Here is a 144,179-nt window from a genome sequence, read left to right on the forward strand (position 1 = left end):
TCACCTCGGCCTCCCAAAGTGCTGGGATTACAGGCGTGAGCCACTGTGCCCAGCCAAGACTGTTTTCATTACTCAAAGATTAATGTCACATGAACTAAAAGGCATTATAGCTTATATTTTTCTTTCAAAAATATTTGATCTAAGTACTCATTTTCCTTTATGCCAATTAATTAGAGCTCTCTTTTTTATAGACATCACACACAACACGTATATAACCACACAGACAAACAGAAGCAGATCCAGTAGTTACAAAATTTTCTGTTTACCAGCCAGGCGCGGTGGCTCACGCCTGTAATCCCAGCACTTTGGGAAGCTGAGGGGGGTGAATCACCTGAGGTCAGGAGTTTGAGACCAGCCTGACCAATATGGTGAAACCTCATCTCTACTAAAAATACAAAAATTAGTTGGACGTGGTGGTGGGCGCCTGTAGTCCCAGCTACTCAGGAGACTGAGACAGAAGAATTGCTTGAACCTGGGAGGTAGAGGTTGCAGCGAGCCAAGATCTTGCCATTGCACTCCAGCCAGGGTGACAGAGCGAGATTCTGTCTCAAAAAAAAAAAAAAAAAAAAAAGATTTTCTGTTCACCAATCTCCTTTTTGGACTATTGGCCTCTAAGTGGGGCCCTTTAAGAGCAAGGCTAGGAAAGCATGCAGTTTCTAAGGCCTAATAAACAGGTATAGCTGGAAGACAAAAGCAGATTTTGAAAGGGATCCATCTGCCTCTAATTCCTGGAGCTCCATGAGGAAAACAGAGGTCTCTCCAAAAGTGGAAGCAGTGGCACCTTTTCTGTTTTTACCAAGCCATCAAAAATTATCTTAGGGCCTCCCATGCATACATTAAGGGTGGCAAGAAAAAATGGAGAAAAAGAATTTAGTCAACTGAGAAAACAACTTTTTTCCAATAAAATAAGATCCAAGAGGAGAAAAACATAAAGGTCTAATATACCTATAACTTGGATATCCACTTTTAATTAAGCTAAGTGCTCTTTAAGAAAATCCTTTTAAACCCCTTATTACCTGACTTTGCCCATGCCAAGCAGGCAATATTTCTGGCTTTTGAACTTTACCAAAGGTAATCTCCTAGGTGCTCAGAGAAAGGAAAATTGAAGGTGGTTCATGAAGGGGGAGCAAATCAACAAATGGTAAAGGCCATGCAGATATCAAACTAGTAAGGACCCTTTACCTAAGCCAGGATTGAACCCAGGCCACCGTTGTAAAATGGCAGAGTCTAAAAGAAAGCACTGCCACGTGGTTACAGGTCATCCTTTCAAGGAAGTAAAACAAGATGGAGACCTGCAGCAAAGTTTGCCACTGACTGGTTTGCTAGACTGCGTTGAACAGTGGGCCTATGGAGTCCTAGGCCCACATGGCATCCTATGGTACCCCTATTTCTGACAGAATCATACAGAGAGACATGCCAAGCACACCAGCTTGGCTACAGCTTAAGACCAACCTCACAAATACTTTTTCATAATTAAAACTTTAAAGAGAATATAAACAGTGATCCTTATCATTCTCTTTACTGATTTGCACAGGGACAGGGAGGCCAAAAGCCTGACTGGTTTAAAAAAACTCTTATCCTTTTTCTAGCATGTCAGGCTTCTGGCTTCCAACCCCTCAAGTTCAATCCCAAGCCAACCAGTTTAAGGCTTGGGAAATTAACTTTTCCCAGTTTGGAGGATACAGCTGAGGGGAGTGCCCTGTAGCATGGGGACACAACCACCCATCTGTAAAGAAAGGACAGAGGAGGAAAAAGGCAGCATTTTTTCAAAGCAACCCCCGGACTCAGTATGCATTTGAAAGAGGTACAGACTGAAAATGAATGGCTGTGCATCTAGAAAGAGGGGAGAGAGGCATCCCTGATTCCCTTCTCTTCCTAGTGAATACCTGAGGTACATGAGGTAGAGAAAGTGAAGCATCCTTCTTTCTTTATTTTTATCCCTGAGTCCCAGTGACCACACCACCAGGTGGTCACCAGCACATGGGTGCTGCCCATGAGTGTCAAAGCAGCTTTCACCCATGTTAACAGTGGGACCTAGGTGATAGGATTATCCTCTCTTACCCATGTATGTCCTATCTCCCCTGCCGTCAGTAGCTTGAGTTCCCTAGACCTCATTTATGCCATGGGATACTAGCATGACCTTTATCCATGAAATGGGAGACTTGGCTTAATCAGCAGCAATTAGTCATGCTCACCTGCACTGTGCCTTTTAACTTCAGTCATCATCTGCCTCTGAATCCCTCAGATACAGTTTTCTTTCCTAGGGCTTCAAGTCGAAGCTTGGAATTGAGTTTGGGACAAAAGACCTGCCTCAGGGGGTTGCATGGACTCCTTATCATAAGCTGAATGCTAAGGTGAAGCTGTAGAATTGAGTCCTCCTCCAACAAGGGAGACAAAAGGATGTCTTGTGAATTGAGGTCCTGTAAAACATCTTCTAAAAGGAAAAACAAAAACAAAAAACTGTTAACTCCTGACAGGGTGGAGAAAAGAAAAAAAAAAAAAAAAAAACAGCTTAAATGCAGGGCTGGAAAGATGCCTGAAGGAAGAACCTCTTATTCTTATGCAAATAGGTTTCTCCAACAGGGAGATAATTTTTTTTTTTTTTTTTTTTTGAGACGGAGTTTCACTCTTGTTGCCTAGGCTGGAGTGCAATGGTGTGATCTTGGCTCACTGCAACTTCTGCCTCCCAGGTTCAAGCAATTCTCCTGCCTCAGCCTCCCCAGTGGCTGGGATTACAGGCACAGGCCACCACGCCCAGCTAAGTTTTTGTATTTTTAGTAGAGACTGGGTTTCCCCAGGTGGACCAGGCTGGTCTTCAACTCCTGAGCTCAGGTGATCCACCTCCCTTGGCCTCCCAAAGTGCTGGGATTACAGGCATGAGTCACCACACCCAACCAAGAGAAACTTTTCATTGCTGTTTCTTCCCTGGGGCTTAGACCAAGCTGGAGCTTAGACCAAGCTGGAGCCCTTGGCTGGGGGAATGGGGGAAGGGAAGACTCTGTGGGCACTTAGCAGGAAATGCTGTCCTGATGGCCACACAGGGCCCTGGCCTCCAAGGCCACCTTGGGCTGGGCGGTGTTGGTGGCTTATTCCTGCCCTCCATGGCCACTGGACATGGCATGCACATGCAATGGACACTGCCATGCACCCCAGCTGGGAGGGAAGTGGGGCAGGGAGCCGCCACTCACCCATTTGTCCCACACGTGCACCTGTGGCCATTGGGGTGGGAGTGGAACACCCCCAATATTGTAAAAGAAAAGATAGGTGACATTACAGTCCCCCCAGAAAAGAAGGGAAATGCCATAGAAAAGGCTGGGTTGGATCGAGACCAATATTCCTGATCCCCAAGAGCAACAAGGGCTCGGGGGTCAGGGGGCAGAGTTTCCTCTACCTTCAGAAGAAGTCTTAGGACAAGAAGGCTCAGAAATGACAGGGAAATAAATTTTTTTGTCCACATTTTACTCACCATTTCTCATAGTTCCAAGCAGGCCACCAAAATGATGCAGAATTTTTGCTCCTTAGTTCAGCTAAAATCTGGGTTTTTGTCTTACAAAAAGGAAAAATTAGGCACACAGGCACACTGAAGGGTGAGGAGTAGGCAAAAAGAAAGCTCTCGGCAAATAAAGAGGTGGTCCTACCAACAGGCCTCCACCTCACAGATTGAATACCAGGCCACCACACACAAGCTGAAACGGCAGGCTCCATCACCTGCATAAGGTGTGAATCCCTGGTGGCTCCACCCCATTCTCCCAGTGCACATGCGGGCCCCCAGTCTGTTGCAGTCATGCCCAGACAAGGCCCTGTGCACCCTTATCTGCCTCCTGCATCTATCAGTATTGTACAGGATAAGGCCTTTTTATAGGACACCAAAGGCACAATCCATGAAAGAAAAAATAAACTGGACTTCATTAAAATTAGTTTATTTTTTTATTTTTTTATTATTTTTTTTTACTCTGTGAAAGACATTGTCGAGAGAATGAGAAGACAAGACACAGACTATGAGAAAATATTTGCTGAAGACGTATGTGATAAAAGACTGTTATTCAAAATATGCAAAGAATGCTTAAAACTCAACAGTAAGAAAACATACCCAATTTTTTAAAAAGGGGGGATTAAAGACCTGAACAAACACCTCACCAAAGAAAATATACACATGGCAAGTAAGCATATGAAAAGATGTTCCATATTATATGTCATCAAGGAAATGCATATCAAAACAAGTGAGACAACACTAAACATCCATTAGAATGTCTATAGTCCAGCACACTAACAACACAAAATTCTGACAAACACATGGAACAGAAACTCTCATTTACTGCTGGTGGGAAGCAAAATAGTACAGCCACTTGGAAGACAGTTTGAGAGGTTCTTCCGTAAGTCAACATACTCTTAGCATGTAATCCAGTAATTGCCCTCCTTGGTATTTACCCGAACGAATTGAAAATTTATGTCTCCACAAAAATATGCACATGGATGCTCACAGCAGCTTTATTCATAATTGCCAAAACTTGAAGACAATCGAGATATCTGTCCTTCAGTATGTGAAGGGATATATAAAACTATGGTACATCCAGACAACAGAATATTACTCAGTGCTAAGAAAAAAATGGGCTACCAAGTTATGAAAAACATGGAGGAAACTTAAATGCATATAACTAAGTGAAAGAAGCCAATCTGAAAAGGCTAGCTACATGCCATAGGATTCTAACTGTGACACTTGAAAGGTAAAAACTATGGAGACAGTAAAAGGATCAGTGGTTGCCATAAGTTAGGGGATTGAGGGAGAGAGGAATGAATAGGAGGGACACAGAATTTTTAGGGCAGTGGAAATACTCTGTATGATACTATAATGAAGGATACATGTCATTATACATTTATCCAAACCCACAGAATATACACCACCAAGAGTGAACTACTGACTTTGGGTGATGATGTGTCAATACAGATTCACCAGTTGTAAGCAAATGTAGCACTCTGCTTATGGGGAGGTTATATGTGTGGAGACTAGAGAGTATATGTCTGTACCTTCCTCTCAATTTTGCCATGAACCTAACACTGTTCTAAAAAAATAAAGCCTTTTAGGCTGAGCACAGTGGCTCATGCCTATAATCCCAGCAGTTTGGGAAGCTGAGGCAGGAGGATCGCTTGAGGCCAGGAGTTAAAGCCAGTCTGGGAAATATGTGAGACCCTTTCTCTACAAAAAATTAGCTGGGCATGGTGGTGCATACCTGTAGTCCTGGCTATTTAGGAGGCTGAGGTAGGAGGATCCCTTGAGCCCGGGAGTTCAAGGTTACAGTGAGCCATGATGGCAACACTACACTCCAGCCTGGGCAACAAAGCAAGACTCTATCTCTCAATAAATAAGCCTTAAAAAATACATTTTTATAAAAAGACAAGCAATAAAAAACCCAAAAGCTGGTTTTAAAACTATCAACAAAATTGGCAAACCTCTAGTTAGGCTGAATAAGAAAAAAAGATAAACAATTAATATCAGAAACAAAAAAAAAAAAAAGGAAAGATCACTATGGAACATACAGACATTTAAAAGTTAAGGTGAAAGAACATACCACCTCAGTAGACAACATTTATGATAAAGCTTCTCTAAAAACCAAGAATACAAGGTAAATTACAAAGCCTGATAAAAGGCATCTATTTAAAAAAACTTAATGCTAATAATAAAGAAAGGCTAAATGCTTCCACTGTAAGATAAAGGATAAGCCAGGATATCCACTCTCCACCTCTCCCCCATGTCAACATGGTATAAGAGGTCATACCTAGTGCAGTAAAGCAAGGAAAAAAAAGTATACAGATTGCAAAGAGGAAGTAAAGCTGTTTTTATTTGCAGACATGATCATGTGCATAGAAGAACCTAAGGTACAAATAAAACTTTTCACTAAAGACATGATCATTTATGCAGAAAATCTTAAAGAATCTGGAACAAAACTATTAGACCCAATGAGTCAGTGAGCATGATCAGAGGACACAAGGTCAAAGGACACAAGGTCAAATCCAAAACATGAGCACTTAAAAACTGAAAATAAAAAAAAAAAAACATTTAAATAGCACAAAAATATAATTTACCAAAGATAAATGTAACAATATATGTTACAAGATTGTATACACTGAAAAACTGCTATATGCTGATGAGAAAAATTAAAATACCTAAATAATGTAGACATATTTTGTGTTCGTGGGCTGAAAGTCTCAATATTGTTAAATTGTCAGTATTTCCCAAATTGATTATGTAAACAATGCAATCTCAAAATCCCAGCATGTTTTCTAATTTAGAACAAAACATTGCAGTTCATTAAGATCCTTTTTTTTTTTTTTTTTTTTTTTTGAGTTGGAGTCTTGCTGTCGCCCAGGCTGGAGTGCAGTGGCGTGATCTCAGCTCACTGCAACCTCTGCCTCCCGGGTTCAAGCAAGTCTCCTGCCTCATCCTCCTGAGTAGCTGGGATTACATGCGCACACCACCATGCCCGGCTAATTTTTGTATTTTTTTAGTAGAGACGGGGTTTCACCATGTTGACCAGGCTGGTCTCGAACTCCTGACCTTGCAACCCGCCTGCCTCGGCCTCCCAAAGTGCTGGGATTACAGTCATGAACCACCATGCCGGGTCTGGGATCCAATTTTTAAAATATTAAATAAACAGAAAGCCAAAACAATTTTGAAAAAGCAAAATAGGATTCACGACTACCCGATTTTATGGCTTACTATAAACTATAGTAATCACCATAGTGTGGTGTTGGCATAAGGACAGAAATATAAATTAATGGGACAGAATAGAAAGCCCAGAAACAGACTCACACATATATGGACAGCTTATTTTCAATAAAAATCAAATAAGCCAGGCAAGGTGGCATTCATCTGTAGTCCCAGCTACTTGAAAGATTGAGGTGGGAGGATGGCTTGGAGCATGGGTGTTTGAGACCAGCCTGGCAATATAGTGAGACCCTGTCTCAAAATAAATAAATAAATAAATAAATAAATAAATAAATAATAAAAAAGAAAGAAATGTAGTGGAAAAAAGGATAGTCTTATTAACAAATGGTGCTGAAAAAATTGGATATATAATATTTAAATAGTAACAGAACCCACAACTCTTTGTGTTCCACACAATATAGAAAACATCAACTCAAAATGAATCACAGACATACTTAAAAGGTCAAGGCTGCAGTGAGCCATGATTGTGCCACTGCACTCCAACCTGGGAAAGGAGGATCACTCAGCAATAAAAGGAAATGAACTACTGATAGATGCAAAATCATGGATAATTACAAAAGCATCCTGCTAAGCAAAAGGCAAACTCAAAGGGCAACATACATATGATTCCATTTATATGACATTATGAGAAAAATAAAACTATAGGAACAAATCAGTGATTGCCAAGGGCTTGGTATAGGGGAAAGGAGCAAAAGAGAACTTACTTGATAAGATGGAAATACTTTATATCTCAAGTACGCTGATGGTTACAACAACTGCATAATCTGTCAAAACTCATCATGATGTATGCCTAGAGAAGGTGAATTTAACTTGGGTAAACATGATGTAAATTTCTTAATGGGAAAAATATAGCAAGTAACAGCAAGAGAGGGGATATTTTTTGTTTTTGCAATTTTACTTTAAAAACATTGGAAATACAACATATTTCTCTTAGTGTTTTTACAAGTTGTGCTCTTGTGCGTTAAAAAAGATAGTGTCTCATGATACTATCTAAAAATATATTTCTTTTCGAAAGATAAGGGAATAGACAACCCAGTCATTGTGGCTTGAGTCTGTAATCCCAGCTACTTGGGAGGCTGAGGGAGCAAGATTGCCTTGATCCCAGGAGTTCGATACCAGTCTGGAGCAATATAGCAAGACTCCACTTCTAATTTTAAAAATAATGAAGAAGAAAGGTAAAGCAATAGACAAATCAAAATGTTTTACATTTTCCTATTTTATATATACCACGTCTCTGCATATCTCTTTGCAAAGTATCGATTATATTTCCTAAGTAGCCATATAGTTACAGAAACCAGGTTTTCATTTAAGCATTAGTGTATTATTTATAACAGTGGAATTAACCTCTGTATTAATTATTCAGGTCAATGAAAGAGATATTAAAACCCCATTACTTGGAGCATTTCCCTGCCATTTTAATTCCAAGAGATGAGGCTTACGTTTTTCTATGTTTCTCAAGTACCTCTGGTGATTTTTATCAGTCAAGTTTAAAAACTGGTAGTAAACAGACTCAAGTAATCCATGAAACAGTAAAGCATACGATAGTTTCCAATACTAACAAATCAGGTTAACAATGGTAAGACAAAAAGTTTGGTAATGCTGGCCATTTATAGGGCATAGCATTTCTGGGAAGGACACTAAAAAAATGAAAACAATGTAATTGATACAAGGCATTAAGTACTGAGAATATAGCAGTGAACAGAATAAAGTCCCTGCCCTAATGGAACTTATCTTCTAGTGGGGAAGCAGTCAATGGCAAATGAACCAAATATATAAGCAGTGGTAATGCTAGAAGATGCAAGATAAGGGATTTTTTAAAACGATGGGGCAGGGTACTAATTTCAAGACTTGAAATGACATTTGAGCTGAAAGAAACCTGAATTGAGGAAACAAGTTTTGTACAAATCACAAATAAGCATTTTTAATAGATGGACAACAATGCAAAGATCAAGAAGTATTTTCTTTGTATTGAGAGGAGTGACTGAAGTGAAGCAAAAAGAACAGAAATAGGTAAGTAGAAAGTGCCTTAGGCAGAAAGCCGTGAATGCATTTATCAAAGACCCTAGTTTTTAAAACTTTCTTTTTTTGAGGCAGTCTCACTCTGTCGCCCACGCTGTAGGGGCGTGATCTTGGCTCACTGCAACTTCTGCCTTCTGGGTTCAAGCAATTCTCCTGCCTCAGCCTCCCGAGTAGTGGGGATTACAGGCGCATACCACCATGTCCAGCTGATTTTTGTGTTTTTAGTAGAGATAGGGTCTCACCGGGTTAACCAGGCTGGTTTCAGACTCCTGATCTCAAGTGATCTGCCTGCCTCAGCCTCCCGAAGTGCTGAAATTACAGGAGTGAGCCACTGCACCCAGCCTCGTAGTTTTTAAAACTTTTAATGTCATTAGTGTAAAAGGGTTGAGTTTGGTTTTACATATTTTAAAATTACATATTGTTAGCTGTCTAAGTGGAGATGACTTCAGGGTAGTGGTTGAAGCTAAAGATAGTCAGCACTAGAAACAGGAAAAAAAAATAGTACAGCTGTTGAGAAATAAATCAGAAATTAAGTCTTATCATAACAATGACATTGGATTCCAGAAAGTAAAAAGAAGTGGGTAAGAGGCAACAGCTGATCAAAAAAGAAATTAAAATAATAATAATAATAAAACCACCACAGGACTTAATATAGTCAGCCTGCAGAACACTAGAGACAAAGCAAAGATTTGAAAAGTAAACAGAAGAAATAAAAAAAGTAACAAGTAGTGGCAGTTCCATAGCTCATTCTAAATTTGAAATCTAATGAATAGTAGTCTACAATAATGAAATGACAATACATCACTTTTCAGTCACATAAAGTTTTTGTATCACCAACGCAAACAATATCATTAGCTCCTTTAACAGAATCGTTAGGAGTTTTAGATTGTTCATACCTCTTTAGTTTCATCTTTAGATCAGGACTCAAATGTGGAGTAGAACATGGAATTAAAATTATTTCATTCATTTGAATGAATTGAGTTTCTACTACAAATTTTGTTTCAAATATAGGTGTAATTGTTTTTTACACCTTAAAAAAATTGTTTTTAAAAACAATTTTATGAAAAAAATTTTTTCCATAGTCTGAACATTAATTTCTAACATACTCTAAAAAAATTTTTTTTTTTTAAGCTAAAGGACAGAGTGGTTAGTGGCCTTTTAGTGTAGAAAATCCAGTGCATGAAGCCCCATTAGAGAATTTGTATAGGTACTTGTAACAATCTTTTAACATTTTTTATTAATCCTACTTTCTCCAGTAATCTCATCTTTCATCCTTTTACACCATAGCTAAGATTTCCTATTCCAAGATCTTCCTATCAGAATTCAAGGAATTTCTGTAATGGAGTCAACCTATTAGGTCCTAATTTTTTTTGAGTTAAGAAAATTAGCATGAAGTGTTCCACAAAATCAATTACTATTGTCAGAAAATATAATCTCAAATTTTCTTCAAAATATCTATAATTGAATGTCTTAGAAATTTTAACACATTTTGACACTATCTCAAAATATTTGTTGTTGCATTACTATCTAATTGTGTCCTCTGTAACATCCTCCATTCATTACAATTATTGTACAGTGCTAAAATCTAAGTTTCGTTTGCATTTTGAGTAATGTGTATTTAATAGAGGCATCTATATTAATGTGCTTTTACATATTAACTCAGAAATATTTTAAAACATTTTTGCAGTTTCCTATGAAGCTGAAAGTCTTTTTTAAAAAATCCTGTATTTAAATATTAGTTGCTCTTCCAAATCCCTATCCCTTTTTAAAGCTGTTGTATTTATAAAGCTATGACAGCTAATTTGGGGTGCAAAGATCATTTTCTAGTTAGAGATAGTAGTGGGGTAGAAATACAAATCATGCCATTTACCCCTAGAGCATATTCTTGATAAACTTCATGAAAATGAATAACCTACTCAACCTTTTCATATTAATTACAAAAAGAGAAATTATATATACAATCTACATTACATAAAATTAAAAAGGTTCTCATTAAGCTACTCACTCTGAAAATAAATTATTCAAACTCATTTTCCATAGTCTGAACATTAATTTCTAACATACTCTAAACAAAGAATATCTTTATAAGCAAACAGGCTATTGCTTTTAGTAAGAATCATTTATTGTGTAAGAGTGGAAGGTTAATTGGTACAGTACTATGCATAATCTCTCACCCTTGAAAAATTAAACATAACTGGATAAAAATAACAAAGCAGAATGAGCATGTGAAAGACAAAAAGTAAGCAAATTTTATAGAGAATGTTCTGCTATATTTATGTACTGTTCTTCTCCACTGTCTTTTCTACTTACTGATCTCTTACAAAAAATGAACATATTTTGTCATTTGATAAATGTACATACAGTTCTATATTTTTCATTCAACTCAGCTGACTGAAACTTTCAACTAAATGTAGCATTATTTTAAAAATTAGAGCCCATTCCCTTGTCTCAGAAAATGCAACATTGTTCTGTGAAATTTGCACAATAGAATATTATGCAAGTATCTCAACTACAAAGCAATAAATTAAAAAATGCCAGCCATGATCTTATGACTTAAGCATCATGAATTAGTCAAATGCTAGCTTGTGGAATAAAATAATCATACTAAATGTAGAGAAAAGTGATAAAAGTTTCAAAAATGTGTGCCAGGACTACGTTCATTACTTTTATATTTAAATATAAATTAGATGTTTAAAAAACTGAGCCATTTCCTCCCATGTTATCTCATATACCAGAAAAGAAATAAACCATCATTATTCTTCAGGGTAACTGTATTAGAAAGAGAAATTACTGCAAAACAAAACAAAAAGCAGAAAAACCCACAAGCTTTTATACACATAGACCTAATTGGACAAAGGAAAATTAAAAAAAAATAAATCTATGGACAGGTATCTGTAGGTTGCTCCCACAGCCAACTAACAGTGACACACAGAGGAATATTATAGAAATTATGTCCACATACTTATGTTTGTCAAAGTTAAGATTCAAATTTGTTACATCAAAGCATACATGCTAGAATGTGCCACATGACTTTAAAAAATCCCACTGAATATAAAACAACATAAAAATCTATGAATAAATATAAAGCATCCCATAATAATATCTGCAGGAAGCCAAAAGGGGCCAACAAAAATGTCTATGGCCTAAGTCTTACTTCATAGGAATATTCATATATTCTCCAAAAGATTTAGTTGTAATGCTACACATTACAAATATTCAACTGCTTACCAAAATACGTTTTCTGGCGGCAAAACGTTACTTAAAAAGGGAGTACGGGGGGTGTTAAGTGCTTGAGGGAGTAAGAATGCAGCAGAAAATTACAGGAGCCCACATATCCTTTTTCTTAAATTTAATTTGTCATATATAAGGTTTTTATATACAATCAGTGTGCATTGTAACAGTTTATATTAAAAGTCAATCAAGTTTATCTAAAATGTTAACCTGGCTGCATAGCACATTTGACATTATTGCCCACATGAAACGGGAAAACAAACAGATTTACAATAACTTTTGGCCGTTTTGGATTCTGAAAAGTGTTTATACACCTACCCTTTTAAACCAGATGCATCTGAAAAAAATGTTTCCAGAGCATGCAGTTTAAGATTTTACATATCATCTCGCCATTTTAAAACTACAAACACAATATTGACTAAAAAAGGAAAAAAAAGGGGGAAGAAATAACATGTATCTAATAAAATATTCAGTATAAAAAGAGGACTAATGGAATTAAAGTGGCCCCTTTCCCCATTTTTACATTCTAAACAATGATTCCATCAAGACAAATCATTAAAAAGTGTTATTACACTGATTTTTTTTTTTTTAATAAGAAGGCCTGAGTTGGTAGGGAAAGGAACAGTCAAAAAAAGCCTGAGAAAGGGAAGGAAGTAAGGAAAGTTCCTTTAATATTTACAGTAATTTACAGCCATTTCTTTTTTGTAAAAAGGCATAATAATAGATCACAAACAGGAAATTCCTGGCTATTTTACAGATATAAGTACAGAATTTAAATATTCAAGCTTGTGATGAAAAGCGGCAAGGTGGTCGCAGTGTACAATGTAAACAAGTAGCTTTGGAAATGAACAAAGTCCTTGAGTGTTTTTCTTTATTAAGAAAGAACTCTCTTTCATTCCTTCCTGAAACATGATCACAGGTCAGAGTAAAGTTCATATATAAACATAATTTAAATGGAGGTCAGTCTAAAATCACTGACTTAAAAACAGTTTTATCCAGCCTGTATGGGAGGGCAGTGTTGAGGTCCCTGTAATAGTAAACATTTTCCATTTCTTTAAAAAAGAAACAAACAAAAAAAAAGTACTACAACATTTGTAGTACAGTGCAGCATAATCCTTAAATATAAAAATATTTTCTCTTCTGTTGGGATAATAGACCTTGCATCCTGGAAAGAAGTAACAATACTGCTACTGATAGAAGATCTGTTTATATCTTTCAAGTCATGTAAGGCAATTACTGTGTTGGTTTATGATATATGGCTAAAAGTCCAGAAAGACGAAATAGCAGTTTTTGTTATGTTTTCCGACTACTCCAGGTATGCTCCGGTGTACTTTTGTGTTCAACTGAATGTTCAAATGGAGATCTGGAGCCATAAGGAGATCTCTGATCTAGTGGTGACCTAGGGCCACTGCTGGAAGCTCTGTGGTCCATTTGCCAATCTGAGTGATACCTATAATCCCTGGAAGATTTATGGTGCGTATATTCAGAACTTGATCGGTGGTCTGAATGTAACCGATGATCTGAATGAGAACGATGATCAGAATGAGATCTATCTTTTAAATTTCCTTCCAAATTTGACCTGTGATCTCTACTCCTGTGATCATCCAGTTTTCTGTGTTTCTCTCTGTCACCGTAATATCTAATAAAGAAAAATTGAGAATTTTAGATAAATAATGCAAATTAAAATGTTTCCAAATAAAAGATTATTAAAAAACATAAAAATACCTTAAAACATGTTTTTAACTGTATACAAGCTCAGTGTTTCATTATAAAACTTACTAAATTAACTCAAAAATCACTGGAAATATCTCTTTGGAAGAACTATTTGATTCATAAAACTAAAGTGAACCATACAAAGTCCTTAAAATAGCATCTAATTTCACATGGCTATTTTAGATAATTAGCTGCTTTTTATTTTACAAATCATTTATATGACTGCATCTTAATTGTCTGAAAGTTGAAATTAAGACTATTACAACTATCTGAAACACTCCTGAGACCAGAGACTTTTATCAACCACTAAGCAGGAAAAAGTTTTAAAATGCTAGAATGCAGTCTACGAAATAATCTGAAAAAATTTTTCATTGGTTGCTGATGCCTATTACAAGCTTCCTCAAGTTTGACTAGTAAGACGTGACACATGAATCATTAAAAAATTTACTCCACAAACATGTGACAGCTTGACAAAAAATAAATGTGGCAGTTTAATGAGAAGTATTCTCTAAAATGACTGCCTATTCCAAAGTGACACACACTGAAGATAATGTGTTCCTTTTTTGTTGACCTTACTACAAACAACTATATTGTATAGGCCTGTGAAATATATATTACAAATCTGCCTTTTTAATTATTTGACACTTTCTAATAATAAAGAGACATTTACAACTGATGTGTTCATAGTGTTGACAGAAGTTCTCAAAGAAATTATTGTAGTGAACACAACTAAAATACAAAGAATGTCTTCTAATTTGCTGCTTCTACTTACTATAAAAGCATAAATACCATAAATCTGTTTTCAAGTTTACTTTTAGTAATGATCATTAACTACTGACAATACTTCTTTATCAATAAAGGAATAAAAAGTATTCTATGTTATTACACTGAGGCTGCTTACTGTTCAAAGGCTTCAAAAAACAACAATAAACAAAAAACCTTCCTGGTTCCAAGAATATTCCAGATTGCTGAGATGAAGTTTAACCTCAACGAGATGTGTTTGCATATATTAATTTTTCCCCTCATGACTTTTTAAAAATATGGAATACAAAATTTCCTAAGCCAAACCTGAACCACTATTACATCAAGTTTTTATTTCATCCCATTTATATTTTAAAGAGTATTTGAGCCAATATTCTCCAAAACCAACAATGAATCCCACACAATTTATAATTATGCAACTCCCTACATTAACTTTCTTACTACATATTTTGATCTCAATTTTATGATTCAAAAGCCATTTTATAGAGAAATTCAGTTCTTAAAATATATAAATTTTTCTTAATTATATACAACACCTTTATTTCAAAAGATTTGTTTTGACTGCATGAAGATTGAATTAGTTGATAGGTTAAATACAGGAACATCATGATAAGGAGAAAGACATGCATAAGCAAAATTTCTAAAGTGACTGCCAAGTTTACCTGCTGTCTTGCTTGTAGTGATCCCAATCACGATGGTCTTTACCATTACTAAAAGAAGAATAGGGTCTTTTCCTGGATTCACTTTTTTTGTAAGAATCTCCCTGATGTCGGTCTTTATGATGATCATGGTACTGAGTTAAGTGTCTATCAGAGGAATAACTGTCCCTGCTGCTATCATCGTGATTTGTATTCTCTTTTAATCTTTCCACATCTGTTAGATAAGTACAACTTTTATTAACGACCTTAAAAATAATATGTGGCAAAAAAAACTTAAGTTGATAGATAACAAGAACTCGTTTCAACCCTTGCCAAAACAAAATTGGTTCCCAAATACAAGCAGTTGAAGCATTTATAAATGGTGTATAAAAGCAGTACTAAGGATTATTTTAAAAGGGTCACTTGATTCTGAAATGTGACAAAAACTAAAAAATATGGGACCCATTCCTTTCTCAGACTATACTTTTGTGGCTGTCATACAGAAAGAATGCATTACTATTCCAAATTACATAAAAAAGAATATTTGTTCATTTTAGCAGTTATTCTACAATTTCTAGAAACTGGGAAAAAGATGATTAAAAGGATAATCAACTAAAAAGAACGATAGCTTAAGAGAATACATTTTATATAATAATGTAGGTATGTATCAGAATTACCGTATCTTCTTAATATAAAGGTACTTGTAAATAAAAACAAGGTAACAACTTTAACATTTAGTTTATTTAAAACAAATATTTAAAAAAAAAATTTTTTTTTAATTTATTTTCCCAATCAGTAAGACTTACATACCTGGATTTCTAATCACATGAGGATTCAAGTTGCTGTTTTGATCATTGTTTTGCTAAAATAAATGCACACATGTGTAAGAATCTTTAGGTGACTTCACAAACTTACAAAAAAGGATAATTCTTAGAAAATACTGATACTGAAGTCTTCAAACAAGGTATTAGAATGTTTATGTGTGTACATATATGTATATATGTGTGTATATATACATGTATGACATTTATAGATCTCCATTTTTAAAGTATGAACTACTTGTCCCATGACTTAAAGATATTTTTTCACTTTGAAATAAACTGACTTAACAGAAAAGTTGCAAAAATACTGAGTTCTCACATACCCTTCATCTAGCTTCTCCTAATGTTAATATCTTATATAAACATAGTATAAAGATCAAAACCAAATAATTAACATTGGTATAACACTATTAACTGAAGAACAGACTTCATTCAGATTTCACATTTTTCCACTCATGTTCTTTATCTGCTCGGGGATTCGATTTGGAAGCCCATATTACACTAAGTTGTCATGTCTTCCTCTGGGGCAGCTCCTTAGTCTACTGCATGCTGTTAATACTTCTGGAGAGTAGCAGTTATTTTATAGAATATCCCTCAAGAAGGGCTTGTCTGATATTTTCACATAACACATATATTTTTGGCAAGAATTCCACATAAGTCATGTGCCTTTCTCAGTATCAGAGGGTTCATAATGCTGATGTGTCTTACCACTGGTGACATTAACCTTGATCACTTGTTTAAGGTGGGGCAGGCAAGTTTCTCTATTATAAAGTTATTATTTTCCCTTTATAATTAATAAACATTTCAGAGATCTGTCAATATCCTATTTTCTTACCCATTAACTTTACCTCCCTTCTGTGAATCTTGCCTGCAACAATTATTACTGTGGTGTTCAAAGGTGATTTTTAAAATTTATCTTATTCATTCTGTATTTATTAATCAAATTGCTTTGTAAAAAGAATGTCTCATGGTTTTAATTATATAAATTAAGGGAAAAAAATATAATGGCAAGTTTACCTGAGATTCCTGCCGTTTTTTAATAGCATGCTTATATAATTTATGCAATTTTCTTGCATCAAATTCAGTAAACTTAGATACAAAAATCCATAGGTTTCTAGAAGAATTAAAAAAAAGGCAAATTACATTAGTCTGGTGGAAAATATTTAGTTTTTTTCATGGAACTCCTTCCCTACAAACAGAAACACATACACACATACACAGCCCTCTATGGAACAAACTCTTAAGGATATTAATTCTATGTATTTTTTCAAAACTTCATATAAGACTCCAGTGAAACTAAACATTATATTTTACTTCTCTTCCAGATCACTTCATTTTATAGTCTTTAGACTGAAAAGCAGTAAACAATCCTAATTTGAAATGCACCAAAGATATACATTAAATCAGGAAGTGATTCAGATTCATACTGTGATCCTGATTATGCATATAAGGGACAGGTATGTTAATAATTGGGAGTGGAAATACCATCAGGTAATACGGATTATGCTTGTAAAGAATTGTCTTAAATAATGCATTAAAAAGTAACTGTCACTTAATAATAGTAATGTAATGGTCCCAAGAGTTAACATGATCAAACACCATAAATAAGGTACAGCTTGGTATCTCTTGCCATTCCAACAGAGGCATCAGTAATTAATCAGAAACTGTGGTGATTATTTCATAATGCATGTGTATATCAAATCATCAAACTGTATACCTTAAATACATAAGAACTGTAATTGTTAAATATACCTCCAAAAAGAAAAGGAATGTTAAGTTCTAAGGGAGGGTGGTAGTCCCTAGAAGATTCAAATGTACACTAGAGGTAAAATATTTACCTTGAAATATATTTTTAAAATGAACTTAAGAGAATATATTGAATGGTACCTTACTGAACTGAAATCCACAGAAGGGGGAAAATTCATCTAGCCTTTACATAAATTCACAGACTATCTCGAACATATCTACATTCTAAGGTTAACTCATAAGGGTAAAAGGTGGGAATTTAATAAAGTACCTTTTTGTTCCTAAGTAAATTCCTTGTAAAAACATATTTTCCGGCCGGGCGCAGTGGCTCACGCCTGTAATCCCAACACTTTGGGAGGCCGAGGCGGGCGGTTCACGAGGTCAGGAGATCGAGGCCAACCTGGCGAACACTGTGAAACCCCGTCTCTACTAAAAATACAAAAAAATTAGCTGGGCGTGGTGGCGGGCACCTGTGGTCCCAGCTACTCGGGAGGCTGAGGCAGGAGAATGGCATGAACCTGGGAGGCACAGCTTGCAGTGAGCGGAGATCGCACCACTGCACTCCAGCCTGAGCAACAGAGCGAGACTCCGTCTCAAAAAAAAAAAAAAAAAATTAAAAAAAATTAAATAAAATTTAAAAAAATATATATATATATACACACACACATGCATATACATATTTTCCCCCAAAAAATCTAGTCAGGAACCAGATTCTGGTCTTAATTATATCATCCAAATGACTATCTGATCTTGAACAAAGCACCAGAGCTGAGGCAAGCATCAGCACTTACACAAACCTAAGAATTAGTGCCACTTTTAGAGTTCAGGTCCTAGTGTTTCCTCTGTCATTCTCCAGTTCCAGCCCTAAAATGCTTTTCAACTGAATCCATTTTTTTCCTTCTGTAAAATGGAATAGTAAATATCTGTTCATATTTCCTACAAGTAATACTATTAAAAGGATCAGCTAGAATGAGGCATATTTGATAGACAAATAAAATACAAATATACATTCTATTTTGGCCATCACTTTATTACAGTGATCTTTAAATAAAAACTAGTGTTGCATTTCAGTTGTTTTTAAGAAATTTGGTCAAAAAATATATTGAAAAAAATTGTAAGCAAAAAACAAAAAGATCATTATGGTAACTACTGTAACACTTGCTTAATGCCAACCGTTCTGTAATCTTTAGATTTCTATCTTCTTTCATTCTGTACAATTCCCCAGATGGGGAAGGAAAGATGGAAATATCTCATAAAGCAAAACAGCTGCGACTTCTGCCTCCTTGGTTCAAGTGATTCTCTTGCCTCAGCCTCCCGAGTAGCTGGGTCTACAGGCACGTGCCACCATGCCCGGCTAATTTTTTTTTTTTTTTTTTTTTGTATTTTTAGTAGAAAGGGGGTTTCACCGTCTTAGTCAGGATGGTCTCGATCTCCTGACCTCGTGATCTGCCCGCCTTGGCCTCCCAAAGTGCTGGGATTACAGGCATGAGCCACCACGCCTGGCCCACAATGACTGTTGTTGAGGGGATGGGGTCAGCCAATAATAGGTCTCAATATAAGGTACTTTTTTTTTCTTGTTTCTGTATTAAAAAAAAATTCCCCCCAGCACTTTGGGAGGCCAAGGCAGGCAGACCGCTTGAGGTCAGGAGTTCAACACAAGGCTGGCCAACATGGTGAAACCCGTCTCTACAAAAAATACAAGAATTAGCCAGGCCTGGTAGCCTGGGCCTGTAATCCCACACTACCAGGGAGACTGAGGTGGAAGGATAGCTTGAGCCCAGGAGGCAGAGGATGCAGTGAGCCGATATCCGCCACTGCACTCCAACCTGGGCAACAGAGTGAGATTCCATCTCAAAAAAATGAATAAATAAAAATACAATTTCTCCAAGAGAGCAAAAGCTATTTTGCTTCATGGGATATTTCCCTCTTTCCTTCCCCATCTCCCTCTTAAGGGAATTTGGTTTAACCAGAGACAGAGGCAGCAGGAATGAACAATAAGGCATACGAAATCAAAGTAACTGAGAACCAAACGGGAAAACCAAAAAGGTAATCTGCCCAACTGAATGAAGAAAAGTGAGGTGAGAGCATAGCCTTAGGATGTAAAGTGACAGAACACAATGAAAAAGTTAAGTCTCCTGGCTATTAAGTCTCTCTTCTTCCAAAGGTTTCCCCACTCTTTCCTAATAAAAAACCGAATTTGAAATGGTACCTATTTGTATTAGTCGCTGTGTAATTTTTTTATTTTACTTAAAATTTTATTTCAAATTCTTTAATTCTTTGCTCATTTTTAAATTTACTTTCAACCAAATTCACTGTGTAATTTCAGTAAGATGTTCCTTATTCTCATCTAGAACGCAGAAAAAGTAGATATTCTAACTCTTTGAACCTCAAAAATCTAAGCCCTAATTACAAGGATTCAAATATTGGTGTGTAAGATACAACTAAATATTTTCATTCAGTGGTCCTCCAAAAATGATAACCCATTCTTGGTAAAAGGTATTACTTAAATGAGAAGTTGCCAGGCTTTCAAATTTTGTATTTCTGGTTAAATGTAAAAGATAGAAGCCAAGCATTTTTACACTAAAAAAAGTAGAGAAGAAATTAAATGTAATCCTTTAGATTAGTTAAATTTAGCTTTAAGAATAATGCACTACATTACTTTTATTTTCCTAATTTTTGCATTTTACATTGCTTGAGGATGTTAATTTTTACAACTTCATACATGTATCCAGGATGTAAACTGCTAAATTCATGCAACAATAAACTTTGTGGGAACATCAACTTCAAAAGATATTACCGATAATAATTTGGTAAATTGCAAAGACTTTTTCAAATAAAATGCAATCTGAATTTTAATGAAACAGCTGTCACTATTTCTTTAAAGGCAGAGATGCCACTTGTTACATACCATGATACCTAAGTAACCACCCATAAATAAAAAACTTTAACGTTAAAGGGAGAAAAATTAAAACAATCATCTGCAGGTTACCTCTTTAAAAATTATCTTGTTCCCTAAACTTCAGAATCAGGAAAGAAAACAGAAAAACAAAAGACAGTTACATAATACAAATTTAACACTTCCTGAAAAGTGTATCACTTACTTTCTCCATTGCTTAATTTGTTCAGGATTTGTATACTCTTTTAGACATTCTGTGATATGGTCTCCAATTTTTATTAAACATTGTCTAGTATGTTCTAGTTGTTCTCTTTCTGAAAGGCCTTTCTCAGGCCTATCAAGTTGTTTCAAAGCTGCTTTAACAGGCCTCATTCTTTCTTTACACTTTAAAATGAGAAAACAAGAATATAAACACATGTATTAAAAACCTAAAGTCAACAAGATCTACCTCCTTCAATGATATTTACATGAATATTATAACACTGTTTGATAGCAAAATAAGCAATTAAATCTCACTTCACAAATCTTATACATCAGGGTTCTTTCCCCTTTAGATTTTTTTCAGGAAAGTAAGCCTTTCTGTTATCATTTAAAATTAGTATTTGAGTAAGTAAAAGTTTTGGATTTTACTTAGCTTCTACATAAATGGTTATTTTATATACTGTAGCACACTATTATAAGGAGTCTTAAATATAGAATATTAAAAGAGAGAGAGTAAAAATATTTCAGAGTATAACTTAATATACCCTACTATCCACTAAATACAGGGTAAAATGATTTTAGCAAAACTATTAAAATCAATATAGCTAGATATATAAACTGTCTATTCTTCCAAACTTTTGCAACAACGGAAGGTGGCAATAATGACTTGCTCTTCATATTTTGGGTGGTTGGGGAATACAGGGTCAAAGGGTAACTTTTTCCTTGGCCTGTACATTCCTGACATGCTTATAAAAGGCTGACATATTAAGAACTGCATGTTTTATTGTAGCAATAGGAACTACAACCTTCTACCAAAATCAAAATAAAAATATTACTAACAAGGGAACCTTCAGATAAAATTTGTAAATGCAAAAACAAATTAAAAATTAACATTATATTCACAGAAAGCAAGCTGGTTTAGTTCTAGGAATATAAGGATGATGGGTCAACAACAGACAATACATTTAGATAATCCAACATCATTTATTAAGAAATCGGGCCAGGTGTGGTGGCTCATGCCTGTAACCCCAGCACTTTGGGAGGCTGAAGCGGGAGGATCACTTGAGTCCAGGAGTTTGAGATCAGTCTGGGCAACAGTGAGACTCTGATTCTATACCAAAAAAAAAAAAAAAAAAAAAATTAGCCAAGCATGGTGGTCCCAGCTACTCAAGAGGTCAAGGTGGGAGGACTGCTTGAACCCAGGAGACTGCAATGAGCTGTGATCATGCCACTGGCACTACAGCCTGGGCAAGAGTGAGACTGTATCTCAAAAAAATAAAATAATAAATCCTCACACCACTGCTCTGAAGGACCTCTCTTATTATAAAGAAAATTAAAATTCAGTCAGATCTGATGCTTTAAGAAAATCTTTAATTTCCTTTCTAACTTTTAGTTTATTCATTGCTGTTCTTTATGTTTCCTATTTTTTGTTCAACTTTGGCAGTTTATATTCTGTTAGAAAATAATTTATCCAACATATGTCAGTTTAGTACATACTATGTTCTAGATATTGTTCCAGACCCAGGAAATAGAGCTGTAAGTAAAACAGATCCTGCCTTTATGGAACCTGGAATCTAGTATAACACTAGAGAGCCAATAAATAAAGAAGAAATAGTGTGTCAGGTGACAACAACTGTGATAAAGAAAAATAAAGCAATAAAGAGCAGGGAGCTTCCTATCTTATACAAGATTTCAGAGAAGGGCAATGTTTGAGAGGACATCTAAAGAAAATGAAGGAGTAAGCCATTTCAAGTAGAGGAAAAAACAAACATGAATGCCCTAAAACTTGCTTGACATGTTTTAAAAAAAAGTATGAACACCAGTGTCGCTGGAACCAAGTAAGTGAGAGAAGTGGCTGGCAATGATGGGAGGTGACTAGATGCTACGAGGTTGGTTTCAGGCTAAGAATCTTTTCTCCTACATGAGATAGAAAGCCATTGGAGTGTTTTAAGCACAGAAATATAATGGTGGGACTTTATTCTCCCTCTAAGTCATGATTACTCTGGTTGCTATGTGGAGTACCAACGGAGGTATGAGCAGGATGGAAGCAATAAGAATAGACCCTGACAATAGTCCTTTGCAGTAGTATTTAATCTATTTTATAGAAGAAACTGAAACTTAGAATAAAATGACATCTGTCAAATCCAGCTCTAACTGACCTCAGACTCTGTGCTCTTTCTTGACTGCTAAATTATACTGTCACTTAGGAAGACAACCAGTAAAACATAAGGAAAACCAAGGTGCCAAATGAAGCAAATATGTTTAGAGAGTGACGACCTAGAAAAGGCCATTGAATTTCATAATTATTTAGAGCTATTCCCAAATACAATGGAATTTCTTATTTAGAGGTAAAATCCTATACAAGCCAGAAAGTCTGGCTCCGGAGTCCATGTTTAAGAACTATTCCAGTCTTCATTTCCATGATACACACAATATCATTTAAGATCAATGGAGAGAAAATTCATGCATTGTGCACAGTAGGAATTTTTCCATTCCAGCAGTTACATGAAAAAGTCAGAAGACTAAAAAAGAAATGTAGGGGAAAAAAAGTGGCAAAAGGCACAATCTCACCTAATTCATTAGTGGACCACAGAGAGAAGGGGAAGTAGCTCAAGTGAAGAGTTTAATGTTTTCACCTCAAAAAAGCAAAAGAATACCACCTCCCCCGAGTCCCACCCAATACAGAGTAGACAAAAAACAAAAACAAAAACAAAAAAACAGTTACCCTTGAAAAAGAGAGAAAAAATCCCAATCTGTGAATCTGCAGAGGAGATAAAAATAAAAGTCCAGAGATAAAACATATGGCTCAAATAAATAAAATGGAAGAGAGGAGCCACAGCAGCTTTGAATGTCTCCAATATTCTCAGTGACTGGAAGAATGTCAACAGCTCAAAGTAGGCAGAACAAGAAGACTGGTAAGAACCAATATATTTAAAGGGCATGAACAATATTTGAACTATATTAGGGCATGTTGTGGAATCAGTAGGAAATACATTAGTGGGTTCATTAAATCAGCACTGTCTAGTCATCGTGCAAAAGAAGAGAAAGCAGGACAAGAGGGTAAGCTGGGGATCTAGAAGGACATAATGGGTCAAAAACAAATATAATTTTAGAAGGTGAAATTTCCCATCTTTGAAGTATAGCATTTGATTAATACTAGTGATAAAACTAACAACCAAGTCTAACAAGTGACTGAAGTACGTTAACTGCTCCAACTAGTACAAAAGATTCAGATTCTAGAAATGCATGTTGTCACGCATATCATGCATGTTGTCATGCATTCTCTAAAAAGGAAATATAGGAATATATATTTATATATAAATTTGTATATATTGTAACTATATATAAACATGATACATTTATATATCAGACTACAAATGTTACCTTCAGTTGTGGCCTGTAAGGAAACGTTTCCTAGTCCTAGTTAAGGCCAAACTACGTATCTGTCTCATACCACTTGGCTTTTTTCTCTAAAATTATTATTCCTTCCTGGTTTTGCTCTGCAATTGGACTTTTTAGTCTCACAATCACTATCAATTTCTGAGCTTTTCTTAAGACAGCACTGATCTGCAAACTTTACATGTACCAATTCATTTAATCTTCATACTTACTTTCCAAATAGCAGCATTCTGCCTCAAGAGTCAGTACTATTAACCACATACATACTATTATATTATGTAATTACATAAGTATACAATAATATTCAGTAAATAAATTATGAATATATACATTGAGTAAATTATAAATAAATACATAAAGTATAAATATCTTCAGTAAATAAAGTCTTTAGAAAAGGCACAGACAGTTTCTCCCTCACTTTGAGGAACACAAAGGCATGACAACATGCAGAATCAGTATATTTTAGACAAGAGATATTGCCAGCCCAAAACAACATAGGTACAAAAATTGAGCCTGTTTAGATACTCATATAATTTGACAATGCAACTTTACAGCATCTACTAACAAAACATTAGGCTCATATTCTGTACATAATTTTTTCTTATTTTACTTTTCTAGTGAAACATTTCACTCTTATTGTATTTTTTTAAAAAAATATTGGTCTGCAAAAGACTGGGAAAAAAACTAGTCCTTCACCGTAGATAACAAGCACAATTACATATATGTGTGTGTGTATATACACATATTTATTTTTTAATGGCATTCGGGAATTTAAAAATTTGAAATATGAGCTGGAGGAAAACAAATACACTCAAAGTACTTGTCAAACCCCTCTTCTTAAAGTCTTTCTTAAAGTCTCTCTGAATTGCTTCTAAATTTAAGACACCAGCTGGGCATGATAGCTCAAGCCTGTAATCCCAGTACCTGGGCCCACCTTGGCCTCCTTTTATCTCCCTTGGGTTTTTTTGTTTTCTTTTTTTGAGATAGAGTCTCACTGTTGCCGGCCCGGGCACATAGTCATCTGAGGTGCAATGGTGCAATCTCAGCTCAGAGCAACCTTAGCCTTCTGGGTTCCAGCAATTCTCCTGCCTCAGCCTCCAGAGTAGCTGAGATTACAGGCGCCCACCACCACGCCCAGCTAATTTTGTATTAGAGTTTTGTATTTAGAGTTTCATCATGTTGGCCAGGTTGGTCTCAAACTCCTGACCTCAGGTGATCCACCGCCTCAGCCTCCCAAACTGCTTACAGGTGTGAGCCACCACACCCAGGCTTATCTCCCTTTTTCACCAAGGAATTCAAGACAAGCCTGGGTGATATAAAAAAATCCCCATCTTTACAAAAAAACTAAAAATTAGCTGGGTGTATGGCACATGTCTCTAGTCCCAGCTACTTGAGAGGCTGAGGCAGGAGGAGCACTTGAGCCCAGAAGGGTGAGCCTGCAATCGGCTGTGACTAAACCACTGCACTCCAGCATGGGTGACAGAGTAAGATGCTAACTCAAAAAAAAAAAAAAAAAAAAAAAAGGCCTTCAAATTTTAAATATATTGCTTTTATCAATCTAATCTACAATAAATTCAAATGAAGTTCTAAATTAAAAGCTATAAATGACAAACTTCAACTTAAATGTTATATGATTTAGTACTAATAATCAGAAAGTCAAAGGCTTACAATGCTGAATGTCTTCTGATCCAGCTCTTCAGATTCTTCAGAAATGGGAACTGGTTCACCACTTGCTGTGATATGAACTGGAGCATCTGACACTGAAGATTTCTTGGATCTTTCCCTACCATCAGACTTGGATTCGCTCAACTAAAGAAAAAGTGAAAAGAAAACAAAAACAAAACCCCAATAGCAACAAAGGCAAAATGACTAACACTTCCAGAAAATAATTACTGTCCCATTTTATTCTACAAGTGCTCATTCTCACTGAATATCCTCATCTATTTTAATTTTTTTTCCCCAATTTCATTTGGAGAAACAACCAAAGCTACTCTGTAATGTTACTCTGAAGGTAAAACATGAAAGAGTGTTCAGACCTATTATTCTCCTCTACTGCATACCCACACATGCTTCTGAAGAACTCAATTATTGAGACTAGTATCGGCTGATATGCAATTTAGTCTCCTAAAATATAAATATGCTGATTGTTTTTACTTTCTATTTTTTATTATGATTTGCGTACCTTTTCTTCCTTTATGTCTTTTTCTTTCTGTATAGCTTCTTTTACTTTGTTTTCTCTTTTTTCTTTAAAATCTTTTTCCTTTATATCTTTCTTATCCTCTTTTTCTTTTATCTCCCTTTTAAGTTCTTTTTTATTCTCCTTTTCTTTTGCTTCCCTCTTTTCTTCTGGTTCCTTCTTTATAAAAACATCTGGCTCAGGTTTTTCTTCACTGTCTCTTTCTGTTTTAATTTTTTTATTTGGATGTTTCACAGAACTGATCTCATCCTGAAAAGTGCAAGTATGGCCAATGTATTACTAACCAAATTTTAACAATGACTAATTTTTTTTTCACATGACTACAGATTGCATGTATGTGGATTCTGAAAGACAGCCCAGAATCCCCCTAATAATTATACATGCAACCTTCCTATAAAGCCAGTCCCGTTCAGGTTCATAATACAATTAAAGGAGACAGAAGCTCATCGAACTGGCAATTGTTTGAAAAGGAAGGACCTTTGCTCTATGCCTCTAGTGCTATATAATATCTACTGGATAGTTAGAATTCTGTTCTATAAATGAGACTATGTCATGAACCATAAGCGCGCGCACACACACACACACACAGACTTCAGTACCTAAAATACAAATTTTAAGGGACTAGTTCAAATTTTAAATGTAAAGTACACAAAAACATGCCATAATTCCCTTTCCATAGAAAAGGTTGTTGTTCTAAAACACATTCTTACTTTATCATCGTCTTCATCAGACTTCTCTGAAGGCAAAGGAGAAGAATCACTCTTTATTTCCTCTTTCACTTTTATAGACTTCATTGCTTTATTCTTCTTAGCTCTTGCTTTTCTCCTCTTTGAACTTCCCTAAAAATCATTATTTTAATTTTAACCAATTCTACAGATTTCATTTTTAAAAACTTCATAAACATTAAATCCAGTGGCTAGAATACATATACCTACCTGATCCTTAGTCTATTGGTAATAAGCTGTACCAACATTAGAAACTCAAAAAAGGTGCTATAACTTAATGAGTCAAATATAATATTAATGTAAATAAAAAATACTAGCCAATTATTATTCCTTTAAAAAAAGAGAGAGAAGTAGAAACAATTTTTTGTCCTCTGAGATTATTATCACCTTCAGCTTAATTCAATAGCACAAGAGACAGCATTAGGAATGATTTTTAATGCTACAGGTAGTTACTGACATTTGGTCATAGGTAAACTTCTAATGGTTGCTCTAAGTTTCCAATCACCTCCTTTTTGGTGTCTGTTTCGTTCTTTTTCAGTAAGCTTGGCAAGCTATGATGCTGTCCCTTAAGCACTCTAATGACTCCAAGTAAAACAGTCATGTAGGCTATGTAGGCTTGACTTCTCAAAAAGCACTCTACACTCTAAACGAATTTTCTTTATCCCTCTCTAAAACTAGAAAAAAAAATCCTACTTCTAAAAGCTATGATTCACCAGTTTTAAGATGTATGCCAAGATAATTTAAGGTAAAATTTGAATATGGCAACATCAAATAAAACTACTTAATTATAGAAAAACCTATTTATATAAGCTCATATTGACTTCAGATGTTTAGCATGGTCAAGTAAATGAAATTTATCTTACTAAAAAGTAAACTGGTCTTAGGCATGTGGGCCTTAACTTACCGCACCAGAAAGAGCTTCTTTTTTTGCAAGATCTCTACTAAGTAATTTGATGAGGTAGTCTGCACGGGTCTGCAACTGTTTTGCTTGTGGTTTTTTATCAGGATCATCTGGAAGAATCTGAAAAAGCAATTAACGTTTTCACATTGTCTTAATAAATAACATGAGAAATTTATTGGGTAAAACATGCTTAACCATTTAAATATATATATACACATATAGTTCACCAAGTTTCAATTAGTATTTGTAGGAATAAACTCAATGCAAAATACATTTTTTATACCTATGCCAGAGCCAAAGATTTAATTTTTCTGAGAATGAATTCTAAATATACTTTAAATACCCTCATATTATCTTTCAAAATGAAAATAGAAAGTATGAGGTTGTAAATTTCCTTCAAATATACAAAAGTGTACTTAACATCCACTGTTATTCCATGTTATATAATCCTTAAATGCCTTCCCTTCTCAGTAAAAGTGTATTTATATATAATGTACACAAAAATTCCTAGAATACAAGATGTCATCTTTCTAGAAGAAGACCTAAAGCATACACTGGGAGGAAAGTTTTATAGGGGAATCTAGACTACTTAATTTTTTCTTCACAGTAACAAAGCACCAATATCTAAAGGTTCCCAACACATAAGTATAAACAATAAGGAAGTTCTCCCAGTGTTTCCCGTTTTAGGTTAAAAAAAAAAAAAAGATTTCAGCTAGCACAGTGCAACCAAATGACCAAAAATACTAAAATACGATGTTTTAAAAAATATATATAAAAGATTTTAATGATTTTGTCTTACTGGAATAATAAAATTAATGATGAATGGGTACAAATATATAGTTAGATGGAAGAAATAAGACCTAGTGTTTGATAGATGAGTAGGGTGACTATAGTTAGCAATAATCTATACATTATAAAATAGCTAGAAAAGAATCATTTGAATGTTCCTAGTGTAAAGATAAATATTTAAGGTGATAATGTCCCAGTTACCCTGATTTCATCTCTACATATTATATGATTGTATCGAATTATCACACGCCTCCGAAAATATGTACATCTACTATGCATCAAAAAATTTTTGGTAGAATAAAACTTTTAACCTAATAATCTGAAAAATAATACACCTAATGCCTTAATAACATATAATTTCACAGTAACGCAAAATCTCAGAAATCATTTAAATTTCATCTTTTCATGCAAGGCATCTTCTAAATACACCAAGGTCACACAACTAGCTAGAGCCTTGGTTTACATATTTCCATTATTTCCAACATAATTTAAAAGTAAGAATTAGAATAAATTAAATTCAACATGAATGGTCAACAGAATCAAGAAATAGAAGTACCTTGTGTGTTAGACTGAGGTCAGGATCCATTTTAATCATTTCCCAGCTTCCATATCCATATTCATAGATGCCAATTAACAAATTGGAATCATCTTCTTTGCCCCAGTCTATATCAAAATGAGCTGCCTTTGTGTGGCATGGGATAGTATACCTGGCATTAAAGTTAATAACTAATGGTAAGTTTGTAATTGCCTTACTGAAAAATTAATTTTGAAAAACGTGAGTCATTAGAACTTTAAAATACTATGCTTTATTTCTTTGATTTTTTTTCATAACTAGCCAGTAACACCATAAAAATTAAGCACATTCATTTTGTAATTATTGACTAAGAAAAATCTTACAATGGAGAAAATAAGTAACTCACTGCTTTCTTTCTTCTGGATCAGAAGGAATGGATTTGTGCAAAGGTATTAATTCTTCTTCATGGGAGATGACTAGCTTGGCATTCACCTGTACTCCTGATATTCGGAATGTTGGACCCTTCACTTTTCCGAGTCTACCACCTTGATTTTTTTTTAAAAAAGAGTATTTTTAAAAGTATAAAACATAATTCTATAAAACACCAAGCAACTGATGCTATTACTTATGTTATTTAACAATAAGTATTCTTTATTTATGTTATTAAGAGATTACTGGAAAACCTTAAATTTCATTACATATGAACTAGTGATTATCATCTAGCAGATGTAGATTCACGAAAAGTATTTATCTAAGTGTTTTACCAATTACATAAGATGGATCAATCTATTCATACCATCAACCTCTAAATAAAGAATTATAGGATGATGACTCAGGGTCTCGCTCTGTCACCCAGGCTGGAAGTGCAGTGGTGCAATCATTGCTCACTGCGGCCTCGACCTCCTGGGCTAAAGCAACCCTCCCACCTCAATTCACAAGTAACTGAGAATACAAGCATGCACAATCACAACCTGCTAATTTTTATTTTTTCATTTTTCTTAGACACGGGGTCTCATTACGTTGCCCAGGCTGGTCTCAAACTCCTGGGTTCAAGCTAAACACCCATCTCAGCCTCCCCAAGTGCTGGGATTACAGGTATGAGCCACTATGACTGGCCTGCTTATTAAATCTTATCTAAATATTTTTATTCAGGTAAATGAACTGTAAAATAAGCATAATAATAAAATATGTACCAAACCAATATCATATATGTATATTTGCATTATATTTTCCCAGTCATCTATACTAAAAAACCCTATAGATACTATACATATTGTATTGTGTGTGTATATACACATATAGCTATGAATGTATATATGTGTATATACGTGTATGTATACATATACGTATATGCATACACACACACACACACATATATATATAACTGATATAGAACAGTAATTTCTGACCTTACCTCTCAGACAGAAAATGTCAGCAGAATTAAAAACAGATTCTACTGCCTTCAAATTGCAATTCTGTTCTCCATTTCCTATTACCCAGAATGGCTTTACTTTGTTTCATAAATAATCTTTTGAGACTGATGAATAGATAATTTAAGATATAATATCTAGCTCAACAAAACATGTTTTGAAACTTTCATTTACTTCTCTTTTAAATCACTCTCATTTTAATGTTACCTGTTCGTTCTGTTCCTGAAGAACTATCCTTTAAAGCTTTAATGCAACCATTATGTACCAATTCTCCCAGTCGTCTAAGGTCTGTTTCCGACTTATCAACTAATTCAGCATCTCGAGCAATTGCATCTAATCTGTAACAAAATAATCCCATTTTCAGGTAAATATGTTAAATGAAGTGGTGCCATTTAAGATAAACTAAGTTTCACTCTATTTCAAGATCTAAATGCTACTCTACTACATGCTCTATATATTCTTGTTCATATAAATGGCAGGAAGCACATAAAAACCAGGACAATGTGGCAGAGAAACAATTCATTTATATATTCAATAAGTTTACTTAATTATAGAGCAAATGGAAGATTACATACCAATTCTGTAAAAGCTTTTAATAACTGATCAAATTTTAAGATGTTCAAAATGAAGTGGTGAAGTTTTATAATTGTAAACAAAAAAGCTGAGTAAAGTTCTGTAACTTTTTATTCCTCTGCACCAAATAATATGAATGATTAATATTCAAGACTTTTGTTCATCTAAAATAATTATGCAAGTATTTTGTTATATTTTAAGTATGCCATCTCAAAATGAAACAGAAAATATGTCTATTTTTGAAGGGATTTTTTAGATAAAAAATAAACTAATTTGAGTCTTTGCTGGTCTATATTCAAACAGTGGGTTGACCACAACAAAGGGCAAAGAATATCCAAATCACAATACTTAGTGAGATTATTTGATAACTTCAAAAAACTGTCTTAATTTGAATTTCAATACAGTTTGTATAATAAGAGAATGAATTCGAGAAAATTAAGAAAATATCTCTAGTTAGGGAAAGCAGAGCTGGTTAAAAGGCTGTGTTAGCCTTCGGGAGGCTGAGGCGGGCAGATCACCTGAGGTCAGGAGTTCTAGACTAACCTGGACCACATGATGAAACACTGTCTCTACATAAAAAAAAAAAAAAAAAAAAAAAATTAGCTGGATGTGGTGGCACACTCCTGTAGTCCCAGCTGCTTGAGAGGCTGAAGGAGGAGAATCACATAAACCCAGGAGGCGGAGGTTGCAGTGAGCCGAGATCGCACCACTGCACTCCAGCCTGGCAGACAGAGTGAGACTCCATTAAAAAAAAAAAAAAGACTGGATTAGCAACTCAGCCCTTCTATGGATAAATCTGCTTATGCTACTTTTAAGTTACTGATGAAAAATGAGATAAAGACTGTAAAAAGTGTCTTACAGTCATAAAAGTGCAATTTAAACATGTATTGTATAAATAACTTCATTTACAGGAAAGAAATTTGAGACTAGAAATTAAAGATAGTATAAAAACATTTTTAAAAATCAATCTGAAATTTGTCTTGTACATTAATTTTGTAAATGCCGATTAAAAGCAAATTTAACAAAGTAGCTAAACTGAATGTTAACACAAACAAAGCTGACAGCATGTAACACATTCCATTATTCTATGAGAATAATAAATGTATTTACCTTTCCAAAGGACCACCAAATTTCTTATAGCTCTTGATAAACCTAAGAGAAAATAATTGTTTGGTAAATGTGAGCTTCAGTATTCACTAAAAATATAGGTATTTCTAATATTTACAGATATAAGAAGGTACTTGTTAGTATAAAAATTAATTCGAGGCACTGTTATCTAAGAAGAATGAATCAACTATGCTAAAAACAAAAATGTTAAAACATTAAGATACAGCAGGTAAGACAAGGATGATGTCCTGGATGATGTCCACCCAGGATGATGTTTAGAGATATCAGTATAAATAAAACAATAGAAGCTAAATTTTGTTTTAAAAATTACTTTATTATTTTCATAAGACCAAAAAAGGTCTGAAGCTACCATAGGAAGTGTCTCCATAATAATTATTAATTATATTACACTTCCTCACATTCCAAGTGCTGATAAAAATTTACTGAATGGCTTTAATTCAGATGCGTGGTATTACAACAACGAAAAATTAAAATTTTACTTAAGAAAGCTACATAAGTGGTTAATAAATGAGGAAAAATATCCAGGTAAAGTAGAAGTCGAAATGCTTCCTCAACTAAAGACGAAAAGTCCAGCAATTCAGGTGGTCAGTACCTTTAAAAAAGGCTAACAATGTATTAAGTTTTCTGGTAGAAAGAATGAGGAAGAATTTTGTCAGGTCTAAGATTTAAAAGAAAAAAGTTACAATGGCTTGCAAGAAACAAACTTTCAAAATACAAAACTGAACAAGATTTTAATAAATCTCATATCCAAAACTATTACACAAACAAAAGTAAGCCGTTATCCCATTCCCCTTAAATAAATGTGTATATATAAACATTCTGAACGGACATTACAATTTATCCTGCATGGTCAATCTTACCTCACCTCAATTCCTACTTCAACATATCAGAAAAGGTTTTATAACACGGTTATTTTCAAAAAGGAAATTACCTTGGTGTTAAGAAACTAGAAAAATACAGAACTTCTACAAAATATTAGTAACTGGGAGTCCTAAGTGCAGTGAGAATTTTTAATAAAAAATTTTAATAAAAAACCAAATGTATCATAAACACTTTTATTATTCAAAAGGATCACTATTCTGAGTTAAATTAATAAAAAAATTTTTGCAGCCTAAGTAGTTTAGCAATAAATAAATAACACGCAAAGGTAAAACACTAAACTTGTTAGTTATAATACCCAAAAGCAGAACCACCCAATTCCTACTCAAATAACATACATTTGCCTCTTCTAAAACTTCATCACAATTTTTGAAAATTATGAAATTTTTATATTTTAGTTTCACACTCTACTAAAACTAAGTTGAAGCGATTGTCTTATATCATCTTACCGCCTAATTTCTGCATCACTAAATCCTTTAATATTCTCGCGAGGAATAGTCCGTGGTCTTCCCCGTTTCTTTGGCCTTTTCCCTTCTGAGATGGAATCACTATCAGATCCAGAGTATCTCCTACTTCTACTGCGCCTCCCTTCACTTCCATTGAAACTAATCTGGAATTGGAAAATAAATATTTACCCAACCTTAGTGTAAAAACAGCTTTTATCTTAGGAGCAAAAGCCATTATAAAAGATGGTCAGAATCTTAAAAATGTTATTCAAAGTATCAAAAACATTCCATAAACAAAATTAAAAAGCAAACAGAAAAATATATACATCTGGTGGGTATTTTGACTTAAAGGGTAATGAGACAATGTTACATCAAAAGCCTCAAAAGTTATTCTACTGACCCAGCAACATAACTTCTAGGCATTTTTCCCGAGGAGATCAGAACTGTGAAGAAACACTGATCAATAAAGTTATTTACATTATAAAAGAAAAATGTGGCTGAGCGCAGCAGCTCATGCCTGTAATCCCAGCGTGACTGGGAGGCCAAGGCAGGAAGATAACTTGAGCCCAGGAGTACAAGACCAGCTTAGGCAATATAGTGACACCTTGTCTCTACCAAAAATTTAAAATATTAGCGAGGCATTTTTGGAGCTACTTGAGAGGCTGAGGTGGGAGATCACTTGACCCCAGGAAGTTGAGGCTGCAGTGAGCCATGATTGTACCACTGCATTTCAGCCTGAGCAACACAGTGAGATCCTGCCTCAAAAACAAAAAGCAAATAATCTAAATACTCATCAAAGAGAGACCAGACAAATCTATATGATAGAATGCTAAGAGACCATTAAAAATGGGGTTGTAGAATAATTAACATTCATGACATACTGTCAAAAAGAAGAAAAAGTTCCAAATTAATACGACTCCACAATTTAATTTGGCAAATGATAATGAATTTTTAAAAACTGGAATGATGTACACTGTGATAATATTAGTCGTTATCTCTGAGGGAACGGATTGATTAACTGTCCCTTTTTTTCTGTTCTGCTTAATATCCACATATTGCTATTCTAACTAGACAAGTCAGATATTTGAAAGAAAAAAATGCCAGTTGAACCCACATAAAAGACTATTTGTAACATCCATGAATTTTAATGGGATACATCAAAACATACATTCTGTAAGTCTTGGGAGTTTTTCCAAAGCTTTGGCACATATTCTGAACCTCTAATATGCTGAAACTTAAATGAAGTAAAAAATGGTATTTAGACCTTATTTTTTCTAACCTCCCTTGATCCTTTCACAAGATCTAATGTAATGCTGCATTCTCACACACTCTAAAACAAAACTACTTAGGGGTTTGAAGAAATAAACAGAAACAAGAAATAACATACATGGTTACTTTTAGGCCAAAAACATTATTTTTGGCTCCACTTCTGGCTGTTATGTAGAAACTTGGTAGGGGCACTGCTCCTACTCTAACAACAAATCTGATCTACAAGATCCTAATTCTTCTGTTTAACATCAGAGAGATGAAATTTCAGGGCAACCTATACATCTAAATGTAAGGAAATACAGGAGATTGCAAAAAGAGAAAAAGATATAGGACTCGAACAGTGGCTCATCTGTGGACAGCATAGGTGACAGAAATCAAGTACCATACAAGACCGTATCAGCTAAAATCTGCTAATGGCTGAGTACAGGCTATTGTGAGATCATAGGACCTAACAGCCAAAACTTGGAGGACCTGCACCCATTCTCAGGCACTCTGCCACAAACTTCCACTAGGTGATCATGAGAAAGCAGCATGGTAGAAGACTGGACAAAACTTTTCTCCATGGTACAGCCTTAGAGAAAGTGAGCGGTCACCTTTGTGGAAACAGGAAGGAAGCCTTGCCAGACCCTTCTGATCTGCTCAACTGAGGGCACAGAATAAGATCTAATATGGTTGCAAGAAAATAAAAAACAAAAAACTCTACCCTTGGGGGAATGGTAGCAGGGCAGGGACTAGAGTGGGGCAAGCCCCTCATTTGCCCCAGGCTTAATTTAAGGAAACACCAAAAAACTCAGTAATCAAGACAAATAATTTTATAATATCCTAAAAACCAAAGGATAATAGAAAAAGAAATTAGTCTTAGAATTTTTTCCTTTTTGGCAATATAGCTTGGCATGGCACTATTACAGTTATTTAAAAATCTGATATTTGTTTACTTAGGCCACTGAATAAATACCAAATGTTTAAAAACTAAAATTACATAAAGTATGCTTTCTGAACATGGCAGAATTAAATTACCAATAATTAACAAAGATAGTTGAAAAATCTCCTAAATACCTGAACATTTTAAAACATACTTCTAAAAAAACCTATGGGTCAAAGAGAAGTCACATGGGAAATTTTAAAATATTTTTAAATTAAGGAAAATATAAAGATAGATTTGGAAGATTCAGAAAAAGCAATGCTTAAAGAAAAATTTGTAGCATTAAATGCCGATATTAGAAAAGAGAGATTACATTTCTATATCTAAGCTTGCACCTTAAGAAACTGAATAAAAGAGGCCAGGTGCAGTGGCTCACGCCTATAGTCCCAACATTTTGGTAGGCCAAGGTGGATGGATCACTGAAGCCCAGAAATTCCAGACTAGCCTGGACAACGTGGCAAAACCCCATCTCTACAGAAAGCATACAAAAATCAGCTGGGTTTAGTGGGGCACACCTGTGGGAGGATCATCTAAGGCCATGAGGTTAAGGTTGCAGTGAGCCAGAATTGTACCACTGCACTCCAGCCTTGGCAACAGAGCAAGATGCTGTCCCAAAGAAAAAAAAAAAGAAAGAAAGAAAGAAAAGAGCAAATTAAATCAAAAGCAGAAAGGAAGAAATAATAAATTGCAGAAACTCATGAAATTAAAAACACACAAAAAAATCAATGAAACCAGGAGCTGGTTCTTTGAAAAGATGAATAAAATACAAGAGGAGTAAACACTTCTCATTTCATGAGGCAAACATTATCAAATCAAGGACATTACAAGAAAAGAAAATTATGGACTGATACCTCATAGAAACAAACAAAATCGGTCCAGGTTGAATACTCTACTTTATAGAAACATCTTTAAAATTGCAAAATCACCTGTTTTGCACAATTTCTCATTCTTGGGAGCATATAAATTTCTTCAAGTTCCTTTTGTCTTTCTTCTTCTTCTAATCGTCTTCTTTGATCTTCGGGAATAATTTCCTCCCAATTCTTTGAATTTCTTTCAGGTTCCAACTCAATGTCATCCTCATCCATATTTGAGAAGTTGGCAACCTGATAAATTTCAGAATTTTAAGAGTAACTGTTATAGAAAAATTGATCCCTAATTTTTTTTTTAAAGGGAAGAAACTGACATGCCTAAATATCCTTAGGATAATGAATATGACTGTGGACTAAACCAAAAATAACTTCTAAACAACCTAGATTCATTACCTCACTAGGGCAAAGCAGATCAAACAAATGACATCTAATAATCCTCTAGGAAAGATTTTCTTTTGCCCTACTGCTCAACAAAATTAGTAGCATCTCAGAACTAAAAGCAGTTAACAGAACAAAAAAAAAAGTAATTTATACTATTAACATGCTAAATAATCTGCAGAAATTCTCAGACCAGTCCATGTATCAAGTATTGTAGAACAATCTAATATCATTTTTATGATCGCAAAAACACAATCTAAAGAGCTACTGGCAGAGACACAGAGCTCTTTGAGAGCACACTACCTTCTGGGAGGATTATATAAGATAGCACATTTAAGGTACTATGCAAGGTCTGGTATACAGAAAGCACCCATTAAGGCTAACTATCACAGCCGGGCGAAGTGGCTCACGCCTGTAATCCCAGCAACCACCTCTTAACCAGGATTACTCAACAGTCTTCTATCTTATCTCCCTGCTATAGCTCTTGTCTCACTACAGTCAGTCATCCACATAGCAGCCAGAGTGATATTAAAATTACAAAAGTTTTTTATTCACTGTGTGGGGTACATGCAGATGTTCTATAAATACTTGTCAAATGAACACATGAAATGAACTGACCCTTAAAAACTGCAGTTCATAGAAAATAGCTAAGATGTAGAGAAGCCTGTTTCTTTAAACAAATGGCACTTAACTTACTCCATGAGGTCAGTTGACTTATGTTGTTTTAGGACTCCTTTCAACTCACTGGCCCTCAAAAAACCAGGGATATTAAGTATCAATATATAGCAGCTTATTGCTTACTTTGACTGATTTACTTGAGTTTTCTTATTTGTGATAAGTTAATGTCAAAAACTGCTTCAAAAAAAATCAGCCGAAAGCTTTCAGTCATGGAAATCTAAGAGATCACATTGATTCATTTATTTACCCAAGTATTTAAGGACACACTATTTGCCAAGCACTATTCTAGTTGCTAATTAGCAAACAACAGCTCTTTCCACCCAACAACATGTAACTTCATAAATGGATCTGGTCTCTTTCAAATCAGTTTGCTACTGGTTTGTCTGAACAAGGGAGAGTAGTTTTTATACAACATAGCAATCTTCCTGATTATGCTTAAAGAAAGATTAACAAACCACTAAATGACAATAATTCAATTCCTCTCAATTTATGTAATTACAAGGAAAATTTTGTTTAAATCTACCTTGAACTGGGAAAGCAATTCGTCTCCTACAGTTAAAGGACCTGGTTCATTTTCATGAGTTTCAGCTCTCTTCAAGATTTCATCTATATCCATTTCCTATAATTAGAAAAACAATATTTAAATATACTTGAATCCTTTCATCCTACCAAACAGATGACACATATTCTGAAGCGGGTTTGTTGTTTTGTTTTGTTTTTTACCTGGGGCTCTTGTTCTTCTCCTTCAGGTTCCTTAAAAAGTTCCTCAGCACCAAACTTTAAAATGGCTGATAACTCTTCTTTATTGAAAGGAGTAGAACTAAAAGAGGAAAAACAAAAATGCTTAACATTTAACAGTTAAAAATATTTACACAGCACTTTTATTAATTACTGACATTTTCACCTTTACAAAAGTTACATGAGGAAGTTAGATGAATCAAGTATTAGTATCCTTTTTTTTTTTTTTGAGACAGTATCTCACTCTGTCACCCAGGCTGAAGTACACTGGCACAATCTTAGCTCATTGCAACCTCCGCCTACCAAGCTCAACTGATCCTTCTGCCTCAGCCTCTTCAGTAGCTGGGACTACAGTCGTGTGTCACCATGCCCATCAAGTTTTTTATTTTTTGTAGAAGTGGGGTTTCACCATGTTGTCTAGGGCAGTATATTTACTTTAAAATAAAGAACTTGAAGCACAGAAGTTAAAGAGATTACCCCTAAAATTACAAATCTATAGCGATGAAACCAGGTATTGAAGTATGTCTTCTAACTAGAAATTAGTCAAAAGTCTTCCAAAATATAAAAAGTACAACACTGAATACATTTCCTCAATGATCTATAGTGATGTAACATATCAAAAAAATGAGTTTCCTGACTCTAAAATGACATTTTTTAAATAATAAAGTAACCACCTTGATGGGGCAGAACCTGTATGTAGTACTGTCTTCCCAGTTGTGTCCATTCTTTGAATTACAAGATGATCTAAAACCATCTTCTTTTTGGCCCTTTCAAGAATATCTTCTTCAACTGATCCCTTTGTAACTAGACGATAAATATTCACCTGTAAAAACACACACGAGGAAACAAATTGCAGCATAAAGGATTTGTTTTGCTAACTTCAAGTGCCTAAACATTGGCACACAAATTGAAGCTCATTCTACACTACATGAAGTTTTCACAGGTTAAAAGCAAAATGAAAATTTAAAAAACATGTTTAAAGCTAGAGTTCCTCAACTCAAACTATTTTGAAATATATCCTTCCTTCCTTCTTAACATTTTGGCAAGGAGATTGCATTTGCTTATTTTTGCTTTTTTTTTTTAAAGGAAAGACAGTAATTTGTAAGTTATGATTTAGCTGGGAAAAATGGGGGGGGGGCACATAAACTTCTGACAGCCTTATTATACTCGCTGCCTTGATTCTAATGTTTCATCACTCTATATTATGCAAAATTCTATGAACCACTCCCCAGGTTAATTAATAAGAAGCCCACCATAAAACAAACTCTTCAAAATTGAAAAAAAATTGGTGTAGTAAATTTTCCCTATTTCTCTAGGTAAAGGTTCAGTACCACCATTTAAGGGTATTTTGTTACAATTATAAAAATGGGGTCACATATTATATGTGGAGAATCTTGGAAGCACATGGACAAAATATACACTAACAGAAAGGCAGCATATGCTACTCAAACTCTTTCAAGTTAAAACAAGCAAGTAGACTTTTATTATAATTGAAAAACACTGCATTTTATAGTTATGACTAGAACACAGGATAAAAACAGCATACATGATCCTATTTATGCATAGTTACCTCAATTCTGTCATATTCTCCAGGTGATTTTGGTAAACCAAGTTCCTTAGCATCCTATCTGTTAAATAGTAGTATGACTGTTGCAGTGATGTTACCCTCTAGAAGATACACTGAAACCATTCCCCTCCAAAAAAGAATTCTAAAACAGCAACATAATACAAATTAAAATTAAAAATACCTGTTTCTTTTGCCCAATTCGATGGGCTCTAGCCTGTGCCTGAAGATCATTCTGTGGATTCCAATCGGAATCAAATATAACAACAGTGTCGGCAGAGGCTAAATTAATCCCTAGACCTCCAGCTCTTGTAGACAGCAAAAAGCAAAAATCCTGTAAGAAATTAAATAATCAAAATGAAAATTTTTCAATTAATTTTCTGAACTTAAACAGCATGTTACTAATTAAACAAAAAGGCAGTTTTTAAAACTAATACATAAACATCTAGCAAGACCAACCAACAAAAAGACTCCAAAATCAAATATATATGTTATTAATACCAAATTCAATATAGTGTTTACTTCTGTTGAAAAAAAAAAAGAAAATGGAATAGGAAAGGAATGATGCTTCAACTCGAACTGTAAATTTTATTTCCTTAAAAAATAAAAGGCACATACCAAAAAAAAAGAACTCTATGGAAAATAGTGTGGAAATTCCTTAAAGGAACTAAAAGTAGAACTACCATTTGATCCAGTAATCCCACTACTGAGTATCTGCCCAGAGGAAAAAAGTCATTACATGAAAAGATACCTGTATATACATGATTATAGCAGCACAATTTGCAATTGCAACAATGTGCAACCAGCCCAAATGCCCATCAATCAACAAGAAGATAAACTGTGGTATACATATACAATGGAATACTACTCAGACATAAAGAGGAATGAAATAATGGCATTCGCAGCAACCTGGATGGGATTGGAGACTATATTCGTTTTTTTTTTTTTTTTTTTTTTTTTTTTTTGAGATGGAGTCTCACTCTTTTCATTTTGCCTCACTGTAACCTCCGCCTCCCAGGTTCAAGCAATTCTCCTGCCTCAGCCTCCCAAGTAGCTGGGATTACAGGTATGCACTACCACACCCAGCTAATTTTTGTATTTTTAGTAGAGATGGGGTTTCACCATGTTGGCCAGCCTGGCCTCAAACTCCTGACCGCAAGTGATCAACCTGCTTCAGCCTCCCAAAGTGCTGGGATTACAAGTGTAACCCACCACGCCCAGCCTGGAGACTACTATTCTGAGTGAAGTAACTCAGGAATGGAAAACCAAACATTGTATGTTCTCGCTCATAAGAGGGAACTAAGCTATGAGGATGCAAAGTAATAAGAAATGATACAAAGGACTTTGGGGACTCAGAGAGAAAGGGTAGGAGGGGGTGAGTGATAAAAGACTACAAATTTGGTTCAGTGTATACTGGTGAAGGGTGCACCAAAATCTCACAAACCACCACTACAGAACTTACTCATTTAACCAAATATCACCCGTTTCCCAAAAATCTATGGAAATAAAAAAAAATTTTAAAGCAAAGTGCGATAATTTGCTGTTTTGGGGTCTTGTCTTTACTTTTTTTGAGACAGAGTCTCACCTCTATTGCCTGAGCTAGAGTCTAGTGGCATGAGCACAGCTCACCACAGCCTCAAACTCCTGAGCTAACTGATCCACTTAACTCAGCCTCCCAAGTAACTGGGACTATAAGGGAGTGCCACCATGCCCAGTTTATTTTTTTACTTTTTTACTTTTTTTTCTTTTTTTTGTACAGACAGCAGTCTCACTGTTTCCCAGGGTGGTCTCAAACTCCTGGCCTGAAGCGATTCTCCTGCATTGGCCTCCCAAAGTGCTGGGATTACAGGTGTGAGCTACCGTGCCCAATCTGCCTAATTTATTTTGAAGCAAATTAAAGTAACTGTTCCATGCTGAAACAGTATTGATAATAAACGGTAAAATTCTTGGCTGGGCATGGTGGCTCACACCTGCAATCCTAGCACTTTGGGAGGCCGAGGCAGGTGAATCACCTGAGGCCAGGAGTTCAAGACCAGCCTAGCCAACATGGTGAAGCCCCATCCCTACTAAAACTACAAAAACTAGCCAGGCACGGTGGCATGCACCTGTAATCCCAGCGACTTGTGAGGCTGAAGCAGGAGAATAGCTTGAACCCAAGAGGCAGAGGTTGCAGTGAGCTGAGATCATGCCACTGCACTCTAGCCTGAGCAACAGAGCTAGACTCTGTCTCAAAGAGTGCAATTCTTAGGTTTAAACTAGAATAGTGACTTTAAAACCTCGTTTGCTGATCAAAGGTGGCTAACACTACTCCTTTTTTATCAAACTAGATATGAAGATTAAAAATGTCTGAATATAATAATGTAATATACTGATACTAAATCAAAATTATTTATAATTTAAAAAGCATTAATACATACCTCTGATCCCTCAGCATTAAAATGATCCAGAGCTTGTTTCCTCAGTTCTCCTTTTATTGATCCATCTAATCTCTAGAATAAAACACATTAAAATACTGCATATAACAGAATCGAAATGTTACAAAGCAATTATAAAATTAAGTAGAAATATGAAGCATGTCTTGCTAAAACTATAATAGAAGGTACCTTCTAGACGGTAAAATAATGCTCAGGCATTCCGTCTTTGGGTCTGTGCTCCAAATCACTAAGACTGCACCCTCAAGAGTAAATACAGCATAGGCTGTCATACTATTCTGCCTCAGTCCCATTCTAAAGGTATGTGATTGAGTACACAGCTGTTTACAAACACCTGAAACAAGTTTCATATCATGCCATGACATACTGTGTTATACTCTCATGTTTTATCATTTTACTTTCAAAATGTTGGTGTAACCCATTAAACTGATTCACAGATCCATTATCAGGTTACAATTAAGTACAGTGTGGTTACTAGAACAGCATTAGTGTCACTTGAGAACATAGATAGGCAAATTATTCAGCCCTACCCCAGACCTACTGAAGGGGTTTAGCAAAGGCCATCCAATTAATTCTGATGCACACTAAAGTTCGAAAATTATTGATGTGAAGCATCATGGGCTCTAGTCAACATCCTGCAAATGAGTATTTTATTCACTGGGTATCTTGAGCAAGTGATTTGACTTTTCTACACAAACTTTTTCTCCATGTCAGTTCTGCTTTAAGTAAAACAGACGTAATAGTAGTCCCTCTTTCGTAGACTATAGTGAACTCAGTGAGAGAACATAGGAAAACACGTAGCACAGTGCCCACACATACAGAATGCTTATTAAACATTAGCTACTATTTCACTTTCTAAATGGCAATGATTTTGTAATTATTACCTGGTTATAGACTAGAAATAACTTGTCTACTGTGATCCATGCATTTAACCGATGTATTAAACTAGTATTTTGGGTATCCATATGCCTACCTTTGCTTTGTTACTGTATGAATTTTAACTCTGAGAAGAAAAATATATACATTTTAAACGATGTATTCTAAGTGGTTTAAGTGAAATGCTCTTAATTATCACCTACACAAAGTAGGAAAACAGATGTCTATTAAGGTTTTAAAAAAAATAATGTTTCTTTTCCACTAAAATACAAACTAGTACAAATATTAAGACTAGTGGCATCTCATTACTGTTGCATGACCTAAACCAAATAAAATTAAAAATGATTCTCTCCAGGAAGCGACCTAGGAACAAGAAGGCATTAGCGGCAGAGAAGTGGTGCTTATAAACACTCAAAATTAGTCAAACTAATTTTTTGTTTGACCAGGTACACAATAATTTGTTTAAAAACAAATCAACACAAGGCAGGAGAAGAAAGCAAATGGAAGGACAGGAGGAATAGCTAAAGAGTACAAGTTGCTTTCCGATGAAAATGTTCTAAAACCACCTGTCTGACAATTACACATATCTGTGAACATAGTAAAAACCACTGAATTGTATACTTTAAATGAGTAAATTGTATGATATGGGAATTACATATCAGTAAAAGTGTTTTCAAAACCCTCAACTAATGGTACTCTTCTACGTTTTCCCCTAAATGATTGTAATTATTTCTCAATGATATTCATATCACCAAATACCTGTCCTTCTTCACAACACTTACCAGAATTGTAATGTTACATTTATTTGCAATCACCTGCTTGATGTTTGTCTCCTGTAAAAGATTATGAGCTCTGACCAAGCAGGGAATGTGTGTTGAGTCCCATTATTATAATTTTACTGCTATTTTACTATCTACACTAAATATACACCATTTGCTAGCTGTATCTACATAATGTCTGCTATGTTCCTAGCACTGTTCATAAAATTGCTTCAAGGATTAAATAATTAGATGTAAAGTACTGAAAATAGCACCTGACTTTAAACACTCATCAATAATATTAGCTTTAGTTATACTGAATGAACTTCAACATAAATTTTGAATAGATGGAAGGGAATTTTGGTCTTTAGTTTCTTCTCTAAAGTTGTCCAGTTTTACTCAGCGAACACTGTGTCAGATAACTATGAGCACACCAATCATCAGAATCTTGGCAGCATTCACATTCAGAGGCTGCTGGCTGTTTTCCTCATTCAGATTAAAGACTAAAGGCTCCCCTGCTTTTAGATCTATCCAATCAAGAAAACTCTGTCTTAGTTCAATTTTTAAAATCTAAAGCAAGCACAGAAGAAAAAGGCAGAATTAAAAGAAAATAAAAATTAGAGGAAAGGAAGAAAAATTGTTTTGTTGCAATATGTAAAGTCAAGAAGAAATGTTTGTCATTTTTTAAAGCAGATATATCTTTTTAAAGAAAGTGCAGTTTATATAAAAACCTAAACACTTATAAAATAATTTCAAAGGTAATACTGTAAAATATGCACAGGAATTAGATAAAATTTAAAACAACAAATACAATTAAATGCTTACTTGAAAGGGGAATTGACGATATTTCAAATATTCTGCAAGTATATCTAACATCCGCACCATTTGCGAAAAAATAAGAACTCGATTGCCTCGTTCTCTTAGGCGAATTAAGAGCTTGTCAAGAAGAATCAATTTTCCGCTACTACGAATTAAGTGCTACAGAAACAATAAATTCAAGTCGTTATATGTTAAAAGACGTAAATAAGTTGTCCACATAACACTTTAGTTGCTTGAATTCTTTTAAATTGAGATTTTTAATTTTCATGTTAGAAAACAACTTGTTTCACTTTTCAAAATTTTCTAAGACCTTTACCATTTCACTACGACTTAAGCTAAAATATTCCTTGCCATATCACACCTAGGTTTTTGTTGTATTGTCAGGGAGGAAAAAAGTACTGTTCACTCTGTTTGCTAGTTACTACACCACAGTGTTTCTCCAAAAATCTTAGCTGAAGAACAATTACACTGGAAGCAGCAGCAACTAAGCAACCAAAGGTTTAAAAGGAGTAAGCAAATGCATTCTAATGTATTAATTCTAGATGCTGATTCCAGCCCTTCAAGGCACTACAGTGGCTGGACTGCAGTTGTGCCTTCACACTTCTAACTTATCTTCCAGAAGTACCAGGAAGGGTTAATTAAGATGTGAGGTCAAGATGTCCTTTAGACTACCATCTACCAAATCACTAATGCAGCACAATTACTATTAATGATTTTTTTCATAATTATGAACATACTGTGGGATTTTTTTGCTGGATAAGTCATTATAGTCCATGGTTTGAGAGACATATTTTTAGAAAATTCATCAAAATAATTAGATAAATTAGAATTTTAAAATCTTTTCTACAAAGATTAATAACTGAGACCATTATATAAAGGCACCATTAACTAAAGAGAACTTTGAACCAATATATTAAAGCACTGAGCTATTTTCGATTGTAAGTGAAATCAACATTTCTAGAACTTTATCATAAAGTAACAACATTTAAAAATTCTTACTTGTAAGGCCTCCTGTTTATTATAGAATTCATTATTATCTGGTGGTTTAATGAGGTAGCAATGGTTACAACATTTCTTTAGTTCCATCATAATGTTCAAAAAGCCTGAGGTACTGCCCTTGGAACCTTTGCTGAGGGCTTTGTAATTCCTAGTTAAAATCCATCTTAAAAAAAAAAAATTATGAAAATGACATTTAGCAGAACAATTACCAGGATAAATTCTAAAAGCTTAAAAAAAAAAAAAAAGGCAAAAGGTAGTACCAAAGTAAAACTGTACCATTATGAAATTCACAACTGGATATATGATGGACCAAGCCTCTTTCATAATACTCACGAGAACACAACTTGTTTTCCGAACCATTAGCTACACACAGAACAGGCTAATGTAACATAATTATTACAGAGTATTAATCCTTTTCCCCTCAAATTTGCTAAAAAGATGGTCGCCTGCATTACTTATCTTAATCTTCTTACAACTTTCACTGCATTAGACATCTAATGAAATTGAATCTTCTACATGGACCTAAAAGAAACCTGAGGATACCTGGTTTTAGCCACAACTGTCTTCTCTAGATTGCAATTACACAATACATATGCAACTTACAGAAAACACCTTGGTGCTATTTTACTGCTCCTAACTATATGTAACAATTCCTGTGCTCACTTCGGCAGCACTTATACTAAAACTGGACCGATACAGAGATTAGCATGGTCCCTGTACAAGGATGACATGCAAATCCACGAACCCTCCATATTTTTTTGTATATATATATACCATGAATACTACACAGCCACAGAAAAAAAAGGATGAAATGATGTCCTTCAAATAAAATAATGTCCATGGATATAGTTGTAGACCATAATTCTAAGTGAATTAACACAGAAACAGAAAACCAAACATCGCATGTTCTCACTTATAAGTGCAAGTTACACACTGCGCACACATGGACATAAACATGTAACACTGTGGACTACTAGAGGGGGGAATGAGGGGAACATGGGTTGAAAACTACCTACTGCATACCATGCTCACTACCTGGACGCAATATTACCCATGTAACAAACCTGCACATACACCTCCAGCATCTAAAATAAAAGCTGAATTTTATTTTATTTATTTATTATTTATTTTTTTATTTTATTTTATTTTTTTTGAGACGGAGTCTCGCTCTGTCGCCCAGGCTGGAGTGCAGTGGCCGGATCTCAGCTCACTGCAAGCTCCGCCCCCCGGGTTTACGCCATTCTCCTGCCTCAGCCTCCCGAGTAGCTGGGACTATAGGTGCCCGCCACCTTGCCCGGCTAGTTTTTTTTTTGTATTTTTTAGTAGAGGCGGGGTTTCACTGTGTTAGCCAGGATGGTCTCGATCTCCTGACCTCGTGATCCACCCGTCTCGGCCTCCCAAAGTGCTGGGATTACAGGCTTGAGCCACCGTGCCCGGCCATAAAAGCTGAATTTTAAAAAGAAAAGAAAAATTTCCTCTCACCACGACCTTTTCCACCTTTTATTTTCCTCCTTTTAACAAGGTCAGTTTTTGAAGGGACTTCAAAGTCTCAAATATCTAGTGTACATACTCTTTTATTACCATTCTTTACCACTAGTTATACAGGCAGTTCCCCAAAACTGGAATGAAAAGCAAAACAAAACCCATGGACAATGCTCAATGCCGTAAGAGGTAATCAAGAATAAAGAATTATTTTTCCTTATCCAGAAAAAGTTTATTATTAATTTCTCTAGAGGTAATAATTCTAAGAATTTTTCCAGAAATTTATGGCAGTATCTTATTACCTTAGTTGCCAAAAAGTACCCTGAAGAGTTTAAGTTCAATATTCATGATATATGACTAGCACTGAGAGAATTACAGGTGAATGTATCTTCTTCCTACTTTGACTTTTCTTCCCAGATATTCTACAAAATGCATTACTTTTTTTAAAAGAACCCGATAACAAAATCAGATAATCGCCATTGTGTACTACAAAATATACTCTTATCATAATTATTAATTTGAATATTATCAAGCACCTAGATCTAACTACCGATCTATAGGGAATACAGGGGATACTGTTAAACTATTTTAGAGGGAAGTACTATGCAAAATCTAGATTGTAGAAAAATTCTACAGAACAACTGTTTTCCTCATCGTATATATTTTAACAAAAAAGAAGTACCTATGGATAAACTCAGAGACAAATCAATTGCCATATATGAACCTAACTCAATCCTGATTTGAGTAAACATAAAAAAATTTTTTGAGACAGAGAAAATCTGAACAGACACTGAATACTGGCATCAAGAAATTACTTGATTCTGTTGAGAGAGCAATAATTTCCTAAATTGTGAAAATTTTAAAGTGGGTTATTTATGATGGGGTCTCACTGTCACCCAGGCTGGAGTGCAGTGGCATGACCTCGGTTCACTGCAACCTCTGCTTCATGGGCTTCAAGCGATCCTCCCACCTCAGCCTCCCAAGTAGCTGGGACCACATGCACCCACCACCACTCCTGGCTAATTTTTTTGTATCTTGGGTAGAGACAGAGTTTTGCCATGTTGCCCTGGCTGGTCTCAAACTCTTGAGGCTCAAGTGATCTGTCCCCCCTCAGCCTCTCCAAAGTGCTGGGATTACAGGCATGAGCCACCATGCCCAGGTGATACTAGTATTTTTAAAAGTCAATTACTAGAAATACATAGAAAAATATTTATGGAAAAATGTCTGATCTGCTTCAAAAGGATAGTTACTGAGGGAAATGGGGATGATCAGAGATACATAAAAAGACTGGCTTGAGAGGAAAGTGAAGCTGGGGCTGGGCACAGAAGCTCACACCTATAATCCCAGCACTTTGGAAGGCTGAGGCGGGTGGATCGCTTGAGGTCAGGAGTTCAGGACCAGCCTGGCCAACATGACAAAACCCTGTCTCTACTAAAAATAAAAAAATTAGCAGGGCATTGTGGGGCACACCTGTAAACCCAGCCGCTCGGGAGGCTGAGGCACCAGAATCATTTGAAACCGGAAGGCGGAGGTTGCAGTGAGCCAAGATCGTGCCACTGTACTCTAGCCTGGAGTACAGAGGGAGACTCCATCTCAAAAAAACAAACAAACAAACAAAAAAAGTAAAGCTGAGTCATGGGTATAAGAGTTCATTAAATTATCCTATTTTTGTACATGTCTGAAATTTTCCATAACAAAAATAATTATGCAGTAAGTATATTCTTTCAAATGTGTGGCACCTATAGATTTACCATAAAATATAAATGTTTCGGAAACTCCAAATGCATGTAGCAATGTATTTCCTTTTATGCAATTAAATGTTTAAATAGATATTAGAACAGATTTTCCTTTCTGACTCTTTGAGAAGTCCTACTGTATAGATCTTGACATACAAAATTTATACCAGCTATGATCTGTTAATACTCTTCAAAAAGCAGCAGGGCCTAAAATTTTGTTCTAAGTTTCTTTTTTTGGCCTCTATCTGTTAACTGTCATAATCAAATAATACCTTCATATCGTGGAAATCCTAACACTTAAACTTTTTATAATGTAACAGTATGATATACAGGAAAGCAATTAATAATGTGTTAGAAGATAAATTAGTCTTGTTACTCATTTTGGACATGTCATTAAATCTCCTTTTGCCTCCTAATGACACAGAATAAACTTATTCTAAAACTCAAGAATTGCAACTGCTCTACGACACTATTGTAGAGAAGGTGGGGGCACCAAGAGCAGGACACAGACATGGAAGTTATTCAGAATTAGAAGTTCAGAACATGTGCTCTGTGTACAGCTTACTTGTAATATTGTTTCTGTAAAGCACTCATTTCCATTCTTAAAATCTGCTCAACCTTGGCAGGAAGAGATTTTTCCACATCTTTCTTAACTCGGCGTAACAGAAACGGCTCAAGCTCCTTGTGAAGGCTTGCATAACCATATTCTCTCCCTTTGCCATGTTCTTCTTCAAAATCTTCCCAGGAAGAAAACCTTTAAAATTTAAGAAATTGGAACAATCACTAGAAAAAGTCAAACTGCATATGAGTTTTTTTTTTTTTTTTTATGGGAGTCATTTATAAACAAAATACTACAGATTTTTAGAATAAAAAATTAGCTAAAAACTTAGTTACTGGCCGGGCACGGTGGCTCACGCCTGTAATCCCAGCACTCTGGGAGGCCGAGATGGGCGGATCACGAGGTCAGGAGATCGAGATCATCCTGGCTAACACGGTGAAACCCCGTCTCTACTAAAAATACAAAAAAATCAGCCAGGTGTGGTGGCGAGCGTCTTCAGTCCCAGCTACTCTGGAGACTGAGGCAGGAGAATGGCGTGAACCCAGGAGGCAGAGCTCGCAAGCTTGCAGTGAGCCAAGATCGCGCCACCGCACTCCAGCCTGGGCAACAGAGCGAGACTCCATCTCAAAAAAAAAAAAAAAAAAAAAAAAAAAAAACTTAGTTACTTCTAAAAATTTCCCTCCCAAGAAGATGCATGATGAAATATAATTAGTTGTTTTATAAGTTATGATTCTTGAATCAATTGAATATGAAGTATTTTGAGGTATGGGAGTAATTATCACTAAAATATTTCTCAAAAAAAATACTTTTAAAGTTCTGGACCTACTGAAAAAGCACAAGTAGTGACCTTAGGGAACTTATTTAGCCTAGTCTAGTCTAGTTTTCCTCATTTAGAAAAAAGGATTGCCAGCACCTCATTGTTGTTACTCCTACTATTAAACACAGAGAATGTTACTATGTTAGTTTTTCGAGCAAGGTATATTTTGAACATATGCAAAATCAACTGTTGTGATTTATAACACATGGCCTAAGTTTACTAACAAAATTGAAAAATTGAAATGGTATTACAAACTACCTGACCTCATTTTCCTTTTTTAAAAATTCTTAGTGATCTGTGATCTAATCTTTTAGGGCAATACAAACTCTTACTGACCTTATTACCTGGGTTTCTTCCCACTAAACATAACCACACAAAACTATGATTAAAATTGTAAATTTGTCTTACTTTTCTGGCATAATGAAATGTAGCAAAGACCAGAGCTCTTTGAGGGAATTCTGTAGAGGAGTTCCAGTGATAAGGAGACGATGATTGGATTTAAAATCTATTAAAGTTTTATAGAGAAGGGAGTCATCATTCTTTAATCGGTGTGCTTCATCAACACCTATAAATGCCCAATTTAGACCTCCAAGGAATGCCTTAAAATAGAAAAACAATATTTTAAGAGAAAAATGGAATTCAGATTTAGCCTTACCATTAAATCTGAACTCTATTATTAAAATGATATAAAAATTAAAAACACACTTTGTCTAATTTTCAAATAAAAAATTGTAATTTCAAGATTACAATACACAAGTAACTCAGCACATATTCCTTCTATGACAAATTTAACCACTAGAACGTAATATCAAGCTAAAGTTTTTATTAGCTTATAAACATAATTAACAGAGAAAAATCAGCAGTGTCATTGAAAATTTTTACAAAAGATTTTTAGCCTAAGCCCAATAGAAGCCTCTATTAATGTCAATATGAAAAAAAACTAAGACACAAATTCAGAACAGCGTCTTATTCCAAGTGTAGGTACAATTCTTTGTACAACTTTTATGAACTGTAGAAATCTCTTAAACTTAGGTCTCCAAGTTACAGCAAGCCTGATTCCACTACTTAAGAGTTGTGTTACCATAGGCAAGTTCATTACATTCTTTGAGACACTCTTGAGTCCCGTTTTCTTTTCCATAAAGTAGAGAAAGCGAATATAAAGTAGAAGGAGGAATTAAGTAAGGCAGTATCCATAAAGCCTTCATTGCTTCACACAGTGGTAGCTTAATCCTATTAGTTATCTTCCTCTTCTTTAAAGAGCTTACAAATCAATACACACTATAACAAACTAGTTTCATTAGACCGAGTTGGCAAGGTTTTTCTAAAAAGAGCCAGATAGTAAATATTTCAGACTTTGCAGATAAGTATATGGTCTCTGCTACATATTCTTTCTACGACCCTTTAAATGTAACCTTTCAAAAAGGTAAAAACCACTCTTAGTTCAAGCACCATTGAAAAAATAAGACCACAGGCTATAGTTTGCTGACTCATAATTTAGGCTATTCTCTCATCTTGGCCACAGCATATGATAAAGAAAAAACTGATATACAAGAGACAAAAACACGTGAGAAATAAATACATACCTTATCCTTTAATAAAATTTCATAAGTTGTTAACAGTATATTAAATTTTAACCGTTTGGTCTGATGATGTGTCCATTCATGAGTTCTTATCTATCAAGAAATTTGAAGGACAATTTTAAGACAAACATCAAGCAAATTATACTTTTACTTACATATCTAAAAATAAAAATCCATTCAAATATGTAAATGACTATTAATATATGTTTATGTAACAAAAGAGTTTTTGTGGTTTTTTTGAGACAGAGTTTTGCTCTTGTTGCTCAGGCTGGAGTGCAATGGCATGATCTTGGCTCACCACAATCTCTGCCTCCCGGGTTCAAGCGATTCTACTGCCTCAGCCTCCCGAGTAGCTAGAATTACAGGAATGCACCACCACACCCAGCTAATTTTGTATTTTTAGTAGAGACGGGGTTTCTCCATGTTGGTCAGGCTGGTCTCGAATTCCCGACCTCAGATGATCCACCCACCTTGGCCTCCCAAAGTGCCGGGATTACAGGCATGAACCAGCGCGCCTGGCCTGAGTTATTCTTTATATAGTCCAAAATGCTATGTAAATCTTATAAATAAAGCATAAATACCACAGCATTTGTTAAAAAATGAAGTAAACACAATTTTAAAGCACATCTTTCACAAAAGAAAAGGTCTTATTTAAGAAAACATTAGTGATTAATTCATTTAATAATGTAATGTTTATGGAGGAAATATGATGTCTGGGGTTTGCTTCACAGTAACTAGGAAAGTAGTGTGAAGAGGTATAGATAAAACAAAACTATCAGTAAATTTGTGAAACTGAAGATGAGAACATGAGGGTTTATTACATTCTTCTGTCTTCTCTCATGTATATTTGAAATTTTCCATTAAAAATGTAAAATATGGGGGTGTGGTGGCCCATGCCTGTAAATCCCCCCAGCACTCTGGGAGGCCAAAGTGGGTGGATCACTTGAGGTCAGGAGTCTGAGACCAGCCTGGGCAACATAGCGAAACCCCATCTCTACTAAAAATACAAAAATTAGCCGGGCGTGGTGGCAGGCACTTGTAATGCCAGCTACTTGGAAGGCTGAGGCAGGAGTATCACTTGAACCTGGGAGGCAGAGGTTGCAATGAGCTGAGATCGTACCACTGTACTGCAGCCTGGATGACAGAGTGAAAAGAAAAAAAAAAGAAAAAAAAAAAAAACCACACAAAACCAGTCAAATATATATATGAAGTAACACTAAACCAAAATTGACTTTGTTATAGTCAATTAAACATGTACTGAGAACTTATCTGTGGCAAGTTCTATGCCAGAAACAAAGATTTTTATAAAGACCAAAACAAAACAAAACCCTTCATCCTTATTAGGCCAAGAACGGTGGCTCATGCCTGTAATTCCAGCACTTTGGGAGGCCAAGGGAGGCAGATCACTTGAGCTCAGGAGTTCAAGACCAGACTGGGCAACACAGCAAAACCCTGTCTCCACTAAAAAATATAAAAAATTAGCTGAGTGTGGTGGTGTGCTCCTGTGGTCCCAGTTGCAATGAGCCAAGATCATACCACTGCACTCCAGCCTGGGAGACAGAGTGAAACCCCATCTCAAAACAACAACAACAACAACAACAACAACAAAAAACCGCTCGATCCCAAAGACAAGTACATTTTTATTTCTACATTTACAGGGAAACAACTTACCATGTTTCTGCTGTTAATGTCACCTAAATAAACCACAGCATTCATTTGAGAAGCCCATGTCTGAATTTCCCTTTGCCAGGAAGTAAGAGTGGAGAGCGGTACTACCAATAGAAAAGGTCCATATAATTGATGTTCATGAAACAAATAATTCAGAAATGAGATCGTCTGTATTGTTTTTCCAAGGCCCATTTCATCAGCGAGTATGCAACTATTTCCTCTACAAAGTTAAAAAAAAATTAGCATGGAAGAAAATATTCAAATATACAAAGAAACCTTTTTATATCATGTGTATATGTTTATATGAAGTTAAATAAAATTAATCTGATAGGTATTATACATATCACTTTTATTAACTACAAATAATAAATGTAAAGGTATTTGGGTACTCAATCACTAATGTTGTAAGAAAAGTAAAAGGAGATGACCACTTTAGGCCAGAAGAGGCTTAAAGATTAATAGTATTATGTTTAATCAATTATAAAGACAATAATGCAATTAATCTACTACTAGTAGAGTCCAGATATATTAAGTATTAAATAAGTAAAAAGCATATAGGAAGAACATAGATTAAAAGAAAAAATCTACAGCTAAATTGCAACTGAGAGTCAAAAAGTAGACTGGGGGCCACAGAGGACAGAAAAAAAATGTAGAAGACTAAATGGATATTAAAATAACTAGGAAAAAAGAGAATATTCCAGGAACAGCATGGGATGAGAATGGATATGGCATTTTGATTTTTAAACAGAATAAAAACGTATTTTAAAAAGGCAACAATCAAGTTAAACTCAAACTCCACTGGATTTTCTTCCTAGTATGTAATAAATATTGTTTATATAAACTAGGAAATACAAAGAGTAGCATATCAACTGCCAAAGTCTTATCCTTTATGTAAATGGAAATATTTTCTGAATTCTGTACTGGTAAAATTCTTACTCTGTCAAATTAAATAGATGATTCAAAATACACTTACTTGCACCAAGAATGAGCAAGCCAATTTAAACCATTCAGTTGATAATCTCTTAATTCTAAGCCCTCATGTCCTCCAATATAGGATGGCTGCTTCTTCAGGGCTACAAATCTTGGCCTTTGTTTTAATACCTTCAGCAGAAATAAAATTATGTAGAATTATTAAATATAAGAAATTATACTAAAAGATGAAAGCCTCAGCTTTACCATAAATTCTTAAATTTCATCTCTCATCATCAAGCTCAGAGATTCCATTACTCAAAATGTATCTGAGGATTCAGTCAATACTGTTTTCTACTATTCTAACAAAAATGAAAAGTGAAATATTTTGCCTTCTTTTTTAAACAAAAATTTATAGAGAAAATTAAGTTCCTGCCAAAATATGAGTCTCATGTATATCACATGCAAAACCTATGTTAAATTGTTCACAACCATTGCTCCAGCCTTAAGCTACAAATAAACCATAAAACTGGCTTAGCTTACCATTCAATTTCTGAATTCCAAGTTATCCCTATGAAGAATGTAATTCTTTTAATAAGGAAAGAAAGTCTAGTACTATACAGATCTCAACACTATCACTAGTAACTTTGGGTAAGTTACAAGGATTCAGAAAGTATTGTGCAAGGTAGTTTTGGATACTTTCCTATATCCCTCCCTCTCCTCTTTCTCTACCTTCTAAGAAAATATCCACTATCTTTAATATTGAGCATATCTCTAGTTTCCAAGAGCTTTTTTCTATTTAGTTTCCCAACCCTTCCAACAATCGACATAACCAACTTATCTTTCTGACACAGCGATGCTCAACAAGATAAAAGACAGTACAACATTTAAGAAGATATACTGACCAAAACATCGTTTACAATTTTTTTAAAAGAGAAAGTTTCAAATAAAAAATTATAAAACTAAAACTAAAAAACAAAAACACACAACAATTGCAGCAAGTTCACTTCCTGTAAGACCAATTAACCAAGAACTATTCTCCCTTAGTCTATCTGAAATCAGGATCCAACTGCTGTATTTAGGCTTGTAAATATTTATAATGCATAAATATATTTTTAATAATTTAAAATGTTAGACAATACTCACTTTGCAATCTTTAAAAGGAGTGGTTTTTGATTGGTTCCTGCTAAAATACTCATCAATACACGCTTGAAACTTTTTGGAAATGAGAGCTCCATCTTCCCAGCTGCACTCTGAGTATGGAAGGCCCTGCCATTTGCAGTAATAATCAGGATAACCAGCCGCTGACTTTTGATTGGAATGAGCTGTGAGATAATCAGGCATTTACTTATTTTTTTTTTTTTTTACATTTAATCATCAAATGCACAATTCTTAGTAAAGGCTACACGAGTAAAATTTAGCTATCTAGTTTACAATACTGTTTTAGTAAGAGCAAGCTACTGTGTTTGATGTGTAAGTGGCAAATTTATGACTTTTTTCAGATTATTTCAAGCATAAAAAGATAAAGTTTTTTTAACCAGAATCATTTATCACTAACCAATTATACGTTCCACTATTTGATACTGTTTATGTAGATCATCTGTAAGTTCTTGCTGGCAATTATAATATTCCACATCTTCTGGAGAAGCATTTTTCAACCTGAAAAATTATTAATCCGGGAACAGACTTAAAAATCTCCCATAAATAACCTGTCACTCCCCCAACCCCAACACTATTTGTAGCACAGAATCTTCCATTTTGCCACCGTGTGGGCCAAGTTTCAGTAATAAAGAAACTAACAGGAATAAGGCATCATTAATTTTTAACTAAAAATTTGTAATTTATAATGTATGAGACACTCTACGTGACTGTTACCACGGACAGGTTTAGATAGGTACACCCCTAGGAGTTTTACCTTGAGATGGAATAAAATCATCCCTCAGTACCTGCAGGGGATTGGTTCAGGATCCTCTACAGATACCAGAATCTGAGGATGCTCAAGTCCCTTACATGAAATGGCATGGTACTTGCAATATAACCCACACACATCCTCCCCTATACTTTAAATCATCTCTAGATGTTCTTAAAATACCTAATTTTACATTTACAGTGTAAATAGTTGTTACATTGTATTGTTTTTAATTTGTATTGCTGATTGTTGTTTTTTTTTTCCTCCGAATACTTTCAATCCATGGTGGGTTGAAACCAAGGATAGAAAAACTGTGGACAAAGACAGCCAACTGTATTATAAAGTCTATAGTTATTTTAGGCTATCCTTTGATGTTACTATGTATTCTTTATTAACATAAAGGCTTAGTAATCTTTGAACTATTAAAAAAAAGTATGACATACAGCATACTTACCATCTTTTTGTTTCCTGATCTTTTTTCTTATAATTATCCAATTTTTTCATTCCTCTAACATTCTGCTGCTTGAGGGTTTCTTCTGTCTCCCAAGTGTTGTGGATATGGGACCATCCTTTCCATTTAATTAAATACTGAATCTCTCCTGGTTCTTTGTTTTTTTCAAAGCCTGCATTTGGGTCACCATCTGCTTCAACTGCATAGATGGTTGTAGTAGCACCAGTAGCTGAAAACAAAAGCATAAGATCCTTCCATGTAATCAATTCTGTTGTAGGATTATATTTCAACTCAAAATTTCAAAAATACGAACACAAAAACATAATACTCTTAAAAGTATCGGGGGTATAGAAACTTATGGGAAATTCTATTGCTCATAAATAAAACTAAGAATTTCAGAATTATCTAATATAATCCCCTCCTTTTTCAAATTAGAAAAAATAAAAAGACAGAGGTCCACCTGAGATCCCACAGCATTATTCTATAATTATCCACAATATAGGAAATGTGGTCAGATGGAGGCCCAGCACGGTGGCTCACACCTGTAATCCCAGCACTTTGGGAGGCCAAGGCAGGTGGCGGATCATGAGGGCAAGAGATGGAGACCATCCTGGCTAACACGGTGAAACGCCGTCTCTACTAAAAATACAAAAAATTAGCCAGGCGTGGTGGCAGGCGCCTGTAGTACCAGCTACTCGGGAGGCTGAGGCAGGAGAATGGCACGAACCCGGGAGGTGGAGGTTGCAGTGAGCCAAGATCGCGCCACTGCACTCCAGCCTGGGCGACAGAGTGAGAATCCGTCTCAAAAAAAAAAAAAAAACATGTGGTCAGGTGGTTATTAAGAAGATACTCAGGCTAAGCAAAGCATGCTTTTATAAAACATAAGTAAAACAACAACAAATCCACCCTCTTAGCTTTCAACACTGTTGAAACATCTTTAACACTTTACTCTTTTTTTTTTTTTTTGAGATGGAGTTTCGCTCTGTCACCCAGGCTGGGGTGCAGTGGCGCGATCTCAGCTCACTGCAACCTCAGCCTCGTGGGTTCAAGCAATTCCCTTGCCTCGGCTTCCCAAGTAGCTGGGTCTACAGGTGTGCACGACCTCACCCAGCTAATTTTTGTATTTTTAGTAGAGACGGGGTTTTGTCATGTTGGCCAGGCTGGTCTAGAACTTCTGACCTCAGTTGATCCACCCGTCTCGGCCTCCCAAAGTGTTGGGATTACAGGGGTGACCCATTGCGTCCGGTCCTTTACTCTTGTAAATATTATTTAAATAAGCAAACAATAAATGGTTTTTAAAAAACTACCTCCTTTTCTCCCAATCCGACAATCCATAAATCTTTCTATGGTTTCAAATTCCTCTTCCTCAGGTTGAGGAACGTCCTCTCCGCAGACTTCCAATAGGTCATCAGAATCTGTTTTCATTTCTTCATCCTCCTTATAGCTAACATTAACAGTTGCTTGGCGACGAGAACTTCTTTTATCATTATCATAATCTTCTTCATCCTCCTCCTCCTCAGACGAATCAATCTGTCTCTTTTTTTGTCCAAGAATCTTCTTTCCATTTTTTGACTTAGATCTAGGAAAGGACAAGAAGAAAAAAAAAAACCAAGATATGAAAAACTATATACACAAGGAATGAACACCTTCTACAATCAATTTTCACCACCAAACTGAGACCATACCTATTTTGAGGTTTTCTGCTTTTGACTTTGTTTTTTGGCTCATAATCAGATTCTGTTTCATCACAACTGCTTTTATCTCTCTCTTCTTCAGATTCTGAATCTGAACCAGACTGAGACGGAGATCCTGACCCAGACATTTGCCAATCTTCACTGTAGACAAAATTTATAAAGTATTTTTATTTGTACTTATACAGCAAATTTTATCCCTAATACAAAGATGATCAAATCAACTAAACTATATTCCAGTTATTATCAAAAATACTGTTGCTTTTACTCATGCTAAAAATGATGAAGCATTTACAGAATAAACACACTCTGGATAATATTCTTCATAGACTTCTCTCACAAGTCTAGTTTTGTTTATCAGTTATACGTCAATGAACAGCAAATAAATGATATTTTAATTTTCACTATAGATGAAAATCTTGTAAAATTATTCTACTTGCCCTCTCAAAAAAGAGATACTAATCCATGCCATTTTAATTCTCTAGAGGCTGTGATTTTGAAAAACATCTTTTTAAACTGATTTTTTAAATAGTGCCCGTTCACTAAGAAAAGCTTACAGAAAAATGTAAAAACAAAACAAAAGCAACATTAGTACCATCTCAAACATTCAATCTGAGTACCTTACTTTTATTATTTTTAGCCTATTAAGTCTACTTCATTCCAATCAACATGTAGAGAAAAATAATGGATGTTAATATTTTGCTATCATAAGAAGTTCAAATGAAAGGCACATACTGATTTCTTATAAATACACTATATCCTATTTCAGCTATGCTTCTGCTTCATTGCTCTGTATCTTTTGCACCAATTGTAACTATGATGAAGGCTACATAAACAAGCGTATATGATCATATCTGCTTATGATAAAAACATAATAGAAGCAAATTTTTTACTTTGAGATCTTTTCAGGGCTTGCATGCCAAGAAGTCTCCATTTAATATTTTTATAACGGAAAAAAAAAATGGATGATCCAATATACATCTATTAATAGGAGGATCAGAGAGATTTGTAGAAAGAGAAAGGAAAAAAAATCCAAAGATAAATGATTGACCTTTCAGAATAAAAGATAGAACAGACTAATAAAAGATACGAGTCTTCACATTAAAAATGCCTGAATCTTTTGGGAAAAGCAAGTAACCACTCTAATAGGCAGAATATCAAAGGCAAATAGGAAAATAAAAGTCAAGAAAATGGAATGTTTCCAAACCATTAAAATAAACATGGATTGATATTTTGAAGTATTCTTAATACTTGCTGGGTCAAGATCTTTAGGAAAATACAGTGAGTTTCTAGAATGAGTTCTACAGTATGAAGTAAATTTCACATGCAGCTGAATAGTAAGGATAGCTATTAACATAATTATAAGAATCATCCCAAATCAGTCATCCTGTCATCCCTATACTCCTATATTCCCAAGTTATTAAGATTTTCTGACATTACAACTAAGGAGATCATTAAAGTTTAAAAATATATAGGGGGAGTTATAGGAGATAAAGAAATGGCACAATACCCTCGGGTAGTCACAGAAAGATAAATGTTAAAGATAAGATTTATCTTTAAATCGTGTAATGGTGTAAATTAACTTTATAAAATGCCAAGAACTAAGAATTTAGAAGCCTTTCCTTTTGGCAACAATTTTCATAAAGAAAGAAATATGAAATCATTAAGATTTTTCTAAAATGAAGAAGTCAGTTGAACAAAATGACATACTCTCTATGCTTTTTCCTTTTGACCTCACTTGATGAGTCATCGGAATCTTCACTGCTAGAAGAATCCTGCAGAAAAAAAATAAAGTCAGTATCATCCACTAATGATTAGAATGTAACCATATCAAAATTTTACTTGCTATACTATTTAACATTCACTTTACGAATAACAGCACTTGTGAAGCCTTTTTTAATGTAGTTTTATTTATATTAACTAGCTGAAAGGAATTAGTAACATTTTTATTGCAAATTAATATAGCCAGTGAAATTAAGTAAACAGCAAAATGTCAGCATTTTGTATAAAACCTTAAAATCTACCCTCTCTGGAGACCATTATTGTTGCCTAGTATAGCCAAAACAAGAAATCCTAGGTGCCGGCATGCCAAATTTTAAACTTTTTTCTTCACCATTACTATTACTTTTTGTTATAATTTTTCCTGAATGTTTTTGTGCAAACATACATGTATGCAAGCTTGCACACACACAAAAACTACATTGTTGAAACAAGTTACTCTTTCAAAAATATTATGTTGAGAATTCTGTTATTATTTCGTACAAATATGATTTAATGGTATAATATTCCTTCATTCATACATGTATATGGATATATGTGTGTAGGTGCATATCAAATTTAATTATTTCCCATGGAGTTCACATTTAGTTTATTTCTAACTTTGCTGTGATGAGCAAATGCACACAAATGTCCCACTGCTTATTTTGGATTAATCCCTAAAATTGGAATTATTGGATAATGCAAAAGGTGCATTTCAACATTCTTGATATATACACTTAAAGTATTTCCTACTTATTCTTTCAAAGCACCTATTATTTTTAATAATTTCACCAAATACTAGTTAAGTGATTCGGCAGCATGTCCACTTTTAAAATAAAAGCTCATGACGAAAATGCACCTCTTCTGATCCGCTATTAGATGAGGCTTGATGTTGCTGTTGTTGCTGTTGCTGCTGCTGCTGCTGCTTCCTGAGCATTGCAGATCTCTGAACGGCCAGAATACTAGGACTAGATTTCCAAAACTATAATAGAAATATAAACCAGTGAACGATGAAGTATTAAGAAAATTGCAAAAAAGGTTAATTTATTGAAAAACTGTACCACCATCTTTACTGCCTCAAAGTAATAAAGACTATTTTCCTTACCTATATGTAACACGATTATCATTGCAATATAATTAAAATGCTGAGTTTTAGTTATGTATAAAAAAAATGGTGTGTTGAGTTCCACAGACAATGTTAATCAATGTCCTCTTGATGTTAAGAGCATCTAAGTGATAATACGCTTTATTAGTGCAACTCATAGAGTGGTTACCTATTTTATCAGTGTGAGGTGAAGAGGCTGAGTCAGAATATACACCAACGATGTCACTAGGCACATTGTTTTAGTTCAGATTTGGTGGGGGGCAGTAGTAACATTTTTTTCTATGAAGGAAGCGTGTGTCGATTTATATTCTGGCCCTCAAGCATCTTACCTCATCACAGACAGGTACTCTGAGTAACACTGTACACTACCATGAGGTATAGACAACTTTTGTATCTCTTGTAGTAGTTTTTTTCAAACAGAATAGCCCCTTATCCTATTCTATCATTATCTTTGAGGAATCTGAGTTCCATCAAATTATTCTGCTAGTAGCAATAAAGTATTTCCTTTGAAGATCTTGAAAGTAGAGATCATACACAGTAAGGTTAACAAGTAGACCTCAGGATGTCTTAAATTTGTATCTATGACACAATGGATATTTATGAAACTCAATTTCTGCGTAAGAGGCAGAAAACGTTTTATTTGCCTGCATGTGATTTACACTTTGTGTTTTCTAGTTCGAAAATGCATCTATTCCAAGCCAATTAGTCCACACGTGTACCACCACGAATGTGAGGATCACTAAAAGTAAATTTTAATTTAAAACGCTGTCTTGTCTAAAAGCTAGATTAAGAATGGTATAAACCAATCCTCTAAATTTTCCCAAAGTAATACAAGCAATCTACCTTTCATTGGGTATTTTATTGATTACCTCAGCTCCATCAACTTTCGGTGGTTTTGCTTGAACTTTGTTTTCTCGGGAAGTGTCTGACTCAGACTCTGACTGACTGCCTGATTCAGATCCGGAGTCAGAGTCACTGCTACCTGACTGGCTACTGCTTCCATCACTACTGCTTCCAGAACTCGAACCAGATCCAGAGCCTGAAGCTGACCCAGAATCATCATCCGACTGGCTATAATTTGAAAATAAACAATTTCAAACAAAATTCATTAGGAATTTAATTTTTCTTAGACGTCAGCAGAATGCCCCAAATCATTAATTTCACTTCATACTTAATATTTCAACTACCTTTGGCCAACAAAATAGAAAAATAAATTGACTTAATCTATAGTAACAACTGCCATACTTGATAATTTATATGTGATATATTACATACTTGATAGATTTATGACATATTTTATAGATTTTTATGGCTAAAACATAAGCAACAAGATTGTAATCTTCTTCTAAGACAAAATGCAAAATCCACTAAGTACAAGATCCTGGGTTAGAAACCTTGAGAAGTCAAGAAGTTGAAGCCATGATACCTACCTTTATAAACTTCTAGCAATTATAAAGTAAGCAATATGCGAAGAAAAGATTAAATGTGTTTAAAAAACCTCTTAACAGTAATAAGCAGAAATTTATTTGTAGTTTCTGCCTGTTTTCAAGTTTCCATCTCTATCACTCCAGGAGAATGTAGTTTATTATAATCGAGCTATGATAAAATATAATTTATTTTAAAAAATCAGTAACGCTTAATAGTTCTTCATGGATCTGTAGCAATAAATCTGAAACAGCAAATTCTCATATTTCCTAACATGCATACACATACATACAAAAGCAATTAACATTTCATAAACTATCTTTTTTTCCATTTCTAATTTTTAGTCCAAGATAAGAGCAGAAATGGTCTGGACTAAACAGTTCATTATATAATTATCCCCAAGGTCATTTGTTTATATGTTGAAAACTAGGGCATTAAATTTCTGGTACATACGGTAGAATCAGATTTTGATGTAATTTCATTTGGCTTTATGAGAAACCACAGGTAACATAGTTTACAGATACACAAGAAAATACAAGCTGCGGCCGGGTGCGGTGGCTCAAGCCTGTAATCCCAGCACTTTGGGAGGCCGAGACGGGCGGATCACGAGGTCAGGAGATCGAGACCATCCTGGCTAACACAGTGAAACCCCGTCTCTACTAAAAAACACAAAAAAATAGCCGGGCGAGGTGGCGGGCGTCTGTAGTCCCAGCTACTCGGGAGGCTGAGGCAGGAGAATGGCGCAAACCCGGGAGGCGGAGCTTGCAGTGAGCTGAGATTCGGCCACCGCACTACAGCCTGGGCGACAGCGCGAGACTCCCTCTCAAAAAAAAAAAAAAAAAAAAAAAGAAAATACAAGCTTCCTGTCCTCTTCTGTAATTTTCTAAAATGCCACCAGATGGAGGTATTTACTCTAAGACAACACAGTAATTCTCTTTTTCCAGAGCAAGAATTTAATAATTTCTGCATGAAAACAGAAATAAAACTTTGCAGGAAGAATTTTGATTCTACAGGTGAGATATATAAATGCTTAAAGTATGAATAAGCATTATTGTGTTTTTAAATCTAATGGAATAAATGTTATATTCACAGAAACGGTAAATTAAAACTTGCTTCTTAAAGGCTTATGTTATGAACATCATTTTTGCCATCATGTCTACTCTCTGGTCACATAGTTTTGAGGTCCAAAAACATCGTATTAAATTTTAATTTTTAAGGCCATATTTTACTTGCATCTCTTGCAAGAAATTTTAGCAAGGATATTAGACTTTTTTTCCTGATATACAACTTTATTTTTCCAGTAAATAAAACAGTAGGTAAGCAAAATATTTCATTTACTCAATACACTTTATTGAGAACTATCATATGTTAGGCACTGGGGACAGACTGAGATGAGACGAAGTCCTTACCATTAAAAGAACTATTTAACCTTGAGACAGTCATATAAATGGATAAATACCATTCTTCGCTATGTTTAAAACAACTGATCCACATGTATGGGGAGCACTAAAGATACAACCAAGTTTGGTACAGTAGTCAGAAAACACTTAGAAGGTAAGTGCTGCTAAATGAATTCTTCAGCAAAGAAAGAAAGTGTATCTCTTTCTTTTGAGGAATCTGAGTTCTATTAAATTATTCTGCTAGTAGCAATAAAGTATCTCCTTTGAAGATCTTGAAAGTAGAGATCATACACAGTAAGGTTAACAGACCTCAAGAGGTCTTAAATTTCTATCTATGATACAATGGATATTTATGAAACTCATTTTTTTTCCAGAGTACCTAGCACAGTGCCTCACACAGATGTGTGCTCAATAAATATGTGAACAGTAGATAGATGAATGACTGAATTGTGGGGGCTATTGTGGGCCTGTAATTCTTATTAGTCATTAGTCACTCCAGATGCATAGCTAATACAAACTGCTTGTTAACAAATCAAAATTCTAAAATGAATATAGAAATCTTTCCTTTCACATTCTTTAGGCAGTAGTACTGACTGGAGATAAAAGCAACAACCCGAGGCTAGGCTACTCTAATCGCACGGGTTTATTGTTAGAATGCCTTTACCTTGGGTATTAGAAATACTGAATAAAGTATTTTATTGAGTTGTTCTTTAGTAGGATAAAGAATATGCAAAAAGAGCCAGGAGCGGGGACTCACACCTGTAATTCCAGCACTTTGGAAGGCAGAGGCAGCTAGATCACCTGAGGTTGGAAGTACAAGACCAGCCTGACCAACATGGAGAAATCTCATCTCTACTAAAAATACAAAACTGGCCGGGTGTGGTGGTGCATGCCTGTAATCCCAGCTACTTGGGAGGCTGAGGCAGGAGAATCGCTTGAACCCTGGAGGTGGAGGTTGTGGTGAGCCAGGATCACGCCACTGCACTCCAGTCTGGGCAACAAGAGCAAAACATCTCAAAAAAAACAAACAAAAAAACAAGATGCAAAAAGAGTAAGGAATATCTTATTTACTGCTACAGAATGATCTAAGATACAGTTTAAGTGAAAAACAAAAAGTTTACAGAATGTCTCTTTTGCATAAGAAAGAAAAATATTTATATATATTCGCTTCTATTTTTTGAAAAGCAACAATGGCAGAATAACCCAACTAATTAAAAAATGATCACCTAAAGACAGAGGGAGGGAAGAGCAGAAGGAACAGCAACTGAACTGAGTCTTCAGTTTTAGAATTATGTAAATGTTTTGCATGATTTTTTTAAAAAGAGATTTTAAAAATGAAAGAAAAATATATATGGGGCCAGAAAAAAAAATTATAGACTGAAAACTCTGAGCTAAAATAGGTCAAAAGCCTCTCCCTAATTAAGAAATTTTATTTCCACCTATTGCTGCAAATGCTCTTTCTAAAATAAAAAGCCGATCGTGGCCTTTCTTTTTTAAGTCTTCTGTTCTGTAACAAAGTTCAACAAACATCTATGAGACCTTTCAGGAATCTCTAATTCTCCAATCTATCTTCAACTGGTTGCTCACTTAAATCCCTAAGTTCAAGCTATGGCAAGCTACATGTAATTCTCTGAAAGCCACTTACTCTTTCCACTTCCTGCCTTTGTATCATTCCTTCTCTTTTCTTTTTATTATGTAATTTTTTAACTTGAGTCCCACCTCACAGCTACTCCTCCAACAAATCTCTGCCAACTCTATCTCAACCCAATGTTAAATCAGGTATCCTTCCTCAGCACTCCCAAAACTTCTTGAATATATACCTCTATCTTGGTTACGAGCAAACGATGTAATAATCACTGTAGTGTTTTTGTTTTCAGGTACCCCATCTAAGACTTTACGTTCCTTGAGTGCTGGGATTGGCTTATTGCTGCTCTTATGTCAAGCATTAAATGAAGAGTACAATGTTTCACAGGTAGATGAATGACTAAATAAAGTAAATCAAAGAGATACAGGGGACAGTTTTACATATTTTATGTAAAACTCACAAATTTGGCTACTAAATCTCTGATCTCCAATTAGTATTTTATTTTAGGTAACAACCAGTATTACTAATCTTTTATAAAACTGAAATATCTGTACAACACTTAAGAGTTATCCTTAAAGTATATTAAATCTCACTAGCACAATACTATTAAAGTGGTAGGTAGATTACTAAAAACACTGAATTCTTAATTCAGATAATACACCCATGGAATAAATAAATAAATAAACCCATTGAATTCTTTTCCTCACTTAATTCACAGAAGAAAAACCACCATTAATAGGTACTGTGATAAAATTTTAGTGTTTTCTTAGGGTAAATTAAGGAGAAATACCACATTTAAAAGATAAAATAGTAATTCAAATTAAAGTGTCTTTTCAAGTTTATTTTTATATACAATTTCAAATATAAACTGTAGAGTAATATGAATTATCATGAATCTATCACCCAGCTCCACAATTAGCAACTCCTATCAATCTTGATTCAACTAAGAAACTATTTGTAAACATTTGCAATACCAATATATCTTAAAAGATCACTTCTTTAATATTAAAGATTTAATATTATTAAACATTTAAATTAAGTATACTGAATATTAAATATCCACATCAGGCTATACTTTTAGTCTCATAATTGTTTCTTCCATTCTGCTTTCTAGATTTTGCTAAGTGCACCTGTGTTATCATTTAATATATTTTTCTATCCCTTGTATTTCTTATAAACTGGCTATTATATCTAGAGGCTTGATCAGATTCAAGTTCTGTTCTTGACAAGAATAGTTTATATGTGGTGTTGTGGACTTCTACCAGATGGCATTTAATGTTCTGTTGTTTCCTTTTGTGTGAGATTTAGTAAAAATCTGTGGACTCAGGTACTGCCAGCCTTATCCATCCATTATAAAGCTCCCCATCACTTCATACCTAGTATTTTTTAGTAGCCATTGATGATCATACGTTTTCTTCCATTAATTAGAGGCAGTAAAGTGGTGACATCATTCATCAGTTACTCAAAACATCTTTTCTTCATTATTAGGTAGAATACTTCTATAAAGAGAAACTTCTCCCTCATTGTATTTGTTAACTCTGAGGTATATAGTTCATGAAGGGATTTTATTTCTTTTCCTTATTTACCAGTTTTCAAAATGAGTTAAATCGCCAGCATCTTCTAAAGTTGACCAATAATTTTTTAAGTCCCATTATGAACTCGTGGATTTCAATTTATTTTATAAATTTTAATCCACTGTCAGCATCCTTGATGTCCAAACTCTCCCACCTTTTGCCAACAGGAAACCCTTTATTAGCACTTAAGTCCTTCTGACAAGACCTGAAGTAGTCTTTGATAACCTAACTGCCTTTCTAGTATGACAGGATGTACCAGGCTCATCTTGTGTATTTGTTGCCTGGGGCTATAACCCAGTCATTTTATCAAAAAGCCCTTCTATTTATAATAAATTAGAAACTAAGCTGCAATACTACTGGACTGGTTGCCTTATTTAGGATGTTTCAATGGAATGAGCTACGATGCGCGTATTTATTTAGAGAAAATACATTAAGAATTCATGTAATTCAAAACTGCAGGCTTTTTACTTCGATTGTATATTCATGTCGTCACTCAGGCTGAGTTGGTTGCAAATGGCACTAACTATTTGCTTTATTTCATTTTTAATAGTTTCAAAATAATACATTATAAACAGTATGATTATTCAAGTTAAAATGACTATGCAATTCTTTTTTGTTTTCAGGAAGACTCACTTCTACAGTCAAATGACTGCTATAAAGTCAGGTAAAATAATTTATCTCTGTGTGACCACCAATTTGGCACAGTTAGGACCATTTGCTTTTTTAAATAGAGACTGTGCTTTCTTACTACTTTTGATTTTTATGTTGCTTTATTTACTTGGATCCAACTTTGGAGCTACAGAACAAGTTATGGTCAGAAGTTCAGCTTCCATTCCTGACTCCTGTACACTACGTCCTCTCTTCCCGTATAGTAACCATTTAAATTTTTTTATTTTCCCCTTTTTTAACATAAGCAAATTATGAATAAGAATGTTTATATTTCCCCTTTCATAAATAATCATTAACACATTTTACTCTTAAATAAATGGTAGCAGATTATATACACATTATATCCAGGAGATCATTCTGTAGTAGTAGACATATTTGTGCAACTGCATATACTCCATTTTGTAGATGCACCATAGTTTCATGTCCCTCAAGGATGTACATGTTGTTTTCAGTTCTTCGATTCCACAAATAGTGATACGAAAAAAAAAATGGCCCTCTGCAGATATCTTTTTTATTTACAACAGTGTATCTTTTGATGTGCTATTTATCAACCAATGCAAACTCATCCTTTCTGAAGTTTTAAATTTACAATCACCTAGTACCTAGATTCTGACTTCTAAATACTACTCCACACTTAAATAAACTACAGCTCCTTTGAGAAACGGCAGGTTCTAAGGCTGCAACAGGGAAGATACAAGATGAGTCTAACAACCTTCCTGTGCCAAAATGAAAAAAAATGCATATATATGGAGGAATGTCAAAAAGTACAGAGGAAAAACAAAAGGACATGGGAGCCAACTTGAAGGGGCTTCCATTGACCAAATCTGATTTGAGTATAAAAATAAAGACAGTTAAGGATCACTACTCAGTATATAAAACAGGAACCCTTGAGTCGGTGCTGATGACAGAAACAGACACACAGAGGAGGGCTCTGATAGAGCTCAGAATGTCAACTGGTAAATATGGACAGGATATTAGTCTTGGAAAACCGTAATTATGCAATCATCCAAGAAAATGCTGATTCGGGCAAAAAATCATCAATGAATACTAAATCTAGGGGAAGAGTTTGCTGAGTAGAATAATTTACATAGACTCAAAGTGTCTTCTCACAAATTGCTTCTTAGCTGTTAACAAATGAATTAGAAATCACAGTGGAGAAACTGGACACCATGTCCTGGTGACTGAATGTAGCATCACTAATAGGGGCAGACAAACAATGTGAGCTCCAGCTGTGAAACACTTGAGAAGATGTATCATTACCTATGCAGTTCTCCAGCCAGGTATGCAGAGTAAGGAACACATAACTTGGATATAATGATAAGTGAATACCAGAAAAACCCAAATTGAGAAATATATTCCATAAAATAACTAGCTTATAGTCTTTCAAAATGCCAATGTCATGAAAGACAAAGAAAGAGGAACTGTCCAGATTAAAGGAGATTAAAGAGATACGACAGTCAAATGCAGTATGTAATCTCTGTACTGAAAGATGATTGACCAAACTGGAATGCAGGCTGAAAATTCAAGTACTGTATTAGTGTAAATTTTCCTGAACTTAATAAACAATACAGGCCTTAAGTAAAAGAATACTTTTTTTATTCTAAAATATGTACTGACTGTTATGGAGAATGGTTTAAAAGAAAAAAAAACAAAAAATATATACTGAAGTGTAAGAGGTGTGATTTTTGCAACCTACTATATCACAAGTTTTCTTCATTAACATCCATGATTATGAAATCTTCTTTGCAGGTAGTAAAAATGTACAATGAAGCAAAAATTTAAAAGCCACAGAAGTAAAGTGAACAAAACAGGCAACTAAACATTCAATGTAAGAAAAATGGAAATACAATTATCTAATGTATAATGTATCAATAAATTGGCCGAACTAGGCCAGTAGAAATAAAATAACAAAACTTCTTTTTAAAAAATCTGAAAAGATAAAAATGAACATTAAAGAAGGCAAATGTCAAACTGGGCAGGGTGGCTCATGCCTATAATCCAGCACTTTGTGGGAGGATGAAGCTGGTGTATCATTTGAGACCAGGAGTTCAAGACAAGCCTGCCCAACATGGTGAGACCCCATCTCTACTAAAAATACAAAAATTAGCCAGGTGTGGTGGCACATGCTTGTGTTCCCAGCTACTCAGGAGGCTAAGGCATGAGAATCACTAGAACCCAGGAGGCAGAGGTTGCAGTGAGCCAAGATTGAGCCATGGTATTCCAGCCTGGGTGACAGGGCAAGACTCTATCTCAAAAAAATAAAATAAAATAAAGAAGGCAAAGTCAAATGTATACAATAGCCACCTCAGAAACTGCTAGTAGCACTAGAGAATAGACTGTTTATGTGTATTTAAACATTATATGTCAAAAGCCTTAGATCTATTTTCAATTACATTAAATAACATATATTTATTTACTTCTATTCTTAGCACATAAAGATTTTCTTTCTTGTATATATAATTTCCCTACTTTTTATTTCTTTTTTTTTTTTTTTTATCAGTTAACAGTGATTAGATGAATTAGATTCCAGTTGGGGGTGTTGGGGAAACCCTGACAGAAGGTAAACTGATTTTCCACAGAATTATAATGGAGGATGGTGTGCTTGACAAAGAGAGCTATAAATAAAGAAATCAAAGAATTTTATTTACTAAAGAATAGAGCATAGTGCACTACATTCTCATCCTATGCCTCTTGTTCCCTTCCACCTATAGCTACTGCTTAAGTGTCAATGTCATTTGAAAGAGCTTCTTGCTAGGCATGGTGGCTCACACCTGTAATCCCAACACTTTGGGAAGCTGAGGCAGGAAGATCACTTGAGGCCAGGAGTTCGAGATCAGCCTGGACAACATAATGAGATCCCGTCTCTCCAAAAAAAAAAAAAAAAAAAAATACAAACTTAGCCAGGCGAGGTGGCATATGCCTTCAGTCCTAGCTACTCAGGAGGCTAAGGTAGGAGGATCATTTAACCCAAGGGTTCGAGGCTGCAATGAGCTATCAACTGTACCACTGCACTTTAGCAGGGACAACAGCCAGACCCTAACTCTTAAAAAAAGGGGAGGCGGCCTTCTTTTAAGGAATTCTTGGAAGAATTTTTGGACACACACTTACAGGGTAAATTCTGGACTAACTTGATGTTCTGAAGTTCAACCACAAATTATTTTCCTCTAGCTCTCTAGCCCTTTCTTCTCCTTCTAGTTGTATTTATATCTGTACACTGGTTAGATGAGCCTCAGGTTTCTGCCACATAGAACTATTTAATTATTTAATTAAAAAAGGAAAATATGATGTTATTTGTTAATTGGTGCTATGTGCCAGATATTAGGTTCTTATTTAATCCTTTTATTTTCATAATACAGACAAATAAATTAAGGATCAGAGAAGGCTGTGTAAATAAATGCCAACATTGTAATAACAAGGGTACAAATTATGAATATCTATGGAGAACTAAAAGGAAGTTCAGAAAAATAAAAGTCCCTAATTTCTTAGGATGAGAGTAGTAGTTTATTTTTTAAAAAATTCCTTAATGTTTGTGGCAGAAAATGTGCCCCAACCTATCCACCCAGTATCCATTTTGCTTGTCCTCTAGTATTAATAACCATCGCCCCAGTTTTGGTTGACACATGCCCACCCCGCTAAAGATTAGCTTTCTCAGTATCTTCCATAGCTCAGTGTAGTCATGTGAGTAGGCTGTGGCCAATGAGATACAGCTAGAGGTGATGGTGATGTGTGATTTCTACATCATAGCCTTAAATATGAAGTGGCTTGCCTTAAATCCTCCCCCTTTGCATCTTCTCCCTGCTAGCTGAAAAGGGTAACCACTAGTATTGGAAGCCATACATTAACAAAAGTAAGGCTGCCCAAAGGTTTGAACTCCCTTACCTGGGAGTGAAAGAGAAGTAGTTATATTTAAGCCTCTGTGTTTTTAGTTCTCTAATACAGTACCCTGTTTCTCTAGCCTAACAGCTGTACTAACTTTGTGAAATAAACATTTTGGAAAGAACATGTTTTATACATACACAATTTTAACTCACCTGCTCATATCCTCAACTAATGAGTATTGAGCTAGAGTTTCTATTGGGAACAAAATGCCATAGGGAAAAAAAAAAAAAAAAAACTTTATGTGAAAGTAAAAAGATAAAATACAACTGGTCCGATTCCTGACTGAGGAACTGAAAATAGGGGAAATGCAATCATACGCATGGTTTTATGGGGAGTGATTTTAGGACTCAGCATCAGTATCTTTCTCTATACTTTTCCCTCTGTCTGGAGAATGCTTTCTCTCCAAAGCAATCAATAAAACTTTTCACTCTTCAAGACTATTCAAAACCACGACTATTCAAAACTATGTCCTCTAGGTAGCCATTCCCTGATTTCCCCAGGCACACATCACTGCTCTAGCTCATGTTCCCACAATACTGTGCTCAAGTTACTAACAATTCCTTCACAATATTACAATTATTTGTATACATATATCTCTCTGCTAACTAGGTCTTGAAGATCATTCAGTCAGGACCTTAATTTTAGTTATTTTATAGACCATTGTCCACTTTAGCATGACTGCAGAAAGAATCTGGAAAGTAGTAGGCAACGACTAAATGCTAAGCATTAACAACAACAAAAAAGAATAGTGGCCAAAGTCAAGCAATGGCTTTCCAACTTTTTGGACCATGACCTATATAATACATTTTACATCATGATGGAGTATACACACACATAAACACAAATAAAAAGTTTGATGACATAGTACAAATAAAAACTGTCAAAGGTTTCAGAAGACCTGGAAAACATCTTCTCATCTGTACAACTCTGAAAACCAGGTAGTTCCACTGCTTTGTTAAACACTGACCAGCAAAAACAACAGTTCCTTTCAGCATTCTAAACTACTAATCCAAGACAAAATTGTACTATAAACTCTTCTTAAAGTACAATATGATTCTATCTCCTTAAAGTTTCTAACTGAAGAAATTTAAAACTGCTGAAAGTGGAGCGATACTAGGAAGAATAACTTTTAACATGACTGATTTCAAAGATGATTACTTAGTTGTGTTGAACCTGGGATAAACTCAAGAGAAAGTATTTTCTGCCGGGCGCGGTGGCTCAAGCCTGTAATCCCAGCACTTTGGGAGGCCGAGACGGGCGGATCACGAGGTCAGGAGATCGAGACCATCCTAGCTAACACGGTGAAACCCCGTCTCTACTAAAAAATACAAAAAACTAGCTGGGCGACGTGGCGGGCGTCTGTGTTCCCAGCTACTCGGGAGGCTGAGGCAGGAGAATGGGGTAAACCCGGGAGGCGGAGCTTGCAGTGAGCTGAGATCTGGCCACTGCACTCCAGCCCGGGCGACAGAGCCAGACTCCTTCTCCAAAAAAAAAAAAAAAAAAGAGAAAGTATTTTCTAGTAAGCAGAGAATGATCAGATGAGAAATAAGGGCTATGGATATATACATTGAAAAGTCATTGAAAAATAGTTTCCTAACATATATACAAAATTTATTACAATATTATGACATGAATGAAAATCTCTAAATCTTTAATTTATAGTTATAACAAGCAGGCAAACCTTAATGATTTTTCCCCCTTTAGTATTATCTCTCAGGTAGAAGTCTAACACACACAGAAATTATGTTTCCAAAAAATCAAGTGAGGTTGGAGAGAGTAATAGGAGTTAAGAGATTAAATTAGATTGGCTATGAATCGAAATATGTTGAAGCTGTATGGTGTGTACATGGGGCTCATTTTACTACTGTCACTACTTTAACATAAACTTCAAATTATTAATAATAATATTTCAGTTAACACAAATAATGCCTACATTTAAAAGTTCAATTTTGGTTGGGCGCAGTGGCTCACACCCAAAATCCCAGTACTTTAGGAGGCTGAGGTGGGTCAATCACCTGAAGTCAGGAGTTCAAGACCAGTCCGACCAACATGGTGAAACCCCACCTCTACTAAATACAAAAAATTAGCCAGGCATGGTGGCACATGCCTGTAATCCCAGTTACTTGGGAGGCTGAGGCACAAGAATCGCTTGATCCCAGGAGGTGAAAGTTTCAGTGAGCTGAGACTGTGCCATTGTACTCCAGCCTAGACAACAAGAGCAAAACTCCGTCTCAAAAATTAAAATAAATAAATAAATAAATAAATAAAGTTCAATTTTAAAGAGATTACTGACACTTAGTCTGCTTTTTTAAAAAGGTTTTGGCAGGGCACGGTGGCCCACGCCTGTAATCCTGGCACTTTGGGAGGCCAAAGCGGGCGGATCACCTGAGGTCGGCAGTTCGAGACCAGCCTGACCACCACGGAGAAATCCTGTTTCTACTAAAAATACAAAATTAGTCAGGTGTGGCAGTGCATGCCTATAATCCCAGCTACTTGGGAGGCTGAGGCAAGAGAATCTCTTGAACCCAGGAGGCGGAGGTTGTGGTGAGCTGAGATTGCACCATTGCACTCCAGCCTGGGCAACAAGAGCAAAACTCTACCGCCAAAAAAAAAAAAAAAAGGGTTTTAAAATATTTATATGCTTTTATATTACTTTAACGAATACTGCCACAAAAAAATGAAGTTACCAGCAATATATAATTTTAAACAAAATTATTTGTTATGTGGTATTTCATCTGTCTGCATATACCTATAGGTCTGTACTGCACCTAAGAAAAAACTTCTTTTACTGTGAGTCATTTGATTAAAAAAAGTGAAATAAACAATGTAGTATGTATCAGATACTAGGCTGGACACTAGGTTAATCCTTCACTATAAAATACATTCTAAAACTGGAATAGATAAAAGATGATTAGGAATTTCGGTACCCCATATACAACTAATTCTGATTCTTTTACTATAAATTTTCCTTTCATATCAAACCTCTGCCGTTTACTAATGTAACTGAGGACTGAATCATTTAGAACTGTGAAAACAGTATTACAGAAGTAATAATAATCAGTATCAAGCACAAAAACAAAAAGACTCTTTCTTGTTTTAGGCTTCTAGGAATTTAGACTGTTACTTCACTCTTTTCCAAAGGCCCCATGCCTTGACATAAAAACTTTTGATCCTAAGACTCACGATCTTTTACTAACATACTTTTCCTTAGTATAAAAATTAAATCACTCTGCTTTTTGCTTAATCCTGTCAAAATGCCTTACCACCAAAGTCACATTACCAGGACGTTTTTAACATATGTGAAATTTAAGATTATCATGGTTTAAGTCAATCCCTCCAAAAACAAAGAAACCAAAAAAAAAAACAAAAAACAAAAAATCCTCTTCATTTTAATATTGGGCTTGATACTTGTCCTTATGATCAAACCGCACTCCTACATTTGAACGGCCACAGATTTTGGTATCTCTCTGCATTTATGGTATTCACCTGATATATACATGTATTTTTGAAGACTTTTATCTCTTTCTTGATTATAAGCTTTAAAGGAACTCAAATTTTAGAATCCCATGATATCCACCACACAGTAATTGCTCAATCATCTAAATAACTATCAGAAAACAAACACTTGTATTTCTGAAAGCAACAACAGTAGAACTGAGAAATAGCTATTCGGAGTCATTCTCATTAAGACTAACCCACTATTCTTGTGTCTTATGCCTCAGTTCTGAGAGATACTGTAGACACTGAATTCCAGAAGTCAGTACTGTTTGAATAGAACTTTGCACATCTCCAGCTTTGTCTCTACATATTTTAATATCAATAACTTAGATCTCAATCTATCTACACCAAAGAAACTTCTGAGCACAATTTAACATTTAAAGTTGACTTCTGACTCAACAGTCACCTCATACCATAGTGATAGATAATATATTTTCAATCATAAACACTAATTTTTTCAGTCACATATACAAGTTGATTTTGGAACAAGATTCCTGGAATTTCTCCCTAAAACTAGTGGTTCCAACCCATTCACATGGGGAATACACTCCCCATGGGTAGTGTTTTTTCTGCTATGCTTCCTTTTCCTTCTTTCACCTGGAACTAACCCACACAAAAACTTTTTTTTTTGAGACGGAGTCTCACTCTGTCGCCCAGGCTGGAATGCAGTGGTGCGATCTCGGCTCACTGCAAGCTCCGCCTCCTGGGTTCACGCCATTCTCCCACCTCAGCCTCTCGAGTAGCTGGGACCACAGGTGCCTCCCACCACGCCTGGCTAATTTTTTTGTATTTGTAGTAGAGAAGAGGTTTTCACCGTGTTAGCCAGGATGGTCTCGATCTCCTGACCTCGTGATCCACCCGCCTCAGCCTCCCAAAAGAGCTCGGATTACAGGCGTGAGCCACTGCGCCTGGCCAAAAACTTTTAACAATGAATAAACCTCAGGTAAAGAACTGCAAAGCTAGATGTCAAACATATTCTCCTTATTAGGGGACTTGCACACTTCTTTATTGGGGGACTATGACTTCTATAAAAATCTTCCTGAGCCAGGTGTGGTAGCTCACGCCTGTAATCCCAGCACTTTTGAGAAGTCAAGGTGGGCGGATCACGAGGTCAGGAGATGGTGACTATCCTGGCCAACATGGTGAAACCCATCTCTACTAAAAATACAAAAATTAGCTGGGTGTGGTAGCATGTGCCTGTTACCCCAGCTACTCGAGAGGCTGAGGCAGGAGGATCACTTGTCAGAGGCTGCAGTGAGCTGAGATCATGCTACAGCACTCCAGCCTGGCGACAAAGCAAAACTCTGTCTTAAAAAACAAACAAACAAACAAACAAAATACTTCCCCTCTAACACCTTTTTGAATAGATATTATTTGTTCTTCCTTTCTTTTCAAACTGCATTTCTCATCATTATTGAAATTACAAAAGTTAAAGCATGCTATGAAAACTTTCCAACTAGCTCATTAAATGACTCCAGTAATTTACCCTCCATTTTCTTTTTACCTCACTTTCATGCCCATTTGGTCCCACAAATTTGAATATACTCAATTGTATATTTAAACTGGCTATTCCATTATCACCCCTAGATTATAAGTCTTTCTTGAAGTTAATTTATAACTTTAAAACATGGCAAGATGCTGAATGACTACAGGTGAACAGCTTCATATACATGCATATGAATTTAACATTGAATACAATTCTCCTGGGAATCTTGTCAAAATGGAAATTCTGGTTCAGTAGATCTGGGACCTTTTAAGATGAAGGAATGGTTCTGTACAGTACTGGAATAGAGAATAAATGATTCTATGCACTTGTCAAAACCCACAGAACAGTGCCTCATGGAATAAGTATTAATATACACAAATTTTAAAAATCAACCGGTATGATGAAGATCACAGGATGGAATGCATATTGTGACAAATGAGTCTAATTTTATTACAAATTTATCACATAATTACACTCAAACGGGTGAGGGAAAAATGAACTTGACCAACATCAGAAAACAGTGTTTTGACTAGAAACTTAAAGGCTAAATATTAAAGTGTACTGTACATAAACACCATATTTTAGTTGGGAAATTAGTTTCTCCTGATAAAGTATATCTAAAAATTCTAAAACTGCTTTACATGTATATTAGGAGTGAATATATAAGCACATAAATGGTGGATGGTGAGAGCCAGGTTTCTCACTGTTGAACAAGGAAGTTACAAAGGAATAAGAAACAAAGGTTAGAATGAACCCTATAGTACAGGATTAGAGTTGGAGCCATCGGTATGAACTCATGTTTATGTATGAGTTGGTATGTATATAGATGGAAGGATACAGAAATTACTACAGATATGTAGGTATACATAGTGTATCTATATATATTACCTAGCTCTGTCCACTTCGTTCACTGAGAGGAAATAAAAGCAGTGACACTTGAATATCAAGAAGCATACCCAATACCCAAATATTGGTTTCTAATACCATTCTCCACAAAAATGGAACCAAGGCTCCTTGGAGAGTGGCTGATTCTAGGGTGAAAGTAAGGGAGTATGTAAAAGAAACATACAAGCCAAACTAAGAAAGCTTCCAAGAGCCAAGGCTAGATCAATTTAAGTAACAAAAAAGTCATTAGGTATACATTAGGTACATAAAAGTACCTATTATACATAAACACATAAATATTATACACAAATATGTATTTTATAGAGTTGTAATCCAGTTTAGTGGATTACATATAATCCACTAAATCCATATAAGCACACATATAAATCCACACATATATAAACGATTTATAAATTTCCTTATAGAAATTCCATTTAATATATGTAAATACTGCCCCCACCAGAGGATGGAATTTAATTCCTACCCAACCCTCCTGAAAGTAGGCTAGACACAGTGACTCATTTCCAAAGAATATATTATGGAAAGGGAACTTCAGAGTAGAGAAACTTGCAAATACTACCTTGACCAAGTGATGGAGGTTAACACCACCAGTAATGTCATGAGGATAACATGTTTCCCATGATGTGACTAGCACACTTTATCTTTGTGGTATTCTTCTAAAAACCAATAACCCTAGTTTATCCTAAGAATAATAGACAAGGCCAGGTATGGTGGCTTACACCTGTAATCCCAACATTCTGGGAGGCCAAGGCAGGTGAATTACCTGAGGTCAAGAGTTCAAGATCAGCCTGCCCGACATGGAGAAACCCTATCTCTACTAAAAATACAAAAATTAGCCAGGCATGGCGGCGCACACCTGTAGTCCGTCACTCAGGAGGCTGTGGCAGGAGAATTGTTTGAACCCAGGAGACGGCAGTTGCAGTGAGCAGAGATCGCGCCATTGCACACCATCCCGGGCAAGAGAGCAAGACACCGTCTCAAAAAAAAAAAAACCAAAAAAAAAAACAACAACAGACAAATCTAGATTTCAAAGACATTCTACAGGATACCTGGCCAGTATTTCTCAAGATGGTTTAGATCATGAAAACTAAGGAAAGACTTAGAAACTCTCACAGATCAAAGACGACTGGGGAGATCTGACAACTAAACGCAATGTGGTACTCTGGATTTAATCCTACAACAGAAAAGAGGGAGTTAATGGAAAAATCAATGAAATCCAAGTAAAGTATAGAGTTTAGGTAATAGTTTTTTAAAAAAGAACTAAAAAATATATAAAATGGCTATAAATCTTGTTTCCCCATCTGGAAAGTGGGAATCATAACACTATACTTCACAGAAGTTTTGTGAGGATGAACTGTGATAATTCAAGTAATGCACAACGCCCCATGTGCATCATGCTAGGTTAAGGCACAGTAAGAGCTCAACAATCATCGGTTGCCATTGTTACTGTTTCTGAAGAAATGAAACTTACCTAGCCTCTTGCTGGTCTTGCTCAAGACACAGTTCATTGGAGGTTCCCAGAAAAGGAAAACCATATATAACAACATCAATAACAAAAAAAGTGGCAAGATGCTATGACTCCAGATGAATAGCTTCATATAAATGTGTATGAACTTAATACATAAGAATCACTTGGGAATCTTGTTAAAATGAAGATTCTGATTCAGTAGGTCTGAGGCAAGGCACAAAGTTCTACAGTTATAATAAGCTCCCAAGTGATGCCAACACTGCTGGTCCATGGACCACAACTGGATCAACTTTTCTATTTCTGTAGTTTTAAATATTCCCCATTTTAAAAAAAGTTTAAACATTTTCTCCATTTATCATAACGTAATATTCATTTTAAAACACAAAACTGCACCACATATAACCCATCAGTCATCAACATCTTAAATAAGTAACCACTTAAGCAGAGTAAAAGGGATAACATCACATTAATGTTTGCCCACACATTATCTTATGACTATATACAGAAAAGTAGTATCTTTAAAAGTTAACTCATATACCATTCTGATCTTTAACCGTATAGCCATTCCTGAAGTAAATCATCACTCAAGATAACTTATTTAAAACTAAAAACAGTCAGTTAGGCACAGTGGCTCACGCTTGTAATCCCAGCACTTTGGGAGGCCGAGGTGGGTGGATCATGAGGTCAGGAGTTCAAGACCAGCCTACCCAAGATGGTGAAACCCCATCTCTATCAAAAATACAAAAATTAGCAGGGCGTGGTGGCAGGCGCCTATAATCCCAGCTACTCAGGAGGCAGAGGCAGAAAATTGCTTGAACCCAAGAAGGTCACAGTAAGCCAAGATCATGCCACTGCACTCCAGGCTGGGCAACAGAGTGAGACTACATCTCAAAAAAACAAACAAACAAAAAAATTTTTAAAAAGTCTACCAGGATTTGAAAAATTTGCTTGCAAATACCACCACAAATCCACACAGCTGCAAACTGATGCTTTGAAATCTTCCAGCATTATCTTTAAAAAGCTTAACTTCAGTTATATAAAACTTTGTGTTGAGCTATAACTGTTATACAGGTGCATCCTGGCCCACATTTCTTAGTAAATAAATTTCAAGACTGTCAGCAATAGCATAGCCAAAGAGACGTATTTTCCTGTGTATTCTTCCTTTCAGTGAATAGTTACAGAGAGCTCTCCAGACAGAACACTTAAAAAAATTTTTTTTCAATAGAAAGCTAACTGTAACCTGCCAATGCCAAATGAATTCTTTCTTAATTCTATTCTGTTTAATAAACTTTCACAAAGGAAAAAGGAAATTTTGAAGCAAAAATACATTATAGAATTATAGCCACTAAAAAATCAAAATTTACTTTAGAAAGTTACTTACAATGAATATCAACTTTAAAAACAAAGTATATTTCTCATCTAATTGTATTAGGGGCCCAGGCACGGTGGCTCATGCCTGTAATCCCCAGTGCTTTGGGAGGCCAAGGTGGGCAGATCACTTGAGGTCAGGAGTTTGAGACCAGCCTGGCCAACATGACAAAACCCTGTCTCTGCTAAAAATACAAAAATTAGCTGGATGCAGTGGTGTATGCCTGTAGTCCCAGCTACTCGGGAGGCTGAGGCAGGAGGACTGCTTGAACTCGGTAGGTGGAGGATGCAGTGAGCTGAGGTCACACCACTGCACTCCAGCCTGGGCGACAGAGCAAGACTCCAGCTCAAAAAAAAGAAAAAAAAATTACTCTATATTAATATTCATAGTTATAGAAGCTTTTGTTTTTTTGCAAGAAAATCCCTCTACCTCTAAAGTTCACCTCCTCAGTCTTTTAACAAGGCACAATCTCCCTTCTTCGTAATGTCTTATGACAAACGCTTCTGGGGAAAGGAGTGGGAATAGAGTGTTAATGACTGTAGAGCATAGCTATAGCAGCAGTAAGAAAGAAAATGAAGGCAAAAAAGGTCTCTCTCCTGATAAACTCCAAGGCAGTTGTAAAAGCTAGATAACCACACTTTTCAGAAGCACACAAAATTAATAACTCTGAATAATTAAATATGCTTTGCAATTATTTGAGTATGCATTGTAAAAGATTCCTTAAATTAGATTTCACAAGGTTTAATTTTTTTTTTTTGAGAAGGAGTTTTGCTCTTGTGGCCCAGGCTGGAGTACAATCGCGCGATCTCCGGCTCACCACAACCTCCACCTCCTGGGTTCAAGCAATTCTGCCTCAGTCTCCCGAGCAGCTGGGATTACAGGCTACCACACCCAGCTAATTTTGTATTTTTAGTAGAGACAGGGTTTCTCCATGTTGGTCACGGTGGTCTCGAACTCCCAGCCTTAGTACGCCCGCCTCAGCCTCCCAAAATGCTGGGATTACAGGCGTGAGCCACCGCGCCCGGCCACAAGATTTAATTTTTTTTCACCTGTAGTATCAAATTAGACCAATTACTCCTCCTCACTTTAGATATGGCAGAAAAATAAATAAAATATTGGAACAGGTAAGTAGTCAGAATATACCAGCACATGATCTGTCTGCTAGACAGATCCAACTAGAGGATTTACTCCCAAAAGTCTTATTTCCTATTTTATGAGTAGTTTGGTTCCTGTGTTTCCTCTAGATATTTCTACCTACTAAACATTTCATTGCAACTATGAAAAAGAAAATGTGAGGCCGGGTATGGTGGCTCACACCTGTAATCCCAACACTTTGGGAGGCCAAGGTGGGAGGACTGCTTGAGCCCATGAGTTCAAGACCAGCTGAGGCAATATGGTGAGACCTCATCTCCACAAAAAATTTTAAAATTAGCTGAATGTGGTGGCATGCACACCTGTCAGGATGCTGAGGTGGGAGAACCGTTTTGAGCCCAGGAGGTGGAGGCAGAGGCTACAGTGAGCCGAGACTACACAACTGTACACCAGCCCGGGTGACAGAGTGAGGACCTGTCTCGGAAAAAAAAAAAAAATTGTGGGTGGACAATATGACTCTTCTATTCACTTAACTGTAGTCAGTAGTCAGCATACCTACAGAGATTTGAATCAAAGCTGAGATTTAAGTCTTTTAATTAAACCTCAACTCTAGTGGTTCTAGTAAAACTTTACTGTTTGAAACTTTACAATGCACTTTGTAATTAATTAAGGTGAAACTTCAATATCAGTTCAATCCTTAGAGTGGAGGCAATCATATGAGTTCTAATTAATGCAGAGATAGCATCAACTCAGGTTTTATAACTCCTAGACTATACTTGTTCAATAATGCTGCTTTCCATAACTGTTCCTTATTTTATTCTATATGATATTCTTGTTCATCCAAACGGTACCTATGAAAGCTGATAAACTAAAGTATAACTAGTTAGGTCAGAAAATTCCATGTGTCAGGCCGGGCGTGGTGGCTCACGCCTGTAATCCCAGCACTTTGGGAGGCCGAGGCAGGTGGATCACTTGAGCACAGAAGTTTGAGACCAGCTTGGCCAACGTGGTGAAACCCTATCTCTACAAAAAAAAATACAAAAATTAGCTGGGAGTGGTGGCCTGCGCCTGTAATCCCAGCTACTCTGGAGGCTGAGGTAAGAGAATCACTTGAGCCTGGGAGACGGAGGTTGCAGAGAGCCAGGATCGCACCACTGCACTCCAGCCTGGGCGTCAGAGTGAGACTCTGTCTCAAAAAAAAAGAAAAAGAAAAGTCCAAGTTTCAGATTAAATACAAATACCACTACTTAATTTTAGTTTTCTATCTAACATTTTTCTTAATCTTCTTAATTGCCAAAACTTTCCCGTTTCTTGTCTACCCCCATGTCGCCATCACTGTAATTAATGTTTTTGTTATATAGTATCCTGTGTTACACAACACATGCTGGTTACAATAAGCAAATATTCAGTGCTCATTATCTCAGAAAATATTTTAAGCCCTTTACATGAAGCATCTCAATCCTCAAATTTTTTTTAATTTTATTTTTTATAAATTAGAGACAAGGTCTCACTATGCTGCCTAAGCTGGTCTCCAACTCCTGAGTTCAAGTGATCCTCCTGCCTCAGCCGCTCGAAGTGCTGGGATTACAAGCATGATCCACCAAACCTAGCCATGAACTTTAAATAAGATAATAGTGTAATCCTCTCTTTATGGGGCAAAAATCAGAGCTTCAGAGATTAATTTGCCCTAATTCACACAACTAATAAGAGACAGAAATGGAATAAGTAAACAGTTTGACTCCACATTTCTAATTTCTAAATATGATAATGCATATAACTACATGGACTGTAAATTAATGTGCAGATAACTCAAAATTTGAGAGCTACAGAATTTGAAGAATCTTCTTTGCAAACACTTGGCCCAAGCAAGAACTCTTAACTCCTTCACAGATAATTAAAACTCCAATCTGAAAATAAAACAGGGCGCAGTAATATTTCAACAAATGTTTGGCTCAGCACTGTCTAAAACTTTCTCCAGTGATAGAACTTTTCTATGTACTGTCCAATATGGTAGCCACTAGCCACATATGATTATTCAGTACTTGAAATGTATCTAGTACGACTAAGTAAATTCTGAATATTTTGTAATTGAAGTTTAAATAGCCACATGCGAATAGTGGTAACCATACTGAACAGTACAGGTATAGAAGACAAAATGCCAGAAAAAGATGAGTGAAAAAATTTTTACTGCCTTCATCTAGAAATTTCACTAACAGTCAAAACAATTTAAATCTATTTTACATGCTCCAGCTTAATTATTAGCTCAAATATAAACTTCCAAATAGATTTAGGTAAACAAAAACTTTCTATATTTAAGACCTACTGTGTATTTGAATGAAAAAAATTAAAACCTGTATTATGAGAAAAGGTTCGTATATCACAATTTTTTTAGTATTTTGGATAGCTAAAAGGAAAACCTGAAAACTCTGCTACCTATGAGGAAAACTAAACAACAACAATAATAAAGAAAAAAGAGAGTGAAGTTTTCAACTCTCTTCACAGTAAACAAATGATAACAGAGTGCTTACTTACCTTGATTCTCCACTACTGTTTCTAACACTTTCTTCATCACTGTGTCCATTCATTGTAAATTATTATCAAGAAGTTTTAAAGTAAAATATAAATCTTCCCAGTTTAAAAGATGACTATAAATACTGACTCCTTGAATATAAAAATTCACAGATAAATTTTCTTCAACAGTCACAGGTTTTCTGGGACTCTCCTTTCATTCACCTAAAGAAAATATATTAACAAATTAAGAAAATTTCCTACAGAAAAAAAGTAAATAAGCCCTGTTTAAAACATACAAATCTACGTAGGCCAATTAGACTAGAGGTAGTAAGGAAGAAGTGGAGGCCTTTTATTAAATACTTAAAATACCTAGACTTCTAGTAACCACACTCCTGACTACTAACTGGAATTTAGTATGCTACTGCTAGTATACTTCGGACAGAAGAATTAAAATACTTGCGGAGTGATATGATTTTGAGAGACTAACTGAAAATGCAACTATCTAACAATGTTTGTATAGACTCCTAAAGCAAGGTGATACGATGTAACATATGCATACATCCCAAGAGTAGATAACGGAGTTTTATTAGATAACTTGGTCGAATAAATGAAGTGGGGGGGAAGGGGGAGGTTACCTTTAATCAAGCTCTCATTCCTCCCACCAAGAACTTCATACACTTGAGTGAGAAAGTTTTGAAAACGCTCCCATGGGAGGAACAGGCAAATAAAAGATATCATATAATCTCAACAAAAATGCACAGATCAAAATAAATGTGTTCTTTAACAGGTAAACGGATAGTGGGGTAACATTTAAATAATAACCAGTTTGCACTTGGTTTTTATTTTGTGAAAAAAATTAAAAAGGTAATAGAATATCCACTATATCTGATTTTTTTACATAAAAAAATTGGGGCAAGAATAATGAACCAAGACACACCATTTCCACCTTTAGAGATTTCAGTACAACACTGAAGAATCACCTACAAGCCATCCACGAATAAACAAAGGAGATCTCTGGCAGGGGAGGGAGAGGAAGAAGCGGGGGAAGGAGACGTCAGATCCTTCCCCAGCCAGAAAGTACCGAGACAGCCAACTGAGAGCAGAGCTGTCCTCCGACCTCAGCAAAGAGAATTCACTCCTACGATTATTTCCCTTCCACAAAAGAGGGAGGGAAACAGACTGTAACCAACTCAATGATAGCAAAGTCTGCATCTGGATCAGGATGTTAATTCTCTAGACTACAGTCCAGAAAACTCTGCAAGCACAGGTTATCTAAAAAGTAACCGTTCTACTCAACATTTATTCCTAATGTTAAATATTAATCTCACCCTAGTCAAACAGCCTTACTGAACAATTAAGTCTTAAAAAATCGATGTTAACAAACTACCGTTCCCGTTTCTTCCTTTAAAAAGTTCACTCCCCTTTTCGTTCTTTCCTTTTCACTTTCCTTTCGTCCCTCAAAATGGCTTTCTCTGTACATTTTTAACTTCCTTTCTCCCCCACCTCCCTTACCCGAAAAAATCCTCTGAAACCCTTTCACAACCTTAAGTTCTGAAGCTCCAAGCGCACACAGTGCTCTGTCCTCTCAAGTGTCTCCATGAGGACTATCCTAAGTTATCAAACGTCTTCAGTCCCCTGTCTTTTTAACAGTTGCTTTGCTCCTGTTAAGTTTTTAGAGCTGCACTCGAAAGAGGTTTGGAAATCATCCTCCTTGCTCATCCATTCAACGCGCTCCAATCAGCCTCCCTTGCGGACCTGCCCCCCTCTCCCAGGGCCTCCATCCCGGTCCGGGAGTCCCTCTTCCCGCCTCAAACTTCCCGCAGACCCGCCCCGCGCCCTCCCAGGCTCGCCCGAGCCGCCGCCCCCTCCCCCTCCCGCCGCTCCCCACGTGCTGGGAGCCCGGGTCGCGGCGGGACCCACGCACCGGCTAAGAGCCAGCCATTCGCGGGTCTCCTCTCGCGGCCCGGTCCGCACCAACCTGAAGAGGCCGGGGCAGGGCCGCCAGACCAGCTAAGGACGCGTTCTGCGGCCGCCGGCCTGTACTCGCCGCTCACACGCCCCCTGCGCGCCGGGCCCGTACACCGCCACCGGCACTCACAGAGCCAGCCGGCCTTCGCCCGGCCGCTGGGCCGCCGCCTGGGCACCGCGCCGCGCCTGCCCTCCACCCGGCCGGCTCCTGTCCTCCCCGCCACATCCTGACCCGCCCGCCGCCCCCTTTCTTACCGGCGGGCTTGGCGGGGCGGAGGGAGCCGACTCCAGTCGACGGCCTCCCCCGCGCCCAGGCCCGGGATCTCCGCCGCCAAGGTCCTAGAGCTCCGGCGTCTCCGGGTAAGGAAGAGTCCGTGCGGGGGAGGGGGAAGGGGACAGACGCGGAGGGGAAGGGGAAGCCCTGGCCCGCAGCACCAACGCGCGATCCCCTGCGGAGTGGAGCTAACAATTCATTATTGAAGCACCAACGGCGAGGGCAGCAAGAGCTAGAAGTAACGAGTCGTCGCTGCCGCCGCCGCGCGCGCGCGCTCCCGCTCCCGCCGCTTATCTGCCCCCGGCAGCCGCCATGACGCCGAGAGAGCGAGCGAGCGCAACCGTCTCCGTCGTAGCCGCCGCCGCCACCGAGGTCGCCGTCGCCTCCGCCTCCCGCGCGACGTAAGCGCTTCTGCTCACTCCCCTTCTCGACAGAGCGCGACGCGGGCAGGCGAGCGGGCGAGTGCGCGCACGCCGAACCCTTTCGGCTCGCGCGCGGGCTGCGGGAGGGACTACGTTCAAGAGTCGTGGGCGTAGGAAAAAAGCGATTGGTACTGGGGCGGGGCGGAGGGCGAGTGCGCGCACGCGCACGAATGGGAGTGCGCACGCTGGCTGCGCGGAGGCCGCCGGACTCTGACTGCGGGGAGGCCGCCGGACTCTGGTCGCGGCCTTAGTCCGCTGATCTTCGCTTGGGTGCCCGCCCTTAGCGGCGCGGCGTTGAATTCCGGGAAATGGGAGCTTCAGGCTCGCTCCGTGCGGGTATGGGCGCTAATGTCACTCGGGATGGTTGCGCAAAGACGTCGCGGCGGAGACTGACAAGGAACCGGGGAGGAACGGGGGTGGGGAGAGAGTGCGATGGTACTCGGGAAGCCGGGAACGGCCGCGCCGAATAAGCCTAAAGCGCCGGGTCGCAAGGAGTGTCGGGTAGCACAGGCCTCGGCTCCGTCGGAGCGCCAGGCCTCAGGGTCCGGGCGGGGGCTGCTGCGTCACACCAGGCAGCCTGGGAACGCAACTGTTGGGCAACCGTGGTGGCCTCTCGCCGCCTCTTACGTTTGGGCGATCTGCGACTGACGCTTCCTCGGGAGCTGATGTCCCGCACAGGCGGGGCGCCTGAGGAGGAGTGAAAATAGAGACCCGGTTGTTGACAGCCTGTGATGCCGCTTGATTCCTGTGTGGGTGGCCTGGTTTAGACATGTACCAACCCTTCCTTTCTAGGTTCCTCCCCAGAGGGCGGGGTGAAGGGTGCGTCACCGAATCGCAACAAAAAACGCTACTCGAGGGATGTTAGTAACTGTCTCAGCTTAACTTGCTGCCTTTTAGCTGACAGTTTGTATCGTAACTGTAATTGTGGGCCTTAGTTAAATCCCTTCAATGTGTTGGAAACATCTTTTTTAAGTGTGTTTTTGAAACATACGTAAAGCATTTTGAAATGCTTTTTTGAAAGCATTGTTTTTTAAATCAGAATTCTGTTACACGTTATTTTTTTCAGTCTGTAGATGGACTTGACTCACTCAAGGTTAATGATTTTTGTTTTTTACTTATTTTTATAGAGGGGGGGTTTTGTCATGTTGCTAGGTTGGTCTTGAACTCCTGAGCTCCAGCGATCCTCCTGCCTCTGCCTTCCAAAGTGTTAGAATTGCAGGCGTGAGCCACGGCACCCAGCGGCCAAGGTTAATAGTATTTAAAAGTTTCTAATTCCATTGTTCAGTTATTTGATTTGGTGTAAAGGCCCACTTTCCTAGTCAAATGAGTCTGTGGTAACATGCATTCCCCAAATAATTATTTTTCTCTTGTGGGAAATATTCCAGAGTTTTAGACTACCAGCTGTTTAAACAATTTGGTTCAAATCCTTCAAAAAAAATCTCAAAACAGAACTCCACATATGTATTTACTGCATATTGAAGGGTATATTCACCTGGAGGAGTAGGGAAAAGCAAACAGATGCCCATGGCCTTTTTGAAAACATGTATTTATCAGCAATAATTGAATAGCAAAACGAAATGGAACACTACCGTCCTTTGCAATATTAGTTTTAATACTGGGCTGTGAGGGATAAAAGGATCATACAAATCTTCATTTCTGAAGTCCCTAGAGTATTACGAACTGAGTGCTAATTTTTCATATTAAGCTTTATGTTAATATCCTTAATGATAGGAACTTCCTGTGCCCCTAATTTCTCCAGAGAAGCTAATGATTAACATACATAAAGAATGTTGTAATCAGAAGTGTAGTTCAGTTAATAAAGTCCTCAATTACAACTCTGACATTTTGTCATTGTCTTATGAAAATAATTACTGTATAATACAGTCTATTTTACGTTTTCTGGAAGCACATCAGACTTTTTTTTTTTTTTTAACTACTAATTGTGCCATCAAATATGCTATTCTGCCATATTGTGCCATCAAACATGCTATTTGAAAAAATATCTTGCCCAATATGTAATAAAATATTGAACATTGGAGATTTAGATTTCGAGTAAAATCATACTTTATTGCTTCACAGAAGTAGACAGTAGGTGGAAACTTGCAACAATCTTGCCGGTTTATTTTTTAAAAAGCGTGTAGGCAATCCAAAGATACCTTTTGGGTGATTTATCAACGTAGTTAAATTTACAGTGTCACTTTATCTGAATAAACTGGCTTTATCTCTACTTACTGGTACTAAAACAATATCCAACAGTTGATAATCTCACATGACTAACGAAAAATTCCACATAATTAACATTAACCAGGAGGTTTTTTTAACTATTTAATTTCCCATTTTTTAAATTTCATATTCTTTGGAAAGAATGTTATTTTCCAGAATCTAAGACAGCATTTTGTGGGTCCTTAATTGTGATATGCTTTACTAGGCGAAGTACTAAATGGGTATCCTTAGGTGGGGATAGACTGGGAACCACATATCCAGAATTTGAAATATATAACGTAAACAGGATGACTTGCTCCTTTGTTAGCTTTTTGGATGCCAGGGTTGAGATTTTAATTCCATAATTATCTTCTTGTTGCCTGGAGGATTTGCATATGAGAAACCACAAAAAACAATCAGGACAGTATGAAAATACCCTAGAATCTCAACCTATGACAGTATTTCCCATGTGCTTGCCAAACCAGAGGAAGTCTTTCCAATATGATTCTTAAATTTACAAAGTTCTCTGAATAGAACCCATGAAATCCTAAGTCATCATCTAGTGAAGATTTACTGTACATTTTCTGTTTTCCTAATAAGAAATTAGGGGAGTTTAGTTCCCAGTGTTGGGCAAGGGACAGGACTCAGTCACCTGTAAAGTTCAGAAACTACATGTGCCTGACCTTCCTATTCTTCCCCTCTTCTGATATGCAGAATTTCTAGGTTCTAGGTAGTATTTGGGAAGTTTCCCAGATTATTGTGATGTCCACCAGTGGCTCATTCACCTTCTTTATGGTCACTGTGTTTGGGGATTTTGACTGATAAATTCTTGAATCACTAAAAGCTAAATTTCAAACAAAATTCTTAGAGGTGATAGTAAGAGGCAAGTATGTATAAAATCTAATAGGCATTGAAGAAGATATAAAGATTCCATCCTCTGCTGCAAAAATTGTGTGCACGCGGAGTAAGAAAGAAGGTTCAGTAGCCAACCTCAAAAATATTAAAAAATAGTTGCATTGATGCTGTATCACTCCTTTCCTTGCCCAGATTCTCTCTCTCTCTTTCTTCTCTTTCTTTCTTTCTTTCTTTCTTTCTTTCTTTCTTTCTTTCTTTCTTTCTTTCTTTCTTTCTTTCCTTTTCTTTTCTTTTCTTTTCTTTTCTTTTTTCTTTTCTTTTCTTTTCTTTTCTTTCTTTTTCTTTTCTTTGTCTGTCTGTCCTTCCTTCCTTCCTTCTTTCCTTCTTCCTTTTTTTTTTTTTTTTGACAGTCTCTGTCACCCAGACTGGGGTGCAGTGGTGAGATCTCAGTTCACTGCAACCTCAGTCTCCTGGGTTCAAGTGATTCTCATGCCTCAGCCTCCCAAGTAGCTGGGACTACAGGCACGTGCCACCACACCCAGCTAATTTTTTGTACTTTTAGTAGAGACTGGGTTTCACCATGTTGGCAAGGCTGGTGTCAAACACCTGACCTTGGATGATCCGCCTGCCTCAGCCTCCTAAAGTGCTGGGATTACAGGCATGAGCCACCACGCCTGGCCCTCACCCAGATGCTTTACTCACTGCTGTCCAAATACGGTTGGTCCTCTGTACCTGCAGGAATTTGCAGGTACAGAGGCTCAACTATAAAGGACTTGAGCATCCCCAGGTTTTGGTAAATGGGGGTCCTGGAACTAATTCCATGAAGATACTGAGGGACAAACTGTACCACTCATTTTAATGCAGAAATTTTGTATTCATCCTTTCTTTTTAAATCCCACTACCAGGCTTAGTTTAGGCCTCTATTTTCTCTACATCTTTCCCTTCAGCTTATCCTTTAGGTTTCCTTCAAACTTGAAACCTAATTAAATCAGTCCCCTGCTTATATACCACATATATTTGTAAACTAAACATATATAAACATATATGTACATATCATATATTCCTAGTATTTTAGTTAATTTTTTCACAGACCAATCTCAGGATTGCCTCCCATCATTCCTCAGGAACGCTTGGTACTCTAGACACTTCTGCAGGTCACTGGAAAGGTATCTCTCATTGTAAGTGGATATAGCCCATTTATCTTATGGGTCAATCTTTCATAGGTTCGTTTAAGTAAATGCTCAAGAGCTCTTGAGTACCCTGACACAACTGTGCTGTCAGCCTCTGAGACTTGTCAGACAACTCTCTGACCTCCCTTTTAGGACATGGAATTGAGTATTCTGTAAGTGCAACATGTCATTGTATCACAATATAACATTTGTTTCCATACTACATTGTGAGGTCCTTGAGCAAAGAGACTGTGTCCCAGTGCATTGTATTGATATTCATTCAATACAATGTATTACATACCAGACATTCTGCTGAGGGTAGGGAGGGATTATAATACAGCAAAAACTAACACTTCCAGAGTTAAAGCCCAGTTCAGGACACAGTCACACTATAAAATCACAGCTTAGAAAAATAGTATGAGGAGACATACAGTGCTGTGAGAATCCATAATAAAGAACCCTAGTCAGGAAAGTCTCAAGAAAGTTACATGATCGACTTGATCTAGACCTGAAGAATTAACATGAATTAGGCAAGAAAGGGAAGTAAGAGCTGCTTTCTGGGTAAAAGAAACAACATGGACAAAGATTCTGGGGTCAGAGAGATCACGTCAATGCATTTGCCAGTTTGCCAAGAACAGGCTATATTCACTTTCAGAAGTGTTCAGGTTTGGATAGTAAATTGCATGACCACCCTATTTGTAAGGAACTCTTAAGAGGCTTGTTACTGCTGGAGCAAACAGCAGCTGGACAAGATGAGGCTACATAGACGCTAGGCCCAAGGCTAAGTGAAGTATGTTTTTCAAGACAATGAGGAAGCTACCGAAGGATTTGAAACTGGGTGGTAGCTTGATGGGATTGACGAATTGAAAGTTTTTACTTTAGGTGTAAATCCCAGAGAAGGATTAGATGTGAGTTGAAGTAGATACAGTATTCCTAATAGAGTCAGGAGTCTTTGGCAGATAAGAGAGGTTAGAAATGATACGATAGACTAGGATAGTGTAATGGAGGTGGAGAGAAGTAGAATTGGGAAGAATGACAAAACTTGATGGGATTGGATTCAGGCAGGGTTAGGGGGAGGAGGGATGTTAGTCATTTGCTGGTGAATGACATTCACTTATATAGTAATGTATTTACAGATGTGTAGATAGGGAGATCATTACATTTGGTTTAAGACAGAATTGGGCCCAGTGCGGTGGCTCATGCCTGTAATCCCAGCACTTTGGGAGGCTAAAGCAGGTGGATCACGAGGTCAGGAGGTGGAGACCATCCTGGCCAACACGTTGAAACCCCGTCTCTACTAAAAATTAAATTAGCTGGGCGTGATGGCATGCACCTGTAGTCCCAGCTATTTGGGAGACTGAGACAGGAGAATTGCTTGAACCTGGGAGGCGGAGGTTGCAGTGAGCCGAGATCACGACACTGCACTCCAGCCTGAGCGACAGAGCTATACTGTCTTGGAAAAAAAAAAAAAAGACTTACAGAATTTCCAATGCCTTTGAATTGCCCGGGAGGTTTCTGGGTAGAATGATGTAGCTAAGTGAAGTCTAGACTGAAAATTAAAGCTGTTAAGTGTGAAGTGTGTAGGGAAAAATTAAAGTCTTGAGTATTCATGAAGTAAACTTGGAAGACAGCCTAAGTGTGTGCAATGAAGAATTTCAGTTTATTTTTGACTAGGTAAAGGAAGATGAACTGGATAAGGAGGAGTTACACAGTTACCAGAAGGGTGTTGTGCTATTGAAGATGAGTAAGTGCTTCATGGAAAGAGTGGTGAATAGTGTCCAGTTGCTGTGTAAGAATTAGGTGGAAGGATTATCACATATTAATCATCTAAAAAAATACATTAATATCTTCAAAGTCTGATTTGGGATAATATGTTTTCATTGTTTTTTTCAAACAGGAACTGAACAATACCATCATTTACAGTTATGGGCTGTGGGTGGTCACTTAATTGGTGTGATTTGAGACTGAGAACCTCCTATTCCACAAATCTGTACTTCATCCTCTACTAATGCTTGAAAAGTCATTGATGGAAATCTGTTTTAAAGCATATACTCCTGGGAAGAGTAATATGTTTAGAAGATACATAATTCTCAGCTGTGCCAAAATTTAGAATTACCTGAGGAGTTGTATACTAAAAATGCTCAAAATTCTATTCCATCGTTCTGAGGTGGGGTCTTGGCATATGCATTTTTTTTAAAAGCTCCCCTAGGTGATTCTAATGTGCCATTGTTGGAACAATCATTGACAGCATCCTATTAACACAATGTTGACTCATAACATTTTTTTTAGATGACATGTGGGGAGGACAGGACACTTATTTATAAAACAGTGGTCGGTAATGGCCATTGAGTAGGGAGGATTTTGCCCCCAGAGAAAACATTTGCCAAAATCTGGAAAAATTTTTGTGGTCATCCCAGTGGGTGGGTTTTGCAGAGTTGGCACTATTCATATATAGTAGTTAGAGACCAGGGATACTGCTAAAAATCCTACAGTGTACGGCACAGCCCCCTCTTCTCCTGCACAAAAGAATTATCTGGCTCAAAATGACAGCAGTGCCCTTGTTGAAAAAACTTGCCATAAGCGATGGCAAGCTAGGTAGTATTTTCCAGTGAAATCTTACACAGATTGGAGTTGTGGTTTGGTAAGGGTGCAAATGAATGAGGATCTACTCTCTACCTAGCAGCTTAGCCAAAACTCACCCTTTCTTATAACCAGTAACAAAGGAGCCTCAAATAAAATACATTCTGCAGAACAAAGAAATGTGACTAGCATAAAAGACTGATTTCAATGTTATTTTTCTTGTTAACAATTTATAGTGTAACAAACTCTTATTGCTGGTAAGGGTGCAAATTGGTTACAACCACTTTGGGAAATTGATGGGCAGTATTCATTATAGCTGAACTTATGTCTACCCTGTAATTCAGCAGTTTCACTCCTGAGTGTATACTCAAGAGAAATGAATGTGTCTACTAAAAGTTTTTGTGTAACAATGTTCATAGCAGTTTGATTCATTATAGCCCCAAACTGGAACAAAGTGAAGCATATTCATAAAATGGAATATTATCTGGTAATAAAAAAGAAAATGCTACACACATAACATAGATAAATCTCGCAGTCATTGCATTGAGTGAAATACAAAATAATTCATATTGTATAATTCCATTTGTATGAAATTCAGAAACAAGCGAAACCAACTGATGATTGAAGTCAGGATGGTATTGACCTTTCTGGCGTTGGTATTGACTTGGAAGGGGCACAGTGAGCCTTCTGAAGTGATGGAAATGTATACCTTGATCTGGAATGTTACACTGGTGAATGTGTATGAGAAAGTGCATCAAACTGCACATTTAGACTTTTTGTGAACTTTATATATGTTATACTCCAGGGTTTTTTTTATTATTAAATATAAGAAAAACAGCGAAGCCGCTTCTTAACTACTTGAAGTCTTCTGTCTCAAGCTTGGTTAAATACAGGGTCAACTACATAATCTAGTCTCAATAAATATAAATAATCTAATGCATTATTTGGTAAAAGGAATATTGGATTTGGAATCAGACCTAGTTTGTTTTTTAAGACTAGTCAAGTGCAGTAGTGAGAAGGAGGGAAAGAGTAGAACAAGAGTTCAATCTAGAACAGACTGAACAACCAGCTGAGATAACTCACTACCTTTGGACCAGCTTCAGACCTGGTTTTGTATCACAGTTTCATCTTTCATTAGCTGTATGACATTGAGTAAGTCTCTCACTTGGGTACTTTTTGTGACTGTAAAAGAACAGAAGATAGCTGAGAGAAGTATAAAAAACATTTTTAAAATTTTAGCCTTGATTCATGATCCCTCACGACTGAGAAACGTCCACACACATTCAGGAATGGGCCTCAGCAGTTAGTAATGTATTAGGTGACCTAACACTTCTGGCTTTAGCTAGTTGAACAACAGAACCGTATCTGAATGAATCAGATTGTTCTGAGAATTTAAAATTAGGATTGAGAGAAGCTTGTCAGACTGCTGATCACTTGAACTGGGAAAATATAAATGTAGGCCAGGGCTGCTTTGTTTGGTAGCAAGCAGCATGTGGAGAATCTGAGAGATGTGATAGAGAACAAGAGTAATCTCAGATTGCTTACTGTGTCACCCAGTGTTCTAACTGCTATAAGTCTATGAATTTGGGTACAGGTTTAGTATTCCTTATCCAAAATGGTTGGGACCAGAAGTGTTTAGGATTTGGGTTATTGGAATATTTGCGTGTACATAATTAGATATTTGGAGATGGCTACTCAAGTCTAAACATGAAATTCTGTTATGCTTTCTATTTTATGCTTTATATACGCCTTATACGCATAGCCTGAAGGCAATTTTATACAATGTTTTCAGTAATACTGTGCATGAAACACGTGATGTATTTTACGAGGTCAGGTGTGGAATTTTCCACCTGCTGTATCATGTGGGTGCTCAGAAATTTTCATGAGGGAGGAAGATTGCTTGAATCCAGGATTTTAAGACCTGCCTGGTCAACATAGTGAAACCCCAGCTGATTTAAAGAATAATAATAAAAAGTTTCAGATTTTGGAGCAATTCAGCTTTCTAATTGGGGGTGCTCAACCTGTACTATTATCCTTACTTACAGGTAAGGAAACTAAAAACCTTGCTTAAAGTAAGTGCTAAAGATACTAAACCCCAAGTAATTTGACCCCAGAGTCTGCTTTCATGAAGCAGTGCTGACATATCAGACACAGATATAGTAGCTGCCTCAGTTACTGATAGCTTTCTGGTTCCTGATCTTAGTGCTTTGCAAAGATAGGTCTGCTGCCTATCTTTGAATTATTTATAATAATTTATCCTTAAAATAAAATTTTGTGTCTTTGGTTAATCTAGTTTGAGTGGATTTCAGCCAGTTGCAACTGAAAGAGCCCTGCCTCAGTTTGACTGTGAATGGGGTTGCAAATAACAAACCTCAGAGAAACTGAAACTGGCTGATTCGAGGTAAGATTGGGGGGTAATGTGGACTTTCCACCATTAAGATGGAAATTTAGTTTGTGTTATGCAGCAGTGAATCTTTTATCCAGACATTCTCCAACAGTGTTTTAGAACTCAGTCATTGAGTGTTGCATTAGAGAATTTGGTAGCCAGATATTTTTAAATGTCAAGTATATTGGTTACTATATATGAGTTTTGAAAAGTACATTGGAAAAGAGAGGCATTCTAAACAAGTTTTCCAGAAAAAAAGCAGATTGGAGCAAATTCTGCAAATTTGACAATTATTGGAAGCCATTTCTGCCTGTAGCCTATGGTCTAAGAATGTAAGACCAGATCAAATTATTTGAGAGGCATGTTTAATTGCAGCATTTTTTTTTTTTTTTTGGCCACATTTTTTCTAATACTAGAGTTTTTACACTGAATACCAGAAAGTGAAATCTTAGTATTAGGAATAAGACTGTCAAGGAGATGCAAGTGATAATAAAGAACTCTAATTCCTCAGCTCCCCTCCAGAATATTTTCTACTGCCTACCCCCTTTCATGCCTCACAGAAATATGATGATACCTCACACCATCTATCAATAGCAACTAGGATCGGAATGCACTGTGTGTATAGGGATATGACTAAAGGGCAAGCTGGCATGCCTACTTATTCTCTTATTTGCTTGTGAGGCTGAAACAGAACAATGTCGATGGACAGAGTCCCAGCTGTTGCTAAGAAACAGAAGTTCAGAAGAATTGACAACTTAAGGAGAAAGCTGACCCACTAAGGTCTTCAGCATTAACTAAATACAAAAGGAATCTCCCTAAAAGAAAATTGTCAAGCAATCCTTCACAGTAGAGCAGTTGCATGCCATAAAACCCCAATGTCTGCAGTAGACCCAGACCACAGACTATCTCAACTTCTTGGGCACCTTTCAGTCTCCAATTCAAAGGAATGTGCGCCATAAGTGAGTACCCTTACCCCAAATGAGGAACTTCAGTGTCTCTCACTTGGGAGTGTACCTGAAGGACTATAAAAGGGAATCCAAACTAGGTGTAGCCAGATTTTCTAATAACTGGTTAGGAAGTGGCTTAATTAATTTGTACCTTGTAAGATTACAAGGGCCCATTATGTCCTATTATACTCCTGCTGGATACAGTATATACTCTATTTGAGCTAGTTAAATTTATATTGAGTCCACAGATTGCAGTATAAATTCAAATATTTCTTGAAAGCTGTCTCTATCCCTGTCCTCAGGCCAAGTACTAGGAAAACAGTGTTAAGGAAAGGGTTTTTCTTTTTTCTTTTTTTTTTTTTTGGGACAGAGTCTTGCTGTGTCGCCCAGGCTGGAGTGCTGTGGCGCAATCTTGGCTCACTGTAAGCTCTGGTTCCCGGGTTCACACCATTCTCCTGCCTCAGCCTCCCAAGAAGCTGGGACTACAGGCGCCCGCCACCACGCCCGGCTAAGTTTTTGTATTTTTTAGTAGAGATGGGGTTTCACCATGTTAGCCAGGATGGTCGCGATCTCCTGACCTCGTGATCCACCCACTTCAGCCTCCCAAAGTGCTGGGATTATAGGAGTGGGCCACCGTGCCCGGCCTAGGAAAGGGTTTTTCTCACTTGGAGTTGACAATCTAGTTTGAAGTTGGAGGAGGAGAAAGATGGATGAATAAGTAAATAACAGGATTACAAACGGAAGCTGGGTTCCGTGGTACATGCCTGTAGTCCCAGCTACTTGAGAGGCTGAAGCGGGAGGATTGCTTGATCCCACGAGCTTTAGTGGAGGCCCACCTAGGCATCATAGCAAGTCCTGCTGTCTTAAAAAATAAATAAGATATTGGGATGATTTCTGTAAAGAAAAGATAGGGTACTATCAGAAAGAGTAACGAGACATTTACATGGGAAGAGCAGTTAGGGCGGTCAGAGAAGGCTTCTTTGAGCAGTATCTGGAAGGATGAGAAGGAACTGATTGTAGGAAGAACCATGGGAAAAGTAGGAAGGAGAGCAAATGCAAAGACCCTAAGGTAGGAAAGGGTTGTGACATGGAAAGGACTGGAAGAGGCAGATATTGCTGGAGATAAATGAGTAAGAAATAGAGTTGATAATAGAGTGAGCACTCATGCAACAATTTAAAAAAATATTTTTTAATTTTTATCTGAATTCATTTTTACTAATTTTGTATTAACATTAATTTGAAGAAGTAAAAATACTCATTTGGCTAGAAACTTCTCTCTTTTCATTTTTTAAGTTCTCCATACATCTTAATTTTTTAACTACCTGAAATTAGACTTGGTGTAACAATTATAAGGCATGAATATTTTACTTTTAAAAAATGATTTTTCAGTCAATTTGATTTTATGGTTTCTTAACATTTGTTATTATGAATCATATTTCTGTTTTTTCCTCTGACTAGTTAATATCACTTTAATTAGAGAAATGTAAGTAAAAACTGTGCAAAACTTGTTGTTTCATATACTGCCATTAACAAAACTTCCCGAGGAGATAGTATATGAACCTGCCTAACTCATCAAAAATAATTAGCCTAGACAAATAGACATATTTGATGGGAAGGGAAAAGAAGGACAAGTAGCTCTCCATGTTGATGTCCTGTGGGTTTTCACAGTTAAATCAACATGTAGTTTTCAAGGACAATACATTAATAAAATAAGCTAATTAGACATTTTGAAAAGGGTTCAAACTTAAAAAACAACAACAACAAAAAAACTATCTGTATAGCCCAAAATGTACAGTACAATAGAACTGCTGCAAGGAAGAGAATGGTAGTAGGACTTCTGCCTGTTTTTCATACTTCCATTTCTGTGCCTTCCCCCTGCCTGCCACTCTCATACAGAAATCAGAGAGGGGTCTTTAAAAACGTAAAACAAATCATCTTGCTTCACACTCTTTCAGAAAAATTCAACCTCCTTTCCATTGAGTCTTACAAGAGCCTGCATGATCTCACTTCAGTCTAACTCTCCAAAGTCCCATCCCCTATCATTCTCCCCCCTACTCATTATGTTCCAGCCAATTGGCTTGCTTTCTGTCCTCAAGCCTGCCAAATTCTTTTCCACTTGCAGGCTTTTGCTCTGGTCATCTCTGTTCCTGGAATGCTTCCTTGGCTCTTCACACATAGGGCTATTCGTCATCCTTTAGGTCTGAGGCCAGATGTCACTTCCTTAGAGAGGCTTCCAAAACATTTTCCAAAGAGGGCTTCCTCTGTTACTTTTTCTAATTCCCCTGTTTATTTCCTTCATAGTAATGATCATGATTTGCAGTTACTTTATTTTACCTGTCTTGTCTGTTGTCTACTCCCTTACTAATACATAAGCTCCCTGATAAACTGATATGATGAAACATTTGGAAAACTTAAGGATATATTAAAAGTAAATTTTGTAGGATTTTTAAGAAGAAGCAATTAAAAATTACCAGTGAAACATAACAATTATACAGAAAGGAAACAAAATCATCGGACCCTATTACCATCCGTTGTCAACATGAAGTAAATATTGTTATTGATTTTAAAAAATATGGTGTTACACAGTAGTTCTATTGGAGTGGTAGGGATGTAGGTAGTATGTGAGTGCTGAATGCCCATAGTAGAAGTTGGCGTTGTTGATCCAACCTCCATCTGTCTTTCTCCCATAGGATATTGGCCACATGGTCCAGCTTTAGAGTTCAGCCTGATTAACTTAAATTGATTAGTGTAATCCCATCCTGCTTGCCACTCTACTACATTTATGGATGGGTAAATCTAAGCCAATAAATTCATGGCGTTCCTTAGGCCATAGGGCATAGTTAAGGAATGGGCGTATAACCCAATTTGGAATAAAGAGTTATGAGAGGTTTGTTTAGGAATTCAGAGAGAGGGCTTTTTTTTTTTTTTTTTTTTTTGAGTGAAAGATGAGAATGAGCTTCTTTGTTGCCTCTGGGTGTTGGGTGTGTTGTTGTGAAACCAGGAATTGTTACATTTCTTTTGCTCCCACAAGAGACGCAACCAATCTAAAGATGAAGACATCACACAGAAGAGAAGAGAACTGAGGAAATCACAGAGAAATGGAGCTAGAGCTGCTGGGTGAAGCTGACTCTGAGGCTTCTCATAAACTCTGTGCTTCCAATTGTGAAAATAAATGCAGTTCTCATTTCTTTTTTTTTTTTTTTTGGTAAGTTTTTCAAAATTTTATTTATTTAGAGACGGGAGTCGTCCTATATTGCCCAGGCTGTTTTTGAACACTTGGGCTCAGGTGATCCTTCCCTCCGGAGTAGCTGGGACTGCAGGCACATGCCACTGTGCTCGACTTAATTCTCATTTTTTAAACTAGGTGGGATTGTTACTACAAGTTGAGGCATCCTAACTGATAAAATCCTACTAATAAGAAGTCAAGAGATAAGGTCTAAAATATATAAATGAAGAGGTAGCTAGGAATGTATATTATTTAGAAAGATGAAACTTGCTAGCAGAATAAACAGCTTTCAGTAGCTAAAAAGTGTTTGTCTCTTTAAAATAGAAAACAGATGGGGAGAAGAGAAATGAGGTGCAGGCTATTTTTTTTTTTAATTGTGAGCCTTTCAACACTTTGATTTGTTAATTACATATTTTAATTATTAAGTTTTTTAACCTGATGAAGCTTAGACTTAAATTGAGCCCATTTAAAAAATTGTATCTTAAATTGCTATTTTAATGCAAGCAATTTTAAAATAAAAATATTTGGTGTTCCAGATATAGAGAATGGGTAATAGAGGAGTAGGGTACATGGAGTAGACCTAGAAGGAAAGTCGGGATCTTAAAAGATAAGAAGTTTAAAGTTTTGGGTTTTTTTTAAAGTGCCTAGTGGCTATTTTTTTTTTTTTTTTTTTTTTAAGACGGAGTTTCATTCTTTTTGCCCAGGCTGGAGTGCAATGGCGTGATCTCGGCTCACCGCAACCTCCTCCTCCCAGGTTCAAATGATTCTCCTGCCTCAGCCTCCCTAGTAGCTGGGATTATAGGCATGCACCACCGCCCCGGCTAATTTTGTATTTTTAGTAGAGAAGGGGTTTCTCCATGTTGGTCAGGCTGGTCTTAAACTCGCGACCTCAGGTGATCCACCTGTCTCGGCCTCCCGAAGTGCTGGGATTACAGGCGTGAGCCACCGTGTCCGGCGTGGCTAAGTACCATGCTAAAACTACTGCAAAAGTATTGAAAAACAACAAAAACACTGATAGATTTATTAAGATAGATTTCTTAAAACAAATTGAACATTTTATACATAATATGATTTATCAAAGCCCATTTTGGAGAGATAAGAATATCAGTTTTTCTTTTTCTTAGGCTGATATTGGCAATATGTTTTCCCAAAGTAATATTATAGCCCTATATTCCACTTGTAAAATACTCAACTGTTCCTATGTGTAACAAATTTATTACTTCCCAATAGATTTTCACAGTGTTCTCATATTCACTGCATAAAATTCTTGTGCCTCAGCCTCCCAAGTAGCTGGGATTACAGGCATCCTGGAAGTCCTTCAGAGTTGATACTAATCTTCTCCATCCCCACCTAAAATGTGAGATACTGCTTTTGGTTTACTCTTTTGTCTGAAGTAGACCAGGGATCAGTTTCCAAAACTCTACTTAGCTTTCCCTACTATAATAGGTCTTACTTCACGATCTAAAACTCAGTGTAGGAATTACTCTAACTGCCAAGCATGTCTATACCAAATAGCATTCCGGGACTGGGGACCATCAACTGTTCCCATGGACCCAGGGTACCCATCATGAGCCAGGATTTGGCCAAGACTAAAGTTTATTATTAGTTTGGTGCAAAAGTAATTGCGATTTTTGCCATTAAAAGTAATGACAAAAACCGCAATTACTTTTGGATAAACGTAATACCTGGCTCCTATATGCTGCTACTCTAATAAGAAGGCCAAGATGATACTGTTGATCTGCAGGTATCAATGTTAACTCAGACCCTGTGTCTGTCTTCCCTGAAGTGTCTAAATATTTCCCACTTTCCAGTGTGCAGTCACCTGAGAAAAGGGCTAGATCCCTTTAGGGAAGTATGAGAAGAATCATTACAGTATATGATTATGGGATCCTTCCCTCCAGTTATCTGGCCACCTATCAACAGGTTCCCAGTCTGAAAATTGGCTCAGATCTGGCAATTGAGTGAGGGATCATGGTGTTTTTTATTGTGATAACCACTCTTAGTCTCCCCATCCACTCTTGCTTTTTTTGATTATATATATGAGGCAGTACTCTTGTTGCCTCCCCATCTGTTTTGCACGTAGGGACACTGAACTCTGTTAGCCAACTCTAAAACTCATTTTGGGTTGAACTCCCTTGACTGTCACTCTGCTTTTGCTCATCATAATTGTGACTCCCCCTGACTTCTGGCAGTAAACCCTGCCCCCTGGCATTTAATGTGCGTCTGGGGCCCGTCATTCCCATTCCTTTTGATAAGCCACGCCCTGTGATAGTATCTTTTATCGTTAGCTCTGACTATCAAAGGTGAACTGTCACTGAACTTTTTAGTGAGGCTAGTGCATCTCTTACTGGTACATTCCTGATGACCTTTGTGAATGGTGTGTCCTCCGGGCCCTCCCATGGAACATAATTCTTGTGTGGGCTGCTGGCCTCACATAATATATCTACTCCAGCCTACCCATTTCCCTGATCCCTTTTAATCCTGTTCTTCACTATCTTCCTTTAGCAGTTTAGGTGTTTTGACTTCACTCAACATGGGCAATTGCTTATAGTAACCATCCTAACTGGAAGTTTGCACCCTCCTCTGGGACCCTGATAGAGTATTAAATCTCATATCCTGAAAATACCTCCAAGTTAATAATGTCACTTTTTTCCAGTCTTATGTTTCAGCCTTCTTGATCAAACACCCTCAACATCCAGTCCCACATACTCCTTTATTTCCTACCAATATATTCTAATTCTTGCTGCTGCTTTTGGGGGTATACATTGGGCCTGGCACATTCCCATTTGGGCCATGACTTAATTCTAGTTACTGGTCTGGCAGTCATGAGAGATAGGGTGGGTTTCCAAGAAGGCACTCTGTTGCCTTATTCAGGAACTATCTACTTTTGAGTACTAGCTTTCAGTAAGAAAGGTAGGCAGCCTCTGCAGACTGAGTGTTCAAAGGAGATTTGGCAGCCAAAATCTTTGGGGGTATCCCCCTAGCTGTCCTCATCCTGTATGCCAGAGTCCCAAGTTTTCCAACTAGCAACCTAACCTTGGGTTCAATTGTATTTTAATCTTCTTGACTGTTAAGTCCTGAGTTTGGTGTTCCAGCTTTTTTCTGTTTTCCCAGGGCAAAAAGATAAGGGCCTCTTTGTAAACTACTAAAGAAGCTGTCTGACCTACACAGTAAGTTTTCACTTGTTAACAAGCTCTCAGATTTTCATTAACCTTTTGTAGGCCTTAATGTAATTTTATAATAGCTGGCCAATTCCATTGTTCTTGTAGATATTATTACAAACACATACACACACACACACACTCACACACTCTCACACTCACACTGAATTTTTGCCCCAACAAGGGCATTGCTCTGTATCAGAACATTCTCCCAAATTACTCCTGTAAGTTTTTTTTTTTTTTTTTGAGACGGAGTCTCACTCTGTAGCCCAGGCTGGAGTGCAGTGGCGTGATCTCAGCCCACTGCAAGCTCCGCCTCCTGGATTCACGCCATTCTCCTGCTTCAGTCTCCCAAGTAGCTGGGACTACAGGTGCCCGCTACAACGCTCGGCTAATTTCTTGTATTTTTAGTAGAGACGGGGTTTCACCGTGTTAGCCAGGATGGTCTCAATCTCCTGACCTCGTGATCCGCCCGACTCAGCCTCCCAAAGTGCTGGGATTACAGGCGTGACCCACTGCGCCCGGCCACTGCTGTAAGTTTTAATGACTGAGCCACCACGTTCTTCCAGGGACTATCCATGCTCCAACAGTCACACATCCCATTGACAGTGGGTCATTTCTGATCGAACCCCAAACCCCTTGTTTGTTTGAGTTTGTGGTGTAATATGAAATAACTTGGTCTTTGTCTCCAGTTCCTGTCACAGTGCTAAAACCCTTGGAATTTCCTTGTTATTCATAATATCCCTGTCTTGATCACATCTGAGTTTATGCTAATGAGATAATTTAGGGTGGGGCCCCTAAATAGCCTCAGAATCAGGCCAGCTGCCAGAAAAACCAGGTGATTTCAGGATTAGAGGATTGGAACTTTTAACTACACCCAACAACCTCCAGGAAAGGGAGTGGGGCTGGATGGATGTCAAGCTCCATAAAAACTCTTGGACAACATGATTTGATGAACTTCTGGGTTGCTGAAGATACAGAGATGTTGGGAGGCTAGCACACCCAGAGAGGGCATGGCAGCTCTGTGCCTGCTTTCCTCCCCATACCTCATCCTGTCTATCTCTTCATCCGGCTGTTCATATGTATCCTTTATAATATCCTTCATAATAAACCTAGCAAATTAATTAAATGCTAGAAGGAGGTTGTGGGAACCCTGATTTGTAGCAGGTCAGAGTATAGGTGACAACCTAATACTTAAATCTGAAGTGAAGGCAATCTTGTGAGACTGAACCCTTAAACTGTGGGATCTGACGTTATCTCCAGGTAAATTGCCAGGTGGATTACCCTATTCCAGGTAGATAGTGTCAGAATTGAATTCAATTATGTAATACCCAATTGGTGTCCAATGGAGAATTGCTTGGTTTTGGGAACAGCCCCCCACACATCTGTTCACAGAAGTGTTCTGTGTTGAGTGTGAGAGTGGGGTTGTGGGGAACAGTATGTTTTGTTTTGTTTTTTTCTTCTTTTTTTACAGGGTTGCTATAACAAAATAACATAAACTGGTTGGCTAATAAATAACAAATTTATTTCTCACAGTTCCAGAGGCTGGAAAGTTCAAGATCAAAGAGCTGGCAAATTTAGTGTCTGGTGAGGGCCGACTTCGTAATAGATGGTGTCATCTCATGTGCCCTCACGTAGTTGCTTTTGGCTTTTTTTTTTTTGAGACAGAGTTACGCTGTTGTGCAATGGCATGATCTCGGCTCACTGCAATCTCCGCCTCCCAGGTTCAAGTGATTCTCCTACCTCAGCCGCCCGAGTAACTGGGATTATAGGCATGTGCCACCACGCCCAGCTAATTTTGTATTTTTAGTAGAGACAGGATTTCTCCATGTTGGTCAGGCTGGTCTTGAAATCCCAACCTCAGGTGATCCGCCTGCCTCAGCTTCCCAAAGTGCTGGGATTACAGGTGTGAGCTACCATGCCCTGCAACCCTCACATAGTTTAAGGGACAAACTAGCTCTCTGAGGCACTAAGCCCAATCATGAGAGCTGATTACTTCTTAAAGGCCCCACCCACCTCCTAATACTATCACCTTGGAGGTTAGTATTTGACCATAGGAATATTGGAGAGACATAAACATTCAGACCACTAATCCTTATACCAACTGGTTCACTTTGGATGTTCCAGGAAGCAGAATATAACATTAATTTAAGAGTACAAGAAGTCTATTGGAAAAATGGGGAAGAAAAAGACAGAGACTGTGGTGTAGATCTAAAAATCAGGCTGGGTTGGGTGTCTCATGCCTGTAATCCCAGCACTTTGGGAGGCCGAGGCAGGTGGATCACTTGAGGTCAGGAGTTCGATACCAACCTGGCCAACATGGTGAAACCCCGTCTCTACTAAAAAATACAAAAATTAGCTAGGTGTGGTGGTTCACGCCTGTAATCCCAGCTAGTCAGGAGGCTGAGGCACAAGAATCACCTCAGCCTGGGAGTCGGAGGTTGCAGTGAGCCGAGATTGTGCCACTGCATTCCAGTCTGGGCAACAGAGCAAGACTAAAATAAATAAATATCTAGCAGAATCTCAGCTAACCCATTGTGGAGCTCTGGGGAAAATATTGCTTGTTAGGGAAATTCAACTTTGGGCAGAAATGACTAGACCCTCATACCATTGCCATGTTCAGTCATTGTCTGGGGGCTGCCAGGGAAGACGTTACCTCAACTGGTGTGCTGTGGTAGATCTTGAGAGTGCTGCAGATGGAGGCAGTTAGCTTACTGGTATTCATTGCAGCTGAATGGCAAGTTCTATCTAAAATGGAGATATTAGTGGTGTACCTCCTATGACTGCCCCACTGATCTAACCTGAGAAGGTTCAGGAGATGCCTGCAACTAGTAGTCTAAGCATTTGATGGGGAAGGAGAGTAAGGCCAAAACAAGGCGGGTTGGCTGAAAGTTGATGACGGAGCAGTTATCCCATTAGATATCCCCAACTCTTGTCACTAGGCAAAGGCCAGTTGAAAACTGGTTTTATCAGTACACATTCACACCTGTTCATTTACATATTGCCTATAGCTTCTTTTTATTTTTTCATTTACATATTATCTATGCCTCCTTTTTTTATTTTTTTCTTTCTGAGATAGGATCTTGTTCTGTCACCCATGCTGGAGTGCAGTGCTGCCATTATGGCTCACTACACTCTTGACCTTCTGGGCTCAAGCAATACTCCTACCTCAGCTGCCCGAGTATCTGGGACCACAGGCACACACCATCACACCCGACTAATTTTTGTATTTTTTTGTAGAGATGGGGTATTGCCATGTTGCCGAGGATGGTCTCGAACTCCTGAGGTCAACCAGTCCACCCACCTTGGCCTCCCAAATTGCTGGGATTAGAGGCATGAGCTACTGCACCCAGCCTGGCTCCTTTTTCACTACGATGCAGTGTTGAGCAAATTCGAAAATATTTACTGCTTAGTCTTTTCCAGAAGAGCTTGCTGGAAAGTTTGCTGATTTTCAATCTATGCCATTGGGGTTATTTACATCTATGCATTGAGGTTATTTGTATCTATTGTATCTCCATGGTAGATTTACTATATAATGGTGTGCTGCTGCTTATCTCTTCCCAACTGCATTCAGAGGAATCATATTGGTAGCTTGAAATTGGCTACAGTGGGGGAATTTTACCATAGAAGTTAGCAAGTGCTACAATTCGGGCCTTTTTCTTTTTGGACAGCTGATTGTTAAACATTGACCTGCAGCATTTTTCAGTATAGGATATTACAGGCTGCATTGTTTCCACTCTCCAGAGGTATGTGTTGAAATGCCTACCCACAGTACCCCAGAATGTGGGTGTGTTTAGACCTAGGGTCTTTAAAAAGACATTGAAGGCTAGTCACGGTGGCTCATGCCTGTATTCCCAGTACTTTGGGAGGCCGAGGCAGGCGAATCACGTGAGGCAGGGAGTTTGAGAGCAGCCTGGCCAGTGTGGTGAAACCCCGTCTCTACTAAAAATACAAAAATTGGCTGTGTGTGGTGGCATGTGCCTATAATCTCAACTACATGGGAAGCTGAGGTGGGAAGATCACTTGAACCTGGGAGGCAGAGGTTGCAGTCAGCTGAGATCACACCACTGCACTCCAGCCTAGATGACAAAGCGAGACTACGTCTCAAAAAAATTAAAATTATAAAGTCATTTAAGTTAAAATGAGGTCATTAGGGTGGGCTCTAATCCAGTATGACTGGTGTCTTTATAAGAAGAGGAAATTTTTACAGGTTTTGGGGAAGACTCTGTGGTAACACAAGAAGACAGTCATCTACAAGCCAAGACCAGAGGCCTCAGAAGAGAACAACCCTAGTGATACCTTGATCTCAGACTTCTAGCCTCCAGAACTGTGAGAAAATAAATTTCTGTCATCTCACCTGCCTATTCTGTGGTACTTTGCTATTGTAGCCCTAGTAGACTGATAGAATAAGTGACCTGACAAAGTGTCAAAAGTTCCTGCAGAAGCAATCAATTGAAACGACTTCCAAAGAGCTTTGGTATAGGACCAGGAGTAGTGGCTCACGCCTATAATTTGAGCACTTTGGGAGGCTGAGATGGGAGTATCACTTAATGCCAGGAGTTCAAGACCAGCCTGGGCAACTTGGTGAAACCCCGTCTCTACGACAAATAACAAAAATTAGCTGGGTATGATGGCAGGTGCTTGTAATTCCAGCTACTCCAGAGACTGAGGCAGGAGAATCATTTGAACTTGGGAGGAGCGGAGATTGCACCATTGCATTCCACCCTGGGCAACAGAGTGAGACTCCGTCTCAAAAAAAAGACCCTGTCTCTAATGTCAGTTTAAAAAACAAATACAACAACAACAACAACAAAAATGGCTTTGACTATTTAGTGCATGGTCTTTTCCAGAAAAATTTGCACCTCACAGAAGTTTGCTAATTTCTGTGGTAAAAATTCCCCCACTTCAGCCAGTTTCAGGCTAGCAACATGATTTCTCTGAATGCAGTTGAGGATAAGCAGCAGCACACCATTATGTAGTAATCCACCACAGGGATACAGTAAATATAATGCACAGATGTAAATAACCCCAAGAGCATAGATCAAGAGTCAGCAAATACACCTGATTCTTTTTACCCCAACTGCATTTTGGTGACATTTAATAAATTTGTTGAGCACTGTAGGTACCATGCAAGCCTTTTGGACTCTGTAAAGACCAGTTACCCTAGGAAATAATCTTCAAGACTCTGGAATCAGGGTTATATAAAGGCAGTACAGCTTTGCTCCCTCCCACCTGTACCCTGCCTTTTGTTGGCCTCATTCCTAAGGTAAAGTGATAGCTAGGTAAAAAGCAGAAGTTACAGCTAATAGCAGTCTTAAGGGAGAATTTCTGGAAGGATTCAGTAGGCTAGGTGAGTGACACCTGAACTACTTTTTGTTTAAGATATACTCATGTAGAAAGCCCTTGAGAGCTGGGCTCAGTGGCTCATGCCTGTAATCAAAACATTTTGGGAGGCTGAGACAGGCGGATAACCTGAGGTCAGGAGTTTGAGACCAGCCTGGGCAACTTGGTGAAACCCCGTCTCTACGACAAATAACAAAAATTAGCTGGGTATGATGGCAGGTGCTTGTAATTCCAGCTACTCCAGAGACTGAGGCAGGAGAATCATTTGAACTTGGGAGGAGCGGAGATTGCACCATTGCATTCCACCCTGGGCAACAGAGTGAGACTCCGTCTCAAAAAAAAAAAAAAAAAAAGTCCTTGAGAGAAAGGGGCAAGTGATACGAATGTACCACTCCCTAGGTAGTATAATCTTTAGCCTTAAAAGTTCTGTGTGACTTGACCTAGGGTGTTTTTAACATGGAAAAGAGCAAACTGATTGGGAAAGTAAATAGTCCCAAGACTTCAGGAGAATAAAATAATTCCAGTGACCTTTTATGCTGTTGTGGTGTGAATATGGCACCCCGAATTAATATGTTGAAACTTATTAGCCAATATGATAATATAAAATGTGGGGCTGTTGGGAGGGAATTAAGGCCCTTATAAAAGGGGTTGAGGTAGTGGATTTTCTCTCTCCCACTCTTTTGCCATGCAAGGGCACAGCATCCATTCCCTTTTTTACCCTTCTGCCTTCTGCCATGTGAGAAGGCCCTCACCAGACATCAAATGCCAGTGCCTTGATCTCGGACTTTCCAGCCTTCAGAACTGTGAGGAATACATTTCTATTGTGCATAAATTACCCAGTCTGTGGTATTTTGTTACAGCAACACAAATGGACTAAGACATATACCATTAGCACTTTTGGAACATAATTTACTTTACTGGCACAGTACATATATAAAATAAACTCTCTTTTATCCTTTTGAAAATCAATAAATATGCATTGAATGCCTACATATTTATGTAGATGAACACAGGCTATAATAGGAGAGCTCTAAGATATTTAAACATTTATTCTCACATCATTAGTTACTTGACAGAGAGTATAAAGGACAGAAAGACTTGAAGTAGTGGGAGCATAGCCACTGCTGATTAAAGACAAAAAATAAGAAAGTAGATAAACAATTATTTGTCAGTTAAAATAAAACTTTTAAAAATTAAGAAAATATATGTGTGAACTACATCCTTAAAAGGTCAGCTTACATGTAACTTTTCTGGAACAAATATATTTCTGAAGTAAAATATATATATAAAGGTATACTTTCATTTAGCACTACTGATATATGAAATTCCACATTTATGAAGTATACAAACTGTATTAGGATTCTCTAGAGGGACGGAACTAATAGGATATATATATATAGGAATTTATTAAGTATTAACTCACATGATCACAAGTTCCCACAATAGGCCGTCTGCAGGCTGACGATCAAGGAAATCCAGTCCGAGTCCCAAAACTGAAGAACTTGGAGTCCCATGTTCGAGGGCAGGAAACATCCAGCATGGGAGAAAGATGTAGGCTGGGAGGCTAGGCCAGTCTCATCTTTTCACATTTTTCTGCCTGCTTTTTTATTCTAGTCCTGCTGGCAGCCGATTAGATAGTGCCCACCCAGGTTAAGAATAGGTCTGCCTTTCCCAGCCCACAGACTCAAATGTTAATCTCCTTTGGCAGCACCCTCACAGACACACACAGGATCAATACTTTGTATCCTTCAACCCAATCAAGTTGACACTCAGTATTAACTATCACACAAACTGAAGTGGATCATTTGGCTTTCCAAATGGATATGCCGTGAGATTAATCATGTATTTCACAAATTGAACACCAATAATATTCAAAAATATTTTGCAACCAAACCCATTTTATGACATCATTCAATGACATTTTTTAATTTCATGAAGAAAACACAAATTCAGCACCCCCAAAATGAAAATTATTTATACAATAAAGCATAATATAAATGTTGTATAATGACATGACATATAACTTTGTACTGTTAATACTGATTTAGATGATATTGTATAGTGAGTACTAGAATATGTATTTGAATACAATACTTAGCAAAGCATCTTTATTTTTTGACATAATTTGACTTTAAACATTTTATTTTGTTACATTTTTTAAGACACAGGACCTCACTGTGTCACCCAGGCTGGAGTACAGTGGTGTGATCATAGCTTACTGCAGCCTTGAACTCCTGGGCTCAAGCAATCCTTCTGCCTTGGCCTCCCAAAGGGATTACAGGCTGAACCACCACATGTGGTGTATTTTATTTTTTTTAATGAATTTTTCTAACCCCTTTTGTAGTAACCAGGACCTACCCTTAGGTGAGGCATAGATGGACACCCAGAGTCAACACACTAGTGGTCCCAAGCTGGGTCAGAAAACCTGTGTGATCACAGGGAGACCCTTTGAGAAATCCCCCCTCAACCAAGAACTAAAGCTGATAGGTAAGTGTGGCCTCCAGAGCAAATGTGACATCTGGAGAGTCAAATTTACCCTGGACAAGTCTGCAGAGCTGCCCAGGAGCTGCTGATGTTTGCTGAGAAGGACCCATGGCCTCTGTTTGAAGGCAGTGCCCTGCTGCAGTGACTTATTCACATCAGAGTGCAGTACAGGGACAGAATGAAACTAGATTGCAACCTATTCCTGAAGATTGAGGCTTTCCTGCAGAGATGCCTGCAGACCCAGTTCTTCAAGCCAGGGTTTGGCCAAGTCCAGTCATCATGCCCCTGTGCTGATCCACTAGCACCATATCTGGGTCTGCAGGTGGTGAACATCCTGTCTGTACTTCACTGACTGCCTGGACTCCCAGAAGCACGGCAACTTCTCCCTTTGCTCTTTGTTTGGCAGTGGTCGCCTGGGCCTCCTGAAGAGAATTCCAAGAAGGACCAGGGTTGGGCTGGAGAGCCCCTGGAGATAACCAAGAGGAGGGTTAAGCACACCCATCCGCTCCTGGGGTGGGGGATTGATCAGATAATGGGATCAACATTTTGAAAACAAGGATTCTAGGGATGATGCTTCTCTATTTTCCATTGATAATATGGAAACATGTTTTTGAATGTACATACTTTTATATTCCATTAATAAGTACAATCATCTACCCAAATCATTTTTTTCCTGCAATTTCAGTAACTGAATTTGAGGTAAGTAAAAATGCTTTGTTTTCTTTCTTTTTTTGTTTTTTTTGAGATGGAGTCTCGCTCTGTTGCCCAGGCTGGAGTGCAGTGGCATAGTCTCGGCTCACTGCAAGCTCCACCTCCTGGGTTCACGCCATTCTCCTGCCTCAGCCTCCCGAGTAGCTGGAACTACAGGCGCCCACCACCACGCCCAGCTAATTTTTGTATTTTTAGTAGAGACGGAGTTTCACCTTGTTAGCCAGGATGGTCTCGATCTCCTGACCTCGTTATCCACCTGCCTCAGCCTCCCAAAGTGCTGGGATTACAGGTGTGAGCCACCGCGCCCGGCCGCTTTGTTTTCTTTCAAGCATGCACAATCTACTTTCTAAAATTCTACAAGCATGAAAAAGAGGAGCACTTCTTAAAACACATACCATTTACTAAGAAATCTGTTAAATGTTCAGGTGGTGTTGCACAGTTTTCTAGGCATAATATTTAAACCATATGTGCAGTAATAGGCACATACCTCCTTTGGACAATGTGAAATCACTCCATAAAGTATTTTCAAAAAATGTTCATATATTTTTTAGTAACGGAACTATTTTTAAAACAAAAATTTGCTTAGAATCTTAGGAAGCCAAAGAGGTAAACATAGCAATGCTAGAGTTGAAGCTGGGTTGGGATGCAGAGGCTCTTCCACTCAGCCATCCATCCATTATCCTAGAAGCCCTGCAGGTTTCACCAAGAATCCTGGGTCCTTAAGAAACCGAGTTTGGGAACTGGTATAAGGAACAAGCACCAGGTAAGAATCTGAAAGCTTTGTTCTGAATTTGAGACTTGTAGCTGGTCGTTAACTTTCTCTGGTTTTTGTTCCCTGATTGGTATAGTGGAGGTATAAGATGTAGATGATCTCTGAGGTGTCTTCCAGCTCTAAAACTTTATGATCTCAAGTGTTACTAGTGATAAATTACTCCACATCTGTCCAATCAGTGCCAGAGATTTAATCTAAGTTCATGAGCAAGCCAGGCTGTGCCAAAGAGGAAATAGTTCTCGACTCTGTATTTGGCATTGTTTTTAACACTAGAAGCAAATTTCATTTTTCATATTGGCTACATTCATCCCTTATCATCAACCAAGAATTATTTCAACATTGCCTAGTTTATCTAACATAAATAAGGAATGTTCATATTGTTCCATATTTGAAAACTCTGACTTCTAGTTCATGAATATCAAGTTGAATAGAAACTTGGCACATAGTAGGTATTCAATAAATAGTTGTTCCTTATGACTATGCTAAAAACCACTGAATTGTATACTTTTTTAAAGAGTGAATTTTTATGGTACATGAATTGTACCTGTTTTTTTAAGTTGTTAAGTGAATGAATTAATTATATTTCTGGATGTAGAAGTAAGAGAATTTGTTGCAGTTTTAAAATCCTAATTTCTGGTGCTCAGAATAAAACAACAGCAACAACAAAAACCAAATAAAAAATAATAATAAAAAAGAACAAAAGAAGCTGCCACTTGTTGTCAGGAGACATTAATTATTGGGGCTGGACACAGTGGCTCACAACTGTAATCCCAGCACTTTGGGAGGCCAAGGCAGGAAGATTGCTTGAGCCCAGGAGTTCAAGACAAGCCTGGACAGTAGAGTGACACTCTGTTTGTATGAAAAGAAACAAGGTCTCCCTTTGTCACCCAGGCTGGAGAGCAGTGGTGCAAACACAGCTCACTGCAGCCTTGACCTCCCAGGCTCAAGCAGTCCTTCTGCCTCAGTTCCCCAAGTAGCTGGGACTACAGGCCCGTGCCGCCACACCCAGCTAAATTTTGTATTTTTTGTACAGATGGGTATTTGCCATGTTGCCCAGACTGGCTTGAATCCCTGGGCTCAAGAGATCTGCCCATCTCACCCTCCCAAAGTGCTAGGATTACAGGCGTGAGCCACTGCACCTGGCCACATTCCTGAACTTTTAAGATTTTGGCAAGATGTTACATAGAATTTTCCTTGCTACTTTTTCAGAGGCAAAATAGTGACTAGATCAACTTCACTCATAAATCTCTATGGCATTTTATAATGTTTTGATGTGCCGGGCGTGGTGGTTCACACCTGTAATACCAGCACTTTGGGAGGCCGAGGCGGATGAATCACATGAGGTCAGGAATCAAGACCAGCCTGGCCAACATGGTAAAAACCCGTATCTACTAAAAAATACAAAAAACTAGCCAGGCGTGGTGGCGGGCGCCTGTAATCCCAGCTACTTGGGAGGCTGAGGCAGGAGAATCTCTTGAACCCAGGAGGCAGAGGTTGCGGTCAGCTGAGATCTCACCATTGCACTCCAGCCTGGGCAACAAGAGCAAAACTCCATCTCAAAAAAAAAAAAAAAAAGTTTTTATGCTTTGTAAGTATTGCATTTAATGCCATGAATTCACGATGCCTAATATGTTGCCTATTATTCCCTTGAGTCAATTTCTTAATGCGGTGAGAGCCATGGGCTTACACATTAACTGTAAACATTTACAATGTTTGGGAATCGGGTACAGTGGCTTGTACCTGTAATCCCAGATACTGGGAGGCAGACGCAGGAGGCTTGCTTGAACCCAAGAGTTCTAGACCAGCCTTAGCAACATACCGAGACCCTGCCTCTACAAAAAAAAAAAATTGTTTAAATTAGTCGGGTGGGTGGCAGCACATGCACGTATTCCAAGGTACTTGGGAGACTGAGGCAGGAGGATCTCTTGGGCCTAGGAGTTCAAGCCTGAAGTAACTCCTCATCTCTCTAAAAAAATAAATTACAATGTTCAATCAAATGTACATAAATATCGTATTTTTATATACTTCCTTCTTTCTGAGTAAATATTTGTTGGAGGAGATCTTATAAATTAGTTTAAAATAAAAACTCTTTATATTTGGTTTATTTCTTATCTTTACTATATCACTAATAAGAGAGGGCAGCCGTAGACTATTTTTAAGAATTCTATTCTAAAATAGAGGCAAAAGTCCTTTAATTCTACTTTAAAAACACTTCATTCAGTAACGCATGGTACTTATTTATTTATTTATTTATTTATTTATTTATTTATTTTGAGACAGAGTCTCACTCTGTTGCCCAGGCTGGAGTGCAGTGGCACAATTTCGGCTTACCACAACCTCCGCCTCCCTGGTTCAAGCAATTCTCGTGCCTCAGCCTCCCAAGTAGCTGGGACTACAGGCTCGTGCCACCATGCCCGGCTGATTTTTATATTTTTAGTAGAGACAGGGTTTTGCCAGGTTGGCCAGGCTGGTCTCGAACTCCTGACCTCAGATGATCTGCCTGCCTCGGCCTCCCAAAGTGTTGGGATTACAGGCGTAAGCCACCGCACCCAGCCAGTACATACTATTTAAAGTCATTGCTGACACATCATTTATACCTCTGATATCACCCTTAGAACATAGAGGGTCCTAAGTAACTGTCTAACTGTCTCATTTTATAGATAAGAAAAGTAAAGCCTGAAAAGCTTACATGACATGTCCAAGACTACCTAGCCACTTGATGGCAGAGTTTATGCTTCAGAATTACCTAGAAATTCAAAACATAATTCAAAAATCATTTACATCATCTAAATTCACAAACCTGATGACCTTTCCTGATCCTATATCCTAATTCTCATTTGCTGTTTTTCTCCTTTTGATATGTTAATATTTACATATATCTTAATTATTTACAGAGTATTTGAGATAACCCAGCAGCATATTGCATAAAACTCTTAGGTTTGCTTTGTACTATAGTAATACCTTTAGATGATTTATTTTATTTATTTATTTATTTATTTATTTATTTATTTATTGAGACGAACTTTCGCTCTTGTTGCCTATGCTGGTGTGCAGTGGTGTGATCTTAGCTAACTACAACCTCCGCCTCCCAGGTTCAAGCCATTCTCTTGTCTCAGCCTCCCAAGTAGCTGAGATTACAAGCATGTGCCACTATGCCCGGCTAATTTTTGTATTTTTAGTAGAGACAGGGTTTCACCATGTTGGTCAGGCTGGTCTCAAACTCCTGACCTCAGGTAATCCATCTGCCTAAGCCTCTGAAAGTTCTGGGATTACAGGTGTGAGCCACCATGCCCGGCCAAGTTTGGATAATTTCTAAAAGTCATTATTTACAGCACGTTATAATGACATCTATACGTCTGTTAAAATTATTCTTTATATAGGCTTTGAACATTTCTGGCAAAAAGTGTATTTGTTTTTGTTCTCAGTGTTGTAGTGCTCACTTTAATGCTATAACCTGAGGAAACTGAAGATCAGAAGCATGAGGAGAGACATTTTTATGTACTTGTTTCTCTTAGTTAAAAGATTAGTTCCCTCAACCTTGGTTTTCCCATGCCGGTTTGTCTCTGCCTCAGAGATGATTTGAAGAATTATTCTCACCAGCAGCAGGTGTAGTCAGTTTACCAACATAGTTGTTATATCACCAGAATACTTTGATCGTCGGTAATCATTTTTTATGATCCACTTACTGACTAACCAGAGATTCACTAAATACACACACATGTGCACACACACACACATACACACAGACACACTTGCAAAGCTACAAATCAGGTTCTATGGTGGATGATGTGTTATGACCCCCACTACGCCCCCCAATTCCAGCCCCTTAAGGACTAAGACACTCATGCGCCCGTTTGCCAAGAGTGTTGGCTGCTGACTGCTGGCAGCTACATTCTTATGATTGTTCTTTTCTTAAAGAAGCTGCCTCACCTAAGTTTATACCCCCACTATCGATGTGGGAATACAAAGGCTTGGACCCTTGGCTTTAATTTAGAACTTCTCTGAAGGGGCTTCATAGCTCCCGTGGGTCAACTGAGACCTCTGTTGTAACTGCATCACAGTTCAATTCCTCCCTCTCTAATCCTACTTCCTTACCTCTCACAGATCATGTTTCTGAGAGAAACCCTCCTTTCCACAACAAACCTCCTACATGCACCTCAGAATCTCAGAGTCTATTTATTTCCTGGGATCCCGACTTGCAGCTGCTTACAAATATGTGTGTGTGGAAATGGAAGGAGAGAAAAGAAGTTTGAATGAGTTGATTAATTTTACCTGTCACATGTGGCATAATCATGGGAGAAAGGCCAGGAAAACAAGGCTTGGATATTAAATTCATTTTCTCATATAATACTACTGGTTCTATTTTATCTATAGTCCTTACATTGGATTATCATTTATTTACTTCTGAACGTTAGACTACCTCATCCTTCCATTCTTTACCCTCTTTTCTCTCTATAATTCCATAAAGAGACCAGATGTGGTGGCATACATCTGTAATCCCAGCGTTTTGTGAGGCTGACATGGGAGGATCAGTTGAGGCCAGGAGTCTGAGACAAGCCTGGGCAATATAGCGAGATCTAGTCTCTTAAAAAAATTATAAACAATCTTTTCTATTCAGGTAAGTCCTATGAATTTAATTAGCACCTATACACACATGGATTCCTAAATCTTTAGCTCCAATTCTAACCACTTTCTGAGGTTTAGGTAAGAATTTTCAAAGCCTATTTGACCTCTCACCTTGAATTTTTGACACTTCAAATTCATTGTGTCCAAAACTAAACTCGTTACTATCAAAACTACTTCCCCATGTAGTCTCTATGTTTTAATATAGTCACTGTCTGCCCAGCTCCCCCAAAGTAAATGATCTAATCATTGTTAATCTTCCCATATGTTATACTAATGATTGATCACCAAGTCTTGAAAATTCTAATCAGAAATGTAAAATCTACTTTTTCCACTGCTTTACTTAAGTCTTGTCATTTTATTTTCTTTTTTGGTCTGAAAGGCTACCTACTATTCAATGTTAGTTCTTTAACCATCCTCCCAGTTTTTCAGTGTAACTCACCACATACCACCTACCTTTAGGCATATAAAAGAAACTGTATCCAGTGATATTTGTGAAAACCAATTTGGGTCCTACTTCCCTGTTTCTGATCCCTTACCTATCCCGAGTTCTTATTCTGTCTCTTTTACTTCAAATTGGCATTTAGGTGTGTGTTTGGGCTCTTGAATCCTATCTATCCTGTAGGATTCTGACTTGGCTGTCTCTACTATGGACCCCTGCAGGTGATGTTATCATAATCATTCTCATACTCGGAGCTGAAGCCTCTGGGTACTAAGGATGTAGCAGTCAACAAAAATTACTGTTCTCATAGAGTTTACATTCTAGTGGGATAAGTGCATCTGTTGAAGCTCAGAGATGAGGGAGGGCAATGCTAACCACAATATTTACACTTTCTCACCTGGCTGACCTAGTTTGTTAAAGAGGGAGAGAGACTGTCCAGCAGATTGTACCAGCATCTCCTCCCATAGTTGTCCAAGGGATCTGTAAGCCATTGCTACTTCACCCTCTTCAAACATATCTTGGGATCAATTAAAACAAAACCGAAAACAAAAACAGCCTTCCTTGCTTAAGCAACTGCAAATTCATGTGAAAGCCTGAGACTCATAATCGGCATGTGTAATCGGGTGATATTTTACAATATTACACGGATACAACGTAATCTTCACAGCTTTCCTTTTCCTTGGTTTGAGGCTTATTACACAAAAGGAGCCAGAGGATTATTACACAAAGGAAGCGACACCAGAAAGGACATTGATTAGCTTTGAGACTCAAAGCTGACTTTCCTGACCTCTCTAAGAAGAGAATTGTCTTGCAAACGTGGAGAATGAAAGGGTTTCCCAAACTCCTTTTGCTAGCGTTAACACATCAAAGACTAGGCCTGATAGCTATTAGGCTCTCACATCACTACTACCCACAATAGGAAACATCATATTGTGACCCAGTTCACATGTACCTAGACCGAATATTATACATTCATGTGAACTGAATCATAATATGATATAGGTACACACACACACATATGCATTATCGCTGAAACAAAAATTTAACATGCATTTTGATATATTCACTACAATTTTATTTCTTTTTAATACACTATTCACAGCACACTGAACTGAGATGTGCATTAAAAAAATATATATATACCACCTAGGATTTTTCAAAAGGGAGAATTCGGTGAGACAGAAAAAGAAGTTAATTCTGCTTCTGCTGGGGGCGAGGGTTGGGGATGGGTACGGGTGGGGGCCGTGCTTAGGGAAAGGATCTGAAGAATCAAAATGTTCAAATTTTTGGTGTTGAGTAGATTTTGATCAGAGGGAAAATATCTTACAGTGAAGAATAGAATTATTTGATGTCGGTTATTAAAAGCAGAAAGTTTTGAAGTCACTGCATTCAGGGGGAAGTATAAGGTCACCAAGACATTGTAAAAAAAATAGATATGGATGAGGCAACTGCAGAATGTTTACATTCTTACAGGGATAAGCACAGGATAAGCTAAAACCACAGCTGGTGTTTGACCAAAGAAGGACTGGCTATAACTGACATTGCTCTGTGTGGGTCCCTCCTGATGACTTGGGCAATGAAATTCCTCCTTATGATAATGATACTATAAAAAGAAAGAAGTAAGAAAATGAAGCAATTGGTAACCAGTGATGGAGCAACCTGTGGTCTAGTTACTGTCATCTTGAGGGAAAGACTGGGGAGCACTTGTGTTTGTGGTAGGTTGGGTGGTGGTGGCTGCAGGTGGAAAGTTGTGCAAGAAAGATGAGACCATGAAAATGATAAACATGAGGTAGGCATAAAAATGTACAGACTTGTCGGCCAGGTGTGGTGGCTCATGCCTGTAATCCCAGCACTTTGGGAGGCCGAGGCGGGCGGATCACCTGGTCGGGAGTTCGAGACCACCCTGACCAACATGGTGAAACCCCGTCTCTACTAAAAATATAAAAAATTAGCTGGGTGTGGTAGCACATGCTTCAATCCCAGCTACTCGGGAGGCTGAGGCAGGAGAATCGCTTGAACCCGAGAGACGAAGGTTGCAGTGAGCCAAGATTGTGCCATTGCATTCCAGCCTGGGCAACAAGAGTGAAAACTCCATCTCAAAAAAAAAAAAAAAAAAAAAAAAAATGTACAGACTTGAATATTTAGAGAAAATGCTTGGATGCCATAGACATGTTATAATTAACTGACAAGGTTGTGTTCGATAAAGATAATAGAATTCTGTGTCTCCACGTTGCCTCATCAGTTTCCCCCATCCTACCTTTGAAGCAAAAAGTAGATTAAGCTGAGGTTTTTCTGGGCTGGGTTAAATATAGATTTTTTTTCTTCCTTGCCTCCCAAAAGGGGAGGAACTAAGAAGGAAAATGAGATTGTTGACTGCTATATCCTTAGTACCCAGAGGACCCTAAGAGGTTATAGTAAATGAAAAGACCTCATTGTCGTCGTACATTCAAGGATAGTGAGCAAATGTGTGACCCTATCCATATGGTCTTTGCTCAAATGTCACCTTTCGGCAGGCCTTCCCTAACCACACTATAATTTACCCCAAGCATTCTTTCTTCTCCTGTTCTGCTTTACACTTCTACATAGCATTTATCACAAATAAACAACAGTGTGTGTGTATGAATAATATAATGAATCTCTTATGTTCCCATCACCAAGCTTCAATAATTATTAATATTTTACCATCATTTATATTACCCTCATCATTTTGTTTTGCTTTGTTTGGGCTTTTTTCTGAAATGTTTCAAAGTGAATACCAGACATGACATTTCCTTTCATACTGTATGTTTTACTTATTTAATGTCTGTCTGCTCCTACTAGAATATGTGCTCCATAAGGGCAGGAATTTTTATCTACTGTTCACAGAAACATTCCCAGCATGTTTTTTACTTTTTCTTTTTAAATTCATTCAATTATGAGAAGTGATTTCGAGCTTTTTTTTTTTTTTTTTTTTTTTTTTTTTTTTTTTTTTAAGACCAAGTCTCTCTCTGTCACTCAGGCTGGATTGCAGTGGCATGATCACAGCTCACTGCAGCCTCAGCCTTCCCAGGCTCATGTGATCCTCACACTTCAGCCCCCTCAGAAGCTGAAATTGCAACTGCATGCCACCACACCCAGCTAATTTTGTATTTTTTGTAGAGGTGGAATTTCACATGTTGCCCAAGCTGGTCTCAAGCTCCTGGGCTCAGTGATCTGCTTGCCTCAGCCTCACAAAGTGCTGGGATTATAGGCATGAGCCACCGCTCCAGCCACAGCATCTTAAAAAGCTTCCTGGCACATAATAAGTGCTCAATAAATATATTTTGAGTGCATAAATATGGAATCCAAAAAGTAACATTTTCAGTCTCTTCCTAGTTAGGCATTGTCTCAGTCGGTTCAGGATGCTATAATGGAATATCATAGATTAGGTGGCTTAAACAACAGAATAGTTTGTTTTCAGTGTATAGAAATGCAAATAACTTTTCATATGTTGGTTTTGTATCCTGCAACTCTCTGGATGTATTAGTTCGAAGAGTTTTTTTATCGCATTTTTAAAGGATTTTCTATACATAAGATGTTCACAAAAAGGGACAACTTCTTCTTTTTAGATTTAGATGCTTCTTATTTCTTTTTCTTGCCACATTGCTCTGGCTAGGACTTCTAGTACTTTGTTGAATTGAAGTGGTGAAGGTGGGCATGTTTGCCTTGTTCCTGATCTTAGAGAAAAAGCTTTCAGTTTTCCACTGATTAATATGATATTAGTTGTTGGCTTTTCATATATATACTTTATTATGTTGAGGTACTTCCCTTCTCTTCCTTTTTAAAAAATTTTTAACAATTCCCAAATTGTAGTAGAGAGAGTCTGTGGGCTTTTTTTAAATCACAAAAGGATGTTGAATCTCGTAAAATGCTTTTTTGGCATCTATTGAAATGATCATATGGATTTGATCTGTTGATGTGGCAAATCACATTGATTAATTATTTTGTATCTGAAAAGAAAATTAGGGAAACAATCCCATTTACAACCGCACCAAAAAGAATAAAATACTTAGGAATAACTTAATTAAGGAGGTAAAAGACATACACTGAAAACTATAAAACATTGGTGAAAGAAATAAGACATGCATAAATGGAATGATACTATATTTGTGGATTGGAAGATTTAAAATTGTTAAAATATTCATACTATACGAAACAATACAGATTTGAAACAATACAGATTTAATGCAATCCCTGTCAAAATCCCAATGGCATTTTTACAGAAATAGAAAAGACAATTCTAAAATTCATGTGGAACCACAAAAGACCATGAACAGCCAAATCAATCTTGGAAAAGAACAAAGCTGGAAGCATCACACATCCTGACTTCGAAATATATTACAAAGCTACAGTAATCAAAACATATATAAAAAACGTACATACAAAACCACATAATACAAAAATCAACTCAAAATGAATGAAAGACTTTAAGGCTTGAAACAGTAAAACTCCTAGAAGAAAACTTAGGGGAAAAACTTCATGACATTGATTGGCAATGATTTTATATATACGACACCAAAAAGACAGGCAGCAAAAACAAAAATAAGTGGGGCTACATCAAGGTACGTAAACCTGCACAGCAAAGGAAACAATCAACAGAGTGAAAAAGCAACTTACACAATAGAAGAAGATATTCGCAAACCACATTCTGATAAGGGTTAATCTCCAAAATATACAGTGATTTCCTCAAAACATTACTCAATAGTAAGAAAATGGATAACCAGATTTTTTAAAAAAATGGTCTAAGGACTTGAACAGAGATTTTTCCAAAGAAGACATGCAAATGGCCAACAGATATGTGAAAAACAAATGCTTGGTATCATAAATCAGGGACATGCAAGTTAAAACGACAATGAGATATCACCTCACACCTGTCAGGATGGTTACTATCAAAGGAAACAAAAAACAAGGATTAGCAAGAATGTGGACAAATTGGAACCCTTGTACACTGTTAGTGGGAATGTAAAATGGTGCAGTGGCAATGGAAGACAATAGAGAGCTTCCTCAAAACATTTTAAAAATAGGACTACTGTATGATCCTGCAATCTCACTTCTGTGTATATATCCAAAACAATTGAAATCAGGATCTCAAAGATGTTAGCACTGCTATGTTCATTACAGCACTGTTTCACCACAACCGAGATGAGGAAATAACCTAAATGTTCATGGAAAGATGAATGTGTTTTTTAAAGTGTGGTACATACAAATGGTAAAATATTATTCAGCCCTAAAAAAAGAAGGAAATTCTACAATATGCAACCACATGGATCAACCTTGAGGACATTACATTAAGCAAAGCAAGCCAGTTACAGAAGGACAAATACTGCATGATTTCACTTATTTGAGGTATCTAAAATAGTCAAGTCTGGAAATTCAAGGAGGGAATGGTAGTTTCCAGGAGTGGAGGAAGGAGAAATGGGGTATTAATCAATTTGAAGTTTAATTTAAGCAAGATGAGCAAGTTGTATAGATCTGCTGTACAGCATTGTGCCTGTAATCAACAACACTGTTACTGTACACTTAAACATTTGTTAAAAAGGTAGATCTCACGGTAAGTGTTCTTACTACTGTGAAATAAAATTAAAGAAAAACTGCAAAGTCTAACACTGCTATCCTACCAATGAGCACTTTTTTCCTCAAACTTGCAGCAGCCACTGCTCAAAGTTCTCCATCTCAGTATCCATTTGTCAGTAACCCACCATCATAGGCCAATTACTGTACTGGGTCTTAGATTATTTACACTTCTACATACTATACAGGCCCAAGGCATAATTCACTAGAATAGAATTTGCAGAGTGTGTTGCTCTACCCATTCAGCTAATCACAACAGTCATTACCATTACAGCTTCGATCCCTAATTTCCCACTTCCCTGCCCCTCTAAAAACCAGCCTCTGATTGCTAGTGGGATAAGATGCTTAAGAAAACCTACAGGATCCACTGTGCTCTTGGACATCTAATGTTTTAGCATAGTCAGCACATTGTCATTCTTATGGTAAATGCACCAGATTTTTGCTTAGGGCACTGTCTCTCTTTGGTTACCATTCCACATTGTTAGGTTGGGACTGATCCCTCCACTTTTGCTCCAGAAGTAATTATGTAAGCCAGTCAGAGAATCTCATTAGCCTTACCACAGTGCTTGGGTCATAGATAAATGTATAACAGGAAACAGGCAAATCAAATGCATGAAATCCATTTCTGAGCTATATGTTGGAATTGTTGGGGGCAGAATAGCTCTCTTTACAACAGGTTTAAACCTAAAAAATTTTGAGCTGCTGGTTGCACTTTTGCTATCATATGTGGAGAGCCTAAAGTGAGCCTATCTGAGACTGAAGATAATGCTTAGGAAAGGAGAACCAAGAAATGACTAGTTAATATCAATTGAGCAATTACTATATGTTAATCACAATTGATCATTTAATTCTACAGTAACTCTTAGAAACAGGGTCCAAATTGATCATTCATAAGCTAGAGATGAGGTCAATAAGAATAAATGTCTTGCCTAAAGTTTTACAGCTAATGGCAAAGCTGAGATTTGTACTAGCTAGATCTAGTCTAGATCTAGATCCATGTTCAGTACCACTATGCTACACTGTCTCAATGTATGCTAATATATTGACTAATAAATACATGCACTTCAGAGAGAGCTGGAGAGAGAGTAAGAGCCTGAGAAAAACAATGAGTCCTGGTTATTTGTCTTTGAGTACCTGGATCTAATCATACCTAAAATCATAAACTTCTTTTTTTTTTTTTTTTTTTTTTTTGAGACAGAATCTCACATTGTCACCTGGGCTGGAGTGCAGTGGCACAAACTCAGCTCACTACACTCTCCACTTCCTGGGTTCAAGCGATTCTCCTGCCTCAGTCTCCTGAGTAGCTGGGATTACAGGGGCCTGCCACCACGCCCAGCTATTTTTTTGTATTTTTAGTAGAGATGGAGTTTTACCATGTTGGCCAGACTGGTCTGGAACCCCTGACCTCGTGATTCACCCACCTTGGACTCCCAAAGTGCTGGGATTGTAGGTGTGAGCCACCGCGCCTGGCCCTAAACTTTTTTTTCCTTTAAATTAAATAAGCAAATTTCCCTTTCCACTTTTTTTCAGAAGCCAGTTTGACTGTTAAAACTGATAAAACTCCTAATATATCCTTCAATATGCAAGGAGTGATACACAGAAAACTGTATCAAACATGAAAGCTTTCAGATCACACTGAAAACACTGGATGGCTCTACATACTTTATAAATATTTACACTTGTCTCTAGGAGAAATTTGAGGACTATTTCATGAGATTCTTTGAAGTAATTCATTGAAGTAACCAACCCTTCAGTATTCTCCCTGTATTTACCCCTGCCCACTTATGCTCTCTTTCATTTCTTCATGCCAGGCCTGACTGACATACACCTTGCTCTACATCTAGGGCCTACAACTTCAGGAAAAATCAGAGTACATAGTAAAAGTAGTGTCCTGGTGACCTGGCATGCTGCAACCCAGGCTCCCATCTCAAAATTGCCCATAAATGTATCTGTTTTCCTTGGACCTTCCCCAGAAAAGTTATACTGAGCCTTGTCTAGTAGGGGAGCCTTGCCTCAGATACAGTGTCCATCTCAAATTTGTTGCTTGAAGTCATCCTAACACATCCACACAAGGAACCTAAAGGAGCATGACCTGACCCTCCTCATTTGTTCTTTTTCTGTTCCTGCTTTTGTCCTGTCCTTGAGTGATTTCCAATTGGAGACGCCTCTTATTTAACCTACCATTTCTGTAGGCAAAGATTTCTTAATCAGTATTACAGACAACACAATAAACAAAAAGATTAGCAAATAACAAAGTGATAAAATTAAGAATTTCTGTTTCTTGAAAGATACAATTGAGACACTGGAAAAACAAGATAGGAAAAAAACGTTTGCAATGCGTACAGCAAAAAGATCCTACAGATTAATAAGAGAAGTACCTAGAAAAATAGATAAGAAACTTGATTGGCCAGGTGTGGTCAATCCTAGCACTTTGGGAGGCTGAGGCAGGCAGATCGCTTGAGTCCAGGAGTTTGAGACCAGCCTGGACAACATGGTAAAACCTCGTCTCTACAAAAAAACAGAAAAATCCGAGTGTGGTGGCAGGCACCTGTAGCCCCAGCTACTTGGGAGGTGGAGTGGGGAGGATCACCTGAGACCAGGGAGCTGAGGCTATGGAGAACTGTGATCGTGCCACTGTATTCCAATCTGGGTGACAGAGTGAGACCGTGTCTTAAAAAAAAAAAAAAAAAAAAAAAAAAAAAGTTAAAATCCCAAACTTAATTTGGTACTCCATATAATGGGATACACAGTTGATCAATCAGTATATGAAAAGGTATGTAGCATAATTAGTCAAAAGGGAATCGAAATTAAAACTATAAAGAGTTAACATTACCTACCCAGTGATCAGAATGGTTAAGAATATCAATACGAAGAGTTGATGTGGGCCACTTGGGGTGACTCATGCCTGTAATCCCAATACTTTGGAAGACTGAGGCAGGAGGATCCTTTGAGGCCAGGAGTTCAAGACTAGCATGGGCAACATAGCAAGACACTGTCTCTACATAAAAATTAAACCGTAATTTAAAAAAATTTAACCAGGCATAGTGTCATGTACCTGGAGTCCTAGCTACTCAGGAGACAGAGGTAGGAGGATTCCTTGGCCCAGAAATTCAAGGTTATAGTGAGCTATGACCACACCACTGTACTCCAGCCTGAGAGACCCTTCCTCTATTGAAAAAGATAAAAAGTTGATTTGGATAATTTGTTGATGATCTGGAACTCTCACACACTTTTGGTAGGACTATAAATTGGTACAACTTTGCAAAAACATTATTAATCTGCTAAAATTTTAATCTCCTAAAATCTTAGGGACATGCCCACCGGGAATGCAAACATGCATATCAAAGCTACACTGGAAGTTGTTAACAGTATTATTTATTCTAGCTATAAATTGCAAGCAACCCCAATGGAATTAGAATAGATAAATAATATGTGATATATTCATGGAACAAAATACCATTCAGCAGTGAAAGTGAACACACTATAGCTATGTACACAATGTGGATGCATCCCACAAACATAATATTTCCTGAAAGATACCAGACACCAAATAATATAAATGCATGATTCTATTAATGTATACTCAGAAATGAAATTTTAGAAGTTAGAATATTGGTTACCTTTGAGGAAAAGAAAAGGGATAGTTCACCTTGCTCCAGAATACCCTGGTAACATACATCCTACCCTGGCTGTCTGGTGGATAATTCTACCCTCTGCCCCAAGTCCGATGTCCCACTCCAGACCACAAGCAGGTTCCCCAGTCTTTCTACCCGATTCACCAATGGAAGGGATGGTGGAACTGTGTTCTAACAATGGTCAACAACCCGGATTTTCCTAAACGTTGCACATACATGCATAACTATTTGTTCATATTGTTCCCTCTGCCTAGCATGGAATTCCCTCTTCTCTCTCAGCAGAGAAACCCATACTCCCAATTCAAAACACAGATGGCACCACACGAGGTCAGAGAAAGAGGTAAGAAGTTTTAGTCAACTTGTCTTTGATTATTGGCTTACCATATGCAGTCTACGTGAACTTGGTAATTGCTTAACTTTTTAGCCTGTTTCTCACGTATGAAATGAGAATAATGATATCCAGCTCATGGGCTGTTTAAAGGAATACATGACATGATAAGGTAAAAGCTTATTACATATTATTTTTCTTTGTTTTCCTTTTTCCCTTGCAGTATCACTTGCTTTCAGCTGTGTACTGGCACCACTCAGAATCATTTTAGAGTCATTAATTTTATTTATTTTTCTCTTTTATTTCTTTTAACCTTTTTTTTTTTTTTTTCCAGTTTTAAAGGCATGGTCTTGCTTTGTTGCCCAGGCTGGTCTCAAACTTCTGGGCTCAGGTGATCCTTCTGCCTCAGCCTCCCAAAATGCTGGAATTACAGGCATGAGCCACAGTGCATGGACCCGAGTCATTGATTTTGTTTTAGTTAATTTAATTAATTTATTTATTTGAGACAGAGTCTCACTTACTCTGTTGCCCAGGCTGGAGTGCAGTGGTACGATGTTGGCTCACTGCAACTTCCCTCTGCCTCCTGGGTTCAAGCGATTCTCCTTCCTCAGCCTCCCGAGTAGTTGGGATTACAGGCATGAGCCACCACGCCCAGCTAATTGTTGTATTTTTAGTAGAGATGGGGTTTTACGATGTCAGTCAGGCTGGTCTTGAACTCCTGACCTCAAGTGATCCACCTGGCTCAGCTTCCAAAGTGCTGGGATTATAGGCATGAGCCACCGCCCCTGGCCCCAAGTCATTAATTTTAAAAAGTATTTATTTAGCCTGGGTGTACTTGGTAGGAGCCAAGGTTAGAAAAAGAGCAAGATAGGATTTGTGAGAAATTATTACTTTGGCCAAGAATAGCAAGTTAGTGAATAAGAAAATGTCTAATGAAAAAATAATTTTCGGAAATTCTAAGAAAACTTTAAGAGATTTTAAAGCCATTATGTGCAAGAGACTAAATTTTTTAGATAACCAGAGAGATAAATCTACAGTAGCTATGCTGATCTAAAGTTATTGGTATCTAGCTTAATAGGTGTGTCAATGGGAAGATTAAAAAAAAGATATGACACATGAGACAGTAAGAAGGAAGAAGCATTAGAATTTTTAAAAATAGATACTGTATAAAGAATAGTACAGGCCAGGCATGGTGGCTCACATCTGTAATTCCAACACTTTTGGAAGCCCAGGCGGGAGTATCACTTGGGGTCAGGAGTTTGAGACCAGCCTGGGCAAAAAAATCAAGACCCCCATCTCTAAAAATAATTTTTTTTTTTTTCCTCCTGCCTCAGCTTCCAGAGTAGCTGAGACTACAGGCGTGTGCCACCACGCCCGACTAATTTTTTTTTAAATTATTATTATTATACTTTAAGTTCTAGAGTACATGTGCATAACGTGCAGGTTTGTTTAAATTAAACTAAAATTAAAAAAAAAAAATTAGCCGGATGTGGTGGCATGCACCTGTACTAGGTGACAGATTGAGACGTGCTGAAGAAGAAGGAGAAGGAAGAAGAAAAGAAGAATGAGGAGAAAAAAGGAGGAGGAGGAGAAGTGGTAGGAGGAGGATGATAAGCAGAAGAAGAAAGAAGGAGAAGAAGAAGAGGAAGAGGAGGAGAAAGGAGAAAGATAAGGAGAAAAGAAGAAGAAAAGAAGAATAGTATAATGTGAACCTGTTTTGTATTTTTTTGGTTTTGTTTTTTTTAGAGACAGGGTCTCACTAAGTCATCCAGGCTGGATTACACTGTCTTAGTCATAGCTTACTGCAGCCTTCTGTACTGCAGGCACACATCACCATCCCCCGCCTGCCCTTTTTTTTTTTTTTTTTTTTTTTTTTTAAGATGAGGTCTCTGTGTTACTCAGGCTGATCTCAAATTCCTACACTTTTGCAGTCCTACTGCTTCAGCCTTCTAAGTAGCTGGGATTATAGGCATGACCCACACTGCACCTCACAATTTCAAAGTCACATAGAAATTGTATTTGTTTACTCTGAAACCAAAAACCTACCAATATTTTATCAATCTAACTGTGTGTGCTTCCAATGGTGATAGCTGAAAATTTCAAATATTCAAAACAACACACACTGTTATAGAATAAATTCATCATGTTGATTCTAAATAACATTAAACGTTTTATTAAACATTTTAATTTTTAAAAGATGAGACTTTTGTCACTTCTGTCAAAATATCTATCTTGGAAAAAAGAAAATAGGATGCAGGAAAACATCAAGTGGCAACTGTTGCTACATAGCTGGAAGGCTACATATGTTTCGGTTATTAGACAAACATTTTCATGCTCTGTGGCTTTTAAAAAGATTACTGCCCCTGTAATGGGACATAAATCTTAACAATACATACAATTTGACAACTTGAAATTTATTGGTATTGTTATAAGCTGTTTTAACTGACAAAATTGTACCTTGACATTTGAATAAAACATCTAATATGCAATTTGGTTAACACATAATTTGCATATCATCTGCTATAATATAAACTTCTATTGTAACAATGGGAATATAAGATATAAAGACATTTTTACATAGTGGACGTGAACCAATGAATCCTTTAAGATGAAATTTGAAATCCTGGCAAGGAGGGGGAAAGAACAGAACATATTAACGGAATGCCCTAAGATGGTCTGGGAACACTTACCCCTAATCAATATTTCATCAAGCAGATCACATAGCAAAGCTACTAACTGAGCTAAGCACTGAACTAAGATACATAACTAAGATACGTAAAGAATAAAGAATAAAAATTTGTAATGCACAAAATAAATTACATGTTTACAGTTGTGGATATATAAAAAGCCAGTATTTTAAAAAAAGATTCTGGAAGAATCATGGCTTGCCAATAATCAAAATTGACTCTGGACTGTTTGATCAATGGAAGATCTTTTGAAGTAACAAGATACTCATAATGGGGAAGATACACTCAGGAGAGGAAAAAAAAAAAAAACCTTCTGGTATGAAATCATGGAATATCACAATAACTATTTAATGGGAACAAATATTCCTACTGAAGTACTAAACTTTAATGTTCCTATTACAATACTAAACTCCTGGATATTACTCATCTGACAGGAGACAGTTGAACCTTACTGTTATGCTTATACAAATGTTTGGAATGTAACTTAATCTGGAACAGTATTTGCACCTGGAACTTTTGTTATAATTTCATGAAATTTGCTTTATGAGTTTCCACTGCCATTTGGGAGTAACCTACATTCAGTCCTTGCCTCTGTGTTAGTTTGTTGTTGCATTGCTATAAAGAAATACCTAGACAGACACAGTGGCTCACACCTATAATCCCAGCATTTTGGGAGGCCGAGGGGGGCAGATCACTAGAGCCCAGGAGTTTGAAACCAGCCTGGGCAACACAGTGAAACCCTGTCTCTACAAAAAATACAAAAATTAGCCTGGTGGTGTACACCTGTAGTCCCAGCTACTCGGGAGGCTAAGGTGGGAGGATAACTTGAGCCCAGGAGACGGAGATTACAGTGACCCATGATTGCACCACTGCACTCCAGCAGCTGGGTGATAGAGTAAGACCCTGTCTCAAAAAAAAAAGAACAGAGTGAGAGAGAGAGAGGAGAAGGGGAGAGAGACAGAGTGAGAGAGAAAGAAATACCTGAGACTGGGTAATTTATAAACAAGTTTCATTGACTCACAGTTCTGCAGGCTGTACAGGAACTGAACACACCCACATAGGGTATGTACAGAAGCAGATGCTCTGGGGCCTCAAGGAAGCTTACAAGCATGGCAGAAGGCGAAGGAGAACCAGCATGTGACATGGAGAGAGAGGGAGAAGGTGTCATACACTTTTAAACAACCAGATCTCACGTGAACTCAGAGCAAGAACTGACTAGCACCAAGAGGATGGTGCTAAGCCATTCAAGAGGGATTCACCCCAATGATCCAAACACCTCCCACCAGGCCCCACCTGCAACATTGGGAATTACATTTGAACATGAGATTTGGAGGCAACAAACATCCCAACTATATCAGTTTCTACCCTGGTACAGGAATCTTCATTGCATATAGTGCCATGCCATATTGGGTGCCCTGAATTTCTTTCAGTTCTAATAGGTACAAAAGTTAGCTGCTTGTGGGCAGTGAGTAACATTCATGAACTTTATGGAGGCTACAGAATTGCCTAGCTGTTCAGTTTGAGGATGTCCCCGGGGAGGGCTATCTCTTAGATACCTTAATAATTAATCTTTTTGCACATAGCATCAACTTCCCAAGACACAATATATCCAAACGTTAGAAGAACAGAGTTCATGAATGTTTATGCCTAAGCATGGATTTTGCTGAAAGTTGTGGCTTGTTTATGTGGGTGTGTCTTTAGTTAGGTACCCTATATGGGTGTGTCTTTATTTAAGTACCCTAACCCTCTCAGGTGTGTCTCTAACCCTCTAAGGTTAAGGTACTTAAGTAAAGACACACCCACATAGGGTACCTTGGAGTTTAGGGTACTTATTTAAAGACACACCCACATAACTCTTACTATGCTGCTCTGACTCACAAATAAAGGTGGAAACTGGCAGGCATAATTCCTGTTCCCTTATTTCATGTACATGTCTGAGAGTAACTGGGCTCCCCAGAGCACTTGTAGATCCAGGTCATGGTGGATTCCCAAGCATTAAAAACCACATCTGTTAGGGTCTAGGACAGGAAACCCAGACTATGTCATGCCTAAGTGCCACTCCAGAGTACACAAAAATGAGAACATATTAGAAAAGATCTTACAGCTTCTCAAGCAGCTCTGTAGTTCATTTATTCCCAATCTTCTCTTAACCCTAAAGTGCTGGTGTTGCTGGTCGAGGACAGTTTCAGAGCAATAATTTCAGAGCCTATGAGCTGCCTCTGTGTATACAATGATACATGTCTTAACTCTCCTAGTTCCTGCAAAAGAGCTGTAATTCTTAGGATTGGGGGTGCACACTTTAAAGGAGTATGTTGATAGAAACTTGTTATAGGAATTCATTTTCCCCTCAAGCCACTTCATGGAAGCACAAGTACAATTTGTAAATTTAGTGAGGCCATAATTCAGGGATGCACTGGATTTGGGCTTCAAACTGAGTGCACAGAGATCACTAGAAGACTTAGGGGAAAAAAGGAAGTGACCCCATGAACAAGGGGGAAAAATTGACAGACGAAAAAAGTGAAACAGAATGATAACTGCCAGAGGAAGGGATGAAGTTTTATTCCCTACAACATCCTTTCTTGTACTGCCTAGGTGCAGAGGCACATCTGCTGCCATGATAGGAGTTTCCTAGAAAGTGGTGAAGAGACCATAGCCTAATGCAAGTAGAGAATTGGGACCAGGAAAAATAAAGCCATGAAATGATGAGTCTACTGTGTTAGAGGTAATTTATTACTGCTTCCAAGATTTAACATATGGAGTAAAATCCTAAATGTTGAATGAAAGAATCCAAAAGTTGAACATAATATAAGGTGTCCTAGGATCCCTCAAAAAAATTAAATACCATTGGTTTAGAGAGAGGTATTCTATGGATTGACGTTTCCTGGGAATTTGGGGGTTTCAGGAAAAAAATATACGATATGTTTAGTATTTGGTTATATTACACTATTTGTTTAAATACATAAACATTTTAACATAAGTTCATTGTCTGAGAATTTGCTCTATTTTCACATATCATCAATACTTCTAGGAAAGAGTTTCCAGAACATTTTATGAAACTTTAATCAGTGGGTATCTATAAATTTTATTGGATTATGATGCCATATAAACAGGTAAGAAGCCATTTTTTCCCCTAAAACATTATCCACACAAAATGTTCTTATAAAAACCATGAACTTTGTCTTTTCTCTTTGGTCCTACAACTTCACCGCCACCAGAGCAGGTAAACAGTTCTTGGGATTCCATGCCTCAAAAATGTACTTTCAGGCTAATCTGTTGTTGGCCAAGAAAAAGCTATAGGGCCATAAAAACAGGCAATTTGTAGCAAGAGAGACTTGAATTTAAAGTACCTCGTCACTTCGCCCACCACACTGGGCCCTGAAAAACCTTAAGAACAGGTCACTGAGCCCCTTTCAAGTCAGGAATTATCTAGTGGACTAGTACCTCATCGTCTTCTTTCAAATATCTCCAACCTATTTTCCATTGCTTATATTCAGGCTCTTTCTTTATAGATCTCATGTTGCATCCTGATTGTTTTCCTGATAGAGCTAGGAGAGAGAGACAGCATGTTCCATTTATGCTTTCTGGACTCCTGGGATCCTAGAAGCCAGCTAAAGCACATAGTTGTAGAAAGAGCTACTAGCTACAGAACAGAAGAGCCAATCTTTCCTTGTGTATTCTGCCAGGACAAATTCTAGCTTTCCATTGGCTGGCCCCATTCCACCTGACTCCCGTGCCAGGTAAGTCTTTTGAGTCATCAAGCACAGCCAGGCTCACCCTGTTAGATATGTATACCCCCAGATTAAAACCTAATGCTTCCCACCTCACCCACTCCACCTGGCTTCTCATTCTGAAAGTTGTACTTTATTAAGGGCCTAATTGTTCTTTTTTTGTGCCTTACCTCCACTCCCTAATTTGAATTACTCAGTTTCTTTTGTTTTTTCATATTGAACATTTGATACACAGACTGTAATTATTCATAATTCTTATTTACTATCACACTCTCATCATTTGTACACACAGGGCTTCCTTCCTTCTCTGCTTCCAACCTTCTTTATTTTTTATTTTTTTACAAACCGAGTCTTGCTGTCACCCAGGCTGGAGTGCAGTGGCATAATCGTAGCTCACTGCAACCTTGAAATTCTGGGTTCCAACAATCCTCCCACCTCAGCCTCCAGAGTAGCTAGGACTGCAGCCATGTGCCACCATGCCCAGCTAAGTTTTATTTTGTTTTGGTTTTTGTTTTTTAGAGAGAGAGTCTCACTTTGTTGCCCAGGCTGGTGTTGAACTCCTGGGCTCAAACCATTCTCCCGCCTTGACCTCCCTAAGTGCTAGGATTACAAGTGTGAGCCACCATGCCCAGCCTTATAATTATTTTTTAAAATTTATTAGTGTAGTCAGAGTCTCACTATGTTGCTCAGGCTGGTCTTGATCTCTTTGGTTCAAGCAATCCTTCTGCCTCAGCCTTCTGAGCAGCTGGGACTACAGGTATGCACCACCACATCTGGCCAATTTATTATTTTTTATTTTTATTTTAAAATATTTTTTGATTATTGTTTTTATTATTCACTGACTATTCCCCAAATGTTTTAAAAATTATTTTGTTGAGACAGGGTCTTGTTCCATTGTCCAGGTTGGAGTGCAATGGCATCATCGTGGCTCACTGCAGCCACAACCTCCTGGGCTCGAGGGATCCTCCTGCCTCAGCCTCCTGAGTAGCTGGGACTACTGACATGTGCTACCACACTTAGCTAATGTTTTCTTTTCTTTTTTTTTCTTTTCTTTTTTTTTTTTTTTTTGTAGAGAGGTGGTCTCACAATGTTGCCCAGGCTGGCCTCAAACTCCTGAGTTCAAGCAATCCTCCCACCTCAACCTCCCAAAGTGCTGGGATTACAGGTGTGAGCCACTGCACCTGGCCTTATTTTTTTAGAGACGGGTCTTGCTATATTGCTCAAGCTGGTCTCAAACTCCTGGGCTCAATAAATCCTCCTGCCTCAGCCTTCTGGATAGCTGGGATTAATAGGCCTAAGCTACAGTGCCTGGCTCAAACCTTTTATTTTAATAATTTTATATATTGCAAAAAAAGAAAAAGACCATTTATGAGTCTACCACAGGAAAACTAGAGCACAGACAATAATTTACATCCAGCTCTGTGGTTCTTCCTTATCTTGTTCCCTCCTGCTTTGATTTGAATGTGTTTCCCCAAATTCTTGTGTTAGAAACCTAATCTTCAATACAACAGTGTTAGAATGTGGGGCCTAATTAATGGGAGGTGTTTAGGTCATGAGGGATGGACCATCATGAATACATTAATGTTGCTATAAAAATGGCTTGTGAGACTGGGCTCAGTGGCTCACACCTGTAATCCCAGCAGTTTGGGAGGCCGAGGTGGGGAGATCACTTGAGGTCAGGAGTTCAAGGCCAGCCTGGCCAACATGGTGAAATCCTGTCTCTACTAAAAATACAAAAAACTAGCTGGGCATGGTGGCACATGCTTGCAGTCCTTAGGTGGCTGAGGCATGAGAATCACTTGAACCCAGGAGGTGGCAGTTGCAGTGAGCTAAGATTGGGTCACTGAACTGCAGCCTGGGAGACAAAGCAAGACTCCATCTCAAAAAAAAAAAAAGGGGCTTGTGAGGGTAGGTTTTCTCTCTCTTCTGCTATATGAGGAGGACACGGTGTTCCTCCCCTCCGAAGGATGCAGCATTCAAGGTGCTATGTTGGAAGCAGAGAGACTGGGCCCCGACCTGTCAGTGTCTTAATCTTATACTTTCCAGCCTCCAGAACTATGAGAAAGAAATTGCTATTCTTTATAAATTACCCAGTCTCTAGTAGTCTGTTACAGCAGCACAAAACAAACTAAAACACCTTTATTCCCCACTGCATCCAAGGTAATCACTATTTTGAATCTTGTGTTCGTGATTATTTTGCTTTCCTTTTACTATGGTACTGTATGTATGCCTAATTAATTAATTAATTGTAAAGATAGGGTCTCCCTATGTTGCCCAGGGTGGTCTGAACTCCTGGGCTCAAGCAGTCCTCTCACCTCAGCCTCCCAAAATGCTGGGATTACAGGCTTAAGGAACCAAAACTGGCCATATGTATGCCTTAAAGGTTTTAACTGTTACATGACTCATTTTCATTTGACTTCAGACTTGAGCCCTCACATGACTGCAGTGTTCAGTCTGTTAGTCTGTCATGGTCTTGCATGAACTAAAGACGAACTGAAAGTCAGATAAATAGTAATTCAAAGACACTTGACATCATGACATCTGTGCCTTATTTGTGAAAGAATCCAGTAAAGATGCTCTAAAAGATAGGAACCAAAGATATACTATGAATATTTGCCTTTTCTTTATATCTATTCCTTTAAAAGCTTTAGAGAGAGATTACCTGATAAGTAACCCTCTGAAGATTTCTGATAGTTTGCTGTTTTTCTCTTCACTAGTCTTCTTTACCTTAGAGTGTTCTACTCATTGTTTAAGATACATTTCAAAATTCACCTCAGGGCAACAAATGCAAACATAGACAAATGGGATTACATCAAACTAAAAATCTTCATAGTAAAGGAAATAATCAACAGTGAAGAAACAATGTATAGAATGGGAGAAAATATTTGCAAACTATACACCTAAGAGGTTAATACTCAAAATATATAATGAATGTAAACAACTAACAGCAAGAAGACTACCCAACTGAAAAATGGGCCAAAGATGTGAATAGACTTTTTTTTTTTTTTTTTAAAGAAAACACACAGTGGACAAGTATGCAAAATCTCAACATTATTAATCATTAAGGAATCAAAGAAATGCAAATAAAAATCACAATATCACCCTACACTCCTATTAGAAAGGCTACCATTAAAAAGACAAAAGATAAACAAGTGTTGGTGAGGATGTGGAGAAAAAGGAACCCTTGCACACTGTTGCAGGGAATGTAAATTTGTATGGCTATTATAGAAAACAATTTAGGGATCCCTAAAAAAATTAAAAGTAGAGCTAGCATATGATCCAGCAATCCAACTACTGGGTATATATCCAAAGGTAATGAAATCAGTATGTCAAAAAGATATCTGGCCTCCCATATTTATTGCAACACTATTCACAATAGCCAGATACAAAAATCATCCAAGATAAAGAAAATATTGTACTTACATAAAATAAAATACTATTCAGCCAAAAAAAGAAGTCTTGTCATTTCCAACAACATGGGTAAACCTGAAGGACATTAGGTTAAGCGAAATAAGCCAGGCGCAGAAAGACAAATACCACATGATCTCACTTATATGTGGAATCTAAAAATTTTATTCTATGGAAATAGAAAGTAGAATGATGATTACCAAAGGCTGGGGTTGTGGGGAGTGAGAGAGGAGATATTGGGAAGATGTTGGTCAAATAATACATAATTATAGTTAGAAGGAGTAAGTTCATGCGCAGAATGGCGACTAGTTAATGAAGATATATTATGTTCTTGAAAAATGCTAAAAGAGTTTAAAAATGCTAAGTGTTCTCACCACAAAAATGATAACTGTGAAATAATAGATTTGTTAATTAGCTAGATTGAATCATTCCACAATGTGTATATATTCAAAACATTATATTGTACATATTAAATACATATAATTTTATATGTCAATTTTTAAAAATAAATAATTTGAAAAAAAGTAAAAGTCACTTCAGAAAATCCTTGTACAATTCTCATAGGCATATAGTTCTCCATCGTTTGTTCTTTAAGCGCATGCCCAAATCATTATTCTGGAATTTATCTCACTTTGTGATGATTATTTCTAGAGAAGCCTGTCTTTTCAGGTCACTGACTATTAAAGAGATGGTCTCACTCATCTTTGTCTTTTCCAGAAATTAGTCCAGTACCAGGGCAATAGTAAATATTTGTTTAGTAAATGAATGAATGAATGATAGGCACTATTTCAGATTATTAGTAGTGGAAAAGAATGGGGCATAGTGTTACATGTCTGTAGCCCCAGCTATTTGGGAGGCTGAGGCAGGAGGATTGCTTAAGTCCAGGAGTTCAAGGCCATTCTGGGCAACATAGTGAGACTCTGCATCAATATATATTTTTTTCTTTTTACAAAAAGAAAACATTACCAAAATGTCTACTTATGGTCCCAACTACAATAAGAATGTGCTGTAACAGGAGTGAACTTAAAATTGTTTCCATATCTGCTCACCCTACTAGGCTTTTTCCTTATAAATGATATCACTGAATAGAAAATGGTAAATCAGGTTTAACAATCATGCAGTAATCACAGTAGTGGTGGGTACTATAACTGATTATAACTGAGGCTGAGGATCACATTCATTTACATCCTCAGGAAATTCTGACTAAAATGGCAGATTTAGAGACAGTGGTAGAGGGGACAGTAGCAGACAAGGAATTTATTTATTTGTTTGTTTATTTTTTAGAGACAGGGTCTTGCTCTGTCACCCAGGCTAAAGTGCAGTGGTGCCATCCTAGCTCACTGCAGCCTTGAATTCCTGGGTTCAAGTGGTCCTTTCACCTCACCCTCCTGAGTAGACTGGTACTACGGGTGCACGCCAGCATGCTTGGCTTCAGGCAAAGAATTTAAACAAATACTTGGAAGATGGAAAGCAGAGAAGGAGCAATAATTACATTAGTAGAGCAAAGTAAGCTGCAATCTAAATGCCTGCAGAAGGGAATACCAAAGAGAAGCAAATAGAATTGTTTCAGGACTCTGGTAAACAGTTAAAATAAGGAGCAAGACAGGACTGCTGGAAACAGAGGGAAACTCCGAAAAATCTATACTCGGTGTACCTAGACTACCCTACAAATGCCTTCTTATCTCCCACCACGAACTAGATGTTTAGTCTCTGGATATATTGAACTGGAGAAGCTCTAGGATAGGAGACACCAGCTCAGCAGATGGTGGTGGGGGAGGGTTAACTTCAGACACTGAAGGTGACACCCTGAGTTCATTTGTTCTTTTCCCAAAATGCCAACAATCAGATCTATGCCCTATCGGACAGGAGATCAGGGGATTTCTTCATGGAAAAATTGAATAGTCTTGGGATCCTCCAACCAAAAATTCAGCTTTTTACCCAGGTAATCGAGAATTAAACTAGCCAATAAGCTTTATACTGCCTTAACCTGAAATATAGGTGATTAGCCAAAGATCTCCAGATGTTTGAAAATGACCCCTTGACACGAGAGGCACAGGTTCAATCAACCTAATATGGAAAAAGAACCCAGAGAATATTGAGATAGGGCAAGAAGAAGAAAAGAAAATCTTTTTAAAAAAATCAGTAATATTCTCAGAGAAACAAGAGAAGATATTGCATCCTCGCAACAAAAAACAATGTTACTTTGTAGCAGAGAAATAAGATGCTATATTTTAAAAGGAATAATTTGGGAACCCTCCCCCCAAAAAAGTCCTCTTAGAAAAAAATGACAAATGAAAACGTTAAGAAAATAGAACAACAACAACAAAAAGCAATGGAATATAAGAAAAAAATATAAGAAAATCCAGTAAATTTGGGCCAGGTGCAGTGACACATGCATATAATCCCAACACTTTGAGGCCAGGAGTTTGAGACCACCTTGGACAATAAAGTTAGGGCCGTATCTCTACGAAAAGATAAAGAGAAAAAAAGAAAATTCAGGAATTTCAATATCTGATTAATAGAGTTCCAAAAAAAATAAAGAATAAAGAAAATGGCAATGAGGGAGTTATCAAAGACACAACATAAAGAAAATTTTTCAAATAGAAAGAACGAGAGTCTATGTGTTTAAAGGGCCCACTCAGTGCCCATAGTAGCAAATGAAGACCAACAACAAGGCATAGAATGCTATGAATAAAATGAAGATTCTTTAACCTGAAGAGAGAGAAAAAAAGTAGTATGTGGAGGATTATCTCATCAGACTGCAAGAGTAGTAAGTACATGTAGAAGACAGTGCAGCAATGCTCTCAAAATTCTAAGGAAAAATTTGCAACCTAGAGTTTTATATTCAGCCAAACTATTCATTAGTTATAAGAAAAAACCAAAGGTATTTTCAACATGCGAGTCTCAAAAAATATACTTCCCTTCCATTCTTTCTTAAGATATTACAAGCCATGGCCGGGCATGGTGGCTCAGGCCTGTAATCCCAGCACTTTGGGAGGTCAAGGCGAGTGAATCACCTGAGGTCAGGAGTTAAAGGCCAGCCTGGCCAACATGATGAAACCCCGTCTCTACTAAAAATACAAAAAAATTTACCAGGTGTGGTGGTGCGCCCCTGTAATCCCAGATCCTCAGGAGGCTGAGGCAGGAGAATTGCATGAACCTAGGTGGCAGGTGGTTGCAATGAGCTGAGACCAGGCCACTGCACTTCAGCCTGGGCAGCAAAATGAGACTTCATCTCAAAAAAAAAAAAAAAAAAAAAAGATACTACATTACAAGCCAGATGTGGTGGCTCACACCTGTAACCCCAGTGCTTTGGGAGGCTTAGGAGGGAGGGAGCCCTTGAGCCCAGAAGTTCAAGGCGTTGAACTATGATCACACCAGTGCAGTCCAGCCTGGGTACAGAGTGAGACCTTGTCTCTAAATTAAAAAAAAAAAAAAAAAAGATATTATTTAATGATATTATTTACTGCATCCAAACATATTTTTGATCATCCTGGATCTTGGAAATTAGAAGCAAATCATGAGCACTGAGATCCAGGATGTCCCAAAATAAAGGCAGGGTAAAGGAATTCCTGGATGGCAGCTATGTATCTGGGATTGATGGATAATCTGATGCATTTTAACTATATACAAAATAGTATTGAGGATATTTTGAAGACCTTTCTGAGAATTTGGAAAGAATTTTTGATAGGTATGTGGGAAAATAAGTAAATTGGAGAGATTGATAATTTGTATCTCAGAAGAAAAAATGGAAACAAGAAAACATTTCAAAATGAAAAACTATATTACATAGTGAATCAATAGATTATATTTTAATATTCATACTATTCTTAAGAGTGATAATTTAAAATATTTAGAGAAATTTTAGGGAAAGACAAATGGGGTTGTATATATCCTTATCTACTATGATATATATAACTAATAAAACAAGAATTAACAATATTAGTGTATCATTAGAAACTCCTTCACCTCAGCAAAATGTATGAATATTGAAAGTGGTAGCATTTAAATAATAGGATGAGAAAGGTAGGGGAAAGGTTATAGTTTGCTACAATTTGTTATAAGCTTTTTTCTGTTCCATTGAACTTTTACATTATATGTATACATTATTTTAATACAAGTTAAAATTAGTTAAAAGTCAAAAGTATTACAAATTATTATCCTATACACACAGAATCACATATAGAATACACTAGCCCTGTGTTAGTCTAGATCCTCCAAACAGCAGAAGCCAAGATAGGATTAAATATGAAAAATATTTATTAAGGTAAATACTGATGAAAGAAACATGGGGATTTGGGAGAGGCTAGGAGAGCCATAGGACTATTATGCATGTCTGATTTTGAGTGGAGAAAAGAAAAAAAGAAAGGAGGAAGGTAGGCAGGCAGGAAGGAAGGGAAAAGGAAGGACAGGTAGAAGCAACTTTTACTGTTGTGTAAACAGAGGAAAAGTCTACAAGACCACTGGGGTCCTCAAACCAAAGTAGACCGGCTGGGTGTGGTGGCTCATACCTGTAATTCCAGCACTTTGGGAGGCTGAGGCAGGCAGATCACCTGAGGTCAGGAGTTCAAGACCAGCCTAGCCAACATGGTGAAACCCTATCTCTACTAAAAATACAAAAATTAGCTGGGTGTGGTGGTGCACGCCTATAGTCCCAGCCACTTGGGAGGCTGAGGCTTGAACCTGGGAGGTGGAGGTTGCAGTGAACCGAGATCATGCCACCGCATTCCAGCCTGGGTGACAGAGTGATGCTCCATCTCAAAAACAAACAAACAAACAAAAAACACAAAGCAGACCATCAGAAGAGTCCTGGCATCTCCCAGGAACAGGCCTGCCTTCCTGCTGGATGGAGCAGCTCCTGGAAAGTTTGGCTTCAGTGCAAACCTAGCAGTTGATTTCAGACCACAGAGGTAAGAGCTCTTGACCCATTAGACTTCCTGCTGTAGAAGATCTAAGAGGCGCACTCTCATGGTTGCCACTGCCACAAGGACTGTATTGAAAATAAAAAGATTTTATGTCGTCTATTGAAATAAGTGTGTTAAAAAATCAAATTAGCAGGGGATTTTTGTATTTTGTTTTTTGTTTTTTTTCATTTGAAAAGAAGGGATTCTAGTATTACCTATCACTTAGGAGCTTTGTGAGAATAAAGTGAATAGAAAGATTAGATAAATAGATATAGATATGTCTTAATCTCATAGCCTGTCACATAGAAAATGCTATATAGTTACACATTAAGTAACAATGCTACAATAAGGTAGACAGTTCGGGTTTTTATTTATGTTACATCATCTTCCCCTTCCTGAGACATGGAAGACTACAGTGTCACTAGATTTGATGAAAAAATGTGAGCAGAAGTGATGCATATCATTTTTAGGCAGATGCAGTAAAAGTCCATTCACAATTCTTCATGTATCTTTGCCTACTGGTCATGAAGGAGGCCTCAAGTTGAGATGAAAGAGCTAACATACAGCAAAGTAATCTGGATCTCTGGAAAATCCACAGAAAACATGTGCCCTAGAATAATTCCTGCACCAGCAGCAAACTTTGCATAAAAGAAGAAATGGATTTTTGTCTGCATTTTTTTTTTCTGAGACAGAGTCTTGTTCTGTTGCCCAGGCTGGAGTGCAGTGGCACAATCTTGGCTCACTGCAACCTCTGCCATGGGTTCAAGCGATTCTCTTGCTTCAGCCTCCCAAGCAGCTGGGATTATAGGCATGCACCACCACACCTGGCTTTTTTTTTTTTTTTTTTTAAGTAGAGATGTGGTTTCACCATGTTAGCCAGGCTGGTCTCGAACTCCTGACCTCAAATGATCCACCCGCCTAGGCCTCCCAAAGTGTTGGGATTACACACGTGAGCCACTGTGTCCAGCCAATTTTTTTCCATGATAGCAACATAACCTAGACCCTCCTGATGAATGCAGCTATTATTGTTGTTGTTATTATTTCTAAAGATCCTCTCATTGAACAAATGACTGAATTTCTGTGTTTTTGTTTTTGTTTTTTGCAGTAATGTGGAACAAGTGACAATTTCATTTCTTAAGAATGCTGTTGTAAAATAAGGAGAGAAAAATGGAGCTGGAATGCAATGAAAGTCTGATTCTGAGTGAAAAAGAGAGGAGTAAAAGGAGGAGGAAAGCAGGCAGGCAGGAAGAATGAAAGACAGGTGGAAGCATCTTTGACTGAAGTAAAGTCTAAGTAAAAGAAGGAATTTGTAATTTGGAGTAATTGTTAATTTTTCTTTTTTCATAACCACATCCAATCAATTACTAATTCTTTTAGACTCACCTTCAATAAATATCCGAAATCCAGAACTTTTCACCATTTTGAAACCATCTTAATCTCCTGTCTGGATTAGTAGTGTCTCTCTCTCTCTCTCTCTCTCTCTCTCTCTCTCTCTCTCTCTCTCTCTCTCTCTCTCTCCTCTCTCTCTCTCTCTCTCTCTCTCTCTCTCTCTCTCTCTCTCTCTTTTTAAGACAGGGTCTCACTCTGTCGCCCAGACTGGGGTACAGTGGAGCAGTCTTGGCTTGCGGCAACCTCCACCTCCTGGACTCAAGCGATCCTCCCTTTATTTCACTGTATACAAAAATTAATTCAAGATAGATTAAAGACTTAAATGTAAGACCTGAAACAATAAAAATTCTAGAAGAAAACCTAGGAAAAACTCTTCTGAACATTG

The 144,179-nt window shown here is 37.3% G+C and overlaps 2 protein-coding genes, 2 long non-coding RNA genes and 1 other non-coding gene across 11 annotated transcripts; 3 read left to right on the plus strand and 2 right to left on the minus strand.

The window, feature by feature from the left end:
- Positions 1–12,080: 12,080 nt before the first annotated feature.
- On the minus strand, positions 12,081–84,772 carry CHD1 (chromodomain helicase DNA binding protein 1). Of its 7 annotated transcripts, XM_015451722.4 has the most exons (37): positions 84,583–84,772; positions 79,593–79,608; positions 62,569–62,770; positions 61,454–61,576; positions 60,547–60,611; positions 58,831–58,980; positions 58,453–58,724; positions 57,149–57,374; positions 56,344–56,444; positions 55,932–56,110; positions 54,850–54,977; positions 53,880–54,096; positions 52,212–52,301; positions 51,037–51,227; positions 49,818–50,006; positions 46,035–46,197; positions 45,042–45,194; positions 42,568–42,639; positions 40,335–40,484; positions 39,261–39,409; positions 38,572–38,668; positions 38,372–38,467; positions 36,850–37,026; positions 33,736–33,896; positions 32,390–32,431; positions 30,914–31,044; positions 29,683–29,821; positions 29,319–29,469; positions 27,977–28,093; positions 27,058–27,186; positions 26,333–26,596; positions 25,819–25,959; positions 20,756–20,934; positions 16,926–17,022; positions 15,898–15,949; positions 15,112–15,322; positions 12,081–13,613 (listed from the first exon to the last, which is right to left on the minus strand). In XM_015451722.4, the coding sequence occupies exons 1-37, from the start codon at positions 84,629–84,631 to the stop codon at positions 13,268–13,270; spliced, it is 5,415 nt and encodes a 1,804-aa protein (XP_015307208.1). In that variant the 5' UTR covers positions 84,632–84,772; the 3' UTR covers positions 12,081–13,267. The 7 variants fall into 7 exon arrangements, 6 of the variants coding, with proteins under 6 accessions (XP_015307208.1, XP_005557494.1, XP_015307210.1 ...); XM_005557437.5 differs by lacking the exon at positions 79,593–79,608; XM_015451724.4 differs by lacking the exon at positions 26,333–26,596.
- LOC123574207 (U6 spliceosomal RNA) lies at positions 46,690–46,793 on the plus strand. The gene has a single exon (XR_006699102.1). It is a non-coding gene; the product is annotated as a U6 spliceosomal RNA (small nuclear RNA).
- LOC141406971 (uncharacterized) lies at positions 84,629–87,996 on the minus strand. Its single transcript, XM_073993200.1, has 3 exons — positions 87,795–87,996; positions 86,785–87,471; positions 84,629–84,783 (listed from the first exon to the last, which is right to left on the minus strand). The coding sequence occupies exons 1-3, from the start codon at positions 87,994–87,996 to the stop codon at positions 84,776–84,778; spliced, it is 897 nt and encodes a 298-aa protein (XP_073849301.1). The 3' UTR covers positions 84,629–84,775.
- Positions 87,997–107,964: 19,968 nt separating this feature from the next.
- LOC141407048 (uncharacterized) lies at positions 107,965–130,570 on the plus strand. Its single transcript, XR_012413991.1, has 3 exons — positions 107,965–108,080; positions 127,633–127,690; positions 129,013–130,570. It is a non-coding gene; the product is annotated as an uncharacterized lncRNA (long non-coding RNA).
- Positions 130,571–132,986: 2,416 nt separating this feature from the next.
- LOC141407049 (uncharacterized) lies at positions 132,987–143,716 on the plus strand. The gene is made up of 2 exons (XR_012413992.1): positions 132,987–133,087; positions 143,511–143,716. It is a non-coding gene; the product is annotated as an uncharacterized lncRNA (long non-coding RNA).
- The last annotated feature ends 463 nt before the right edge of the window (positions 143,717–144,179 follow it).

Source organism: Macaca fascicularis, chromosome 6, assembly GCF_037993035.2.
Source record: "Macaca fascicularis isolate 582-1 chromosome 6, T2T-MFA8v1.1".
In the NCBI taxonomy this organism is placed as follows: Eukaryota; Metazoa; Chordata; class Mammalia; order Primates; family Cercopithecidae; genus Macaca; species Macaca fascicularis.

What these genes read in the sequence shown, in the direction of transcription:
- CHD1 (XM_015451722.4), bottom strand. Translation starts at nt 84,631, where the DNA reads ATGGACACAGTGATGAAGAAAGTGTTAGAAACAGTAGTGGAGAATCAA. An exon ending in ACATTAACAGCAGAAACATG is followed by an intron (nt 52,302 to 53,879) that starts GTAAGTTGTTTC and finishes ATTTCTTGATAG; the next exon opens with ATAAGAACTCATGAATGGAC. An exon ending in AAATTTTATTAAAGGATAAG is followed by an intron (nt 51,228 to 52,211) that starts GTATGTATTTAT and finishes TTCTATTTTAAG; the next exon opens with GCATTCCTTGGAGGTCTAAA.
- LOC141406971 (XM_073993200.1), bottom strand. Translation starts at nt 87,996, where the DNA reads ATGTCTAAACCAGGCCACCCACACAGGAATCAAGCGGCATCACAGGCT. An exon ending in TTGCGTTCCCAGGCTGCCTG is followed by an intron (nt 87,472 to 87,794) that starts GTGTGACGCAGC and finishes CAGCGGACTAAG; the next exon opens with GCCGCGACCAGAGTCCGGCG.